Source organism: Chlorocebus sabaeus, chromosome 14, assembly GCF_047675955.1.
Source record: "Chlorocebus sabaeus isolate Y175 chromosome 14, mChlSab1.0.hap1, whole genome shotgun sequence".
NCBI classification, from domain to species: domain Eukaryota; kingdom Metazoa; phylum Chordata; class Mammalia; order Primates; family Cercopithecidae; genus Chlorocebus; species Chlorocebus sabaeus.
Window position 1 is genome coordinate 49,375,319 of NC_132917.1, and position 144,179 is coordinate 49,519,497.

Sequence of the window (144,179 nt, forward strand, 5' to 3'; positions counted from 1 at the left end):
TTCTGAGATCATAACTTCATAATACCCTAAAATGAAGAAGTTATTTTTTTTCTGGGCATCACTAGGATGGTGCAAGTAAATGATGTATAGCATACAGCTTATTCATTATAATTTTTTTTTATGTTGGGGCACAATGAAGGCACAACTTTCATGTGATTTCAGCTTATAGGAAGAGAGAGATTTCCCCAGGGTTTTAGTTCACCTTTGGTTAGAATTGGTGATCAGTAAGCCTTATTTCCATAATGTTTTGAAACCTTGCTGTATTAAGCTATATTCAGGATAAACACTGATAAATCAGTGTGGCACATACTTAAGATTTCAAGTTTTAAAAATCCATCCAAGATAACTTAACAGGATAAAAAACATTGTTCCTGATATTGCAGAAGTTACCATGGTATATTTCAAATCACAATTCTGAAACTGAATCAGCATATGTGATTATACTACTAATTGAGTCTATAGCAAATATGGAAACAGGTGCATACATAAAAATCTACTTTGATAATTGAAATCCACTTTGAATAAACAACAAACAATATATCTTAAGTTGTCATTACTGTGGTATTCAAATGAAAAGAGATTCATGAATGATTATGCAAATTTTCAAGGAACTTATTCAAAATGCAGTTTAAAAGCAGCGTGCAAAACATGAAAAGACGTCTATTCCTTGTTTTCTTCGGGTGATTAAGCTACTTGTATTTCATAAATCTAATATTTAAGGAGGATGAAGCTGGTAATTTAGTTGTCATGGCACAGATATAACTATGGGAAATTCCTATGTTTTTAGTCAATTAGCGTTGGCCAGGAAGTTTGAAAATACATGATTCATTGGGAAAAAGACAAAAACAATGAATCTTCAAACCATGAGACAGTATATAAATTAAAGAAATAAAGACACATGTTCATTCATTCATTATTAATTAATTCAATAGATTCTTATCAAGCACTTTCTGTTTGCTGTGCAAGATAAACAAGTGGTCATGGCCTCTGCCCTCATAGCACTTTTTAGCGAGAGGTGCAGAGATTGTAAGACTAATAGCCCAATTCGTTATTTAAGTAAAATTATGATAAATGCTCCTAGACATCAGAGTGGACTATGAGTGTCTTAGGAGGGCTCAAATTAGTGGGAGGCAAAAAAAGAGGGGGCATGGCAGGCACATCAAAGATAGATTCATTAGTGAAGCAATATTTGGGCTGGGATCTGAACAAACAAGGTCAACTGATTAGGTGAAAGAGGAAGACAGTCAGATTCTTTTCTGATGTGAAGTCCAATGCCAAACAGAACTGTCATGGACATAACATGGAATGGAATCTCAATGGTAACAATAACCTCTAACATTTGTATAGTATTATTTATGCGCCAGTCACCATGCTAAAAGCTACACATATATTTATTCACTTATTTATTTCTTATACCAACACTCTGAAGTAGGATTCATTATTATCACCCTTTAAGGATGACAGAACAGAGGTGAAATAACTCCAGGATCATGCTGCTGGTCTGTGGTAGAACCAGTTTGAGCCCAGGCCATCTGCTTTCAGACACTACACTCTTGATCACTACCCATCCAGTCAAGGCACTCAACTGTAATTGTCCAACCTTAATGTGAGTTCTAAACTGTGATTTTTTAAATAGCATGGTAAGGTGTTTGTTATAGGGTTGAGTGTAATAATGGTAGAGAGATGTTTGAGAAAAATGCTGTATTTGGAAGAAGTATCACACGGTAGTTAAGTCTACTCTGAAACAAAACAGCCAGAATTTGACTCTCTGCTCCACCATTCCTTATTCTCTATTGTGAAGTTGGGCAAATTTCTTCAGTTTTCCAAGTATTGATAGCTATAAAATTGGGATAATAATGATGTTTTTATCACAGGATTGATGAAGGGTTTACATGAGATAATAAATGTTCAACATATCCACGGCATAGAGTATTTGCTCAATATATGTCAGCTATTAACATTAGCAGATAAAAAGATTGAAAATGAATGTCAAAGAGGACTTTGAATGCCTTTCATAGGAGTGTAAACGTTATTCCATAAGCAACAGGAAACCACTGAAGTTTTCTGAAACAGAACAACTTAAGCATACAGGATAAATTATCAGTGATAATCTACAGTTTAAGGGTTCCCAAACAGATTATTTAATTCAACATTCACCAGTCTCAGTGGCTGGGGGTGGTAGTGATATTCTGATTACCATTCTGCAGATAAATAAACCAAACTTTGTTTAATTGTCTTGATCAAGAGCTCATGGGCCTTAGAGGCATAATTGTGATTTAGATTCAGGATTTCTAGTCAAAGAACAGTATAATTTTCACTGTAAAACAGCTGGCAGATAATTTTAAAACACATGGTGAAGAGGCTACATGGCAAAAGTAGGAGCAAAGCTGTTTTGGTTTTTCTAAATTTGAAGTAAATTTATTTTTTAAGTTTTTAAATGACAATGGGAGAAATATAGGTATCAAGTGAAGGTTTGGGAAGCTGGAAGATTTGGTGTTGCCCCCACCTCTACCATTCTTTAGCTTTGTGAGAAGTCACAGACAAGTCATTTAACCCTTATGTTTCCTTGTTCGAGAAAAGAAAAGTATCTGATTCTTGGGAGTACCCAAGGAATCATATAGCTCCCATGCCACCCGTCACCCTCCGAAAAAGCCACAACAAAACAGAAAATTCAAAATGCAAACACATGCAAGATCTTGTGGTTTTAAAAACACGAACTTCCATTTCCAACCTTGATTTTTAAAACCTATAGTAAAAATAAAGTTAGGGCCACTGGAATTGAGAATCTATCAAATATTTTTGTTTGTTTGTTTATTAGAATAGAGTCAAATATATAGAAAACTGGGAAGATTTTTAATGCCATTAACACACATTAACCCATTAATAGTAGCAATGTCATGTTGTTTTCCATTTATTGACACTTTCACTGGAAATATTTTGGGCGCCCTTTTTCCTTCAGTTTGAACTGTGAACATGCAGACCTGTCTTGGCTTGTTATAGATATCATACCTACTGAATGATATTTTTCCAAGTCTAGAACTCTATCCAGAATTAATGCATTTTTTTTTTTTCAGTTGTAGGGCTTTGCTTTCTGTGCTCCACCATGATTCCAGACATACAGCTTTCTCACTTAGAGGAACAAGAGCGAAATCCTAAGGCTTTTATATTCTTCTCACCTTCTTTTATTGTTCTTAAGCCTTCTTGAGGTAGCTTGGGTTGGGATGGAACTGTCTACTCATTCCTTTCTTTTTCTATAATCATCCTCAACTGAATTTATATCCGATAATGTCTGGTGGGAAATTTTGAGATTTCTAAAACTTTTCTCAGATACAATGCCATACATACTAGAAATTTCTATAGGATGATTTATTTTGGGGGAGTTTGATAACCAACAACATATTGTAAGTCTTTATAAAATTACCGCTTGGAAAAAGATGAAACTTCTACCTGTAGAATTTATGTAAAACTTGGAGCATAAGAGCTTATTTAACCGCTTGAAAAAAAACTTGTATTAAGAATTTATTTTTCTCCATCTCCTTTGCCTAAATTAGATAATCTGCTATCTTTTTCCTGAAAGTCATAAGAAACTAATATGAAGAATCTTTATGTGAAAAGAGAATACACAAAGAATGATGAGATAACAGACATAAATATGTTAGAGCTTGGTTTTGTTGGAATGTTAGAGACAGCACAGTGTTTTATCTACTTGTGAGACAACTTGGCTCACATGATAATAAAATCTATATTACAGAAAAGAAGTCAGCATATGAAGGAATTTTATTAGTCTGTAAATGTAGTTTTGATTTATAATAAATTAATGTGCTTTGTCATACTAGCCACAAAGATGCTTAGAAACTAAGATAACTAGAATCAGAATAACCATCTGAAACCACATCATCCAACATTCTTATTTCATACAGGAGAATTCTGGGGTTCAGGATACAGGTGAAATGGTTAACCAAGGTCATCATGTTTCTACTTAGAGGCTCCAACTAGGGCCCTGACATACTGATTCTAGTGCATGTCTCCTGTATTAAATATTTTCTTTTTTTTTTCTTTTTTTTTTCAGTGTACTCCATGTTTTGTTCACCTCAAAAGAGAAAGACCTTCCCTGGATTGAGTTTTCACTCATAGGTGAGAACAAGCAAGATTCTAGCCTAGTTTCCAACCTGAGTCAGTTTGAAGCAAAGTACTGGATAATAATATATGCCAACAAATAAAAGAAAACTAATAAGAAAGGGATGTTTTGTGGGCCAAAGAGATGACTTTCACACAAGTAGAAGTAGAACCAGTATAGAATGCACTGTAAGATGGAGAAGCAAATGAATTATACATAAAGATACTTCAAATTGATTAAGGCAGCAAGAGACTAGCCAAGGAAATTCACAGGCAACCTTATTAAAACATTTCTCCATTCTTCCTCACAAAAATCTTCCAAATCCTTGACCTGGAAGGCAAAGGCATCCAGGTAAATAGTCAGCTCATACACCATTGCACACTGTGAAAGAGCAACGCCTTTGCTTTCCAAAATCCACCAAAATTTTAAAAAGTGTAAGCCAGGTAAGTATGCTAAATATGGTTGATGTGACATTATCGTGCAACAAAGGCAAAGACAGATGATAAAAGGAAGGCTAGATTACAGTTTGAAAATCTACATAATGAATGCTTCTTCCTAGTCCGCTGTCCAAGCAAAAGCGAGAGAAAGCAGTACCATCCTGAGGAAGGCTTCCCAGCAGAATGAAAGAGGGAAATATGCTAGGCGTAACCGTTAAGTTTTATCTTAGGGGCTGAAGGGCACTAGGCATTCATTGTGAGTAAAGAGTGGCATGCTATTTTAGAAGCTGCTTTCAGGAGACAATACATCTGGGAAATGGAGGGCTGCCTTCACAAGTAAAAAAGTAAAATAAAATTGAATGGGTTATGTTGATGTGGAAAACCTTGAAATCAACTCCAAAAGTGACCTAAAATACTTGTCCTCACCACTTGTATTTTCTTTCAATATAGACAGTCCCTTTCTCTTCACTACACAAATTATAATTATACTACCAGGCTTATGAAGCAGTGTGATGTGATCAAAAGTCACTCGACTGCCTTCCTGTCCTCCTGCAAATATACTCACTGAAGTGAAATTTCTCACTGAAAAGTTTTTCATCACCCTTGTCCTACAGTCATGTGTGACCTCTGAAGCCTCCTGTCTTGTGTTTCTATCATCACCAGTCAAGTTGCTCCATAGCAATGGGGAGAAAGAAAACAGGTGAAAAGTAAGGGCCACCTGTGATGACAGATGAGCAAGGAAATCACCAAGGCAACTGAAGGAAGGCACATTTGGAAGTCCTAAAAGAAGCCAAAAATGAAAGGGCTTTACTTTTCCCCAAGGAAGTGCACAGACAGTTTCTCTCTACCACCAAATGTTCAGTGGATTTTTCAGTGTTTGGGAAATGATAGTAACTCCACTCTGAAAAACCACCATCCTGATCATTGGTGTCTCCATGAGCAACCATGATAGGAGGAGCTGCATAAATGAGATCACTCACATAGCTAGAGGGAGGTGAGCGTTATACGACTGAGAGCTATATATTAGCAGGTGTGGTGAAAGACTAAAGACTCTTCCATAAAGAAAAGACGGCAATGCTCTAGGGACTATTTAGCACACTCCATGGCCAAAGGTGGGAGGCTAAAATTATTTAGGTTAGGCTATCCATTCTACGAAAATTTATGCAAAAGTGTGGCTCTAAACTTAGGAAATGGCTTTGCACCACTGGTTATCAGACATACCAATGACTGGTTTATTTGGTCAGAAAGGTCCAAATATGGAGGGGAAGATAAACATTGATAGCCCTCTCTATTTCTAAGCTACTCAGCACATGTACATCTTATAAACTGATCTTATAATCATTCATTACTAATAATGAACTAAGCCTTTTTCACAAAAGAAAATGAATCTGTCACTTCCTTTAGCCAAACATATCAAATACTCGGAATGATTTCGACAGATTCTGTAGATTTATTTATTTAGGTGGAAGCACCAGTAGAATACTGGGCAGCTAACCACAGGATTCATATAGATGTAGGCAAGTGTAGCAAATTTGCAAGTAAAACTTTCAGTGTTTTGTTTATGGATGATCAAGTATCTCTTGGGGGAAAGGAAATCTGGATGACAGTTTGGCTCAATATCAGTGGGCCAGATTAAACTGACAGGCAGACTACAGAGTTGTCGTTCTCTGGGGCTTGGGTTTAGAGAGAGTAGGCTACAACAAAAATAGTGAGCAGAAACCAAAGAAAACCAGTTCTCTATGAACACTTTGGAATAAGTGTTAGGGCTTTGGAGGGAAGGGTTGGTGAATTACAGTCATTTTTCTCCAGAATTCACAACTAATCAAAAGACAGACACAAGAAGTAGGCAGTGATTTAACAAAAATACCTATATTATGAACTGTTAAAAGATAAACACAGGCACATTAAAATTTTAAAAAATTGGAGGAGACAGCAGTTTACAGCTCCAGACCACAAGCAGTTTCTGGGCTCTAACAAAGGGATGTGGGGGCGAGGGTGTTAGGGAAAGGATTTTACAAGGTGAACACAGGTGCAGGACAAAGAACATTTTTGCCGTAGCCTTATTTGGACCATTCCAGTGGAAACTCTTCAGTGAGAAATTAGTTGATGTTTTTCGATTGGTTAAGCTCAAGTTTTGTTTTACCATTTACACTGGTTGGGTTTTAGTTTGCTTATATAAGAACACTGGGCACTAGAGCACCTTTAGCCTAGTGGCTTCCCAATTACATGTTTTTATTGTTGTTGTTGCTATTGTTAACAGAACCAAACCTAGTTTGAAAACCTAGAGTGAAAGACAAAGTGTCTAGCTACACCCAAAAGGATTTTACTAATGCTTTATTCATGAATTAGGCAGACTTACCAAACCAACTCCTGGCTCTGCTGGACAGCTGCGTGATGCTTTCTGCATTTCAGAGAGCAGACTAGAGATAATTCATCAGGGACTGAGCCACACAATCCCAGTGACCACTGCCAAACTTACTCATCAGATATGTGCTTTATGTCTCTTCTCCAAGGAAGAGGAAATGTGGAGGAGATACTGGGAGTATGGTTGGGTGTGCTATTTTTCTTCCCAAGGAAACATGATGAATGGGGAATACATAGTTTTCTCAACAATACAGAGAATATGAGGAGTCAGCAGATGAGGGGCTAGAAATAAAAAGGGACAATGGAGATAGTGCTCTTAACGGACTTAGTCATTCCCATATATGGTATAAATAACTGAGGGTATAGACCTCAGACAATAGTAGTGGGGTTTTTTTCATCCCCATTTATGGCATGGAAGATAATGTGTTCGCCCAAGGCCCACAATATGCTGGAGTGCATGCGTCATGTTAATAAAATGTAAAGTTGCATTTCAAGTAGTTTAAGTCTTGTATGTAGATAATTACATACAATTAGAGTATCAATTATCCTTAAGGTCTCCCCATTTCAACCATTTGCAATCAATGAGTAGTATTTGATTGAACAAACATTTCTTTTTAAAGACTCATTACATTTCAGGCACTGTTTTGACAAAAGACACAGACAAATTAGATACACTCCCTGCCTTAAAAAGTTCCTATCAAATAAAATTTATAGATATGTAGTTAAATAGTTGCAATAAAACAAAAGTGCATTGACAGAGGCCATGGAAAAGCAGCAAATAAAGAAAGGTGTTCAGATCTGCTTGGACTTCAGCAAAAGCTGAAAGTATCCTTCAACAGGCTCCTGAAAAATAAATGAGATGTCTTCCATTGGAACTGAAGTGAGTAAAGGCATTCCAGGTAGCAGTGGCAGCAATTCTGATAATAGTAGCATTCTCTGAGAAATTATAGATAATGCAATTACTAAAAGTAGAATTAACCTGGAGGATTGACAAGAGGTAAAGGTCATGATGTAGGTTGAGGCAAGCTCTTAAAATATAATGTGTACCATGTTTGTGTTATTATTACCACAATTGTATTTGGTTTGTTTTTGCTCTCTTCTTTAGCAAAAGACACTGGCATCTCTTGCTAAAAAATAGATGGGGACTATATATCACCTTAGAACCACTGCAGTTTGTTGCACTTAGAAGGGTACATGAATGGCGAGAAGTCCCAATCTTTCTGGGAGGAACAGGAGGTTCCATTCTGAGAGAAGTTTAATACTGAGCTTGGTAGTTCTACTTATTTGAGGTAGTAGACATTGGTCTCAGTCCTACCAGCCTTTGTGGGGCTGATTTGCACGGCAGGAGGTAATTACATGACAAATAAACAGATTTGTAGATCTATAGTACTTTCTGACCTGACGGCCTATAACTGACCTTGTTGTTGGCAAGTAACTGCTGCCCCAATTACTGTTACAAAGGAGCTTGGCTTCAGCACTGATGATAGCTGCAGAAGAGAAATAACTTTCTCCGATAGTGAATGTTGGACCAAAACTTGAAGGTTAGTTTTATCCCTTTGAGAAGTCCCTCATTTTCATATAGTGCAAATCTTCTGAAGAAAAAAACTCATCTTTCTCTTTGTTCTGCCACAAAGACTCACCATTCCTGAACCACATAGATGCAGCACCACTTATCCACAATAACTGATTATCTCTGTCACCTCCTCCCCATGAGACCAAGGAAGTGAAAAGAATTTTAAATCAAAGGACTTTAGTTAGCTTGGCTGGAGCCCATCCACTAAGCAAATCATTGGGGAGTGGGCATCCTTCTCTTTAACATTTGTCACTATAGATAATGACACTGCCTTAGTACAAGTGACTGCTATGGAAAATGAGATTCAGTCATTTTCTTTACTTGGGATTCAAATTATTAAGTTAGTTTGCACAGAGCCTCTAGCATTTATTCACCACACTCAGTGTAATGAGATTGGACTGATCCAGTGGGGCTTTTCTTTATGACTCAACATGATTACCAGTACTAAAGAACCCCCGGGAACATACAAGGAAGGAAAGAAAGATCCTTGGAAGAAGGAAAACTGGACTTTTGAGTATCCTGCTTTACTTGTATAAGAACCACTCAAGGGTTTTGCACTTTTAGAACTGACTGGGACAGTTTTTGGGCTCCTAAAATCTGCAGAGTGTGACTCTGGTTTAATGAAGCTGCTAGAGATTTCTCCAATAACCAAGAAGGTGACACTCCATGGTTAGAATCAAGGGAGATAAACATGATCAAATGTGCTTTGTAGCAGTCCCGCCTGGCAATGGTGTAGTGAATGATTAGCAAGGAAGCTATTGCAAATATTCAGGTCCAGATTGAGCAAAGCAGTAGTGATGGGGAGAAGGAACTATATCAATACTTCCTCACTGAGTATATCCACATACCATTAATGTATATTTTATTTTAGGGCATTATTTGTTGGGAAATATTTATTTCAATCCAAGTATGACAGGTCGGCTCAGGGCTCAATGGATCATTTATTTGAAAGAAATGAATCAGGCCATGTCCCACTTTTAATGACTTGGTTTGGAGCCATATTCTCTGGGGAATGTCAGTTTCCATCTTCCCCCTGACTTTATTCCTGTGTGAAGAGTCTGGATTTTCATCTTAAAAGAAATATCAGGTGCTGGTTCTGTATAGAGTAAGTTGCTGCCAAGATGAAAAAGCTGCCTAGAAGCAATAATTGAAGGGTCAGACAAAAATAACTGTCCAAATGGTGTTCTTATAAAATGTTCCAGAGTAACTTGTAGTTAGAAAAAGTTAGAGTTGAAGGCAGGAAAAAAAGGCATAATCTTGAATTCTGTCTATTGATCACATGCAGAAGAGCTGGTTGTATATATTTTCCTAATACTTTGGTAGACAATACAATTTATGGCAAAATATTTTTCTGATCCAAAAGATAAACTTGTAAGAGAAAGAGTTATAGCCATGTATTTAAAAGGATAATGCTTTGTTTTAAAAATGAAGTACTTTGCATCATGCATTGGAATGAAAATAGAATGAACAAATGACTAAGGAGTTATAGTTTGAAGTTATTCAGCACACACATGATAGTTACTTTCATTGTTTCTGAAATTACGTTATATATTTTAGGAAGGTGCACATTATAACCTTCTGTTGTCATAGATATAAAACGACAAAGACAATAACAAAACACACACAAAAATAAACCCAACCAAAACTATAAAACGTGTCACTTTCTCGAAGGGAAGAATAAAAGCCCACCAACTTCACGAAAATAAATAAAGGTTTTGTGTAGATTAATATCTACATATTAATGGCTCACATTTCCTCAGAAAAAAACTCTAACTAGAAATATTCTGTAGATGAAGGATGGGAAGAGATAACCATATGAAATTCAACTTAGTTCTCTAGTACATGCTATAAAACCTGCATTTTCGCCACCACAACCTAGTGAATCAAGGTATTGAGGATTCAAGCATTTTTTTTTTTTCCCCCAGCTGTGGATGGGCCAAGTGCTCCAATCCAGCTGTCTTTTTATATTAGAGAAAAGGCTGAAATTGTTGTGACTCATGTAATATCCCATTTGTTCTGCTACTCTCACTAAATTTCCTGAATTTTGTCTGGTATCTCTCTCCCACTAAGAGGATGAACCTGTGCTGCAATTTCTCTGTTTAGACTGGGGTATAATTCCTTTTCTCAGGAAGGGAAAGTATAGAAACATTCAGTTTTACACGGAAGTCTGACACTGGAAGCCTACCTTTTTATTAGAGAAATACAATGCAGATAATCATGAATTTTGCAAAACTTAGTTCCTCTTTTTTTAAAAAAAAATATATTTATCAGCAGTTTATTTTCACTGCTTACTGAACCACATGGTTGCAAGAGAATTTGCTCAAGAATGGCTAACCATTTGGCAACAAATTCCAATGGCATGTTCCTTTTGAGGGCAGGAATTCCTTCTGAATGGTGAATTTATCTTCTCTTTAATGTTTTGTGCAGTTCCCTATCTCCTCACCTAGTGGAGGAAAGGCAGTGAGAGAAGTGGAGGAGGAGAGAAAAATGAAAATCATCTCACATAAAATTATGGAAAATTATTTTGAAAAGTATTTAAAAACTAATAAATATATTTGTCCTATGAACCCCAGGACTGTGCTAGTGGGGCTGCTAAGAGATTAAAAAGAAATTTAAAAAGATATCTTTCCCTGCTCTGTTTGGAGAAGCAAATTTAATTTAAAATTAGAGAGCAGCGTATAATAGTGGTAAAAGAGAAAGATAATTCTCAAAACTTTCAACTTTACCCTCTTTTCTCCTTCATCTTGGTATTTATAATTTATTCCTTCATAAGATGCCAATAACTATATCAATTTACAATCAGAAGAAGACTAAGCAAAAAGGGAAATGGAATCTAAAAACAAAGTAGTATATAATGGAATATAAAGGCCAGCTAGTTTAAGTCTTAGGCAAAGACTAGAACACCTATAAATCGATTTCTCTCTCTATCTCTTCCTCTCTCTCTCCCTTTGTTTATTTAGGAACTTTATTTAATTTATGGAATTTATTTTATTTTATTTAGGAAATTCCTGACCATCCCACACATTCCAGGTTTCCATATCAGTGTCAGTGATGCTCAGAAGTGAATGACCCTCTCTTGCTCCATCTCAATTCTAAGAGAGAGAATTAGACTGTCTCAGCTTGGGTAATCAGGTATGGTCAGGGGATGGGATCACAGTTTAAATTTAATCATGGTTGGTGGAGAATCAAACTATGGCTCATAGTTCAGTTACTGGAGAAAAGCAGATGACTCTTGAATTGTACAGATACCCCAAAGAGTGTTCACTATGCCAACTTGAATAACGTACTAGAAGTACAATTTTTAAAATGCCATAGTTTATCAAAAGCTATATGTATTTCTTATTTCTTTCTGACATTTATGAATAAGGAATAAGAAAGTAGGATGTCACCCTGCAATGGAACAGATACACTGATTTATTTTCTGTCAGTTAGTGTGTATGTGTGTTTAAGACCAAATTATTTCCTGACTTTCTTCAACAATAGAAAATAGAAAGGCAGTCAGCACCAAAGTCAGCTTCTTGCCCTTGACTCTACCACTCTGTCTACAAAATTCTTTTACCATATGCTCATTGCAATGTTCAGGCAGATCTATATTATGCAGGAACCATATGTTGATTTTGCAATAGCATATTTTCTATCTTTCGAAATTGAGCCCACCATATTGTGGACACAGGCAGTGGGAACCTCAATATCCCTCATTTGAATGTCAAGATGGCATTAAACATGTGTGCAAATGGTGCAGCTAGATATATGATTGCTTGACTTGAGTAAATGAATGTAGATGACTGACAGATAATTCTACCTTGTTGAGAATCCTATGAAGACACTTTAGAAACCAACCCAAGGCAAAAGTCTTGCTCTGTTTTGGGAACTTCAACTGTCTTTTGATCTCTGCTTAAAGGCTCTTGCTTTTTTCCTATGGTTTCCAACTGAAAGATGTTTTGGAATTGACTTTCAAAATGACAGTTGGAAGAAAAGTAAAGGACAGCTTACAAATTAAATTTGAAAAATTAAAGCTGTCATATTGAAATTATGATGGATTTTCCTCCAAAACTTTTTACAGAGATGAAGCTTTATTTTGAAAAGTTGATAATTGTTATCCTTATGTTCATGTGTCTACATATATGTTCTATGTATTCTCATACTTTTAACTTTTAGTGGAAGTTTCTTTTTAAAGGAATAAATTATTCTGTTTTGGTTGGGTGCCTAAAATGAGATCACTCTTCTCTACCCTAAAGGGTGTATCTCATAAACTAGTGGGAAACATTGAACATTGTATATTTTTGAAGCAAAAGAAGGTAATTCACAGAGATTTTTTTAAAAGGTCTTTTTTAAGGTTTTTAGAGAACTTGTTAAAAAACACCCACAACCATATTTCAAGTCACATTTCTTCTCCTGTCTCTTCTCTCCACAAAATGCTCAGACTGCCAATTTAAAGGAAAAACATAGTCAAGCCAGATAAAAAGCATTCAGATGAAGAGACGGTTAATCGTGGATGGTGGGGTGGTGGGGGATGGTGACCAAAGCAATCTGTTGGTTTCTTCAGAATGACTACATTTAGCCATTTCTTCCCCTGACCCGTGAGACACACAGTCTGGAATTCACTAGTCCTAGGCCCCAGGGTATAACAGTGTTGATCCACAGTGGTGAATCTGCCTCACTGTCAACCTTCTTTTGGTCTCAGTCTTGGGAGAGGAGCTTGGGAAGGAGGAGTTGGAAACTCATAGATAAGAGAATAAGTAGAGAAATGAGTAAGAATGTGAGCAACTGGAATCCATGGTTTAACAATTTTAAGCAGTAAGCAAGAGCTTCTGTCTCTTAATCTAACCCAAATAAAACTATGAAGAGAGGCAATGTTTTAAAATGTGATCGCTAAAGGCACTTTTCAGCTTCATTTTTAGCTCATGGCATGACAGCCCACTGAGTTGTCATGACAAACAAAAATTAGAATAAAATATAAATTCGAACTTGTATAAATGGTACATTTTAATTCTTCCTTGCTCCTTTATGATAGCAAAAACTAAGCTTTCATTCTGAGGTTTGACCATCTCCTACTCAGGCTTTGACCTTGGTTCCACTCATAATTATTACAGCATACAAACAGCCAGTTTTCTTATCTGTATAATGGTAATACTAATAGTACCTACTTCATAAGTACTATTGTAGAGATTGAATAAAACAATGGATATATAATACTTAGTAGAAGGCCTGGCTACTAGTAAGAGGTAAAAAAGTATTAATTATCTCACACTTATAATTTTTGTTAGAAATTATATACTTACATATATAATATAAACTTATAAATATAATTATAATCTGTTATGAGTCAGAAGAATTGGGTTCTAGTACCAGCTTTGCCACTAAGAAGCTGCAAGTACTTCCATTAATCACTTAACACTTCTGGCCCTCATGTGATAAAATGAAAGGTTTGGGTAAGATAATTGATAAGGCAACCTCTGGTACTAACATTCTGTGTTTTATTTCTCTATTGCAAATGTTTTCTACAATGAGAATGGCTGAGCTAGGGATCCCCCTCCACAACATAGTTCTCTTTTTAGAAATACGCAGATAAGAAGTAAGATTTTCTTCCAAGAATCAGTTTGATGGTCAGCACCAAGTGTCACTTTCTTAGAAATTTCTGAGTCCATGCCCAGTAAAAAAAAAAAAAAAAAAAAAAAAATGCATTTCCTTACAATTGAATATTTTTAGAAAAAAAAAGCCAGTACAGTAACAGTACTGGATGAGCAGTGGGGTCTGATGGAGTATGAATCATATCCCAAGAATTATGGAGCAGCACAACAGTGGCTGAGGGAGAGAATGCACTGCGTAGCAGCAGATCTGGGTGGAAAGCCAGCAGTAAAACTTCTTCTGCAATCTCTAGGCACCAAATCTGATTTCATATGTGGTTCTGGCAGCAGAGGTTCCAGGGTCCCAAAAGGATATTGATAAAAGACAGTGACTGGGAATGGGTTGGAGGAAAGTGTTGGCTGAAAACCAGAGTCAGTGGCTTTCATTCATAGAGTTTGTCCATAAGAAGCTAAAAATCAAGTGTGAGTGTGTTTCAGGATAGGGGTAACCAAGAGCAAATCCAGTCCTGGAAACTGGGGTAACATTGGGATGCAGGAGAGAAAAATTACAGGGACAAATTTCTGGACTCCATTGTTCACCATCATGGCAACTGAATATTGAAAAAGATAAAACAATCTGGAGCTACCCTTTATTTCAAGGGACCACTCTAATATAATAACTGATAAGGTAACCTCTGGGTCTCATATTCTTCTGTGTTTCCCTTCTCCATTGCAAATGTTTTATATGATGAGAATGGCTGAGCTAGAGATCCCATCTCCAAAATGCACAGATGAGAAGTAAGCGCTCCTTCTAGGAATCAGTTTGATGGTCAGCACTGAGTTCAGTATGAGTACTGAGGGAGAAATCTACATACCAGATAGTTGTTTTGAGCCACTTAAAGATGAGGTTTTGGTAAAACAGATGGGCAAGAGGATAATATGCAATCTTACTCTGAGTTGGTCAAGGAAAGACACTATAAAACATCAAAAACATTGAAGCATATTTGACCCGAATTACAATCCTATCCTTTTTGCTGTGATGACAGTAGAAAGTAAACTGGGTAACCACTGTAACAGGTTCTTTATATTCTGAGTCAAAGTAGCACTAGAAGTAAATGTCATGGCGGCCCTCTCCCCACTGCTTGTATGCAGAGATCTTAGCAGGATGTTTGGTGTCTAGGTTAAAAGTAGATAAATTCTGGGGAAGGTTAAAACCCTAGTGTGATTGATGACCATGAGAGAAAAAGCAAAGCAGAGTTTGCGTCAGCTTCAAAAAGAAATGTGGAAGAATGAAGGAGAAAAACAAAAGGCAAAGTAAACAATTCAGAACTATGTAAATTCCTCCATTTCCAAAATAAACTTTTCACTATATCAATATATGACAAACCCCAAAGAGAAACCTGCCCCTTAATAGACCCAGCCTCTTACATGGAGCCCATAGTCCTCCTGTTGAGGGGACTGGAATGTGAGAGGAACAGCTTCACCAACTGGAGAGAAAACGAGGGCTATTTGCACATATCAATAAACATAGTTATTCACCTATAAATATTAATAGGCACTCCATGAACACTTGACATTTGAAAACAAATAAAAAGGACCCAACAACACAAGCAGGATAAAGGACCAAGATTGACAAGTGAAACAACTAATTATAAGGGTAAAAATTTTAATTAATGTTAGAGAAAATAATGTCATAAAAATTCTACTTAATCCACAGATAAATTCTAAGCAAATTGCACCCAAATAAACAAGAACAGGATACTATCTTCTATAGTATTGTAAAGATTGTCAGATAACCAAAAAAGTTATTTTTAAAAATTAAGTTTTAGTTTTTAATGGGTACATAGGAGGTGTATGAATTAATGGGGTACATGAAACATTTTGATACAGGCATATAATGTATAATAATCACATCAGGATAAATGGGGTATCTCTAATCTCAAGCATTTATCATTGCTTTGTATTATAAACATTCCATTAATGCTCTTTTAGTTATTTTTAAAGGTACAATAAATTAGTGTTGACTGTAGTCACACTGTTATGCCAGCAAATATTACCTCTTATTCTAAGTATATTTTTATACCCATTAACCATCCCTGCTTCCTCCCACCCCCACACTCCTCAGCCTCTGGTAACCATCATTCTACCCTCTATCCCTATGAACTCAGTTGTTTTAATTTATAGATCCCAAAAATGAGTGAGAAGATGTGATGTTTGTCTTTCTGAGCCTGGCTTATTTCACTTAACATAATGACCTCCAGTTTCATCCATGTTGTTGCAAACACAATCTTATTGCTTTTTATGGCTGAATAGTATTCTATTGTGTATATATACCACATTTCTTTATCCATTCATTTACTGAAAGTCACTTAAGTTGCTTGCAAATCTTGCCTGTTGTGAATAGTGCTTCAAGGAACATAGGAGTGAGGACATCTCTACAATATACTGATTTCTTTTCTTTGGGGTATATACCAAGCAGCGGGATTGCTGGATCATATGGTAGTTCTATTTTTAGTTTTTTGAGGACCTCTATATTGTTCTCCATAGTGGTTGTACTAATTTACATTCCCAGCGACAGTGTACGAGGGTTCCCTTCTCTCCATATCCTCTCCAATATTCATTACTGTCTGTCTTTTGGACAAAAGTAATTTTAACTGGGGTGAGATGATATATCATTGTAGTTTTTGATTTACATTTCTCTGATGAGCAATGATGTTAAGCACCTTTTCTTTTGAAAGATGTCTATTCAGATTTTTTTGCCCATTTTCAATTGGATTATTAGACTTTTTCCTATAGATTTGTTTGAACTCCTTGTATGTCCTGGTTGTTAATCCCTTGTCAGATGGATAGTTTGAAAATATTTTTCCCATTGTGTGGGCTGTCTCTTCACTTTATTGACTGTTTACTTTGCTGTGTAGACATTTTTTAATTTGATATGATGTCATTTGCTCATTTTTGCTTTGGTTGCCTGTGCTTTTGGGGTATTACTCAAGAAATTTTTGCCCAGACCACTGTCCTGGAGAGCTTCCCCAGTGTTTTGTTATAGTAGTTTCATAGTTTGAGGTCTTAGATTTAAGTCTTTAATCCATTTTGATTTGATTTTTGTATGTAGCAAGAGATACAGTGTAGTTTCATTCTTTTGCATATGGAGGTCCAGTTTTCCCCAAGAAACAGTTCTAAACAATGAAAACAGTTTGAAGAAATGACAAAATACATGCTTTAGTAATCGTGGTTTCTAAAAATCTCAGGGTAAAGGCCAAAAACTTTTATTTTCTGGAAAAATAATAAAAGGTATGGCAAATCATTTTTGAAAAAAACAGTGTCTATTTAGTATAAGGTCCAGGAAGGGAAAGCTGTGGAAATGGATGGGAAGAAACTATCAAATAAATAATAGATGAAAAATTTCCGAGCTAAGAAAAGGACCATAAAATATTCAGATTAAGATAATCTGCTGAGTGCTGAACAAAATAAAATAACAATAGTTAATGTTATTGCATTCTTTATATGTGTTGTAGTGATCTTTATAACAATTGCACAACATATTGAATTATATAATCTGTACTCAACCCTGAGAGCTAAACATTCTCAGTATTTTATGATCAAATAAAGCAAAGAGAGGTTTGCTTTGTAACTCACACAAGGTCCCACAATTAGTAAGTGGCACACAGCATTAGAAAAAAGAATGTAGCATGAAAAACCACCCTTTTAGTCATAAACAGACTAAAAATATAGTCACAAATTAACTGGAGAGATAAAATACCCAAGTTTAGATAGATCATTGTGAGTGTCAAGGATAAAGAAATGGCACTTATTGGTTTGCAATGAGCATATAGTTGCCTATGAAAGGCTAAAATCTGAGTTACTATATTAGTTTTCTTACCTACATACTTGATGTTGATAAGAAATTTTGAGTAAAAATAATATTTATCCCAGAAATTACCATATGGTCAACCAAACCTCAATAAATTTGAACAAGAGGATATTTTCAAACCTGTAAAGTTTTAAAAAGTTTATTCCCTATATACTCCTTTCTTAAAAACAACAAAAACGAACCTTAAGAAACTACTATAGCAAAATGAAAAATGCATCCAAGAACAACATGGGATGTAATAAATAGCAGAAATGGTCTTGGATCTCAATAACCCCCCAGGATTATAGTTGTTCAGTAAAACCAGAAAGCATTGGTTTAAATTAGAATGAGGAGTATCTTCAAGAATGAAATGAATTCTACTTACTGGAAAGGAAGAAAGACTTACTGTCTCTTCTAACAAAAATGAGAAAAAACGACAGTAAAAAAAAATGTAAACAGTGGCAGTGTGGTGAAATCATGGTCTTTGCATAAAGCAAACCAAAATGTTCAACTATTTTGAGCAATATTTTGGGAGCACTAAGATAATCCATTTGCTTTTGATGCTTGGAACATTCTTCAAGTGGTGCAAATTTCTAACATGAGATTACATTTCTTTTCCTACAGATCCAATCATACTACTTGGTTTCACAATTAATGATCTTTACACAATCATATTATACATCCTAGTAAATATGATTCAGTGTTTAGAATAAAACTAAAAATACAGAGAAGACTTTGATGTATTTACAGGGGAGAATATAAATGTTACAGAACTTGGCAGTATAAAATAATGACGCAGCTAACACTGTGAGGAGGTAAGGAGGGGAAGGTATAGAGGTGTGGGTGTGTGATTTTTCTCACCTTACAATGTGGAAATTCAACTGATACAAAGTCAGGATAGTGGGTTCATAAATAGAGGGTTAAGAATAATATTAAATGTTAAAGTATAAACATGAAAAAAATTAAGGTAAGTTGGGGAAAGAAGAAAAGGGTGAAGGGAGAGGGTGGTAGGATAAGTATACACAATTTATCACATTTTATAGATAAGAACTCATAGTATGTAGAGGTTAAAAATCAAGAAGCACTAATAACAGCAGAATTAAAAGTGATTAAGAGTCAAGAAAGAGGGAGGAATTGGGGGTCAAGAAAAGGATAATTTGACTTATTTGATCCTCTTCTATGAATATAGCTGTGCTATATTTTTCTATGAATGCAGATATTATATTTTTGACTATCTTAACAGGCATATTAGCACAGGGTGCAAGAGTTAATAATTTTATGAAGGTCAGCTTGATTATATCACTCATTCTTCTTGGCATACAGATATTGTCCAATACTGCTTTTATTTGATATTCAACTCTTGAGAATTACTATCGTCTTTGGGTTTCACATATTTTCAATGATGATTTTATTTAATACTCATGCAGTGGGTAAAATTAATACCAGTTAATTTTACTGGGAGAAGATTTTAAATTTAAAAAAGGAACATAATCTGGATTTTTGTGTGAGTCCATAAGCTTTGCCATCAATACCAGACTGCTCCCTCAACCATTTCCACTGATTCCCTTTCAGTCAGGATTGCATTTGCTCTACTGCCTTTTAGATAACCCTAGAAAATTGAAGAGATTCTAACTTATCCCAGTCATGACCATTACTAAGGGTTTTGTCAGTCTACACAGAACTTAGTCATGTGCCACAGATAACTTTAAAAAACCCAATCTATGCAAAGAATTTGTTGTTCATATGTATTCTTTCTATTTTGTTTCTGAAATATTTCAATGTCTAAGACCAACTATTGGCATTAGGTCTATATCACTAAACAAAAATATTAAATATTGTACTTGAAAAAAACTTTGTAAGATTGTTAATTTGTAGTAGTCTTAGAAACAATATGAAACAAATGCTACCCTATATGCATTAGTAATTATGGATGAATGTTTGCTAATTAGAGGATTATTCATATTTTTTTTAAAAGGAAGTGGCTCAGTAGTCATCCTGAATACTTTATTTTCCATCCATGTTTACACCATGATGTTATGCTATTAACTGCTCTACCAAACATAAAAAATTAGGTGGCCATGGGTTGTAGTTCTTTATTTGTCAATAAAATGAATTATTTTTCAGATATGATTGCTATAATGCTTACTTGTGAACTCTGTCTATACTAAGTAAAACAGAAGAATCATGTTTTCAATGATGACTGTAGAGTGATACGGAGTAAAACATCTCAGTACAGGAGTAAAAGACACAGAATCCAGAGTTGAAAGCTGGCACATGGACAATGCTATTCACTGCCAGTCTTACCAAAAACATTCCATAGGTTCTGGTTCTGTAGTTTACTGACAAAAATGACTATTTCATTCACTTAGAGTGAGGCTCCAGAGCCACTGAAAAAGTATATGCAAGTTTTGCTAGGGTGTGGCCAAGACACAACCAGAGAATCCACTTTAAAGAATTTTCAACAGATTTCATCTCTCTGTGGAAATTTTCTGCCAAAAACACTGGGAAGTTATGGCCCTTATCCAGAGATTGTAAAGCATTAAAACAAATATTCTAGGGTCCAACTTCTACATCATTTGCATCCCACCAAGTCACCTCTAATGTCATACCCTTCATCTGATGTTCCTGACACATGAATTACTTATTCTGACAAATTTCTCACCTTCTTTTTCTTCTCTAACAAATGGGATAAATAGAAAAATAAAAGAAGCAGAGAAGAGAACATAGAGAAAATCAGCCTAACAGTTGTTTGTGGCAGTTCAGCACAGAGCAAAGCCAGTATTTTCAATGTCACAGAAATATATATATATATATTAAAAATATTACGGGTTGGGTGCAGTGGCTCACACCTGTAATCCCAGAACTTTGGGAGACTGAGGCAGGCAGATCACCTGAGGTCAGGAGTTTGAGACCAGGCTGGCCAATGTGCTGAGACCCCATCTCCACTGAAAATATAAAAATTAGCATAGCGCGGTGACAGGCACCTGTAGTCCCAATTACTCGGGAGGCTGAGGCAGGAGAATCTTTCGAACCCACAAGGTGAAGGTTGCAGTGAGCTGAGATCATGTCACTGCCCTCCAGCCTGGGCAACAGAGTGAGACCCTGTCTCTCTCTCTCTCTCTCTCTCTCTCTCTCTCTCTCTCTCTCTTTCTATATATATATATATATAACCAGCAGCAATGGAGTTTAGATATATAGTAAAAAGATGCCTTGGGTTCTAGATACGGGGAATTCTTACAGCCCCACAGTCAATGGGAAGAAAAAGGATATTATGTAGAAATGGGCACTGGAAGGAAGATAATTTTAATTTTCAGATAATTCAATGCATTTAGCTTTCAATACACTAATATAATAAATTAAAATTATTCGGGTCAATAGAGGAGGTGAAAATAATATTATTAGAGCATTAGAGCTTGATTCCTTTGAATATATTGAATGTAACGATGAGTGCCATGATGAATCCTGTATTTGTTTATCTTTAGTTAAGTGAAAGTCTGTTTAAATGCTTTTATCCTTAATGTATGAGCAGATGTCATTTTATTTCCAATAAATGGTTGGTGGTCTACAGGAAACATCTGGAAATCTCTACAAATTCTCTCCTCCTACTCCACAATTTTAAAATAGCAGCCTCTTATTGTGTAGCCTCTGGATTTAGAACATAAATACAAATGCTCCTGGGAAGTTTGGAACATACAGTTGTGAATATGACTGTTGGCTAACGAAGCCCCATCATGGAACAGATTGATCTGGCAACTGTAGGGAAGAGTGTCCACTCCGTGTGTGAAGTTAAGTACAGAAAGAAAAGGAAACTCATCATCTGCAAGGGGAGGGGACAGGCCTCAGTGGGCACTAGGAATAAAAGATCAGAGAAATTAGGGAGAGAGGAATTGAAATGCCAAGCAGGTAAACAGATGTCTGACAAATTCCTGTGCATTTCATATTTGGTAAGCATGCTAAATGAACTTTAGTAAGCATACTAAATAAATGGAAAACACAAATTCGGGAGCACTGATTCTGATTTCATGCAGTGTAAGTCTATGTCTCAAAAAGTGCCTCATTTATTTAAACAATGGCATACCAGTTTCTGAGCTGTCCTTTGTTGATATGTCCTATTTTTTCAGAAGATTAAAATTACAATATTAATTTATTATTTATGTTCTCAGTCTCCTGACCTATTGACAAACCCTTCACTTTGTTTCTACTGTCAACTGTGATTGTAGTGCCAAGCCTCAAATAAAAGCTATCTGTCATAGCACAGAGTGGACCCCAATCAATGCCAATAAATGTTAAAAGGCAGCTGCTATGGTACAAGATTATTAATTTTTAAACAGAAAAATAATACAGTATAAAACTGCAGCCCCTAGGGCTACAGTTAACAGTATTCACATTATGGTGCTTTGTTTAAGAAGCAATCATTACATCCCTTAAACATGAGTTTGTTTTCATTAGAAATAAACACTACTAACTTTATTTTCCATCAATCAACAAATATTTATACTGAATACCAGCTCTGTGCAAGACAAAGAACTGGTCATAGTGTAGGTTCTAGGAAGTACAGCAAAGAACATAGTCTTTGTGTAAAGAGAAAACCTGGGAATAAAAAAGTTAACTCTGTAAAAGAAATTATGCTAATACTAAGTGACATATAGACTCTACAATATCTACAATAGAGAAACACTGATAATGGCCTACAGTGGTCTGGGAAGAATTCAGCTGACTCACAATCTGAAGTTGGTCTTGGAGGATGGTCAGATTTGGATCAATGAAGGTGTTGAGAGGTGGCATCAGAAGCAAAGGTGGTAGCATAAACAAAAACCTATAGGCAGGGATATATCAGGAATGAGCATCAGACAGTGATGGAGACAATCTGATTGGAGTGGAAAGTTCATTAATATGAGAAAATCATTATTATGAGAAAATCATTAATATGAGATAACCTGATAAATATAATTTTAGAAGGGATGGTGGAAAATAACATCTCCAATTTTGGACTATCTAGCAGGGTATTTTGTCTAGATTTGTGTTCAGTCATATGAGACATCATGGTCATGAGTATTCCAACCTCTGTGTTTCATCTGGCTTTTACCATCTGTCTATCCTTTTTAGTGAGATGGTATAACAGCCACCCTTACTATACAATATAAAAAAAAAGTCAATAAATTAGTAGTTCTATATAAACTATCAACCATATGGTCCAAGTACCTTGGTTTAGGGAATATGTATTTGGTTAAGTGTTTAAGAATGACATCTGGACAAAGTATGAAACACTCACAGCAGAAGGGCAGGGGATACTGGCCATGGCCATGAAACAGGAAAGGTTCCCTCGCCCCTTGCAGAGTGTGTGACAGGAGGAGTGCCCCACTTCTTCAGTGCCCCACTGCTCAAACCTCTATGGAAACATTCAGCCAGGCAGGTTGTGGGGCTCTGACCCCACCGCAGTGTCAAGGGGTGAATGTTTACAGCTCATGAGGCCCCCGTGGGAGTGTGTTATAGGGTGTCTTTTAGTTTCACCCTTTTAGTTTTGCTGTCTATAGGTGGCTTGTGTTAACCAGCCCAATTAGACTCTCTACCTTGTCGCAAGGACAGAGGGCTTTCTGTATCCCTGGTTCTTGCCTTGGCGCATGTACTAGAAGAATCAGATCAAATGTGGGCTTGGAGAATGACAGCAAGATTTTATTGAGTGGAAATAGCTCTCAGCAGATGCAGGAGCCAGAAGGGAGATGTTTTCGCCCTGGAGTTGGGCCAGTTGGTGGCCCAGGCTCTCTCCCAACTGACCCAGCCAAACTTCATGTCATTCTGCCAGTGGTGGCCTGCTGGCTGTGCTGGTGCCTGTTGGTGCATCCCTCTCAACGTCTAACCACCCGTGTGTTCCTCTGCTGATGTGCCCCTCTCGATGTCTAGCTGCTTCTTTATCTCTGCCTTCCTAGGGTCTCAGGTTTTTGTAGGCACAGGATGAGGACATGACAGGCGAGGGTGGTCTTGGGAAATGCAACATTTGGGCAGGAAATGACTGTTCTCACTTAGGTCCGTGGTGGCGGAGTCCTAGCCAGGGACCATATCCTCCTCTATCCAGCACTTCCCTTCTCCCTCTTCTGTATCATTTAAAGAGAACACACTTCCCTTCCCAACACTTCCGTATCAGTGAGAGCTGAGTGCAACTGTTGAAAGCATCTAAATAATGAATATAATCGTAGCCCACTAACAATTTACTTCTTTTAACTTTTACGTCTGTGATTGTTCTGAAGTTCAGGCTGTTATGCATGGTACACAAAGAGTCCAGACTACTTTGCTTCTGCAAAATCCAGAGAATATTCAGAATTTAATCTAAAGTATCTTCTCTATTTTAATTATAGTACAGTCTTAACTCAATATCCACAATCTTCAGATAACTAGACTTTTTCTTACTATACTTTTGAAAAAAGGCAAGCCATATTAAAATAAGCATATGCAATTTGTTGAATTGTAACAATTGATATATCTTGGGCTCAGCATATTACACACCTCATTCTCTTGTACCTGCCTTATCTAGAGTACTGATAATTGAAACTGATGTTCAGAATGATCACTCCAAGAACCTTTATTGTTATTTTTTTGTATCAAAGAACTATTCAGTCCTCATATTTATCATGCAATGACTGGAGATTCGGAGACTTGGAATCGTTCTCAACAATATATGATTTTCTTGGATAGTTCACCTTTGAAGATTTTACCACTTTTTCCTGTGGGAATGATTTCTTTAGCTACTTTCTAGATCTGGCTTTGATTCTGAACCCCAATTCCACATTTACACCTGCCTGCTGCTCTTTCTATACTTCCCTTTGAACCAAGAGAATGAATAAGAATTTATCTGCTCTCACAGGATTCATATGTTGGGTGAGAAACATTATATATGTAAACAAATAGGCATGAAAGAGACTGAATGTTTATGTTCACACAAAATGTATATGTTGAAATCTTAACCTCCAAGGTGATGGCATTAGGTGGGGCCTCTGGGAGATGATTTGGTCATAGGGGTGGAGATCTCAGAATGGAATTTGTACCCTTGTAAAAGAGACCCCAGAGAGATCCTACCTCCCTCCTGCTATGTGAGGACACAGCAAGAAGTCAGCAGTCTACAACCCAGAAAAGGCCCTCACTAAAACTCAACTGTACTGGCACCCTGATCTTGGACTTCCCAGTTTCCAGAACTGTGAAAAATAAATTTCAGTTGCTTATAAGCCACACAGTCTGTGGTATTTTGTTACAGCAGCCCAAATGAACTAACACGAGGCATATGTCATATTATCATATGGCAATGAATGTTTTGGGTGGTGCTAATTTTGACAGGGTTGTTAGAGAAGGTCTCTTAGATAGAGTGTCAAAATATGAATATAATGAGGGAGCAAGGCAAAGGAATATTAGTCAAAATGTTTTTCAATCCAAGGAAACTGTATGTCATGAAACCCCGAAATGAGATCTGCTTTGTGAGTTTGACTAACAACAAAGAGGCCAGTGGGAAATAAAAGTAGTATTTGGTCACTACTGTCTCTGCTAAATATGACGGAAGCTGGGTTTGGGCCTTTCTTCTTCCTTCTCAAGGTTGCTACCCTAATTAAGTTCTCAGAACTTCATCTTTGCACCATCACAGGAACTTTGTTTTGTTTTGTTTTGTGTTTTTGGCACGTTTCCTAGTGTTCCAGCTCAGTTGCTTCCAAACCATCTATTAAACACTGTTACATCAACCTTTCAAAGTATTGTTTTCCTTAAACTGTTCCGTTCCCACATTTCTATGCATCCTAATGCTAACTCCTAACACATGCTTCATGAAGATTTTTCATTAACCCAGCCCATGGTGAGAGATCTCTTTTCTGAATTTTTGCAGAAATACTGGTTTCCACCCCACACACTTCAATACAATGAACAATTTTCATATGCATCCATTTTCTCCTCTCACATTGTGACTTCCTTGATGCAGCAATACATATGTTTTTACTTTACTCATTTAGAAAAAGAAAAGCAGATTCAGATTATTATTTAGGGTACTCAGCATATTAGTAGTTACTCTAAGATTACCATAATATATAGAAGACTTACCTGTTTATCCTTAATTAAATAAATACACGATTCATCACAACTACCTATCTTCTCAGTAGTCCATTCTTTTCTCTGAAAATCTCATATTGGTAGGAATTGAATAATGTTAAATACCTTTGAAAAAAGAGCTTTTGAAATGTCATATTTTATATACATATATATTATAACTAAAGATGTTATAATATAGTTATAGCCTTAAACAACACAGAGATTAAGGGAATAATCCCCCCCCACACACACACATGCACAGTTGAAAATCCATACATAAATTTTGACTTCTCAAAAACGTAACTACTGTAATGGTTAATATTGTCAACTTGATTGTATTGAAGGATGCAAAGTATCGTTCCTGGGTGTGTCTGTGAGGGTGTTGCCAAAGGAGATTAACATTTGGGCCAGTGGACTGGGAAAGGCAGACCTACCCTTAATCTGGGTGGGCACAATCTAATCAGCTGCCACCATGACCAGAATAAAAGCAGGAAGCAGAACGTGGCAAGACTAGACTTGTTTAGTCTTCTGGCCTCCATCTTCCTCTCACACTGTATGCTTCCTGCCCTCAAACATCAGACTCCAAGTTCTTCAGCTTTGGGACTCGGACTGGCTTCCTTGCTTCTCAGCTTGCAGACGGCCTATTGTGGGACCTCACCTTGTGATTGTGTGAGTCTATACTCCTTAATAAACTCCCCTTTATGTATACATCTATCCTATTACTGTGGTCCCTGTAGAGAACTCTAATATAACTACTGTTGAACAGAGAAGCCTTACCAGTAACATAGTCAATTAACACATATCTTGTATGCTATGTATTGTATACTGTTTTCTTACAATAAAGTAAGCTAAAGAAAAGAAAACGTGAAGGAAAGCATAATGAACAGAAAATACATTCACTATTCATTAATTGGAAGTGGGTCATCCTAAGGGTCTTCATTATTATTTTCACATTTAGTAGGCTGAGGAGAAGAGAAGGGTTTGATTTTACTGTCTCAGGGATGGCAGAAGTGGAAGAAAATCTGCATCTAAATGGATCCTCGAAGTTCAAATCTTTGTTCAAGGGTCAACTGTGTGTGTGTCTGTGTGTGTACACTGCACACATTTATTTTTAATTTATTTTTAATCATATATAACAATTATGATTAAAACACCTTTATATAAACTAGATATTCATTTTAATACTTTCCCACATAACATCCAACATTTATTAAGCACACTCACATACTTTATCATATGTGGGTCTCAAAACACACTCACATACTTTATCATATGTGGGTCTCAAAGCACCCTATGAACTACTAGGCAGGGTGTTGTTTTGTAATCATGGGATAAATTAAATGCCTTGCTAGAGATCATGCATCTAGTAGGTGACAGGACATATAATTTTTAAACCATTGCTTTTTCACTATAAACCAGAAATAATCTATGTTTCTTCTGAGTATGCCATCATTGTGCCTTTCTCATTGATACAGAAAGAGGGACAAATGGAGAGAGGAAAAAAGGGAAAGGACAGAGGGAAAACAAGAGAAGTAGAGGGAGATAGAGAGTTAAATTTTTTAGCAGGTTTCTTTTAGATATTTTCAAACAGTGTTCTGTAGTAGACCAGATGTGCACTAAAATTGAACTGAGTACAGAAAGCTCAGTTGCTGGCACATATAGGCCCTTAATAAATGTTTGTTGATGAATGAAAGTGTTGCCATATTTTTCTAATTTGAGTGTTTTTTTTAAGACACTCTATCTCTCTTTTTAATGACTGAGATTTCACTCATCTTTTCTCACATTTGGTGGACTAAAAATAACCAGGCATAAGTTTTATTTTTTTAAGACCCTCATATCCACTGAGGTTTTATGAGGGAACTCAGAAAATATGCTTTCGGTTACTGCCTGACTGCATCATGTCAAGCATTGTGGTTACATTCTAGAAATTAGCAATGTCAATACGGAATTATCCATGTTCTCCTTGGCAGCAAGATTCGGCCATTGTCAAATTAAAATAGCTAAGCATGATGGATGATAATAAAGGAGAGACTTGGGGGAAGCTGTTTATGAGTTGTTCTCAGAACTGCCTAAAGTAAAGAGAAAAGAATACTTTCACATTGTCATAGACTATACACCAAATGCACAATCACAAATATTTGATAATCTCATGAAGATTTCTAAACACTTTAAGAACTTCCATCCTTGGAGATGCAGCACCCTGTTATATCACTGGGGAAGCTTTCCAGTGAAATCATTTACTATAGATTGCTGGTAAATAAGTTGAGATCCAAGACTGGTGTTTATTTGTTTTCTCCTTTGACCAACATATGTAACTTTATTATTAGGATCCAACATATATGTTGATATAGCACTGATTTTTTTATAGCTAGCTGGGAAATGGATTATAAAGGATATCTTATCTGCTCTTTACCTACATCAGCTTTGTGCAATATGATCAGTCCTGCATAGCCATCTCCAGTATTTCATGAGGTGTCTTATATTTTCACTCTGTAGCACAAAAATAGGTAATTAAGTTTTTTTACTTTCTGTGTATGTCTAAAAATTCTAAAAATAATGACTTTCAGGTTATGTAACACTGGAATCTAATAATCTCTTGTAAAATGTCTGATATTGTACCTCACCCTCCGCCAATTTGACAAGTCATTAAAGTCCTGAAAATATCACTTATATTGATCATTATGTTCCCTTTGGAGAATGTGTGCTATTAGTACATCCTCCATCAAAATAGAAGTACTTGAAATTATAAGCTTATATGTTGGTCAATAATTTGGGATAGATTCACATTTCTATCACAATATGAGAATTATCAAAGTCACAAAAGTTCATCTGAGCTCTTAATGAATATGTGATCATCTTTCTATTTACCTATCTCTCATCCATCTGTCTATTGTCTCTCTGTTTTTTTCCGTAGCTGAAACAAAGCTGGATTTCTGCTGTTCAGAAATTTTTGGAGACAGATCATATGTTATTAAAGACCTTTCCTCAGTCTTCTCTAGCTGTCATAGCAAAATACCACTGTCTGGGTGGCTTAAACAACAGAAATTTATTTTCTCACAATCCCAGAGGCTGGAAGTCTGAGAGCAGAATGCCAGCATGGTTGGATTTGGGTGAGAAATCTCTTTTGGTTTACAGATGAGCACCTTCCTGTGTGTCCTCGCATCAGGGAGAGAGAAAGAAAGAGAATGAGAGCAAACTCTCTGTTATCTCTTATTATAAGGACCCATCAGGTCGGTCATATATGGACCCTACCTTCTAGCCTCAATTAACTTCAGTTGCTGACTTATGGGCCTTATCTCTGAATATAGTTACTTTAAGGATTAGGGTTTCCACACATGATTTGAGAGTACACATTTCAGTCCATAACCATCTTGTAATGGTTTGACACTTTAAAGGGTTAGCTTTCAAGTATGAGAAAAACATATACACAAATAACATTCTGAAGAAAATTAAGTTTTCTTCTCACAGCAGAGATGTAGCATAAATCTACTGGTCAGCGGATAGCTCACCTTTATATTTATGACAATCACATTTCTGTTTATTATGTCATCTAAAATATGATTATTTTGTATACAATTGAGCAATTGGTCTATTAGTAACTTTTCTTTAAAATATCATTTGCAGATTACTACATGCAGAAAATTGAAACTGAACCCCTTCCTTACACCATATTCAAAAATCAACTCAAGATGGATTAAAGACTTAAATGTAAATTCCCAAACTATAAAAGCCCTGGAAGACAACCCAGGCAATACCATTCTGGACGTAGGAAGAGGCACAGATTTCACAACAAAAACTGGATCTACTAGTTGATTTGCCATGAGATCCTGGGCTCATCACTTAACTTCTCTAATCCTCAACATTTTCATACATATAATGGTGGGTTAAGAAAAATAATAGAACTTCTAGGTGGATTAGTTTTCTAAAAATGTGTTTACTAGGAGAACTAGGTTCAGGAAGCTTCTGGGTAGCTGAATATGTGGAGATTCCTGTAGAGTGGCAGGCCGAGGATATGGAGCTGTGCACGCCTTCCCCCATACCTTGCTCTATGTGTCTCTTCATCTGTATCCTTTGTAATACCCTTTATAATAAACCAGTAAATGTAAAAAGAAAAAAAAAGTGTGTTTTAGCTGGGCACAGTGACTCACATTTGTAATCCCAGCACCACTTTGGGAGACTGAGGCAGAAGGATAACTTGAGCTTAGGAATTCTAGATCATCCTGGGCAACATGGTAAAACCTTGGCTCTACACAAAATACAAAAATTAGCTGGGTGTGGTGGTGCACATCTGTCAGCTCAGCTACTTGGGACACTAAGGTGGGAGGATCTCTCGAGTCTTGGAGGTCAAGGCTGCAGTGAGCCACAATCATGCCACTGCACTTCAGCCTGGGTTACAGAGCAAGACTCTGTCTCCAAAAACAACAACAACAAACCCAAATAAGTGTGTTCAAAGTACCTAATATCATGCTCCTCCTCCCTGTTCCTATAACACTGAATGGCATATAATACTAAGCTATGGTATAGTTAAGAGCTTTTAGATCATCAGTAGTACTTACATGTACAAGCTGAGACCACCTGAACCTGAGTTTGTGGCTATAAAAATAGGTATAGTTGTCCAAGAGATATGGACCCCCTTTACATTCTGCCAAATACAGCTGTTCTGGCCTGGATCGAAGCAGCTCACTATCAGCTTCATCCTCTTCCAAACTAGTTACCATGTCTAAACATGAGCTTCTGTTGCTCTAGGTAACTAGTCTTACAGGAGGAAGAAGAGCAAGATCAACAGGGTGAAGCAAAGTCAGAAAGATTCTTAACCTTAAATATTCTCAATCTAGTCTAGAATGTGACGATTAGATATAATCTAAATAAACACTTGCAGCACTGATAAAACACATTAATAGGTGAGGTCCTTAGAAGCTTTACCCATGGCAATGCATAGTCCAGGAGACATGTGTGGTGTTGTAATTGTTTCAGGACGAATGAAACCCTCCCAACATCATACATTGTCTAATCCTTCAAGATTTGGGAAGAGAAGGAAAACTTTATTTTGCATTGTGGAGAGAGAAGGATGCAGTTGAGTATTTAAAAATACACATTTTATATCTTCGTTGAGCATCTGCTATATAATAAACACTGTGCTGGGCACTAGAAAAAGTGCTGAACAAAATAGGCATTGTCTTCAGCCCTCATACAACTCACAGTCTAAAGGGATGACATACTTGTAAGTTTTTCCTGATGCTAATACAAAGTACATTTGACTATTAAAATGTTTCCTGTTGTTTCTCCAGATGTCAGTCTCATGTCTTCTCACATCCTTCCATATGGCTCTAAGCCTAGATCACTTCAAATTCATTATCCTCTTCTCACAGTAACTCTTTTTGGGGTTGGGAGAGCATTCCAAAATCTTTTTTTTTTTTTTTTTTTTTTTTTTTTTTTTCCATTTGGGCTTCAAACCCAGGTGAATCACCACATTCTCTAATAGTAAAATTCCTGAAAGCATTGTTTCCAAAAACTATACTTTGGCCAACTTGAAACTTTCTTCTGAGAAAACCATCACTCAGTAGGCATTTTAGAAGAGTTTCTGTTTCAGTCATAGTGAGACAACAGTTAAGGTCCCTATTTATGCACTTTTCCCCAACTCAATGACATACTGTCATTTCAGGGATTCTTAAGTTAAATTTAGTGTCAGAATCCAGTCACGGTAACAAATTGATGAATTTAAACAAACTGCCTTGATGGAAGAGAGACTATACAATGTGTTATCATTCCTTACCCCGTGCCTCAATACTCTGATCTTCAACAGCAGCTTCTCTTAGCACTATCTGGCCAGAGATTTCTACTTATTTTACACAATTTATTTGACTCAAACCTCAAGAACATAATTTCCTGTAATCCTAGCACTTTGGGAGGCCGAGACGGGCGGATCACGAGGTCAGGAGATCGAGACCATCCTGGCTAACACGGTGAAACCCCGTCTCTACTAAAAAAATACAAAAAAATTAGCCGAGCGAGGTGGCGGGCGCTTGTAGTCCCAGCTACTCGGGAGGCTGAGGCAGGAGAATGGTGAGAACCCGGGAGGCGGAGCTTGCAGTGAGCTGTGATCTGGCCACTGCACCCCAGCCTGGACGACAGAGCAAGACTCCGTCTCAAAAAAAAAAAAAAAAAAAAAAAAAAAAAAGGAACATAATTTCCTCCTCCTGACAGCCTATGGCCTTTGAAGGGCATTTCACTTATGGAAAGAAATTAGCCTGAGAGGCTGGCCAAGTTAAATGAGGTCTATCACAGGTAAAATTTACAGAGTAAGAATGGGTAAATAATAATGAATTCATTAAACAATAGCAAATATTATTGAGCCTTTACTGTGTGCTTTACGTGCATAATGACAACACTATGAAGCAGCTACAAGTATTACATCTACAAAAGAGGCATAGAGATATTAAGAAACTTACACACAATTACACAGCTAAGAAGTAGCCAAGTGAATTTGAGTTCAGGCAGAGTAGCTCCAGAAGCCCTGCCCTAAACCACTATACTACAGAAAAATGTTTTACCATAAGACTCAGAAATAAGACTAGCTCATTCAATATTAGTAAGTTTTTTAATTATCATTATACTTTAAGCTCTAGGGTACATGTACTCAATATGCAGGTTTGTTACATAGGTATACATGTGCCATATTGATTTGCTGCACCCATCAACTCACCATTTACATTAGGTATTTATTCTAATGTTATCCCTCCCCCAGTCCCCCCACCCCACAATAGGCCCCAGTGTGTGACGCTCCCCTCCCTGTGTCCATGCGTTCTCATTGTCTGACTCCCATCTATGAGTGAGAACATGCAGTGTTTGGTTTTCTGTCCTTATGATAGTTTGCTGAGAATGATGGTTTCCAGCTTCATCCATGTCCCTGCAAAGGACATGAATTCATCCTTTCTTCTGGCTGTATAGTATTCCATGGTGTATATGTGCCACATTTTCTTAATCCAGTCTATCATTGATGAACATTTGAGTTGGTTCCAAGTCTTTGCTATTGGTAATAGTGCCGCAGTAAACATACGTGTGCATGTGTCTTTATAGTAGAATGATTTATAATCCTTTTTGTATATACCCAGTAATGGGATTGCTGGGTCAAATGGTATTTCCAGTTCCAGATCCTTGAGGAATCACCACACTGTCTTCAACAACGATTGAACTAGTTTACACTTCCACCAACAGTGTAAAAGCATTCCTATTTCTCCACATCCTGTCCAGCATCTGTTGTTTTTTGACTTTTTAATGACCATCACTCTAACTGGCATGAGATGGCATCCCATTGTGGTTTTGATTTGCATTTCTCTGATGACCAGTATGATAAGCACTTTTTCATATGTCTGTTGGCTGCATAAATGTCATCTTTTGAGAGGTGGATGCATGTTCATATCCTTTGCCCATTTTTTGGTGGAGATGTTTTTTCCTTCTAAATTTAAGTTCTTTGTAGATTCTGGTATTAGCCCTTTGTCAGATGGGTAGATTGCAAAAATTTTCTCCCATTCTGTAGGTTGCCTGTTCACTCTGATGATAGTTTCTTTTGCTGTGCAGAAGCTCTTTAGTTTAATTAGATCCCATTTGTCTATTTTGGCTTTTGTTGCCATTGCTTTTGGTGTTTTAGTCATGAAGTCCTTGCCCACGCCTATGTCCTGAATGGTATTGCCTAGGTTTTCTTCTAGGGTTTTTATGGTGTTAGGTATTAAATTTAAGTCTTTAATCCACCTTGAGTTAATTTTAGTATACAGTGTAAGGAAGGGATCCAGTTTCAACTTTCTACATATGGCTAGCCAGTTTGCCAGCACCATTTATTAAATAGGGAATCCTTTCCCCATTGCTCATTTTTGTCAGGTTTGTCAAAGATCAGATGGTTGTAGATATGTGGTGTTATTTCTGAGGTCTCTGTTCTATTCCATGGGTCTATATATCTGTTTTAGCACCAGTACCATGCTGTTTTGGTTTCTGTAGTCTGGTAGTATAGTTTGAAGTCAGGTAGTGTGATGTCTCCAGCTTTGTTCTTTTTGCTTAGGATTATCTTGAATACTAGTTTGTTTTAAATTTTTGTTATCCTTGGTTACTTGCAAGAGAGATCAGCTTTTAGTAATATATTTCAGCTTTTGAAGTTTATATTGTGTACCCTCAGTTAACTACTTTTCACATACACATATTTAATAACATATGAAAAACATAGTTGATAAAAAATTTGAATGCAAAATAACAATCCTACTAAGAATGGACAAACTACTTGAACACATTACCAAAGAGGATACATAGGTGGCTAACAAACACACACACAAAAATTATAAACATCATACAACATTAGAGAAGTGCACATTAAACTCACAGTGGGATGGGATATGCCACACACCTATTGAAAGTTTAAAATTAAATAGACTCATCATACCAAAGGCCAGTGAACAAAAGGAATAACTAAAAGCCTTGTAAATACTGTTTTTATGTAAAATAGTACAACTACTTTGGAAAATAGCTTGGCAATTTCTTAAAAAGTTAAGTGTACACTCACCAACTAAAATAGCCATTCCACTCCTAGGTATTTATCCAAGAGAAAATAAGCATATGTTCCTAAAAAGATTTGTAAGCAAACGATCATATCTGAATTATTCGTAATAGCCAATACCTGGAAACAACTGCAATATCCAACAATGTCTGAATGGCTACATAAACTGTGGTATATCTATACAATGAAATACTACTGACTGATAAAAAGGCATGAACTATTGACGCATGGAATAATATGAATGAATCTCTCAAAACAGTTATACTGAGTGAAAGAAGTCAGACACAAAAAATTACTTAGTTTATTATTCCAATTATGTAGAACTCCAGAAAATGTAAATAAATCTCTAGTAACAGAAAACAAAGCAATCATTGACTGGGAGAACAGTAACAGGAAGGGATAGGATGGAGAAATTACAAAGAAGAAACCAATCTACTCAGTGTCTTTTAGTTACGGTTTTTCAAAACTTATCAAATTGTACATTCTAGTATAAGCAGTTTATAGTATGTTAAGTATACCACAATAAAGCTCAGTTTAAAACTTTTTTTAAAGTTTTTAAAAATGACAATAGCACCCTTATTGAAAAACACAGAACATTTTCCAAAATTTTCACTGATGTTGGTTTGTGGCATTAACATTTCTGGGGAAACTTTAATGTATGTTATTGTGAGACTAATAAGTACCCCAAATATTTTAGTCCTGATGTGTAATTCTAGAAATGCTGGTAGGTCAGGGGAAATGTCTTTGCTTTCAGGGAAGCCTCCCTTTTCCCTTCAAATCTACCTGGTGGTTTGGCTGCTCTTTCCTGACACAAATTTGAATAGTCCTGACTGCATGTGTGGAAGGTGATACCTGATGATCTTCCTGACAAGTTGTGTCATGCATGGAGCCACCTGATCAAACTATTCCCCAGAAGATGTACATCTGGATCATTTCAGGACACTTGCTTGAATTTGTCAATCATTCCAGAATGCCAGAGAAATCTGTTTTTCTAGGATATAGGAAAGAGACTTCTATTTATGTCTGTAAGATCTCTTGTTTGGTTCACCTTAAGGTTGAAACCCTGCCTGCAGGTGCACATTTCAATTTTCTGTAGTACCTATGATTAACTTTTAAGAGTTGTTTGGTTTTGTTACTGACAAGGAAACAAAAACCAAACCAAAGAAATAGAACATGTTGAACACTTGATGGGTGTTCAGTTAACAAATTATTTCTAACAGGATATTTAAGACTCGGTAAATACAGTTATTATTTATAAATGTCAGCACATTTAGATTTTCAACTACATGGCATTTCAATATTTGTCCAGCAGATATACACATACATATATATATTTCTATATATATAGAGAGAGAATCTAAGCTTTCACAACCATTTTCTCCACATTACAGTACTATAAAGTGAAGATAACTATAAAATGAAAAATTCTATGATGAATTTCATACATTCTTGAATGTATATTAGAGCTTTATAATATTCCATGGTAAAAAAATATTTGGAAAATAAAACCAAGCAAGTTATGAGCATATTTTATAGGTATGTTAGTATTGAAGTATATTATTTCAACCTTACCTTTGAAAAGTACTTGAATCCCTCAAAAATACAGATAATTTTTAAGGCAGTTTTATTATACATTTCTTATGGTATAATACATTTACTTTGAGATGGTATTATAAACACACACACATATATATTTATTTATACATGTACACACACAGTTCAGTTAATAATCATTAAATATGGTCTGCTTATATTTTTCATCATGCTTCAAACTTGTTATAATTCAGAATTCCCACTTATATAAGTATTTCAGTAATAAAATTGATTTTTATTTTTTACTTTTCATAAGTATGATTTAATTTTACACTGTATTATATTTCACATCATGGATTCAGCCCTAGGCAGAATTTAATTGATGCCTATAATAAACTCAGTTTTTTATGAGCTAACAAATCCTAATCCTCAAGACAAAAGTATAACCAGGACCAACATTCTTGAGACATCTAACTTTTTTTTCTGCTAAAAATAATTATCTTTATTTGATCTATAGCCATATTTGTACCTATATTTATTTATATATACACTCACACACACATTCAAATCCACTTACATAAGCATAAACACATTCAAAAGCAGAAGGACAAAAGTTATGGTATTTATTTCTAAACAGAGAAAGAGTCCAATATAATTATATTATTTAATCAAGAAGTTTTTTTAAAAATTTCTGATTTATTTTTTGGGAAAGAATATAATTATTTATTTCTCTTTGTGGATTTAGATGCTATAGGAAATTGTATAAAGTACTGCTCTTGGTAAAATATTGGTTAGTATTCAAAATATTGATAGGGTTTAAAAAACTCTATTTGAGATAACTTACATATTAGATATTTCATGTGCACAACAGCTATTGCCCTTAATAAACTGATTTTTATGAGCTACAAATTATTAAATAATACTTTGGGATTCTTCCTGTGTTTTATCTTTTGGCAAATGATAATTTATTCCTATAGCCCACTGTTCAGTTTTCAACATAGCATAAAAGGGAGTCAAATGCAACCAAAAACATTTTGATAAAACTTCATTTTATATAGAAAAAAATAGATGAGTGTATGTTTAGAAGTAGGTTGATTTCAAGTCAATATCAAATTTCCAGGAATATACCTATTTAAATTATATATAGGCAGTTTTATTTTGTTGGGAATAAATTAGGTGGAACAACCCAGCATGAAGACAGGGATAAATGTTCTCTGAAGATACTATGAGCACCTTTCCAGAATTCTTTCTATAACACAGCCTGATTATCAAACGGGAACTTCAAGTTGACTTAAGAGCTATGGGTACACAAAGGCATACAGAGTGGTATAAGGAACATTGAAGACTCAGAGGGGGAAGAATAGAGGGGAGTGAAGGAAAAATAATATACATACTAACTACAAGGTACAGTACTCAGGTGATATATGCACTAAAATCTGACTTCACCACTATGCAATTCATCCTTATAGCCAAAAACCACTCATATCCCCAAAACTAATGAAGTAAAATATGTATGTGTGTGTATCTATGTGTATAATTTTTAAAAGCTACCTTTACATATTTAAATATTTCTGATATTTTCATTATAAATAAGTAATAAATGGCAATTTCTCTCTACATTTCAGAACTCTGAAACCTAGTGATAGTTACAAAGATTCTTACCACAGTTGATATTGAAAACTCTTTTCAGTCTTACTTATTGATATGGTTTGGCTCTGTGTCTGCCCCCAAATATCATCTTGAGTTGTGACCCTTAGTGTTGGAGAAGGGTCCCAGTAGGAGGTGACTGGATTATGGGGGTGTGTTTTTTATATGCTGGTCTTGTGATAATGAGTGAGTTCTCATGCGATATGATGGTTTAAAAAGCATGTGGCACTTCCGCCTCTTTCTCTCCTGCTCCTCAATGGGAAGATGTACCGTGCTTCCTTTTCACCTTCTACCAACATTGTAAGTTTCCTGAGGCTTTCTAGTCATGCATCCAGTTAAGCCAGCAGAACTGTGAGTCAATTAAACCTCTTTTCTTCATAAATTACCCAGTCTCAGGTAGTTCTTTATAGCAGAGTGAAAATAGACTAATATGAAAAATTGGTACTAGAGGAGTGGGGCACTGCTATAAAGATATCTGAAAATGTGGAAGTGACTTTGGAACGAGGTAATGGCCAGAGCTTGGAACAGTTTGGGAGGCTCAGAAGAAGACAGGAAGAGGTGGAAAAGTTAGGAAATTCCTAGAGACTTCTTGAATGGTTTTGACCAAATTACTGATAATGATATAAACAATGAATCCAGGCTGAGGTGATCTCAGATAGAGATGAGGAATTTATTGGGAACTGGAGTAAATGTCACTCTTGCTACGCTTTAGTAAAGAGACTGGAAGCATTTTTCCCCTACCCTAGAGATCTGTGGAACTCTGAACTTGAGAGAGATGATTTAGGGCATCTGACAGAAGAAATTTCTAAGGAGCAAAGCATTCAAGATGTATCCTGGCTGTCTCTAAAAGTGTATGCACATATGTGTGAACAAAAAGATTGTCTGAAACTGGAACTTACATTTAAAAGGGAATCAGAGTATAAAAGTTTGGAAAATTTGCAGCCTGGTAATGTGGCAGAAAAGGAAAATCCATTCTGGGGGGAGAAATTTAAGCCTGCTGCAGAAATATGCATAAAAGGAGCTGAATATTAATAGCTAAGACAATGGGGAAAATGTCTCCAGGGCATTTCATAGACCTTTAAAGCAGCCCCTCCTATCACAGGCTTAGAGGCCTAGATGGAAAAATGATTTCACCGGCTAGGCCCAGTGCCCTACTGCTCTGTGCAGCCTTGGGACTTTGTGTTCAGCATTCCAGCTACTCCAACTCCGGCTGAGGCTAAAAGGGGGCAAAGTACACATTGGGCCATGGATTCAGAGGGTGCAAGCCCCAAGCCTTGGCAGCTTGCATCTGGCGTTGGGCCTACTGGTGATCAGAAGGCAAGAGTTGAGGTTTGGGAAACTCTGCCTAAATTTCAGAGGATGCATGGAAATAGCTAGATGTCCAGGCAGAAGTCTGCTCCAGGAACAGAGTCCTCATGGAGAATCTCTACTAGAGCAGCACAGAGGGGAACTGTGTGTTTGGAGTCCCCACACAGAGTCCCCACTGGGGCACTGCCTAGTGGAGCTGTAAGAAGAGGGGCACTGTCCTCCAGATTCCAGAATGGTAGATCCACCGACAGCTTGCTCCACGCACCTGAAAAGGTCACAGGCACTCAACACCAGCCTGTGAAAGTAGCTAACGGGGCTTTACCCAGCAGAGACACAGGGACCCAAGGCCTTGGGAGCCCACCCTTTGCATCAGCATGCCCTGTATATGAGAGATGGAGTCAAAGTAGATTATTTTGGAACTCTAAGATTTAAGGACAGCCCTACAGGGTTTCAGACTTGCATGGGGCCTGTAGCCCCTTTATTTAGGCCACTTTCTCCCATTTGGAATGGGAGCATTTACACAATGACTGTACATCTATTGTATCTTGGAAGTAACTAAGTTTTTTTGATTTTACAGGCTCATAGGGAGAAGGGGCTTGCCTTGTCTCAGATGAGTCTTTGGACTTAGACTTTTGGGTTAAAGCTGGAATGAGTTAAGACTTCCGGGGACTATTGGGAAGGCATGATTGTGTTTTGAAATGTGAGAAGGACATGAGATTTGGGAGGGGCCAGAGGCAGACTGATATCATTTGGCTCTGTGTCCCCATCCAATTCTCATCTCGAGTTGTGATCCTTAGTGTTGGAGGAGAGACCTGTTGGGGGTTTCTGGACCATGGGGTAGATTTCCCCTATGTTCACCTCATGATAGTGAGTAAGTTCTCATGAGATCTGGTGGTTAAAAAAAAACATGTGGCACTTCCCCCCTTGCTACCTCTCTCTCTCCTGCTCCACCATAAGAAGATGTGACTTGCTTCCCCTTTGCCTTCTGCCATGATTGTAAGTTTCCTGAGGCCTCCCAGTCATGCTTCTGGTTAAGCCTGCAGAACTGTGAGTCAATTAAATATCTTTTCTTCATAAATTATCTGGTCTCCGGTAGTTTTTTATAGTGTGTGAAAACAAACTAATACACCTCTCTATGGACTCACCTACCTTATATTTAAGAACAAAATATCTAATAGTAGAAGAACTTATGTCATATCACAATGCAGTAGTAATCCATGGTCATAAAAATGATACACTAGGCTAGGTGTGGTGGCTCATACCTGTATTGCCAACATTTTGGGAGCCTGAGGCGGGTGGATCGCCTGAGGTCGGAGTTCGAGACCAACCTGGCCAACATAGTGAAACCCCATCTATACTAAAAATACAAAAAAATAGCTGGCTGTGGCGGCATGCACCTGTATTCCCTGCTACTCAGAGACTGAGGCAGGAGATTCGCTTGAACCCGGTAGGCAGAGGTTGCAATGAACCAAGATCACACCACTGCACTCCAGCCTGGACGACAGAGCAAGAATCCATTTCAGAAAAAAAAGAAAAAAGATACAGTAATCTTTCACTACTGATTATTATTTCACATTAATCTCATATGATCCAATAAGGACAGTTTATAAACTGGCAAAAAAATTACGATAAAGCAAATTTTGGCAAAGAAAAATGAACCCAAGAATTGGAATGGGTTAACAGTCATAGGGTTTTTCTTTATGTTGATAAAAGTATTTTGGAATTGGAGAGTCATTTTACAACCTTGTGAATATACTAAAAGCTACTGATGTGTACACCTTAAAATGGTGACATTTGTTGTTTGTGAAATATATCTAAGTTTTTAAAAGATGAAACTACTTTGAAAAACAAAAGTCTTATGAATATGATACTTTAAGGATGAACTTAGTTTTTAATCTAATATTACTGCCATGTTGTTTTAAATATATTTGTTTCAAGAGTGTTCATGATAGTTCACTTGAGAATTTTTATAGCAATTCATTTAAAATCTTTGTTAAATAATACCAACATCTCAATTATCTCATCTTTGGTATCTGTTGATTGTCTTTTCTGATGCAAGTTGATTGTCTCATATTTCTTTATATGCTGGAATATTTTGAATATTGTATCAATAGACTGAGTCTTGTCTAAATCCTACAGAAAAAATTCGTATTTAGTTTTAGCTTTCTATGGCCATCAGTCCCAATATGAGCTTAATTTTTCATGCATTTACACTGTTATTCAGATCTGTCCCATGTGGATACTACTTAGTAGTAAGTCTGGGACCCATCTTCTAATTTATAAACATTTTTTATGCTAAATAGGATAAGATTCGTATATGTGCAGTTTGGGGGTGAGCCCAAAGGTTTATAAACAACTTTATGGTGTCACTTTCCCTCTTGCTCTCCATGGCAGCCCCAGTAATTTTTCTCCTGCTTCTTTTTGATTGTCCAGCTAGAAACCACCTATTTTCACAATTGTACCATGACTGGGGCTAATTAGTTGGAGGATCAAAAGTGAGAAAGAAAGGCAACTGAGTTTGGATACATTATACTGATGCAACAGATCCACTACATGGAGATGAATGTTTTCTACATTCAGAGTTTTGGCTCCAACAGGCCTCCACTGCTGACTGATATCAATGTCACTGATCTCTTCACCATGGGATTTCCTGGGACTGAAGCATGAGAAACCATAGAAAAAGAAGAGAAGGAAAGTCAAAGGATTTACCCTCATTCTTTCTGAGTTTTAGAGATTTCCTTCATGCTCATACATGCAATACTCTCTCTCTCTCTCTCTCTCTCTCTCTCTCTCTCTCTCTCTCTCTCGCTCTGCTTGCACTTCCAGGTTTCAGGCTTTGTTGAATTTTAGGCTGGGAGAGATCTGTAGGCAAAAAAGGATAAACTCACCACTAGTTCAATGATGCTCCAAATTCTGGTGTTTTTCTCTGATCCACTTGTTGTTATTTGTTTGTGAAGTTCTCAAATAGCTAGGCCATGAATTCTTTCCTGGTTTTACAGTTGAATTCAGTGGAAGTGAAAAGGGGCTTGTGCTAACTCCATCTTAGCTGGAATGGGAACTCTGTAAGGCATACAATATGCAAGTATTATTTAAACAATACATAATGCATGCAATTTATAAGTAGTATTTAGAAAGAGTTATCTTGCCTCAAATTCTTAAAATATTTTAAGACATTGTAAAAACCATGAAAATAATTGATGATCATCAGTTTACGGTTTCCAAGTTTTGCTTGATCAAACTTCTTTATCAAATTATAGAAAATCAGAAAACATTTTAAATAATAAAAACACTATAAACAATATTAATTGATGTTTTGACCTATGACCTAAGCTTGGCGAAATGGTCTAAATGTGTCCCCTCAGAAAACATATGTTAAAAACTTAATCACCAATGAAACAGTGTAGGGAGGTGAGGTCTAATGGGAAACATTTCGGTTATGAGAGCTCCACCTTCATGAATAGAAAAATGCTGATAATAAAAGAGCTTCAGCCTGAAAGTTTGATCTCTTGCTATTTCTCACTTTCTCCTGGCCCTTCTACCCTGGGATGTTGCAGCAAGAAAGGTTTCACCAAATATCAACTTCTTGATCTTGGACTTCCCAGCTTCCAGAACCATGAGCCAATAAATTTCTGTTTGTTATAATTTACTCAGTCTGGAGTATTCTGTTATAGCAGCACAAAACAGACTAAAATACTTGAAAATGTAGAAAAATACAGAAATCTAAAATAGGATATATGCCCTCAAAAAACTTTTTAAACTTCTCAGGAAAACTAAATATAAACTAGTAAAAATTTATGTTACAGCAAAAGAGTAAAATAATAATTTAGGATAACAATTGGAAGAAAAGAGGAAGGCAACGCATGTCAAAATTGACAAGAAACTCTCAAAGTCACAAAGAAAGATACAATATACTCTTGTGGGGAGAGATCTTAGCTGGGTCTAGAAGAACAGCCAGAATGTATATTGGTAGTACAGAAGATAGGAAATAATTCTAGGTGGATAGTGCTGCATGAACAAAGTATGACAAGAGAAAATATAAAAATAGATAAGCCAATTTGTCTGGAGATAATGGCTTATGAAAAAAGTAGGTAACTATGGTGAAAAAAAAATCAACTATGAATGTACAGCTCAAAAGTATAATTTTGAGTCTACACTTTTTTTTCTTGGGCATATTTGTATCTAAATGCTATGTAATGGGCTTAATAAATTTAAACAATGTATTTTCAATTGCTTGGTACTAAATGTTTTTTGTTTTTGGTGGGGCAAGGCCCATTGCTCAGAGCGCTCACATGGACAAGGGGTAATGAATAGCAAGTTTAGCACAGGGATAATGTACAATATCATCTTTCTGATTCTGGTGACAGAGTTCAGAGAACAGGAAGTCAATTTAGCAGCTTCAGCACAGCCCTGCCAACAATAAGCCTCATGCAGTAGGACAGATCCCACATCAAAGCAGGCTAATTCTAGGGTCTGAAAAAGAAATCTCAAGCAATCACCTGATAAGAAAGCTGCTCTGACAAACTGATCAAATAAATTATGCCCTTTGATGTATCATGCGAGCTACACTCAGAAGCAGGGACATTTTAGTTATGAAGGAACAGAGTTTGTTGCTAAAGATTGTTTAGGTTCTCAGAGAGATAGCTTGGGTCCTATAGCACCCAAGAACTGTGGTCTCTAGATTGTATGCTACACCATGTTGTTGCAGATATGTTTATTTTGGAGAGGCATGTTGCTCTTAGGTTTCCCACTATCATGTTCTTATTCTTCAATCCTAATGCTGACATTAACCCAGTTTGGTTGATCAGTTTCTCCTCTCCTCTATCCCCACTTCTTTCTTTCTCTCTTACTTTTCCAATAACCTATACTCTCTGTAATACCTTCTTACAGAAATACTGCACAGTCTTATAATGATGCATTCTCTGACCCATTGGAATGTAAGACCATAAAGGCATGGGACACACCTTATCCATCTCTGTATCACCAGTGTACACAACTGTTTGATGGTCTACTTTAACAATTTTGACTATAAATGAAATAAATCAATTCTTACTACACAAAGCAAACTATGTGCCTTGTTCCGTGATGATAATCTAAGAGAAGAATAAACAGAATGAAAAAAATTAAGTGATTGAAATTTTAAACAACGACTAAAAAACACATTGTGATAAATAACAAAAGCAAAATCCCTAAACATTCATTGTAGGTGACCATTCTTTTTGCAAAACCAACAGCCAGATATATTGTTTGCATGCTGAATCCCTTCATATTGATTATGTGACAAAAAAATAGCAAATTCAGACCCATCCAAATTAACTAACCACTACTTGGGATGATCATTACAGTGCATTTTATGAAGCTATGTCAGTTTGTGATACTAAATTCCAAGGCAAATGCTATAGAGCTTTGAACAATACCTTACTGTGTCTGACAACTTTTCAACTTGTGCTTTTAATTTTAGAACAACCATATTTAGAATGTTGATTTGAAAACTTGGCTTTTCTCTGTCCCCATGATTACAGCCTGCAAAATTATCACAGTCCTTCTTCAGCTTGTTCCTGTGCTCACTGTGCACCTTCATTCAGGTATCAATTGATTTCCAATGAGCTATTAGTTCCATGTGGCTCTGAAGACAATTAGAATCAACACTGTTTAAACTAAAAGGCAGTAATCACTATTCATATAGATATATGTATGTTTAATTCCTTACTGGCCACCCACTTTCAAATCTTAGCATGATAGCAACATTTCTCATACACTTTTGTCTCCAACATCTTCATAGCAACTAGCTTTCTAATTTCTTGACTTTTTTTTTGTACTTCTACTTCCCAGTGGGAAATCCAATCTGGTGATATAGTCAGTGACAAAAAAAAAGTGCTAATTAGCAGATGAATGCAATTAGTATTTACCTCAAATGTTTTCAGGTAACTTTTCTTTCTGATATACATACTTACAGTATATGTCAGCATTTTTTATTTTACACAATATATACTCAATGAAAACATTAAAACACTGAAGAAAAAGACTACAAACCTAAGCAATTTCATGTTAGTATTTAAAAGGATGGGAAATTCTAGCCTTTTCTCCAGCACAGAAGGTGCATATCTGACCTCTCTGTTCAGCCAGTGATGGCCTTATCTCAGTCCCCAGAGGAAGTAAAACCTCTTCTCTTCCATGGAGCCATCTCTGTGCCCTTTTGCTTTGTCACCATACTCATGCTGAAGTCCAAATTATTTTCACCAGACTTTGACAAGTGTTCACCAATTTTTCTTGACTTTATTGCATTGTTGTCTGTTACATAATTCTTGTTTTTCACATACTGTATACTTAGCCTTCTCCAACTAGACTGGAAACAACTTGAAGAGAAAGACTGTCATTTATTTTCTGCATTTATCACTGTACCAAAAAATACTGCCTTATATTTCATAGGCCCTCAATAAACACTTGCTGACTTAGGATCTAAGTATCTCAAGCACCTAACAGTGATAGAGAAATGGATTGATGGATGGAGACATGGAATGATTGATGAATGGATGGAGGAGTCATACACATCAGAGAAAAAGGAACCTAATAATAATGGTCTGATTCAGGCACTTCATTTTTCAGATGAGAAAACTGGGACCCAAAAAGAAGAAATGACCTCCATTAAGGGCAACACTACTTAGCATTGCAATTTTTATTTTGTATTTGCTGAGTCATCTCGATGTAGTGATTCTCAAATCATGTTCTCTACCCCTTCAACTAATTTTTCACCTCCTCTGTCTCTGTGTACTTCATTGGGATTATTGCGAGTCTCCGCATACAGCAAGTGCTCAATATTTATAAGAATTGTGGTGGAAATATTAGTTTTTAATCTCTCCCACATATCACACATTTGCTGGGGGAAAACAGATAATTGCCCTTTCTTTGAGTTCTGTACTTCTTCCTGCTTCTCACATGATTATGCTGAGAATTGATAATGAGAGTGACTCCATCATTCTGGGCTTGTGCGTCTGGTCAGGTCTATCAGACCTGCTTTTCCAAAGACTTTTTCAAAACAAAACTGAGAGGAGAGGTTATTTACCTGAGGGCAGAGTTGGGAAGATGTGAGCCCAGGAAGAACAGGCAGCCTGGGTTGTAGCTTGGGGAAGAAAGTTAAATGTTGAGAATAAAATGTCTATTTAGAGAGAAGCAAAACAAGGACCAGAGAAGTGACAAAATATTTAGAGAATGCCAAGCAGTCTGCCATAGTTCTACAGACCATCTTTTTTAATCCCCACAATAAATTGTATAAGGAAGGCTGCTTTATGGGCTAGCCTATATGGTACCTATGTGATTGTTAGAAAGGTTTGTTTGTTTGTTTGTTTTTTCCTCCAGGCAGAGAAAGTCTTCGTGCCTGGATGCATGTCTTGGTGAATATAAGGCAGGTTGGATTTCAGCCCACAATAATCCCTCAGCAGGTACTTTGTGCAGTACACAGCCTGCACAAGGGTATAGTGGCTATAAATGAAGTCAGGTGTATGATTTCCATTTTATGGATGAGAGAATTGAGGTTCTTCTATGTTAGGTAGCGCTTCTTAAAAAATGCAGAGAGTTTTAAAGAAATGGTTGTTCCCATAGTTGGTAAGTAACAGAGCTATACACTTACCTGAACCAAAGGTTTGTGTACTTCTCATCTTATCTCAGTGTTTGCTTATCTGTGCTTATTATTGTGCTTGCTCTCTTTCTCCCTTCTCTCTCGCTCTCTCTCCCTTTGCAGGTGTATGTATACATCTACTCTCACCTCTATTCTCATTCCTCCAATGGTCCATGGTAGAGGCACAGTCAGAAAAGGCCCCAGTCTCTCTATTTGCATAGTGCTTCTCAATCCAATGGAAAATGCCAGCAGGTGTTTTGAAATATGCAGGTACATATCAATAAAAATACGTTTCTAACTAGCATAAATTGATGTTGCTTCTTCTATCCTTAATCTTTTCACAATTTCCATTTGTAAACAGGGTAGAGAGAGAGCCAGGAAAGATAGAATGCACATGCACACACACATGAACAAACATAAGTCCCTTCCAAAATTATGAGAAAGCATACCAGCAGAGCAAAGAGCTTCAAGTATCAGTTTGCAGAGTTGGAGATTTTCAGTTCTGCCAAATGAGTCTGAATTCAAAGGCAACATAAGGAGCTAAATCTGTTGGGTGAGTTACACATTACCTGGATAAATTAGATGTGCTTGGGGGAAGTATTCATTCTTTCAAGTTGGTAGGACAAATTTCATACACTGGGACAATTACTTACCAAATGCTATAGGCCTAAAAGAGATAACACAGTTTCTAAAGCAGCTGCATCTAATCGACAGTATAGCTTGCAAAAAATCATTGATCAAGAGCCTTTTGGTACACCATTACGGCTATACTCACATTGTGAAAAGAGAATGGAATGAGACCAGATTCTATCCTCCAGCAGTTTGTAATCAAAGCATAAAGCAGTGCCTACTTTTCGGAAGCACTGGAGCACTAGGCACATTTTCAGGAAATAATTATGCCCAGTGATAAAATGTAGATACACAGTTACCAAACTGAGAAAGGACATGGACACTTGACTTCAGAAATAAGAAAACAGCTTGAACTTTTAAACTGGTGGAATAAAGGCAGAGCAGGGAAATTTGATATATATGTGCAAGATGTTGTCCACAGACCAGCGCAGGACTGAGTTTACAGGAAAGATGTCTTAAGAACATTGATGTCAGGAACAGCTACCAGGCTGGTAGCTCTAACTGAACAAAGACCTGACCTCAAGGAATTTTCATTCCCTGGGGAAGTCAGACATATACATAATTAACTGCATTGTGTAATTGAAATGTGTTGTATCACTACTTCTCAAAATTTAATGCACATGAAAATGTTGGGAATTTTTTTAAGGTAGATTCTGATCCAGTAGGTCATGGATGGTTACAAGAGCCTGCATGTCTAATTATTCCAGCTGATGTTGACACTGCTGGTCTGTGGATCAGGTGACAATACAGGAAATCGTAGACATAGGAAAGTACTATGAGAATGTACAGTAAGAAATGTTCGTGGAAGATAATTCTCAGAATATAAGAACCCTGAGCTAAACTCTGGAAAATGTGAACCAAGAAGATTTGGGTTTTGCTCAACAAACTGGTGAGCAAAAACTAGATATGCATTGAGGCACACCAAATACTTGTTATTAGAAGCTTTCATATTATTTTGATCACAAGTATAAACAATACAACAGCAGCCACAATGAAGAAGGAAAAGCCATGGGTATATGTCTTTCAGAATACTAAATTGTAAAACGTTTGTAATTTTACAATCTTGGAAATGTAAACTCCAATTTGTGTTTCAAAATAAGAGTTATTGTAATGTGAACTCCGAATTTTCATGTTTGTCCCTTCTCTGAGTGGGTAAGCCAAGGGGATTGTGTTTTCATTCTGCTTGTATTTTGCTTGCCTGTTAGGAGAAGGAAATTAAGGCCAAAGACTTTGTTTCCATTGACTCAAGCACCAAATGACCTGTTTCAAGATGAGAGTAAACAGTGGTCATGTAGACAGCCTTTAACGATGCAGCAGGTGTTGACACCTGTAGCTAACTTAATCCCAGCCAAGATAATTGCCTCTCTCTCAAGGCAGCTGGCTCAAATCAGCCATTGTTGCCCCATTACTGAAACTATTTGGAGATGTTATGTCATGGCTTTCCCTCAGGTAATGCAGCAAGAGAGAGGAGATTTGGCTGCCAGGAGGCCACTTCGGTCAACAGTGCATGTGGTTTAAGTCACACCCCTAGTATCTTGGCAGCCAAGCCTGGAACACAGCACCTGGACAGCAGGGTCTTGAGCCAGATAACATCAGCCAGCAAAGGGCACCACCTGCCAATGGCTACATCCAGAAGTGGCTAGGGGAGAAGTGCTGTGTGGGAAGGAGAGCTAATAAGACATTATCAGATTGGAAGTCATTAGCATCATTAGGATTCTCTACTAAATTTAGATATAATCAGTTTGACCCTGCAACTGATTAAATAATTATTTTTTTGGGTTTAAGGTGTGTATGCATGTGCGTGCATGCACATGGGTGAGTGAGTGGTCATGATACAAGAGTGAAAATTTCTCCTCTACCCTAACAAACACACACACAGTTTTTTCAGGTTGTAAGCACTACAAACAGGTTCTCATTACACTGGAGATTAGCAGATGCTTATTACCATTTATCAAATTAGGCATGAGAAGTGCAAACTGCTAGGACATTAGCTCTTCCTAATCACTCTGCCCTCACACTTCAGAAACACTGCCCTGACTCCCATACTGCAGCAAAAGATTCTATTTCAGTCTCTACTCCAAGTCCAAACAAAAACCTTTACATATAAAACCTGTGTTTGTAAGAGAATATTAAGCCAGCTTTTAAATGAGAAAACAATGGAGTAATAGGCAATCATAAGCTTTGAATGTTGAAATGAACTGCTGGAGGTCAAATAGTTCTGCTAGCCTTCAGGAAAGAGAGTATCTAAATAATTCTGTAAGATGTTAAAAATTGGTACTCATTCCAATTTTTAACATCTTCAGGGGAAGAAACTCTGCCTTTTCACTTGGTTATCTTATTCTAATGTATTTTTTAATGTCAATTTTTCATTTATTTAGTCTATTTCAACCATTTGTAATAAAACAGATACTCGCTGTGTCCAGATTTGTATATTTAATTTAGGACTCCCAAAATTGGGGATTACAACAATCAAAAATGTGTCATATATTGAAATTTATTAAATGTATTATTTTCTCTGTATTACATACAATTTTATTAACTGAAAATGTAGTTACAGATAGTTCATATACGAATAGCGAAAGCTTCCCATATCCTTTCCTGAGCATTTTCTCAGTTTGTTCTATCAAAGCATTCATCAAAAAAATTTCAAAACATCATTAAAATCCCTCTTTACCACAATAGCCCTTCCAGGGATTTTTTTTTAACCTGCTTTTTTTATCTCCTTAATGGTCATGAAACAAAGCGTACATTTGGAAATGGCCTGGGTAGATCGAGAAAGTGGGAAAAGGGAATTTGCTGTGCTTTTTGACAACTCTATCTGTTAGATATAGGTGGGCTAAAATTTTTCCCTTTCAAGCAAGATATGCACTGTATAATATCTCTGTAAAATGCAAGATCTTTTAAAATAACAAGCTATGAATAAGAAATTGGGGCAGTGCTGCAGCTCTGAGCTTTATCATGAAGTTTTAAGAATATGCAGGAAGCCTAATTTGGTCAGTTATTTTCCCCAAAGACACAAAAATAGCAAAACAGCAGACATGACAAAATAACCTATGTTATATGCTGTCAGAACCATATGATAAGACATTATTATCATCAACAAAAACCCCAGACTATTCCCCAGCTGTAGTCTAAGGATGAATGTTTCTAAAATATATACCATGGGCCTCCAGAGTTGGAAAAGTCTTGGAGATGCTTCTAATTTGCCTGTGGAATATTGTTCCTTAATCTGTCTCCACACAGATTGGGACACACCTAGTGATGGTTGCTCATCAAATATCTGACTAGGTAGCTAAGATACCATAGATACAAATGAATACTAAAGATCATTTAGATCAACCTTTGATTTTACAACTGGGGAATTAAGCTGCAGAGATATTTAGGAACATGCTCAGGGACATATCTTAAATTCAAGCTTTTAAAATCTCAGATCAAGACTGAATCCAAGTGTATCAAGAAAGAATATATATTATTAAATTAAAATTTTATTTCCAGAAGACACAAATAAGGCAGAAGAGAAAGGAAAAGATCTAATAGCAAGTTAACTTTAATATTTTTATGGGATTTTTTTGTTTGTTTTTTTTGTTGTGTTTTGTTTGTTTGTTTGTTTTTGAGATGGGATCTCACTCTGTAGCCCAGGCTGGAGGGCAGTTGCACGATCTGGGCTCACTGCAGCCTCTGCCTCCTGGGTTCAAATGATTCTCCTTCCTCAGCCTCCAGAATAACTGGGACTACAAGCCATCCCACCACGCCCAGCTAACTTTTTATATTTTTAGTACAGAAAGTGTTTCACAGTGTTAGCAAGGATAGTCTCTATCTCCTGACCACGTGATCCACTCACCTCGGCCTCCCAAAGTGCTGGGATTACAGCCGTGAGCCACCATACCTGACCAACTTTAATGTTTAAATATTAAGGAACATGTATAATACAAGTAAAAAATTGACTATGAAATCACGACATTGGGCTTGAGCCTTAGCTCTGCCATGACATAAGCAAATTCACTGGGTAAGTCCTTTTTCTCATCCTGAAAATTGCAAAGTGAGAGTGAACTGTTTGGAGTTCCAGTTTTACATAATAAATAATTTTACATAATAAATAAAGTAATTCTTGAGCTTCATTTCTTGTACTTGCTTTCACTGTGTTCACCTGTAATAAAGCATAATTCTCTTCCAGATTCTTTAGTCATTCCTTTTTCTCTTCTTGGTCTCTTAAATATTGAGCTTTCCCTAAAGTCAGCCATTGGACTTTTATTTTCTTATGTTTCTATTTAAACTGTATCAACAACTCTTCTTGCTGTAATCATAATCCATACACATGTGATTTCCTAATTCCTTACTGATTAATAAGATTTTTGTCAAGTCTGCCTTGAAAACGCTCAAGAATATTCTTTTCTATTCTCATATTTATGCAGTCTTACTCCCAAAGTTTCAACATCCCTTAAAGATTTCAAAGTTTTCCCTGATAATCTGTCTTCAGTCTGTCTTCCAATCCATCCTCTTTATGTCTATCAAAGTCTTATTTTAAAATATAATGATCATTTCTCATTTTACATTCCTCAATTTCAAACTCAAATTTATCTCTCTATTGAAATTCCATTAACAAGAACATGCCTAATACTTTTTCTAGCTTAATTTTCTACATTTTTCTCCATATCTTGTGTCCACACCAACTTCTCCAAGGGATCTGCTCTTAAACATACTAGCCATTTTTCTGATCATGACTGATAACAAAATTAAACTAAATGAATCTTCGAAAGCTGTGAATTCCAACAGGGCATGAGTTCTATCTCAGTCATTTTTATACATGTTCAGAGCCTAGCACAGCATCTGGCACACAACAGGAACTCAGTAAATGTCTGTTGAATGAATTCAGTGTTATTGCATGAATAGCAATTAAACTGCTATTAATTGGTGAGGCAAGATACAAAGATCATGGGACAATATTATGCAGAAGATTTTTAAGGGTTGAGCACTAAGAAGTAAAATGAAAATTCCCTTTTTAAATGTTTGATTTTGTTCTGATGCAAGCTTTGGTATCACATAGAAATAGAACTATAAATATAAATCTCTGATTCACCTATCTATGTACTCTTCTGTCCTAAAATAAGACAGAAAAAATTTATAAGTCCTACAGGAAGACATTGATTCAGCTCTGCTGAATTCTTAGTGTTGGACCAGCATATATAGCTCTGTGTATTAGCTCTCCTAAATTATAAATCCTCTCTGGGCTCTTGATTATTCAGATATCAAGGGATCCATCTACTACTTCTGCATCATAACATGTTAATCCAAAATCACTTTAAAATTTCTTGTATTTATTTTGCTTGTGTTACACTTTTAAGGTGTTTTAAACATTTTAAATCTGTAGACAGCTACATATTTTCATACAATTTTCTCTGACTTCAAGGACATTTATGTTTCTTAGGTTGTTATCTAACATCCCCAGTTAGCCCCTTACACAAGTCAGTGGACATGTGGGCTGTATATTTGAGGTAGTAAATCTTAGGCCATCTGGTTTGGATACTCAGGATATCTTAGTAGTGAGCTATACTTGCAAAATATTTTTTTCAAAATGAGAGCTACTAAGGCTATAACTAGCTATGTATATCTTACAAATTTGATGCTTTTTCCCAAGCTTTTGTTGTATGTTTCAGGGCAATTATCTAACAATTAAAGGTTTCAATCGGGGAATTTTTTCATTTATGTTTTTATTCTCTCATTGTTTCATAAACATATGCATTATTTACCCAACTAGACTGCAATATTTGATCTTCTGATTTTCTCAGGATTTCCTTTTGACACAGAAGTATCTATTCTGGGAAATGGCTCCATAGATAAATTCATTACTGATTAACCATGGATGAGTTGACCATTAATTGAGTATTAAGCTATATAAGATTTCTAAGTTTTCACAATTCCCTGGCATTTTGTCTCCCTTGCTATAAAATTTCTGAAGGAAGGGACCATATTTCATTCATTTTACAAATAACGCATGAATGTCTCCTATGTGCTAGCTACTATGCTAAGATTTAAAAATGGGACATTTGACAAAACAATGGCATCTTCACTTACTTTTTTATTCTGTTTATAGCTTTGAAAACTATAATTACAATTGACACGAGGCTTTTCAATAAGGATAACAAAGGTCCATCTGTTACTTTTCTTTACAGGGAGGTTAACACTTCTTTCTTCTCTCTCTTCCTCTTCTTTTCCACAGCTCTTCTGTCTTACTGACTTCTAGGCACAAACATTCAGAGACAGAAAACGTGTAAACCAGTAAAAAGGCAATTACCAAATGTTTAATAAGCAACTGTTGTATGTGGTTCATTCATTTACTACTCAAATGCTTATTGAGCACATACACCAGTACAGGCAATATCCCATAACTAGGTTGAAGGCAAACAAACATAAAGTGAAGAAGTCCTGTCCTCAAAACATTTTAAGCTTTGTTTGAGTCTATTTTTTCAGTCTACCAACTGGAGACCAATAGCCTGAATGGTGTCTAATTACTACCACACCCAAGTCCTCCAAGGAGAATTGGATGTATTCTTAGGCCTGTCCAGTGGGTCAGTTTTAATAACCTCCAATTTAAAGAGAAGGAAAAGACATGCAAAAGAGTAAAATCTTCTCATCTGTACTCTGGCCTTTGGGCTGAAATGTCAAGGAATTGTTAATGCTGCCTCATTTAATGATTAGAAACCTAATTACCTGGAATGGAGGGCTGCATTAGGAAAGTCTGGGAGCAGAAAGAACCTTTCCTATCATAAAGTGCCACTACCCCCTCTTCCTGGGGATCATCGATGCTGATTTTTTGTCATGTGAGGGTCAAACATGTTGAGATGACGGAGCATGTTCCATTTAGGATATTCGTCATCAGTGCATTGGGCTTGATCCTGCTTTAGTTCTGTTGATATTCTTCATGCTCTGAGAAAAAGGAAGTTTTGGGGTTTAATAACAATTGTGAAAGCTCAGTAAAATGAAAATCTGTTTCCAGGTCCCTCAGTTTCCCTAGAGCAAGACAATATTGCTTTTTGCTGATTATATAACACTGTTTTCTTTGTGCCATCCTCCTGGTGAAGAAATGACAATGACTTGCCACCATTGAGCACATCACATTCAAATTCACGCACTTCATATTTGTGGTCTTTGCACAACCTGGACCCACTCTGCCAATCCTAATTATCTTTTGTCACACACCCTCTGGAAATACCATCATTTTTCTTTTCAAGAGACTTGTGGCAAAAATTTGTCTCTGTGTTCCTTACTCTTGTAACTGAATATAGTTTGAATTCCTATGACAGTCTACGTATGCTTCACAAATTTGAATGCCAAATTATTTATCATCTCCTATCCTTTCCTCATTGCTCTGTGTGTGAAGAAGGCTTCAGGTCTAGAATGAGATCAAATGTAAAATGCCATAACACTCAGTACTAGAACAAGCTGCACTGTATTTTGCCTATGTGGTCTAGTCATGTTACTTTCTAATTTTAAACCTCAGATTCTCATCAGCAAAATTAAGAGATATCCCTTCTAGGGCAATGAATGTACATGTACAACTTTCTGACTGAATCATGGACCACTGAAGATTCAGGGCAAGTTTCACTTTGCTTTATATTTTTCAAAGCAAACAATACGGGTTTAATAAATAACTATTGGCCGGGCGTGGTAGCTCATGCCTGTATACCAGCTCTTTGGGAGGCCGAGGTGGGCAGATCACGAGGTCAGGAGTTCAAGACCAGCCTGGCCAACATAGTGAAACCCATCTCTACCAAAAATATAAAAATTAGCCGGGCATGGTGGCGGGCACCTGTAGTCCCAGCTCCTTGGAAGACTGAGGCAGGAGAATCACTTGAACCTGGGAGGCAGAGGTTGCAGTGAGCCAAGATCGCACCACTACACTTCAGCCTGGGTGACACAGACAGACCCTGTCTCAAAAAATAATAATAAATAAAATTATCAACTTGCCTAAACATTTATATAAATATTTACAATGGAACTGTATACATTTTGGTGTGTCCATCATCTCCTTGGAGAATTAACCCAGAAAAATTTTTTCAGTCCATGTTACTTGGATAGGGTTGACCCTCCCCTGTTCCCTGTATATGCACATGATCCACACTGATTGGTTCAAGGGTATGTTTTTCTCTCTCCCTCTCACTCTCTTCTGTCTCTTTCTCTGAAATTATGAGTTACAAGAACCTAGTAAAGTTAGAGCTGGCAGAAGCCACTATTAAAAATGTGTAGAGAAAACCTGCTAAGTGAATGATGAGTTGGACTTTTTTCTTAACTTGTACTTAAATGATCCAATCAATATCATATTGTTATAATTTGAACCGATTATCCAACCTTGATGTATTTATACAAAGGAAATCAAGAGAAAAAAATGTAAACACAAAGGGATATTCATTACAGCAGGGTGTGGGGATGGGGCTAAATTTCCAATATAAGAGGACTGAATATTAAATTACTGTGTATGAAATATTATATTGACATAATATTGAATGAATAAGTATATGTTATGAGTAAGGAGATTGTAGGTTGTCTTGTATTATTTCCATTTCTATTATGATGATTTCTATGGGAAAAGAGGGTTATAAAAGAAAACCTAAGGAAAGATTATTCTGTGAGTAAAACACATTCTTGATTCTTGCATGGACACTTCTGGGGTATCCCCAGGCAAGGGAAAGGGAGGACAAGGTGTGTTGTGGGAAGTCAGGGACCCTGAATGGAGGGACTGGCTGGAGCCGCAGCAGAGGAACATAAATTGTGAAGATTTCATTTTAATATGGACATTTATCAGTTCCCAAATAATACTTTTATAATTTTTTATGCCTGTCTTTAATCTCTTAATCCTGTTATCTTCATAAACTGAGGATGTATGTCACCTCAGGACCACTGTGATAATTGTGTTAACTGTACACATTGATTGTAAAACATGTGTGTTTGAACAATATGAAATCAGTGCACCCTGAAAAAGAACAGAATAACAGTGACTTTTATGGAACAAGGGAAGACAACTATAAGGTCTGACTGCCTGAAGGGTTGGGTAAAAAAAGCCACATTTTCCTTCTTGCAGAGAGCCTATAAATGGGCATGCAAGTAAGAAAGATATTGGTAAATTCTTTTCCTAGCAAGGAATATTAATATTAATACCCTGGGAAAGGAATGCGCTCCTGGGGGGGAGGTCTATAAATGGCCGCTCTGGGAATGTCTGTCTTGTGCAGTTGAGATAAGGACTGAGATAAGCCCTGGTCTCCTGCAGAACCCTCATGCTTACTAGAGTTGGGAAAACTTCGCCCTGGTAAACTTGTGGTCAGACCGGTTCTCTGCTCTCAAACCCTGTTTTCTGTTAAGATGTTTATCAAGACAATATGTGCACCACTGAACATAGACCCTTATCAGTGGTTCTACTTTTGCCCTTTGCCCTGTGATCTTTGTTGGACCCTTATCAGTGGTTCTGCTTTTGCCCTTTGTCCTGTTCCCTCAGAAGCATGTGATCTTTGCTAGACCCTTATTAGTGGTTCTGCTTTTTGCTCTTTGAAGCATGTGATCTTTGTACCTACTCTCTGTTCTCACACACCCTTGCCTATTGAAACCCTTAATAAAAACTTCCTGGTCTGAGGCTCAGGTGGGCATCACGGTCCTACCGATATGTGATGTCACCCCCGGTGGCCCAGCTGCAAAATTCCTCTCTTTGTACTCTTTCTCTTTATTTCTCAGCCAGCCAACACTTGTGGAAAATAGAAAGAACTTATGCTGAAATATTGGGGGCAGGTTACCCCAATATCAGTGCAATGGCTCTGGCTCATGTTATTCTTTTGAGTTCCCACAATATTCCATGGAGGTAGCTGTTATTATTATCTTATATATGAGGAAACCCAGGCTCAGAGAAGAAACTAGCTTAAAGGCACTCATGAGTTTAGACACAAATATCTCTGATAGATTGTATGTCTCTATTTAAACAAGTCTTTGAACTCAAAACCAGACTGAGGACATATCAGAATTGCAGATCATATAAAGGTTGATAAACTAAGATTTAAAGTAGTGTGCAATCGGCCGGGTGTGGTGGCTCATGCCTGGCCAACGTGGTGAAACCTCGTATCTACTAAAAGCACAAAAATTAGCTGGGCTTGGTGGTGGGCATCTATAACCCCAGCTACTTGGGAGGCTGAGGCAGGAAAATTGCTTGAACCCAAAAGGTGGAGGTTGCCGTGAGCCGAGATTGTGCCACTGCACTCCAGCCTGGGTGACAGAATGAGACTTTATCTCAAACAAATTAAAATCAAATTAAATTAAAAATAAAACAAAATAAGTGAGCAAGAGGCAGAGGCCAGAGTGGGCACAGCACCTACACCATTAATTCTTTTAGAATTCATCTAGGTGCATAGCATAAATTTAAAACATTAAAACACTATGTAAAAACAGCACAGTTCCTTGAGCAGTATTTTGTTAGACGCACCATTTCTTCTTTAATACTTGAGATTTTGACTACCATAACTGATAGCAAACACTGAATTGTGTTGTCTTAATTTATGAAACTGGAATCATCCATGTATTTGAATGTTGATGAATGGTGATAAGTGATTGGATTTAAAGTGAGCAGATAAAAGTAATCAGCATTACAATTTCATGTAAGGATGGTCTTTTTATCCTTAAATATGTGGAAGTAAATGACAGTAATGGGATCTCTTTATCATCAATTTGTCTAGGTGTGGTCCTCTATCAACTTCAGATCAAAGAAAGACAAAAGTTAAATCTTCATGGAAGGATGCTCTGTAGAATGTTTTACTAGCTCCAACGAATGGCAACTGTTGCCATACAAGAGCTACGGATCATCTGTTTATGAATTTGATTTGGCGGGGGAGGGCTAGGGTAAGTGTGTGTGAGACAGGGACTGGAGGTAGTAACCAGACAACTATTTATATTCCCATAATTATTACCTAGATTTCCTTGTGCCCAAAGACTAACTCTAGAAACACTGATAGTGGCAACCTTCTTAAGTCAGTCTCTGCTGAGAACTCTAGTGAGTTCCAGATCCTCTTGCAATATTAGAGATTCCGGGGAAAAATGTTGGGCACTAAACTGTAATGTCCTCATACGTTTTTTTTTAATCAATGGGTATTTGCAAAGAGGGAGCAATAATTGGAATTTAGAGCATATTTTGTGATTTCTCATTAGGAGTAAGGGCAGAGTTTAACAGTTTTTATTTTCATTCCTATAATCAACCTCAAAGATTCTGCCCCATTACTTTAAACTTTTCATATTAGCATGTCTTATACTTTAAAATAGTCTGGGAGTAAAATGACAAATAGGACAAAATTAACCTTTTTTTCATGTCCTTTTCTCTTTTTGGCAAGATTCCATCTCTAGCACCCTGTAGTATACACCTCTACTCAACCCCCATTATCCAGTATACTCTGTGCAGCATAGACAGGCTTCTGCTGCTAAGAAGCTACATACATGTATCTAATTATACTTTTGTATCCTTTCTTTTCTTAAGATAGTTCATCTAAACATAGTTTTCACCTGGGATTATTGTAAAGATTAAAGTATATAATATATAAATTATTTTGAATATTAAAGTACTATATGAGAGCAATTTTTACTGTAGTACTCCACAGATTCAGGGCTCTCACCTCAATGAATTTCCATTAATGTCCCTTTAGAACCTACTAGATAACCGGCAACGAAAGGAAGAATTAATAGGCAATGCAAACACAGTCAAGTTGTATAGAGAAGTCCATCTAGCTGAAGACTGGGAGCTAATCATCGGATTTAGCAAAATAAAGGTTGTTGGTGACCTTGAGAAAGCAGTTTTGGAAAGCTAGTAAGAGTGAAAGGTTAATTAAAGTTTTGTTTTTGTTTTTGTTTTTAAGAATGGGAATAAGAGAAATCAGATGCAATAAGTATAACAACTCTTTTTTTTTTATTTTTTTTTAATTTTTTTATTTTTTTTTATTATTATTATTAAACTTCAAGTTGTAGGGTAGATGTGCACAACGTGCAGGTTTGCTACATATGTATACTTGTGCCATGTTGGTGTGCTGCACCCATCAACTCGTCATTTACATCAGGTATAACTCCCAATGCAATCCCTCCCCCCTCCCCCCTCCCCATGATAGGCCCCGGTGTGTGATGTTCCCCTTCCCGAGTCCAAGTGATCTCATTGTTCAGTTCCCACCTACGAGTGAGAACATGCGGTGTTTGGTTTTCTGTTCTTGTGATAGTTTGCTAAGAAGGATGGTTTCCAGCTGCATCCATGTCCCTACAAAGGACACAAACTCATCCTTTTTTATGGCTGCATAGTATTCCATGGTGTATATGTGCCACATTTTCTTAATCCAATCTGTCACTGATGGACATTTGGGTTGATTCCAAGTCTTTGCTATTGTGAAAAGTGCTGCAATAAACATACGTGTGCATGTGTCCTTATAGCAGCATAATTTATAATCCTTTGGGTATATACCCAGTAATGGGATGGCTGGGTCATATGGTACATCTAGTTCTAGATCCTTGAGGAATCGCCATACCGTTTTCCATAATGGTTGAACTAGTTTACAATCCCACCAACAGTGTAAAAGTGTTCCTATTTCTCCACATCCTCTCCAGCACCTGTTGTTTCCTGACTTTTTAATGATCGCCATTCTAACTGGTGTGAGATGGTATCTCATTGTGGTTTTGATTTGCATTTCTCTGATGGCCAGTGATGATGAGCATTTTTTCATGTGTCTGTTGGCTGTATGATCAAGTGGGCTTCATCCCTGGGATGCAAGGCTGGTTCAACATTCGCAAATCAATAAACATAATCCAGCATATAAACAGAACCAAAGACAAGAACCACATCATTATCTCAATAGATGCAGAAAAGGCTTTTGACAAAATTCAACAGCCCTTCATGCTAAAAACGCTCAATAAATTCGGTATTGATGGAACGTACCTCAAAATCATAAGAGCTATTTATGACAAACCCACAGCCAATATCATACTGAATGGGCAAAAACTGGAAAAATTCCCTTTGAAAACTGGCACAAGACAGGGATGCCCTCTCTCACCATTCCTATTCAACATAGTGTTGGAAGTTCTGGCTAGGGCAATCAGGCAAGAGAAAGAAATCAAGGGGATTCAGTTAGGAAAAGAAGAAGTCAAATTGTCCCTGTTTGCAGACGACATGATTGTATATTTAGAAAACCCCATTGTCTCAGCCCAAAATCTCCTTAAGCTGATCAGCAACTTCAGCAAAGTCTCAGGATACAAAATTAATGTGCAAAAATCACAAGCATTCTTATACACCAGTAACAGACAAACAGAGAGCCAAATCATGAATGAACTTCCACTCACAATTGCTTCAAAGAGAATAAAATACCTAGGAATCCAACTTACAAGGGATATAAAGGACCTCTTCAAGGAGAACTACAAACCGCTGCTCAGTGAAATAAAAGAGGACACAAACAAATGGAAGAACATACCATGCTCATGGATAGGAAGAATCAATATCGTGAAAATGGCCATACTGCCCAAGGTTATTTATAGATTCAATGCCATCCCCATCAAGCTACCAATGAGCTTCTTCACAGAATTGGAAAAAACTGCTTTAAAGTTCATATGGAACCAAAAAAGAGCCCGCATCTCCAAGACAATCCTAAGTCAAAAGAACAAAGCTGGAGGCATCACGCTACCTGACTTCAAACTATACTACAAGGCTACAGTAACCAAAACAGCATGGTACTGGTACCAAAACAGAGATATAGACCAATGGAACAGAACAGAGTCCTCAGAAATAATACCACACATCTACAGCCATCTGATCTTTGACAAACCTGAGAGAAACAAGAAATGGGGAAAGGATTCCCTATTTAATAAATGGTGCTGGGAAAACTGGCTAGCCATAAGTAGAAAGCTGAAACTGGATCCTTTCCTTACTCCTTATACGAAAATTAATTCAAGATGGATTAGAGACTTAAATGTTAGACCTAATACCATAAAAATCCTAGAGGAAAACCTAGGTAGTACCATTCAGGACATAGGCATGGGCAAAGACTTCATGTCTAAAACACCAAAAGCAACGGCAGCAAAAGCCAATATTGACAAATGGGATCTCATCAAACTAAAGAGCTTCTGCACAGCAAAAGAAACTACCATCAGAGTGAGCAGGCAACCTACAGAATGGGAGAAAATTTTTGCAATCTACTCATCTGACAAAGGGCTAATATCCAGAACCTACAAAGAACTCAAACAAATTTACAAGAAAAAAACAAACAACCCCATCCAAAAGTGGGCAAAGGATATGAACAGACATTTCTCAAAAGAAGACATTCATACAGTATAACAACTCTTTTGAGGAGTTTTGCTACATAGCAAATGAGTTGGTAGAGGCTGAAGAGCAGGTTTGTTTGTAGGCTGATAAAGAGGATTCAGTAGAGAGAGAAAAAAATGACAAAAGAGGAGAAACATTGCTGGAGAGGGTTGCTGCAGAGCCTTTACATTGGCAAAATCAGACAAGATGGGGCAAAGGAGGGGTTGGTGTTAGATGGCAGCACAAACATGTCTTCCATCAGAATAGGAGGCAGAACTGATGCTAGTAGCTATTGAGTGTGATGGTGGGGGCTTGTCAAACTTTCCTTCTAATTGACATTATTTTCTGGTGAAGTTGGAAGAATGGCATAAAAATGACAGTGAATTGGAGTTAAAATGAGACAGGAAGGAGAATGGAATATTCATTTGGTTCTGTGGAAGAGGAAATGGACTAGAACATAAAAGTATGACTTCTGGGCAACATCAAGGGCCCAGTCAAGAATACGGGTTCTTAAAGAGATAGGCTATAGGCACAAAGTACAAGATGATATGGATTTCTCTGGAGTTAAGGTTTTTACTAAATACAAAACCCAAGAAGAGACAATGGAGTGTTAATGTTAGGGAGTGGTAATAATGGTTGATTGTGGAATGTAAAGGGAGATGAGGACCTGAAAAGGCTTGGAAGTCAGTGAAAAGAATGTGGGATCAATGTATAATCAATGCCAGGTTCAAGCACTATCGGCGTCAAAAAGCACAAAGGGAGAACTGCAAATAAAAGCAATAGTGGTCAAATGTAGAGTGACTAAAATTGAGATTACTGAAAAATTGTATTTAATGACGATGTATAGGTATAAGGTATGATAGTCTTTCTTCAGACACCTGCATGGCTTGCTTCCTCACTTCCTTTAGGGTTTTGCTCCTCATACCACTTCTCTGGGAGACCTCTCCTCATTAACCTATTTACAATTTTGACTTCTTTTTACCCTCACTGGCACTTGATATCACTATTTCCTGTTTTATATTCTCTCAATGAATTTTTTTACTGTCTCACATTCTGTATATATTGATGTATTGTTTATTGTTTGTCTTCCACTACTGAAATTAAAAATCAAGAAGAACCAGGATTTGGATCTGTTTTGATACCCACAGCTTCTCTAGAGACTAGAGCGTTGCCTGGCACGTAGTAGACTAGGCACTCAATATATTTTTGTTGAATGGCTTGTATAAAACAATTGTCCATTTGACTATGACAATTCCAAAGAACTAATAACTTCTCGTAAGTTTATAGCTTCTTCTGCATAGCTGACTTTTCTGAATAGCTGAGGATAAATTAGTAAAGTTCCTATTTAATTATTTTTGAATAGAAATACAAATAAGGGGAAAATATGGAGATGTCTTTCACCTTAAGTTGAGTTAAATGGGACACTAACCATTTATCAACTATTTTAGGTCATTATTATAAAACAAACTATTAGACTTTCCTGAAATATGTATGAATTTTGGTCCCTTGCAAAGAAGTGTGCACTACAAAACTTTCAGTTGCACCTATTCCTTTTGTCTCCTCTTTTCTGTCAGGTAATCAACTATTATGTCGTACTGTAATGTGTGCACATTCCTAAAACAGATCATTCTACCACCAACATCTATTCTTACCCCAAAATGTGCTGTTTTCATACATTTTGAACCAATTTTACAGGATTTATGTAAAAGAAGAGAACATAAACATTAAGTGAGGGCACTAGGGCTACAGGTTTCTGTTATCTTTATTCCCTACTTCTAGATTCCTTAACTTTGTGCTAGAGAGGGGAGATTGATAGATGTTGAATTATGAAGATGTGGAAAGTTACTGTAATTTAGGTCATGTGGTATTTTTATTCCTCAAATTTCTCTTTTCTCATGTAAATGGCTGCCTTCCCCATCTATTCATATAGCCAACCCTATGCTGAGAGAGCTAAACACATAATGGCATCATGAAAATGTGCAAGAAGAAAGATACCAACTAAGGTCCTCTGGAAAAACCCTATCCTTAAAATGTGCTCATCTACTAAATTTTCAAATACTCTTAGGACAAAATTCCATTTGAAGGCATGGCCTTGCTAAAGTAACAAATGACAAAGCATTTTAAAAAGAAGAAAAAGCAGTGCATTTCAGTAGTTTTAAAGATAATGCAAAGGTCTATGATAAATCTTGAATAATTCACCTGACCTAGATTTAAATAGCACAAATAATTCATGCAGAAATAAACATTTAGTTAACAAATGTTCCTATAGCTTCAAGTATTACATTTAGAGTTTATGTTGTTTTTGGAACCTCAGTTCTACTCCGTAATTTTGGGGGAAAAAATAGCCAACTAAGAGTGAGAAAAGCAGAGTTCTTTTACTGATTTCTGACATAAATTATCAAGTCATATCCCTGACTATTGTGCTTTGTGGGCCTCAGTTTCTTCACCTGTAAAACAATCCCCAAAGTCTCTAATAGTCTGAATTCTACAAAACATTGCTGTTGGATTAAAGAACTGAGGAGGAATTCTGCTTCCACCAGTAGAGGGTAGTGTTACCTAGACAAGATCTCAACATGAGTCCAGGACAGATGGAGCAAAGAAAGCCGAATTTAGAATGGAGAATTGGTAGCTACCTACTTCTCCCAGTCTTGAGTCACCAGACCACAAATGCTTCTCCACAAAATAGCAATCTTAGGCAAGTGTAGAAATGCACTCCTCCTCAATAATTTGCCACTATTCCCAAAATGGTCACATTACTCATTTCTATTGGAATATGAACAGAAATTTAAACTCCTGCAATCTGTGTTGTTTTCTGAAATTTAAAGTTTGTTCTATGAATACATTCATTTATATAAAATACAGCAGCTTGTCTATACATATTTGAACATTTCAAAATTACAGTTGAAAGTAGCAGATTTTTCCTCCTGCAAAAATATTTAAGAAGTATTTATAAAATTTGATTATGTTTAATATCATGCTGAGAAAAACTTAATTGTACTTTTTAATTTACATGTAACCAGGCATTGGCTTGTAATAGGTAATTTTGAATGTCTAAGTATATAATGTATAGTCACAATAATGGATGAAAATATCTCAATCAGCCTGGAAAGTTTACAGAATGGCTCTCATTAAGGTGATTCCTATATGGGTTACAAAAGTTATCTAAGAAATGGATTTCCAGCCAGGTACAGTGGCTCACACCTATAATCCCAGCGCTTTGGGAAGTCAAGGTGGGCAGATCATGAGGTCAGGAGTTCAAGACCAGCCTGGTCAACACAGAGAAACCCCGTCTCTACTAAAAATACAAAAATCAGTAGGGCATGGTAGCATGCGCCTGTTGTCCCAGCTACTCAGGAGGCTGAGGGAGGAGAATCGCCTGAACCCAGGAGGCAGAGGTTGTGGTGAGCTGAGATCACGCCACTGCACTCCAGCATGGGCAACTGAATAAGACTCCACCTCCAAAAAAAATTAAAAATTAAAAATTAAAAAAAGAAAAGAATTGGATTCCCAAATAGCAAGCTCTGTCTGGTAGGATAAGACTGATGCATGTGAAATAATAGTAGAATTAGGTAGTTTAAGATGCTGTCTGTTCAATACTAAGTAAGTAGGAGACAAGAAAGTATTCATCAAAAAACTGACAAAATAGATGAAGACAGGATGAGATACAGTTAATGGAGAATCCTTCAAAGAGAGTGTACCATTTAACAACTACAAATGAAAACTTAGACAACACATGTAAAAATACATTAAAAGGGCCAAGGTACTATGCCCACTGAAGTATTATTATTGTTATTATTATTATTCTTACAGCCTTGAGGTTCATGGTCACCATGAGGCTCTGTCTTTGGTGACCCTTGGAAGGCACTTTGGTAGAATCTTTCCATTTCTGCTTTGTCTTTGACTTTTATCAATGATAGAAGTCCTACTTAGTGTTTTTTTCTGTTAATATAAATGTGGAAGCCTACAAGTTAACACAGAATATGTAATTTCAGAAATATTAATACAGAAATGATGTCATTCCACCTGGATCCAGGAAAGCACCTTGCACTGTACTAGTCCCAGCCTAGACAGCAGCAATCTGTCTTTCCATGCAATACACCTCTGATGCTATTTCTGGTTGTAAGACTGCTCCCTTTTAGGTGGAGTTAAAATGTTCTCAGATTAGAAGAAACCCTGGCTGTTTGAGAGAAAATAAAATCATGCTTCTTCCCACCCCCCATCCCTTCTCTTTTGCCTGTGGTAACTATAAATGCAATAAAATGTGAAAGTGGGAAAGAATTGCTATGGCAACATAGTGTGCTCTAATAATGAAAATGGCATCTAATGAGCAGAAGCAGCTAGAACTTTAAGGGAAAGAGAAAGGAAGTGCACCTTGAAGAAGCAGGAAGAACAAATGTAAAAAGTTTAAAGTTTTCCTTTCTCCAGCCTACGTATATTGGCCCCTTTAGAAAAGTTAGATTTGTATCTTAACTTCCTCTAAGGAATATTCTAACAAGACAAGGTGTTAAAATTTATTGGGTGAAACGGGAGGTTGGGGATGGGGACAGTGGTAGGAATTACCCAGTAATTCCTAAAAGTGGAAGGAGAGATCACTTTCTTTGATCTAGAAATATGGGACAGTGTACAGTCACTTAGGGGATCCACAGAGATATGTGTGTCTACACTCTGGTTTGAGGCTCAGCTTCCCAGCTTCCTGATTTCTTTGACAACATAATTCTCTTCTCCACAAGAATTATTTACCAAAGCAGCTTCCAAGTTGTAGAGGGGCCAGGAAACAATGCATACTCATCATGACCAGAATGAGCATGCAAGCTGAGATCCTTAAGGAAAACAGGAGGGGCTGGTGAGAACCATACATTGCCTTGAAGTAAATTGAATCTATTCCACCTGTTTGTTCAAAGAAATGTCTAATTGGGGTATCATTCAGAACTGGCTAGGTTATCCTGCAAAATAAGCCAACTGCAACATTTTCGTGGTTTAAGCAAAAAAAAGTTGATTTCTCATTCACACTGTCAATCACACATAGGTAGAATGCTCAGCTTCGTATCATCCTCATTATAGGAGTTAGGCTGAATTTTACCAGTATTGGGTCATGGTGAAGAATATCTGAGGGTCTTGTGGGAGTAATTATTAATAAACGCTCTTGTCTGAAAGTGAGAAATGTCACCATTGTCAATTCTACCTATAACACATTGGCCAGAATGACCCTGTCCAATTTCAAGAAAAAGATGATGAGTAATAGTCATCTCATGTGTTCAGAAAAAGAAGAAAAAGAGACAAACATGATAAATCTACTATGAGGGTACCCAGAACTTTTATGTAATAATGTATGTATAACAAAGCTGTTACTTAAGATTCACATTTATGTTCTCTGGCAAAGTGGTAGGCCACTGCATTATATGCAAAGCCATTTTATTCCATCCAATAAGGCGTGTGGATAGAGACAGAAGAGAGGCTCGAGTATCCTAGATAGCACTGGTGAAGAAGCAGTGTGGTCATTTGAACTAACTTTCAAAACAGGGATTGCAGACTCCACCTACTGGTAAGAGTTCAGTAGCAAATTGTTCCAGGGGTGTAGGTTGAGGCCTTGTCATCCATCAAAAGTTGGGAAGATGGATATAAGGATCAGGTTTCTCAGAATCTGAAAGCTGCCAGAACCTCCTGACAACTGTTTGTACATATTTCCTCATTCACATCTTTGTTAAAGGTGTTCCTCAACTTAAAACCAAAAAATGAACTAAAACCTGTTTTCCTACTTTCCCCTTACTTTAATTCTTCACGCTCAGTTCAGGCCCCATTGCTACTCATTCCATTCTTTGAACTACGATTGCTCTCATAATCAGAATGCATTTCTTTAAAAAAAAAAAAAAAAGTGAGTGAGAACATGCGGTGTTTGGTTTTCTGTTCTTGTGATAGTTTGCTAAGAATGATGGTTTCCAGCTGCATCCATGTCCCTACAAAGGAACAAACTCATCCTTTTTTATGGCTGCATAGTATTCCATGATGTATATGTGCCACATTTGCTTAATCCAGTCTGTCACTGATGGACATTTGGGTTGATTCCAAGTCTTTGCTATTGTGAATAGTGCCGCAATAAACATACGTGTGCATGTGTCTTTAACTGAACAATGAGATCACCTGGACTCGGGAAGGGGGACATCACACACCGGGGCCTATCATGGGGTGGGGGGAGGGGGGAGGGATTGCACTGGGAGTTATACCTGATGTAAATGACGAGTTGATGGGTGCTGACGAGTTGATGGGTGCAGCACAGCAACGTGGAACAAGTATACATATGTAACAAACCTGCACGTTATGCACATGTACCTTAGAACTTAAAGTATAATAATAATAATAATAAATAAATAAAAATAAAATAAAAAAAGTGGTTCTTTACAATTCTACAGATTCCATTTTTTCTGCCCTCTCAATGTAAGCCCCGTGACAATAGTAACCACGCCTTTTCTCTTTTACAGTCTCTCCTAGCCCTTAGCACAGGGTTGTTAACAAAGATTACAGACAATACATATTTATTGATACACCTGTAACTGGAAAAGGAAGAATAATTTTTATTGAGAATCATCTGAACTAATGCAAATATACTTTGGGTAACTATGTTGTCACTAAAGCTTTATTTTAAGACAGCTTTCTGATCTTGAGTCTATTGATGCTTCAATCCTTTCAAGCCCCTTCCAGTGAGGTGGGAAAGGTAGTAAGAGAAAAAGAGTAGTTAGTGATGAGAACAATATGGTCTAGGGAAGTAAGAATTGAATTGGAAACCTGGAGCTTGGATTCTATTCTTGGCTCTGCTACTCACAAGCTATATAAAGATGGGCCTACACATCTTCATCTATGAAAAGGGGATGCTTGCAATTGTCTTGGCTACTTTATAGAATGTTGTGAGAATTGAATAAAATCATTTAAGAGAAATCCGAAACTTTAAAAATACTTTACAAATGTAATTCTAAAGTGGGTTCACTAAGAAGGATCTAACTTGTATCTAATGTCTTTTGTGCTATGGGAGGAATTTCAGCAAGGGTAGGAGGTATGTCATAAATCTCTGATAACACATGTTCTGAACTCTTTGAAAGCATTGTATCTAATCAGCACAAAGTCCTGTTGCTAATTGCAGGGGGTTTCTCCCTGGGCATTCAGTTCAGTTTGCAAAGTGTTATATTTATAACTTTCTGAAGCCTCAGTCCCTCTCAGAATCCCAGGAAATAAGAGTGTGATCTGATTGTGACTGAAGATTACAGGTTGATATTTTCAGGCTGGTGGTGATTTCTAACAAAAGCAAAACAGCAGGTATCACTGAGAGAAGGGCACTAAAGCTTTCCACAGCTCTAATAGGGCCTGCCTCCCCTCCTTCCTTCCCATTCTCCCTACCTCCCATTGGAAGAGAAAAAGATCATGACTGCAGTCAGAATAAGCCTGCTTACCTACCAAAGTGGGCACAGACGTGGGTGGAAAGACAGGCTTATAGGGGCTTTAACAGTAGTGAAAGAATTACCAGAGGCAGGAGAAATTCAGATTTTGAAGCATGTGGATGAGAAATAGTGATACTACTTCATGAATTGCAGGGACTCTGTACTGGAGAATCTGAATATGAGAGCTCAGCAGCCCACACTACAAGGAGTTATTAATGGTGAGGAACATGGCAGACATAACACAGATGTGCAGGCAGGGGACCTGGGTTTGAGTTTCAGTGCCAAGTTATTACTGTCCTTAGCTTCTCTGAGCATTAGTTTTCTCACCTAAAAATAGCAAAATAGGAGCAATAACAACAGCTACTTCAAATCTCTGGTGCAATAAATGAGAATATTTATGGAAGGGTCTTTCCTTTAATAAGTGTAACTGGTACATAGTTTATAATTATGAAAAGATATTATATCAATATTCTGCAGTGATCAAGGCAATGAGGATTATGAATGCTTGTGATATAGATGTAGAGAAACAGACCTGGGAGTAGAAGAACTTACATCTAGCATCGTGGACATAACACAGCCTGAGAGCTTGACAATGGGGAAAGCAGATTTAGAGTCCTGTGATTTTTTTTATGGAAATTCTGAGATTATAGTTGTGAGGATATGCAGCATATGAGAAGTGTGGTCTTGCAAAGATGTTAACATCCTAATGCCCAGAACCTGTGAATATATTACTTTACATGGCAAAGGGGAAGTAAGGTTACAGATGGAGTTAAGGTTGATCACCAGCTAACGTTAAAATAGGAAGATTATCTTTCCTAGATTATCACATGGGCCCAATGTTTTCACAGGCATGTTTGAAAGTACAAAAGAGGCCGGGCGAGGTTGCCTCACACCTGTAATCCCAGCAGTTTGAGAGGTCTAGGCGGGCAGATCACCTGAAGTCAGGAGTTTGAGACCAGCCTGGCCAACGTGGTGAAACCTTGTCTCTACTAAAAATACAAAAATTAGCCAGGTTTGGTGGCGCACACCTGTAATTCCAGCTACTCAGGAGGCTCAGACAAGAGAATCACTTGAACCTGGGAGGCAGAGGTTGCAGCGAGCAGAGATCGCACCATTGCACTCCAGCCTAGCTTACAAGAGTGAAACTCTGTCTCATAAAGAAAATAAATAAAAGTGCAAGAGAGAGTCAGAGAAAGAAATGAAATGACAGAAGCAGAGTCAGAGTGATACAGTATGAAAAAATCAATCAGATATTGCTGGATTTGAAGATGCAGAAGAAGGATCGTGAGCCAAGGGATGAAGGCAGACCCAGGGAGCTGGAAAGGGTGAGGATGTGGATTTTCAAATTTTCTCCCAGTGTCTCTAGACTAGAAGGAACGCAGCTCAGTCTACATCTTGATTTTAGTTCAGTGAGACCCCATGTTGGACCTCTAATCTACAGAACTATACAACAATAAATTTGTTTTAAACCATTAAGTGTGTGGTAATTATACATCAGCAACAGAAAACTCTTGCCATATTCAAAGTAAGATATTAAATGCTAAGTAAGGTCTAAGTGTTTAAGAGGTTTGCACATCAGAAGTGTGAGTGGGTAAGCGAAACAAAGACTGTAGTGAAAATTAGTACACAAAATTTTTTCAGAATATTTGCTCCACAACTTAATGAAATTAGAGACAACCTCCTAAATTCAACCTCTTCACTTCACTGAGGACATTCAACGAATAATAAAGCCCACAGATTCAATCGTCTTTTTGTGAAATAAAGTATGTGACTTATACAACATATAGAGGAGTTGTTGTTGTCAGAGTGGGTAGAGGTTTGTTTTGGGCAAAGGGACAGAGTTGTCTTTTTTTCTTTTTTAAAAATCAACCATGAACTACCTCAGCTCATTTTCTCATCCTACAGTCTAGTGAGTATATTTAATTCAGTCTGGGCTTGAGGAAAAGATCATGGGTAAGGTAAATCTCTTAAACAGCTGTTTTATAAAGGAAGTTTTGTATTTTCATGGTGTAGTTACCAATATTCTTTTCAAATGAGATTTTTGAAAATGATTTTTCTGCAAACTTGGAACGAAAGTACCTGGACCAGACTTTGAATGCAGAAGGCAAGTTTCACCTTAGGTGTTAAGCATTTGAATCAGGACCTGCATGTAGAGTAGCTGTGTAATATCAAATGCTTTTGGAGAACTCTCTTGAATATTCGCATTTGCAGACCAGTTCTGCAAAAGGGGTATTCTTCACTCATTTTATCACAACTTTTCCTGAAGAAAATGCCGCTGTTTTATAGGAGCAGAACTTAAAGGAAAAAACCTTGTGTATCCATTACATTGTCATTGATCCTCATAAGCCTCCAGATGTTTATCTGTGTGGTCTGTCAAGACGGGAAGACATGGGTAAAAATAAAATTGACAATAAATAATGTACCCACATTTAAATATTTTTCTTTCTATTTCTGAAATTATTGCTAAGATCTAATATTAATGGAGAAACATTACCAAGACACACGAGGAGCATGTGTGCGCATATGTAGGTAGTGGGTATGTTTGTAGGGTCAGTGGTGTGACACCTGTAAGAGATAAGAGCATTCTGTCCACAAATTCTAATTGAACACAGAATGACTTCATAAATCTCTCCCAAATGCAACTCAGCTATTAAACACAAAGTAAAAACAGGAGCATCACTCTTGCTCACACCAGCTATATGCCTAATTCAGAGCTTTGCTGTCTTTCAGGTTCCCAATGGACACCATTCATTTCAAATTACGTAGCTTCAGTACACTAGATACTCAGTTTGCCTGTCTCCACATAACACTGCCCAGATTTTTTAGATTTACTGGATTTCCCACAGCTACATGAAAATAACTGTTTCATCACATAATGATTGAGCTTTTAGTGTTTACCTAGTCAGGGACTATTTCTCTAATAAGCTATGCCTGTAGTAATTTCTGAAGCAAGAATACTAAGAATATTTGTTATTGAATGGAGCCCTTACCAGTCATTAGTGGCTGTTAAGCCACAATTAGATCCATTTTCTACATGATATAAAATTAGTTAGGCATAACTGATGCATAGGGAAAGCTGTGTACAATCTCTTGCTTTTTGTAATTCAAAATGAAAGGTGATGCTGTGTATGCAGGTTAACTTTGATTTTGCCCTGTTTCTCTCTCTCTCTCTGTCTCTCTCTCTCTATACACACACACACACACACACACATACACACACACACATATGTATATATAGTATGTGTGTGTATATATATACACACACACTTGAATTAAGTGTTGCAGTTTATAAATTATTTCAGGTTTAATTCATAGTCACTCCATTTGCACACTCAAATTTATCATTCCCTAGCTGATAATTGTGTGTGTGTGTGTGTGTGTGTGCTGTGTGTGTGATGTAAAAATGAAGGCTAAAAATTGAAATGGTTTGTATAAAGGTAATATCCATTTATCAAATGCTTGATATTTTATAAATCTCAGGCAGGTTGCACATTTTTACTCACTCTTCAGTTGAAATCTAGAAATTATTTGGCTGGTACGTATGCTAGCTTTTACTAAATGTTAAGTTATAAAGATGCAAGAGGTATCTGTGAACAGCTTAATACACTCCATTTCTGCTTCTGCCAAGAAAAAAAGTGGAAGATTTTGTGCTGTTGAGAAAGGAAGAGTAGAAGTGTTCAAATAACATTTTTCTACTATTTATTTCTATATAAAATGTTCAGGCTCTGAAAACTCGTCTACAAATTACTTGTGGGACGTTCATAGGATAACTACACATCTGGATCAGCTCACATTAGTTCTAGTTTAAGCCAGTGCCCTCTGTGAATAGGAATACCATTCCACTTTCAGAAGTGTCATGGTTTGAATGATAAATTACATTAACCGTCTAGATGTTAAAGAAATTGTTTAGATATTCAGTAAAATTGTTGTCTTAATTACTATGTAACTCAATTAGCAAGTTTTCCTAAGCATCTACTGAAGGCACATACAAAATGTTACAGGAATATGCAACATGATTCCATCCCATGAGAAGTTTGTAACGTTTGTGTTTTTAATCCAATATAATAAATTGGACAGTATTCTGGTAAAGAAAGAAAAACACTAATGTTTCCAGCAAATTATAACAGTCATATGACACAAATTTATATCTTTATGACCTTAAATAATTTATCTGACCTTGCTAAGCCTATTTCTGTGTCCATAAAATGAAGACAAATGTAGGATTCTTTTTTTTTTTTTTTTTTTTTTTTTTTTTTTTTTTTTTTTTTTGAGACGGAGTCTCGCTCTGTCACCCTGGCTGGAGTGCAGTGGCCGGATCTCAGCTCACTGCAAGCTCCGCCTCCCGGGTTCTCGCCATTCTCCTGCCTCAGCCTCCCGAGTAGCTGGGACTACAGGCACCCGCCACCTCGCCCGGCTAGTTTTTTGTATTTTTTAGTAGAGACAGGGTTTCACCGTGTTCGCCAGGATGGTCTCGATCTCCTGACCTCGTGATCCACCCGTCTCGGCCTCCCAAAGTGCTGGGATTACAGGCTTGAGCCACCGCGCCCGGCCTCAAATGTAGGATTCTTAACAGAACTGTGGTGAAGATTCAATGAAATAAAGTCTGTAAGTGCTTAGCAGAATACTCATCCTATGGTCAAGCTCAGAAGATATTGGCCAAAAAAGCACAGACCAATGAATAGATGGATGGATGAATTAACAATTAACATATACCACAAAATTAATATTTTTGTTGAAACGCGAGAGAGGAAATGTGGTGAAGATTCAATGAAATAAAGTCTGTAAGTGCTTAGCAGAATACTCATCCTATGGTCAAGCTCAGAAGATATTGGCCAAAAAAGCACAGACCAATGAATAGATGGATGGATGAATTAACAATTAACATATACCACAAAATTAATATTTTTGTTGAAACGCAAGAGAGGAAAGGGCAAGCGATTTTTAATGCATCTCTCCCATTCTCTCCCTTTCTATGCAATTTGGGGCAAGTTATTTCATCTCTTTGTGCCTCAGTCTCCTCAGCTCTACAATGGCAAAAATAATAGTGCAATTGCTGTGAGGATTCAGCACATGTAAAACACTGGTCTGTAGTGATTGCTCATGAAACTTCAGTTATTGCTATTTCATTTAGCGGTTATTATTACACGAAAAATATACTAATTAGAGGAGATGTGGATCGTACTCTACTGAAAAAAAAATTGGGGAATCACATTAAATGTCTCCATTATTAAAGATTTTTAAAAGGAATGGGTTGCAAATAGGTTATATCTAGAACCCCTCTGAGACTCAGTACTGTCCTCTTTCTTTCGGTGAGCATGATTACTCACCCACATGATTATTTGCTGCAGCTAAAACAACAAAAGTGAACAAACAACAAAACCTAGATGATGTGGTTAAGACAGATTCAGCTCCCGAACTCCCGGAAGCTTAAGAGTTTCCTTCAAGGCCAAATCTGAATGCTTATAATTCAGAGTGTTGATTAAAAAAATTCATAAAAATATTTGTGTAAGCAGTGCTTCAGTAACTGAGTGTTCTTTATCACAAGCAGCCGTTCTTCCTAACCTGCCTTAAAAGGAAAATTGTTGCTATTATTGTAATTCAAAAGACGAGATGGAGGGAGGTGAACTGCCTGGACTAAGGTCATGTATTAAGTCAACAGCAGAGAGAGACCCAGAATATAAAGTAAAAGTAAACAATTATTTTCTCCCAGCAATAGTGGTACTTCAATTCTAAGACTATTACCTTTCATTGCCTTGACTTTACATTTTAGCAGATTCTACTGCTTTTGAAAGCAGCAAGCTTTATACAATTCCACCTACTTGAATGAATGAGTTTTTAAAAATCACAAATTTCCAAATGCTGGTGGTTACACTTCAACTCTCAGTGCATTTATTAAAGAAACATTCTCTCAATCTAGTCAGTCTACTATGTTCTAAAATAATAAATGGAGAGTTGAATCTGGGTCCTATACACATTAGCGGACCAGCTAGCCTTGCTCAACTGGGGGCTTTTGACACTGAAATCCACGTTTTTCAAATAGCCAGGGGGTATGTAGGACAAGCTTCTAGTTCTTGTCACGTGTCCCTGTTATTTGGGAAAGCATTTTGTTCAACTGATTCATTAATTCATTATTTTTCATGAATATTAAAAGTGGCAGTAGATCATGGAGTTGTAGCCAGATATCTCAAATCAATGTGGAAACTGACAAATATCAAATGAAGCAAACATTCCCAACAATTAACTTCCAGCTATCCTATAAGAGAGTCAAAGCTAAAGAGCAGAGACCATGCCTAGAAGAGATTTGTAAGATTTCTTTAGCTTGACTTTATGGGTTTTTGTTCTGTTTCATTTTGCCTCCTAGCTAGTTTATCACAGTAATTAACATGGAAATGTGGGATACCTCTTATATTAACTGAAAGCAACATCATGGGGTCAAAAGCTGGGGTGCCACTTCCTTTCCACAATCTTCAGGGAAGAGTGATTTAAAGGGCAGTGATGCAAAGCAGGCTGAGCCCCCAGAGTCTTTTAAAACTGTATGTGAAGATTCACCTTGAGTTTGATGTGTGACCTTGGAGGTATGAACAGACAACTTACATGTGGAACTCTTATATTGAAGAAAAACAGCCTTGGCTGTCCAGGAGATGATAAAGGACACTCAAGAGCCTTGCTCAGTACCATCGTGGCCCCACTGCCTATGGAATATAGTCCTAGTCTACCTCTTCAAACATATTGCCTTTCATACCCACTATGTTTTATGTAACCTAAATTATTTGCAGTTCCATGTACAAACCCAAGGCATTGTTGCCACAGGGATATCACTTAAATACTTCCTTACATTCAAACTCATTGCACCTTCATCTCCACGTGTTCCTTATCTCAGTAAATTGAAAATCCATTCACTGACACCACTAATTGTTCAAACTAAAAATTTATAATCATCCATGAACGTTTTTTCCCACCTACCCATCAGATCCATCAATAAATCCAGATTTCAACCACTTCTGACCCCTTCTCCTACTTCAAAGCAGGTGCAAACTATGTCCTTTCTTGCCTAGATTATTGCAGTAAACTTCTAATCAGCCTTATTTTTCCTTTTCACTGGAAAGCAGTGATTCTGCTAACATATAAACCATTTAAAAATATGCCATTCCTCTGCTCAAAATTTTCTTTACTTCTCATATCAGTCAGACTAAGGCCAGTGTCCCAACAGTGACCTGTAAGACCCTGTATGATCCAGGTTTGTCTTATCTCTTTAGCCTCATCTCCTATTTCTCTTCTTGCTTATTCTACTCCAGTCAGAATAGCCTTTTTGACTTTTCTTTTACAAACCAATGACACTCCCTCCTTAGATTCTTAATACTTCCTGGGCAGACAATTTTCTTCTCTTAGTTATGCAAATGGCTTTTCTCTTTACCCTCTTCAGGTATCTGCTTAAATGTCATATTCTCTGTGACAGCTATCTTTGATAGTATCTGCCATCTAGCATATTGTATATTTTATTTATATTCTTTCTGTCTCCTTTCATTAGAAGGGAAGTTCATTTCCATAGAGAGGTTTATTTAGTTTATTTTTGTGTCCTCCAACACCTAGAAGAGAGCCAGGCATATAGTAGATTCTCATTACACATCTCACGAATGAATGAATATATGAATTAAAGTCACCTCTTTACATCGCTAAAAAAACTTCATGAGCATCTCAAAAAATAATTGATTCTTTCTTCCTTGAGGGGCCATAGTTCCTGGAAGGTCTAGAAACACCCAATTCCCAAGTTCCAGATAGCAAGAATTATAAAATCTTTTCAAAGATATGTCACTATTACTATTAGGTTCTGGTTACAATTCTACAAACTCCCTGTGGGCATAGTTAATCTGAAGTGCCTTTGAAAAAAAAAAAAAAAAAAACACCAATTACCTCTTGGTTTCTACTCTCCCCAGCACCATGACATCCCCCCATGATTAATTCTCACTTCATTTTCTATACCATCAGCTTCAGAGCCAGCACTGTCTTCAAACAAATTACTAAAGGCAACATGATAACCTGGCAGAATTGTCTTCACTTCAGTTGTCTTTCTCCCTTTGAAGTTAAATCCCCTCTGCTCTTATCAGATTATTTTAGCAGATTGTATGTGATGTTTTATTGGTTTTGTTGTTCTATTTCAGTATGAACATTTTGGCTTATTCTAATGAGAAGTGATATAAATTTGCTAATGACATGAATAATTATAAGTCTAAATATTAGCTGGGTATGTGACTGCTGGTAGAATGCCTCAGTGAAAAACAAACCCCATGGAAGCCAACAAAGAGACAAAATGACAACTATAATCAAAGTCTTTCTTCCCGTCTGGCAACTTATATGCAGTTAGCACCTAAAGCTGAGTACATGAGCAAATGGTAAGGAGGTGGAGGATATAAACTAAGTTTTCAGTTTATAAAGTTGGTAGATTACAGATAAATGGTGGATGTGGGCTGTGTTGGGCTCTAAATTGCTGATTGAGATGAATGGCTCAATTAAATTTTAATTGTCTAATATGTATTATGGTCTTAATTGTTACAAGGCACTGGGGTAGGAATTTCCAAGAAAACATGAATAATATTGAGTAAGCATCATTTCTATTTCAAAGAGCTTTTAACTTAATAGAGAAGAATATAAATGACTACATTACAAAGACATAGTTGCAGATTGGCAAAAAGATGTAGGCACAAATTGCAATGAAGTTCAATTGATGAAGAAGTTATAATTAATTCACTTGTGTTTGCTGAGGAAGCTGGGGAAGAGGACAGGAAATGAATGTGGACGTATGTAAATGCTGAAAAAAGTCTTCCCCTATGCAGAGAGAATCTAGGATGAGTTCTGAAATATAAGATTTTAATAGTCAGAGATGTTCAGGAAGAGCATGCCAGGAGAGCGTGGCAAGAAGTGAATGTGAAGTTGGAAAAATTCAGAATACAGTAAAGTAATCGACTGGGGTGAAGCACAGGGAAGTGACAGTAAGAAGGACCAAAAGACAGGTAGAGTTAGTATTTCAGACAACCCTTAAATATCAGGCTATAACTTTGTACTTAACTTATTGGAAATGAGGACCTCAGAAGACTTTGGAGCATGAGTAGGGACATGATAAAAGTTCCTAAAATGGTAAGATTCTTTTAGAATTATCAGAAGAATTATGAAAGTGCTGCTTTCGTTCTTCCTTCTTTAGTCTCTCTCCATCTCTCTTGGCCATTGGGTTCCAGAGTCTCTTTGGAAATAATCAAACCCTTTGTAAGTAATGTAGACGTCAAAGTTAAGAGTTTGATCAACGTAAGTCCTAAAACTGAGTAAATCCTCACAGTAATTGTACTATTATTTTTCCCATTATAGAGCTGAGGAAACTGAGACACAAAGAGATTTGAAGCATCCTACCCAAAGTCACATAACTAGTAAAGGGCAGAGAGAAGGGGAAGGGGTGAGGGAGAAAGGAGAACCAAACATGCATTGTTGAATTGTTATAGAAGTATACCAGTAGACATTTGCTTAATGTATTATGGCCTTGGGTAAATTAATTTAAAGCACTAGAATTTTAATGAGATTAATGAGTTGAATTAATAGTTAGAATTTTTAAATGTATTACTGACTATTTTGGTAGTTTTACTTAAATATTTCTCAATTGCCTTGTTATATTGAATGAACAGTTCTAGTCAAAGAAGGTTACACAGGAATATTTCATGTATTCTGTGCGTACAAGGCTGTGGTTCTCACTGAAGAACAAATGGAGATATCTGAAGCATGAACAAAGAGAAAAGGGCTTCTTACTTTGAACTGTAGACATATACTTTTCTGTAATAACCAATGAACAGGAAATAGATTTGGTTTTGGAAAGTATGTATGAAAATAATTCTGCAAACTTTTTTAAAGGAAACATTCTCATTAATGCAGCTAAGGTGTTCTTGTTTGCTCCATTTAACACCTATTCAGCTTTATTCTCAGGGTGTGTGAAGAAGTCAGTTATAAAAAATGCCGTAAGTGCACTGATTTAGGGAAAAGCTAGCACAATATCATTCCCTTTGCTCCATCAACTCACTTACCTGCAAAAAGATAACTGCAGCTACAAAGGTGTTTAAAAAATCTTAAACTGGTCATGATCCAGAGAGATGCAATAATCCCCCTTTCTCCCCTTCAGCCTTCAAAACTGAGAAGTTGTGATTGCTCTAATATATGGTCCTGCCTAGCTACTTAGCCTAAGAATAAATGTCTCTTTATCCATCCTTTGGCTGCTCTCCTCTACTTGGGGTAAGTACTGGGGACAAGAGCTATGTTGGGGACATAAACTGTGGTCCTCGATTAGGGCTAGATGATCATAAGGATAAATTCATTATGATTTGTTTACATTTATTCATATGGGTACATTTCATTTCAGTGTAATTATGGTATAAAGTCCTCACAAGCAAAGACCTGAAGAGGGTGTGTGTGTGAGTGTGCGTGTGTGTGTGTGTGTTGTTGTCAAACATTTTTCTTGATAAAAAATTAGTGAAACCTGCACAGAAAAATCCTTTGGATTCAAAAGTCAGGAGAGATTTCTTTCTGAGTGACTCGAAATCATTAGAAATCTCTAATGTTTTAGCTGCCAGATATATTGCGTATGCTTTTCTCAACCAAAGTACACATTATAATTGTATTTATTCATTTTCCATGAACCTGAAGCTTCATTAGAAGTTTGTATTTGGTCAAGAATTTTTAAAATGTAAATTCTACTTTATTCAACAATCCTTTCTCTAGAAATATAATTTAAGTAGCTATACTATCTTTGGCTCAGGCTTCTAGATAAACTATCTTAGGTCAGGCTTCAGAAGCAGCCTCTGAAACAAGAATTTATGTGTAAGTGACTTCTTAAAGAAAATGCCCCAGGAGAAACCAGAAATATAATCGAAGAAGTAGAACAGAGAGGAGAAAGAGTTCAAGTAGGAGTGCAAAATCAGGCAATGATCCACCATGATGGTAGTGGCCTGATGACACAGGTGCACTCTGCGGTATAAATTATGTCTGAAACTTTGTCCTGATCTGTGGCAAAGGAGCTGGGTTTTAACATCCTGTGCCTGCATCAGTCAGTTGTTCACTAAGGGTGCTCCATGTATGCAAAGCTACTTGTTCTATGTACGCAAAGCAGCCTCTGTGGCCCCAAGGCAGAAATCAGAAAAGTCACAGCGCAAGTAGTGAAAGCAAAAGCACAATGGAGATGAAAAGGGGCATGCAGAACCTGCCGAAGGGATGCAAGGTTGATCTGAGCAGAGTACTGAGAGTGTCCTCTACATACACCAAGGCAGTAATTAGAGGTAGACATATTTATGTCTGAGTTTACTACCATTACTTGAGAATCCAGAAGAGGGATGATTTGCTTTATTCACAGAGTGAAATACTAAACAGATATTGAAAAGTTTTCATTAATTTATTCAACAAGCATTCTTTTGAGGTTGATATATTCCAACTGCCATGAATACATCACACAATACAGAAAAGAGAGTCTGCCCACAAAAGGCTAACACTCTACAGGGGAAATAGACAACAAACAATAAGCAAAGGAGATGGAGAATGTAGAAGAAAATGGATTATACAAAACAAAACAGAACCAGGCATGGTTAGGCAGGAGTTCCAAGGGTAAAAAGTGTACGTGAAGCAGGAAAGAGATATTTTAAATTGAAAAGGTAATTGAAAAGGCTCAACTGAGCAACGATTTGAAGGAGATGAATGAGTAAAGACTGACACATGCATATCTGGTGAACTGTTTTTCTAGTCAAGGGAGACAGTACAAAGGATATATGTAGAGGAAACATACCTGCTGTGTTTGAAGAATAGCAAGAAGTTTGGTGAGCCTGGATTAGGCTGGATAAGACATAGAAATAACGTAAGTGACAAGGTCAGAGAATCAACAGAGTGCCAGATCATCTAGAGCTGAGTAGGTCATGGTAAGAACTTTGGTTGAGGAAGATGAAAAAGAATTAGATCATTTGAGCACAAGTCTGACATGATCTGACTTACATTTTTAAAGGAATCACTCTGGCTATGTATTAAGAATAGGTGGGAGCAAGGAGATTGGTTGGAAACTATTAAAACTATTCAGGCCCATAGTAACAGTGAATTAAACAAAACAGTATCCCTGGAGATAGGTGAGAAGTACTGGATTGTGTTATAGATGTAGACCATGGAATTTCCTGGCATATTGGATAAAAGGTATGAGGGGAACAAGAGAAGTGTCAAGGAGGATTCACATTTTCTGCCTGAGAAACTGAAAGGTGAGAGCAGCAATTAATATTACTTCAGTTCCCACTTGAAGAAACATTGACCTTCCCATATTCATTGATCACATGACACAGGATTTCCTCTGAGGAGATATCGAGGTTTGCTGAAATTGTTGAGGGACAAATAACTCATGAAACAATCTTAAGCACCTAACTGAAGGCATCTATGAACAGGCTGGTACCACTCACTTATTGTCTGCTCTTTGGCTTAGCCCTTTATTCCTTCTGTTTAGAGATTACTTGAGAATTCAAAGAAGGATGAATTCCTTTATTCACAGAGTGGAATACTATACAGATACTTAAAAAGCATTTTCTTTAAGAAGTCACTTACATATAAATTCTTTTTCCAGAGGCTGCTTCTGAAGCCTGACCTAAGATAGTCTATCTAAAAGCCTGAGCCAAGACTTGCCATAGACTGAAAGGACTGCGCCCTTCACCTCATCTTTGAATTTTAATCACATTAGTTTTATTACTTCTGTTAACTTCCATTCATGGGAAATGGACTTGTATGTTTTCCATCATTTTAAGACCAAGTAAGAGAAACAGTGTCTGTATATACATGGTGATAGAATGTGTAAAAGCCTGACTAGGATCCACTCTTTTCCTAATGTTTCTATCTTAATGTTCAATAGCAAGGTCCTCTGTGAACACAACTACCCTAACTCGCATCTGGGTTGATTCTTGTTTTCCATCTTCCTTCCTATGGGTATCACTGTCTTGAGTTTTCATGAAACTAGATTTTCAGGCAACAAATAACTCCATCTAGAAAAGGTAATTAAAACAGATGTCCTTAAAATGAATTCCTAAATCTGATTAAATTTAGCCCAATTCAAGGTAATAAAATTGATAATTAGTCTACCTTTACATTCATGACCACTAGTTTCAAATTAGCCCCCAAGTCTACCCAAAAGTACTCCTCTTCAAAATCATTATTTTGCATTTCTTCATCTCTCCTCAAATGCCCAATACCTCCTTAGCTTGCTTCTTGAATCACTGGAAGAAAAATAAAAGCAATCAAATGATTGTCAAATCTCTCAAATTACTTGGATCTACAACCTTTCTCTCTCACTTACCTCCAATTACAACAGTTCTCTTGTCCTTCTTTAAAGGGCAACTCCTTTACTTTTGTCCTGGATTCCAACCCTATCTGTCTTTATAAGAACTATTTTATTCAGTTATCACCTCCAATTTGTTGCATTATTAATTTATTTCTCTTTAATGGTTCACGCCCTCCAGTATACAAAAATGCTCCCATAACTTTCTAATGAAGAGAAAAATTCCTTAACTTTTCTTTCTCTCATTCTATATCCCATGTCCCAGCTCTTCTTCACAACAAAATCTATTATTTTACTTTTATTTTAGGTTCAGTGTTACACGTACAAGTTTGTTATATAGATAAGTTGTGTATCACAGAGGTTTGGAATACAGATTATTTCATCACCAGGTAGTAAGCATAATCACCCATAAGTAGTTTTTCGATCCTCACCCTACTCCAACCCTCCACCTTCAAGTAGACCTTGGTTTCTATCATTCCCTTGTGTTCCTGTGTACTCAATGTTTAGCTTCCACTTACAAGTAAGAACATGCATTATTTGCTTTACTTTTTCTGCATTAGTTCACTTAGGATAATGGGAACTAGCTGTATCCATGTTGCTGTATAGGACATGATCTCATTCTTTTTATGGCTGTGTAATATTCCATGGTGCATATGTGGCACATTTTCTTTATTTAGTCTACCGTTGATGGGTATGTAGATTAATTTCATGTGTTTTCTATTGTGAATCATGCTGCAATTAACATACACATGCATGTGCCTTTATAGTAAAATGATTTATATTCTTTTGCGTATATACCCAATAATGGGATTGCTGGGTTCCATGATAATTCTGTTTTAAATTCTTTGACAAATCAAACTGCTTTCCACAATGGCTGAACTAATTTATTCACTAATAAATTAGAGAACTAATTCTAATAAATTAGATAACTAATTTCCACCTGCAGTGTATAAACCTTCCCTTTTCTCCACAGCCTCACCAGCATCTGTTATTCTTTGACTTTTTAATAACAGTCATTCTGACTGGTGGGAGAGGGTATCTCATTATAATTTTGATTTGCATTTCTAATGACTAGTGATGTTTAGAATTTTTTCATAAGCTTGTTGGCTATACGTATGTCTTCTTTTGAAAAGTGTCTGTTCATATCTTTTGCCCACTTTCTAATGGGGTTGTTTTTTGCTTGTAAATTTATTTAAGCTCCTTATAGATTCTGGATATTAGTCCTTTGTCAGATGGATGATTTGCAACAATTTTCTCCCATTCTGTAGGCTGTCCATTTACTCTCTTGATGGTTTCTTTTGCTGTGCAGAAGCCCTTTATTTTCTCACACCATATTCAAAAATCAACTCAAGATGGATTAAATACTAAAATGTAAAACCTAAAACTATAAAAATCCTGGAAGAAAGCCTAAAAGATTGGTGAAGAGGTTTTTGCACTAGATGTTTCTACTCCCTCACATCCCTTTCTCTTATTAATCCATCCAGTAGGGTTTATAAGCCAACCATTTCAATGATGCTGCATTTACCATGGCCCATAGCAATCCACATCCTTTCACATCTATGTCCTTATTCAATCTTTCAGCACCATTCAAAGAAAGTATAAAACTCTTCTTTCTTGAAACATTTGAGACATTTTCTTATCTTCCAAAACCACACAGTTTTCCTCCTTACAACAGTGTCTTATGTAGTTTCTCCTCCAGAGATCAATTTCAAATATTAGAATAACCCAGGGCATGGTGTCAGTTCCATTCTCTTCCCTTAGTCATATTGCTCTTCTGTGGTTAGGTCTTGTGAGGCATTTTTAAGGACAAACATAGAAATAAAAAGAATATGAGCAATATTTTTTCATGTAGGTCTTATCTAGATCTAATTATTTCACTCATAACATTTCATAACATAGATTTCCTCACATAGCATTTCATTCTTTATTCTAGGATACTTGTGCAGCATGAAATATACATGATTGCACAGTGTAATTATAAAATAAAAGGTTTTGAAAAACTTAGTTCTATATACAGATACTAAGAACATTACATAAGAGCAGAAGCAGACGAGATTTTTTATTTTTAAAAGGACAAATTCTTACCTTTTGAGACTCATAGGAGAGTGGATTTATCCATAATGGATGATGACTAAACATCCTAACATAGTAAAGATATATTAGCGTCATTTGATGAACAAGGGAAAATATTGAACTTGAAAAATAGACAAAATACTGTCAAAAATAGGCATTCTATGTATTCTTCCTCTCTTCTGATTTCAAGCAAGATAACGACAGATCCTTAAATTATTTATTCATTGAGGGCTAGGTTCCCTTTTTCTTCTGTATTTAGCTCTGTTCTGCTGTTAGAAAAGAGAAAGTGTGTGTGTGTGTGTGTGTGTGTGTGTGTGTTGTATATGTGTGAAAGAGAGGGAGAGAATTTGATTTGGCATTATTGCCAATCAGTTAAACAACACGGACATTCATTATTGAAGCTGAATCAGAAGCATTCTCTCTTGCTTTTCTTTTTTAAAATCCCTGATGCCTCTTAGTTCTTCCTGTGCCTAATCCTCTTGCCTTCCTTTGTCAGTTTTACAAAACTTATTTATTCACAGCAGGAAGAAGAGTTGACCCTTCTCTCAATTCTCCCAATTCCTACTTAAGCCAAGCCAATGCAAGAACCACATGGATGAGCTGGCAAGTGTGGAAGGAATGACACAAGCCTACCAAATGAAGCAGGCAGTGATGATTTTGGAGATCACAGAACTGTTCCCATGAAGCAAGGATCAGATAAACTCTACTGATTCCCTGGATGGTATCTTTCTCAAAATGATGAGAGTACTTTATCTTGGGGTACCTCAGGCAGCACAACTGCTCTCATTCTTTCTAGGCTTTCTAAAACTTTTGCAGCTATAAACACTTATATTCAAACATTCCCATTTTCCATTCAATCCTGCTAATAAAACACATCTTTACTGGTTTGGTTTAGTGGTTCCTATTTTTTCTTTCTCTCATTAGAATGAAAGACTTTTAGAGATATTTTGGATATTTCAGGGGTCTGGCTTTGGGAAGCATCTTCTTTATAGTGTCTTGGGTTGATTGGAAGCTGCATATTAAGCTTATTTGTGACCTCAAAAAGAAAAAGAAAAATAAGTCTCAGGATTGCCTTAAAATATCCATTTAGAACAATAGTCCTGGCAGTTGTGGCTCTACACCTGTTCAGGAAGTGCTGAAAACTAGAGAGATCGTCCCACACTTGAAACCGCCTTTGCAAAATTATAACTGAGGAAGTTATGACAGTGAAAGAAATCTGATCTAACCGACTCTATCTTGCTTCTAATCCTTAAGCTGTCCTTGTTCATTCCTGGGCATGGGCTGAACTAACTTTGGGAAGGAATGCAGTTCATTTCTTAACTCTAAAACAAAATTGATAATAGCCCTTTCCTGAAAAGATCCCCTTCTTGTCTGGGGCCCAGTTTGCCTTTCTAGGACTAACAAATTAGCTACCAAATTAGAAACTACAATTTCGGGGTCATGCAGCCTCTGGATCCAAGGGTCTGGACCTCCGCAAATTGTTCTTGGGGATAACATCACTACTGTAAAACCTAATATTAGTGCTTGAGACATTTTGCAAACCCTGCAGCTGACACTAGTAATCTGGCTCAACTAATTCTGCCATCCTACCCAGGAAACATATGACAGCAAGAAAACCTCATTTCAACCCCCTATGATTCCATCTCCAACCTGACCAATCAGTACTCCGCACTTCCTACACCCCTACATGCCATCTTTAAAAACTCTGATTCCAGAATGCTTGGGGAACTGATTTGAGTAACAATAAAACTCCAGTCTCCCTCTCAGCTGGCTCTTCATGAACTACTCTTTTGCCATTGCAATTCTCGTCTTGTTAAATTGGCTTTCTCTAGGCAGCAGGCAAGGTGAACCCATTGAACAATTACACACTTAGCTGCCCACAGGAGCAATGAGTGGACCAGAGGAGTAAGGGCATATGCATATATGCTATGAGTGCTGATGACAAGGGCCTGGTGGAGGGCACAGGCCTAGCTCCAGGGGAGAGCAGCTACTCAGTATCAGTCAATTGTCATCAATTAGAAATGCAGGCCCAGGTTGTCTTCCGCTCACATTTTTTAAAAGAAAAAGAAATACAAAATTTTTGATCAAAACTCCTGATAAAAAAGAATTAGCTTACATTCAATTCACTATAAGCCAGTTGAGAAGTGAGATCTTAGTTTTTCTTACTAACACCATGAATACTTTCTCAATAATTGAGCAAAAATAGTCTAGTTAGAAGTCTAACATACGTAAGTCCAATACACAGGGAATAGAAGAACTATGACATAGAGCTATATGAATTATCTAACAAGTATTTTAAGAAAAAATGGAGCCCATTTCTTGCCTGGGAATGTTTATTAGAGGAGACAAGACATAAACTCCCTAGATTGAGAGGAAAAAAAAAAAAGTCAGCTCTGTGCCTCCTTGTCCAAACTCTCTAGGAGCAAGAGCTGGGGCACTTTTTTTTTTTTTTTTTTTTTTTTTTTTTTTGGCAAATAGGTTTTTCAGGACATATGGTCTCCGTTGCAACTGCTTCAGTCTGTCACTGTAGCATAAAATCAGCAATGAATAATATGTAAATGAATATGCATGGCTGTGTCTCAATAAAATGTCTATTTACGAAAACAGGCCTTGCCCACTTTCGGCTCACAGGCTGTAATTCGCTGATCCCCTACTCTAAAGGAGGACAGCAGTGCCTCAGTTGGAATCTCAGCTAAGCAGTTTTCAAAAGGGGGTTTTGTTTTGTGTGTTTGAGCTGCGTAAAGTGAAGGGTGAACACAAATTACAGCCACAGACAGTTCAGGTGAAAACCTGGAGATGTCAAGTCTGACTTTGGGTGTAAAAATTAGATATATCACAGAGGAAAAGAGCAAAAATATTAGCAACTAAACAATATGGGAAAGAAGTAACTAATGAGAAATCGAGCAATGGATGAGGCAGGAAGAAGCACCTACACTCATTTTGAATAATAACAGGGATGAAATGTGGTCTTCTTAACAGGTCCAAAGAAGCAGACACTGTCTTTATTCCCTACTATGAATATTATTACGTTACAACAAGAAATAGTTTCCATTTTTCCTCCATCAGAAACAGCTGGCAAAGAAAGGATGCTAGACGGAGTGGCAAGCCTGCAGAGATAGACAAAATGAAATAGACAAAAAATTTACAAGCTTTCAACTTTTTGTCTGCATTAGTCCCACTTAGAGATGTCTGTAATGCAACTCATCATCATATAACATCTAGCTAGAAGTTCTAATCCGGCTTGCTAGGCTATACATGGTTGATTCCAACTCTAAGTTTATATAGCAGTTCTCTTTGCTAAAAACACCTCTTCTCAGATGGGGCAAGATGGCTGTACTTTCATGTGTCATGTTGTGTGCTCAATTGATCTGATGGACCAACCAGCTAAAGGAGAATTGATTTCATTGCTCGTTTTATATCACTAGCCTTTTGGAGAAGATTTTCATATTACTTCACCCAAGACACTTCCAGGCATTTAAGCAAAATGCTTTTAGCTAAATGCGAATGATATAGAAAATGGCTTTTTTCATGAAATACTCAAAGGACTGTACCTTCTAGTTTCAAGGAGCATTTATTTCCATTTTACTTCTATATCTTCAGTAGATAGTCTACTTTAAATTTGACACTTGATTCACAGCACTGAACATGGGCTTCAGTGGGTGAAATAAATTAAAATTTTAAGCCCAGGTAAGAGCTCTTGGGAGAAAAATTGAAGGTCAGATAAGGTTGGGTAGCCTGGACCCCAAAATGAATGATAAAGAAGGGCACTTAAAAATGAACTCTGACACATGACCACTTGGTATTGCTTGAACAAAGCAGTTGAAGCGGGCATGTGTGATATTTGTTAAAGGAGCAAGTACATATATTGCTGTTGTCATTTAGTGACTAGATGGTGTGGCCCAGGTGAGTTATAATTGAATATGTATTTTTAAATTACACTAATGGACTTTTACTTGTTAGTTAACACGTCTGCACAAACGCTGTTTATCAGCCATTGCCTTTCTTGGAGATCATCTATTTCCATTTAAATCCTTTATAAAAGGCATTCTCTACTCTGATCCCAGTTTAATGGGGGAAAAGATGATAAGAAGACTAACTTGAAATAGAAATGTAACTTAATATTTCAAAGCCCTCAGGTCTCTGATTAGACCATTACTCTCTGCACATAATCTCTTACTAAACTAAATTGATTCTTTTTCAATGTAAAAATAGTACAAAGCCTTTGAATTTTGAACTAGGGAAGTTCTGTGAGCTCTCTGAATTGCAAGCCAGAAAATAACAAATCTTATTTAATTAATAAAAGAATGAGATAGGGATGAAAAACATGATGTTAAGACACAGTAAGAATTGATTGGAGCTGCGTTTTTAGCTGTAAATTTGGTGAGAAGACTTTGCTTGTGAGACAGGCAACATTAATTACTCTGTTACCATAGCAGATTCTGTATTAAAAAAAAAAATTAAACTGCAAAGAAGCAGGGAAGCATCTGTGGGTGCATTCCTTTGCACCAATAAAATAATTTTATTGAACTCTCTTCATGTGCCTACTTAGAATTTAAATTCAGGAGATCTTATAGGCCTGTATTCATTAAATATTATGCACCATTTTATATGGCAACGCTCATAAAAGGGGAATATGGAACACAATTAAAAGAAATAAATTCAGCATGGCTTTGGTACTCTATAAAATATCCTTGTCACTGTGTATCTTTAACTGACTCCTCATAACCAGGAACAACCAATATTCAGTGATTGGAGAATTTAAATGCTGTTTGGTTTTAAAGTCAAAATTCACTATATTTCAAAACCACACTGACAGCCTAGTTTCTATTCAATCACATGATCAAATTGATAAGATATGCATTTTATAGGTTTTTGTCTTTTTTGGTCCTAGTCATGTTGGAAAACTAATACTGGTTACTGAGTCTCAATTTTATTCCTATCATGTTAGTATCCTTGTCCTAATGACATTTCCATGATCCTATGTCCTCCTCAACTGAAGCCAAGTTTTTTCCTGTTCCACCTGTCTATTCACCTACGTCTGAACCACAGTCCCTTTATCAGGCCATCTGCAGTCAGGTACCTTTATCACAAACTGCCTGTTACCAACTTTTCTAGATTCTGTGTTTGATCTGGTCTTTATGTTCTCACCAGATCCCTTACTTCTCCTCTTGATGCCCAATTTAAAAAACATTTTGGACACTGTCAAATGTTGACAAAATATAACTTGATCTATTTTCAGCTACCACAGAATTTTTAAATGACATTCTTTCTCAATGTGCATATAAACGTACTATACCAATTCCTTCCTTACATACTTGATCATTCCTTCTTCACTGCCATTGCTGCCTCTTGTTCCTTCTTTCACAGAACAAATATAAATTGTCCTCAAGATTGTCTCTTCAATCCTCTTCTATTTTTATTTTTTTCTTCTATATACTTCCCCTTAGACACCTCGGCTACTCCTATGGTTACAGCTATCATCACTAGCAACTGACACCCACGTCAACATCCATTTACCATCATTTTCCTAGGCACCCAGACTCAACATTTAGCATCATTTTACATTTGCCAACTACTTCAAATTATCAGTAAGACCCATTTATTTTCTCTCACATTGTTTATTTACTCCTTTAGTGAAGACTCTAATGTAGGTTTTTATTGACTCATAACTATATATTCACCTTAAACTGTTATTTTCTCACCTCTAGTCTTCTTATATACCACCACAGAGTAAATCTTGCTAAAATTATCTGACTAAAGCTTTAATAGCTGCCCATTAATTTGTTACAGTATTTACCAAAAAACGGGACACGTAACACTGGTTACAATGGGAAAATGTAATCGGTTTTAGTAGTTGTGTATCTCTAACAATGTTCATAAGAAGTTTATCACCTTAAACAACTATTTTATGGCTAATATTGCTCAAGATGACTACAACTTTTTTTTGTTAACAAGCCAATTTAAAAAAAGACTAAGTGCAATACAGTAGAAAAGCATGGCCAAAAAATTGAGGTAATACTGACCCACTGAATAAAACCCGCCTGACTCAGTCTCCTCTGCTATTTTCCCTTTTCAATCTTGTTTCCCACGATTTGATCACAGACATGTTCTCTTCTCAATAATCAATTTAGTGTTCTTTGAACATGGCATGTGCCCTTTCATCATGCCAGTGAGGTTGCCACAGTGCAGGAGGACAGTAACCATAAGAAGTTCAAGGATAAATGTCCTCAGAAACAGGAGCCAAACTAAAAGATAAAAGGGATGGAATAGGGTATCAAACAGGTGAGGCCAGCCAATAACACACACATGAATCAGTGAGCAAGGTTGTAAGCAAGAAGTTTCTAAATTGAATTATAGAGTGTGGTACCAGTTATAGTGAACACTCAAAATAATTATTTGACATGAACATCTATTAATGCTTGGAATTCAGCAAAATTGAGGCCTAGCTTTTTCAAGACTCCAAATTCCCTTAGATTTTTCTATATCTGTGACTTGGCCCTGTTATTTTCTCAGCCTGTAGTTCCCCATCACTTAATATTTAACTTCTAAATGCTACCAGGCTTTGATACCCAGCTCAACTTCTACTTTTTCTAGGGGATCTTGTTTGATAATCCAAACTACAGTTAATATTGCCCTTATTTGAAATGTTATAGCATTTATTATGATTTCTAATCCTATGTCCTACTCATATCAACATGTTCTTCTTTATATCAAAGTGATTTGCATATATACTTTTTTATCTCTGTTTCTTTAAAAGCCCTCTACAAAGATTAACAGTTGACTTGTATAAATAAATTCAGTAGTACCTCACTCATATTTTTTTAAATGGCAAATTCTTGAAATATAGGCTTATTTTTGTTCTAGATCTGTAAGAAAATAGTTTTGCTTATGCAGTGCTTCATATTTGTTCAATTTGTTTAATATTTAAACAGAAGCCAACAATATGCCCTGCAATGTTTTGGAGGTTAGTGATGATGGTAAATGACAAAAATAACTGATTTTGGGGGCAGATGCTTGTGTCAGTGCTATTCAGTGACTCCTACTTACAGGAAAGAGGGAGCAATGATAGACGGTTGCCTTTCTTCTACAAAGAAAGGCATCTCTCCATATGGATGGATGCATAGATGGATGGATGGATGGATGGATGGATGGATGGATAGGTGATTTTTGAGACCATTGTTGTGTACCGAAGGAAATTTACCATGTAGCTGTTTCAAACCAAGTAGTTTAATAAAGTATTCTTTTGTAAAACATAACATCTATGTTACTTTGTATCTCTAGAGCCACAGGAGATAGGAAGGTAGAATTATATATCTATATATATTTTTAAAAGGAATGTGGGTACATAAAAAGAGTTTAGGAAGAACATACCTGCATTAATATGATGTTTCATCATCGTATCATGAATGACTTTGATCCAGGTATCTACTATTCTTCCTGCAGAAATCTAAGAAGACTCTGAGTTTTAATATGTTAGCCTTCCATTTGACCTGTCTGTCATGAGTCATCACTCTAATCCAGATTAGACTCAAAAGGAAAAATATAATTTTTCAAGTTTCCCTCAAGAATTCTCTTTCAATAAAGAGTATGAAGATTCCCTTTGAAATAAAACTGCTTTTACATGTGTCAACACTGGCGATGCATGGGATCATTTCCAAAAATAAAATCTAATAAAGTTGCTGCTGCTATGCCTACTTCACAGGAAATTTCTCAGGCTTCAATATTGACCCAATCTTTGGTTCAATCTATCAATAAAAAATAAACATCTGTTAATCTTTCTACTATAGCTAACTAATTATTCTAGGTATGATGAGAAAATTTAAAGTATAAAGATATATTTCTTTCCTATCCTCAATGAATAACTTTACAAAGTAATAGTAGAAATAAGATAAAAAATACAAAAGTGAAATTAAAACAAAATTACATTTAAAATTTTAGCAAAATATAACATCTAAATACATGATAAAATGGGAAACGAATAATATAGACAATAAGTATCATGTGTCAGACATTCAGAATAAAAACATCAATGTGACTTGCATATAAAAGCCAATTTTATATATCCTCTTAATAAATAATTGATTGTTATCCACTTGTAAAATATAGGTTAATAACTTCATTTTTTATTTTAGACTTAGGAGGTACATGTGTAGGTTTGATTCATAAGCACATTGCATAACGGTGGCATTTGGGTTCCTAGTGAACCCATAACTCAAATACAAATGTAGGACCCAGTAGGTAGTTTTTCAACACTTCCCTCCACCCTCCATCCCCCTTTTGCAGTACCCAGTGTCTATCATTTTCATCTTTATATCCATGTGTACTCATTGTTTAGCTCGCACTTAAAAGCAAGAATATTCAGCATTTGATTTTCTGTTTCTGTGTTACTTCACTTAGGATTATGGCTTCCAGCTGCATCCATGTTGTGCAAAGGACATGATTTCATTTTTTATGGCCGTGTAGTATTCCACGGTGAACATACACCACATTTTCTTTATCCAATCCACTGTTGATGAACATCTCCACACTGTTTTCTGTAGGAATTGAACAAATTTACATTCCCACCAATAGAGAAGAAGCATTTCCTTTTCTCTGCATCCTTGCCAACATCTGTTACTTTTTGACTTTTTAATCATAGCCATTCTGACTGGCGTGAGATGGTATCTCAAGTGATTTTAATTTGCATTTCTCCGGTGATTAGTGATGTTGAGCTTTTTTTCTTATGTTTATTGACTGCACGTATCTCTTCTTTTGACAAGTGTCTGTTCATGTCTTTTCCACACTATTTAAAGGGGTTACTTGTTTTTGGCTTATTAACTTTCTTAAAGATTCTGGATACTATACCTTTGTTGGATGCACAGTTTGTGAATATTTTCTCCCCTCTATAGATTGCCTCTGTACTCTGTTGATTATTTTTCTTGCTGTGCAGAATCTCTTTAGTTTAATTTGTTCCCACTTAACCACTTTTGTTTTTGTTGCAATTGCTTTTAAGGACTTAACCATACATTTTTTCCTAAGGCCAATGCCCAGAATAGCACTTCTTAGGTTTTCTTCTAGGATTCTTACAGCTTGAGGTCTTACATGTAAATCTTTAATTCATCTTGAGTTAATTTTTATATGTGGTGAAAGGTAGGGATCTAGTTTTATTCCTCTGCATTTGGCTAGCCAGCTATCCGAGCACCATTTATTGAATATGGAGTCCTTTCCCCATTGCTTATTTTTGTTGGCTTTATCAGCAATCAGATGGCTGTAGGTATGTGGCCTCTCACTTTTCTATTCTGTTCTATTGGGTATGTGCCTGTTTTTATTCTATTACCATGCTTTTTTTGTTATTGTAGCTTTATACTATACTTTGAAATTGGGTAATGTGATGCCTCTAGCTTTATTCTTTTTGCTAGGATTACTTTGGTTATTTTGACTCATTTTTCATTCCATATGAATTTGGGATAGTTTTTTTATAATTCTGTGAAAATTGATATTGGCAATTTGACAGGAATAGCACTGAATCTGTAGGTTGCTTTGGACAGTAGTGACATTTTAATGATATTGTTTCTTCTAGTTCATGAGCATGGAAAGTTTTTCCACTTTTTTGTTGCATTTATGAGTTCTTTCAGCAGTGTTTTATAGGTCTGCTTGTAGCAATCTTTCACCTTCTTGGTTAAATGTATTCCTAGGTATTATATTATTTTTTGTGGCTATTATAAATGGAATTGTATTCTTGATTTGACTCTCAGCGTGACTGTGATTGGCATATAGAAATTCCATTGATTTTTGTACATTGATTTTGTATCCTGAAACTTTACTGAAGTTATTTATCAGTTTTAGGAGCCTGTTGGAGAGTCTTTAGGGTTTTTTAGATATAGAATCATATCATAACAAAGACAGATAATTTAACTTAGGATGCCTTTTATTTCTTTCTCTTGCCTGGTTGTTCTGGCTAGGACTTCCAGAACTCTGTTCAGTAGGAGTGGTGAGAATGGGCTCCTTAAATTGTTCCTAGTCACAAGGGAAAATGCTTGCAGCTGTTTTCTGTACGGTATGATGTTGGCTGTGGATTTGCTATAGATGGCTCTTAATATATTGAGGAATAGTCTCTTGATGCCTACTTTTTTGAGTGGTTTTATCATAAAGGGATAATGGATTTTATCGAAAGCTTTTTCTGTGTCTATTTATTTTTCTCTGCTTACAGAGTAAAATGCAAATTCCTTAGTTTGGAAATCTAATTAGATTCTACTTTTCTAAATTTACTTCTCATTATACTGCTGTCTACTCTTTATATATGTCCCATGTTTTCCCAGTCTTTGTTTATGCTGTTCCCTCTGTCTGAAAATCTTCCCTACTCTTTACTTTCACATCATCATTTCAGAACTTCCAAATCTTTATCTTATTATTAAAGTTTGTTTTAAATACTTTTCTTATAAATCCTTGATTGATCCAATGCAGCTTAAGGTGCCCCCTTTCTTCTGAAATCAGGCCCTATACTCTGAACAAGATATGTTTCTAAGGAGAAGCAACAATTCTAGGGAGCCAAAGAAGACAGAGGCTGTTTTCCTTCATGTGAGAATCTGTAACAGAGTTCTGAGAAATATAGGCATTGCACTATGCAGACAGTATGGTGCCATTTTGTGTGTCTTAAGCATTTCCTCTGTGAGGTTTATGTAACATAACATAATATCATTTTTATCCTTCATTTCTGTAATACCATTCTTATAGTTGCCTTATGAAACTTTAGCAATTTCAACCTTCCAAGTTGATAGCCTATGGAAATGTGTAAATACTATCCTCTTTTTACAAGTTATATTCAAAGAATGGGCATAAAATATTTGAATATTTTAAACTATAATAATGTGAACATACATGATGCATACATGTTTTTAAGCTTCAAACACCATTATGATAAATAACATAAATCACTCTACATTCACAACATATTCAAATAAATCATGATTATCTAAAGTAATTAAGGAAAGGACAATTGTAATTACATCTTTTGAATGAAATGGATTGGTAGGTGATCCATCATTTTCTAAAATTTGGAGTTAGGGATCTTAAAAATCAAGGGCTTAATTTTTCTGATTGTTGCAAAGAAGTGCTAGGTATACCCAACCCCAAAATCCAGAACTATCTCTGACAAAACATCAAAAAAAAAATCTTAATCAGAAATTGTCAAATTTTTAGTTCTGCTTAGAACTTAAAGCACACAGAATTTTCCTCTAACATAAAGATATTTTTAAAAATTGGTTTTCTTGGCTGGGCACGGTGGCTTAACGCCTGTAATCCCAGCACTTTGGGAGGCCGAGGCGGGCAGATCACGAGGTCAGGAGATTAAGACCATCCTGGCTAACATGGTGAAACACCGTCTCTCCCCGGGGAGGCTGAGGCAGGAGAATGGCGTGAACCCGGCAGGCGGAGCTTGCAGTGAGCCGCGATCGCGCCAATGCACTCGCCTGGGCGACAGAGTGAGACTCCGTCTCAACAAACAAAAAAAAAAAAAAAAAAAAAAAAAAAAATTGTTTTCTTGATTTTCTATTTGGGCAGTTTTTTTGATGTTGAAATTCGGAACATTGTAGCAATTTTTTCATAGTAACTTCGTTTATTTTCGTGTAGTTATCCATGCTCTGGCCCACCTATAATTCCCCTCCCCTGATTTCTGTCTGTTGCAGTCATAGTCATTCTTTACAATCCACATAGCTAAGATAGTGTTGCCCAACTCTATGAGACGTATTACTGCATAGAGTACAGTCACAATTAATTTAGTCCTTGAATTTCCTGTTACTAGCGGTGCTACTTTGGACAAACCGCTTAATTTTAGTTTATTTCTAAAATGAGGAATAATGCAAGTTGTGAGGGATAAAATAATGCTAAGAACTTATTGGAAGGCTGGGTATATAGGTATGAGTCGAGCAAAAATTAGTCTTTCTTCCCATTTTGGCAGCCAAAGAGAATGCTTAGCCACCCTTGTATCCTCCGTTCTTCATACCTTCCAAGACTCTCCTATGAAGGACTATTCTTGGGGTTTTGCAATGGAGAGTCAGGTACCAAGGAGGAGCAAAAGAGGACTATGGGAATTACACTGGTACAAGGGCTGGAAGAATTGGGGCAGGCTTGAGAACTTAGGTATAGAAGCAGTTACTTTGTGTAAGGTCATTGAATAGAAGGGAACACAGAGAGAGTTTAAGAAATTTGATTGTGGAGTAAGTGTTCTCTTCAAAATGTTTGAAAAACATAAGAGACTAATTATTGCAAAATTACTTTTGATATAGAAGCCCACTTAAAAGAGCTCCCAATGGCCAAAGCTGTAACAATTTGAATAAGAAAATAGTGATAATACTAGATTATAACCCACGGAATAAAATAAATATTCATGAGCCCATTGTGTAATAAATACGTAATTGAATAAATAAATAAATGGTGGATCTTGCCTCTAGCAATTATTGCTGTCTTACAGAAGAATCTTAATTAATAAATGCAGAAGAAATAAGGAAAACATATGAATGTTAAAATTAGTGGGCAAAAGTTTGAAAATAAATAGAATATTTGCAGATAGTTACTAAATTAAAAAGAAAAAAATGGTAAGTTTACTGCTGAAAACCCCAGAAGCAAGAGATCTATCTTAAGCAAGAGATCATTATTATCACCAGTAGTAACAAAATGACATCATGTACCTCTTAATATAATGCACTAAGAAGAGTATATTACTTAAGTGGTATTCTTGGTACAAATGGCAAATCTTCAATCTAATAGCAGAAAACTCCATGTGATGGGCATTCTACAAAATAATTGTCTAATATTCTCCAAAAGTGTCAAGGTAATGAAAAGCAAGGAAAGACTATGCAAATATTACAGTTTGAAAGAGACTAATAAGACATCATAATGAAATGCTCTTTGCCATCTTAGATTGGTTCCTGAAACAGAAAAAAGATGTTAGTGGAAAAACTGATGAAAACCAAATAATGAAGTCTGAGGTTTAGTTAATAGCATTGTGCCAATATTGACTTAATTTTGATAATTGCACTATGCTATGTAACAACATTAGAGGAAGCTGCGTGAAGGATATATAGAAACTGTATTATTTTTGCACCTGTTCTGTAAGTCAAAAATTATTTCAAGCTAAAAACATTTAACAACAATTTTGGCTGAATCAGCTACATGTTTGGTTTACAACACTGTTCCAGGATGAAATATTTTGGTGCCATTAATTGCCCTCTTTACTTCTCAGAGGCACAAGCATATTTACCATTAAGCAAACAACGCTTAAACTTTAGGTCAGTCCCCTAATTTGCCTGGGGCTCTCTCAAGACCCTATATTTAATGTTGAATTTACAATTTTGTATTATTGTCTTAACAAAAAAGACCTCTTCTCATATTGTATACACTTCAAATCTCACTAGAGATCTGTCTTTGCCAGTTAGCAAAGGAAATTCTAAGATTGGTTCCAGAATGGTAGGGAGGGAAGGAAGCTTAAACCTTGGCTAAAATAACCAACCTAGATGTAGGACCAAGTACCATGGAATGGCCAACTACCTAATTTACAAGGTTTAAATAAGCATGGCAAACTGTACTTAATCAGACCAGAGGTCATATTCAAGAGATCCCATCACACAGGGGAAAAAAATTATTAGCTACATGGTATTAAAAGTGAGACAGGTTGCAATATTTGTTTGGATATTTTTCTACTATTTAGAAGCAGCAGCCCTGTCAAAATGAGGAAAATGAGGGATAGAGAAGGAGTTGACAACAGTTGGGTGAGATTCCAATTAGGGGTCAACTGTAGAGCTCTAGATCTAATGAAGATAAGAAGTCCTAAGTGGTGAAGAGAAGCATATCCCAGTGAAAGAAATAGGAAAGCTGTGTTTTGGTGAGTGAGTTTTCCACATCCTTTCAAGTAGTGAGAATGGGATTAGAATAATGGAGCAAATTTCAGACTATTCTCTGGAAATGCAGCTTCTAGTATTCTTTATGTCCTGACAAGTACAGGAGTGGGAATAATGAAACTGTGTCTTCAGGTAAACGTAACATAATTAAGAAAGCCTAAACTCTAAATAAGTAGGATACTTTTTCCCAGAGTAAAGGCTCAATAATTTTGGTTTGATTATTATCAAAACATTCACTTACTCTTTCTTGCTAACTCAAGAGTATTTTTATGTATAATAATAAAAGTGATTGTAAGAGTAATAATACAAACACATGTACCATTTATGGAGATGTGCTATAAGCTAGACACTCTTTAGGGGCTTGTTAATCTTATTTACTTAAAATGACGTTGTTTTTTTCTTTCCAAGACTTGATAACATTTGGAGATCTAGAAGTAGGAAGGAGAGCAGAGAAGTTTGTGAAGAAATCGGAAGAGATAAAAAAAAAAAAAAAAACAATTTTGAGAGTCCAAGGAGAAACAGTAAAGCCAAAACTTGGAGAAAAGGAGACGTAATTTACAGCATATTATTAACTTGTGGTTACTTTGCTGTATATTTTGTGATGTATTTTATCACTCTGGATAGAATATAAACTTCTTAAGGACAAGACTAAAACCCAAACACTTAAACAGGCATCAAACTATTTTCAAACTATGTAACCCCAAAATATTGCTGGTTGACATTTAAACCTGCCAACTGTTGACTCTGAGGTTGAAGAATCTGAGATGAAATACTGAAATTGATTAAAGAGGCCAAATTCCACATTTTAAACTCTACTTATTCTTAATAGTTATTTTTTGCATATCAAATATGTGTGCCAGAAAATTGAGTTCCTCTGATTTCCCTAATTTAAAATAAAAGATTAGAATAATAAAAATTATCTTGGGTGGTTTTAGACAAATGTGTGGCTAGAATCAATCAGCATATGAAGAATTCACTTTTTTTCCCCTCTATCCTTCCTTCAGACTGAGATATTTGCATATCAGATTTTAGTTCAAAGAAACTTTTTCCATAGTCAAGTTATAGATTCTGACAGGAATCAGTTACCACAGAACTGATAGATACTTATCTCTACCACTGCTAGTGGGTACCATTGAAAATGCCAAATCAGTTAAAATGGCAACAACAAAACAATTGTACTACATACAATCTCTTTACCAAGCTTCAGCAGAAGTAAAATGTGTAGGGCTGTTTTCCTTACTAAGCAGAGCCCATAATTAAGGAAGCTCACAGATAGGTGTAGGGAGATACAACATTCTATATGCTCACCACTGAAGCAAGATCTGCCTGAGGTTCCACTGAATAATTCAGTGTTTGGAACTCCTGGGTGGTGAATATCTTCCAATAGAAACACTCAGCAGAAAGAACTGGGAACTCACATGCTGTAGATTTTCTTTAACGGTTTAGCCAAGTATCACACACAGCAGACATAATGGTGTTTAAACAGTCTGCCCAGCCTACTGGGTCTTTGCCTTTAAGTAGCAAATACTCTCTTAGTCTTGTTACTTTTTCCTCTCCATATAAGAATATTTAAGGACACAAATCAAGTACCCTTTTCTGCTACTTGTCCCCATGCAGGTTTAAAATAGCACCAATACATAATGCTAAAATTTTACAATTGACCATTTGAAACATAATTGTTCTATGCATTGATGTAAAGATAAATAAAATGATTTTGCAATGCAATGTGATATTATTTACTGTAACTTGATTTAACATAATACACTGGTTAAATTTGTTGCAACCAAGTGGAATTACCTCATATAATACTATATCAAGTTTGGTTAATAATCCGCTTACCATAAAGAAAACCGATTCTGTGAAATTGTACAACAAAAAATCTGCACAATCTCTTAGATATGTACAGAAATCAATGAGATTTGGGAAATAAACAAAGAAAAATAATATATTTCTCATTTTTTGTAGTTAAATACTTCAAACAATTAAAATCATTACAGTACTTGTTTTCTTTGAAAAAAAGGTTTTTTAAAAAATTTAAATTTTTTGTATAGGCAGGGTCTCATTATATTGCCCATGCTGGTTTTGAACTTCTAGCCTCAAGAAATTCTCCTGCCTCAGCCTCCCAAAGTGCTAAGATTACAGACATGAGCCACCACCCTCATATTAAAAAGATTTTTTTTTTTTTTTTTTTGAGACGAAGTTTCACACTTTTGCCCAGGCTGGAGTACAATGGCACAATCTCAGCTAACTGCAACCTCCCCCTCCCACATTCAATCGATTCTCCTGCCTCAGCCTCCTGAGTAGCTGGGATTACAGGCGCCTGCCACCATGCCTGGCTAATTTTTTGTATTTTTTGGTAGAGACAGGTTTTCACTATGTTGGCCAGGCTGGTCTCGAACTCCTGACCTCATGATCCACCCGCCCTGGCCTCCCAAAGTGCTAGGATTACAGGTGTGAGTAACCGCGCCTGGCCTAAAAAGTTTTTAACTTGGATAGCTAACACTACATTGACAAAACCTCTTCAGTTATAAGCATCCTACCTGATTATCATTTGAATATTCAACAAATTCTTCTAAAGTGGTTGCGACATCCTTTCATATTCAACAGCATAGTACCATGCTGGCAGTAGAGATAAAAGAATCAGCTAATCTGGATTAGCCCAGTTGTATTTCTGATCTGAGTACTGCACTTTACGATAAAATAATATTTACTGTAATTTTTAACAGTACAGAATCAGTCTTAAGGAAAGGCAGGGTGATTACCTTTATTGTTAGGAATGCTTTGCTGACTAAAAATATCAATCTCTCTCCTCTCATAGTTTTTGCAAGCCTGTGCTGTTATATTTTTGTAACCAGGTAAATAGTAGAGATAACAGTTCTCCTGTATCCAAATGAAAGTATTAGTATTTACAGTAGAGAATTTCAATGGAGAAGCCAACTGAAATCCTTTCTTGTTCAAGACAGGGTATACATAATACGTATAAACATTAATAGGGATTTGTTTGCTATATGTGCGTCTAAGTGTGGGGAATAAGAGAAGAAGCACGCTGACATTCGGTGCTAAAGAAATATTGCTTGATTGATATGGTACCCTATAGGTGTCTCATTATGTTGTAGATGACTTATGCTTTAAGCAGGAATTTCAACTTGTTTATTTGTACTGGGCAGATTGAAATATCTTTACCACTTTAGGTGAGACTCAAGTCACTGCCACACGTGAGCAGTCTGAGAGAAATAGACTAACAAATCGTACATCATTATAGAGAAATGAAGAGTATAGACTTTAGAGACAGGAAAACACAATGCCAACAATCTGGGTTTGATTCGTGGCTCTGTTTCAGCCTAGCTGTTTGTCCTCAAGTAAGCCATTCAACTTCTCAGAAGCTCATTTTCCCCTTCTGTAAACGGGAATAGCAGGTTATCTTGGAGAAGCTTCCTGAGGATGAAATGAGACAAGGTTTTGAAAGTACCTGAGCATATATTAGGAATTCAGAAAGCTATATTCACAGACATGATTAAGTATCTTCAATCATATAGGTTTTGTTTACCCTCTTTCATACTACACATAGCTATTTCATTTTTCTCCCTTTAACTTGATTTTACTTCATAAATCTCTCCTCCACCACCCCAACAGATGTGCTGTTTAATCAAACTAAACCTGTCTAATTCCACCTTGTGTTATAAATCATACCTAACCTGTCTAAAACCCTTTAACACATAATGGTTTCCCATAAGCTTTTCAAATGAGTAAATCCAAGACACTAATTGAAAACGAACTCGTACAGCAGAGTAGATCTCTGCTGCTTCACAGAGGGGAGGTTGCAGGTCTCCTTGAAGTGCAAGCTCTTCATTTACAATGAGTTAAAAAAAAAAAAAAAAAAAAAAAAACTACTAAGAATAGAGTGGAAGTGGGCAGAGCCATGTTTCTAAAAACGTGGGCTATAGAGAATGCACTACTGTCTTGGTGCAAAGTTCAGATGCCAGCAAAATGAGCCAGGTCGTTGTATTAATTAGGACTGCTCCTGCATGAACTAATATATCATGAAAATTAGCAAGGATTGCAAGAGAGCTCATCTTCTCTTCTACACATTCTCAGGGCAAAAGTTCCTTCTAAATAATGGCAAGGTAGCCACACAAACTGACATAGAAGAGGTTCTCTTTGTTGGGATAAATTGGCTTATATCCTCCTTCCCTTTCCTGCAATCTAAAGGAGTATTATGAAATAAGTGGATAACAACAATAATGACTTGTTTAATGAAGAGCTCATAATAGTGAGAAACGACATTACATATTCTTTAGTCAGGCAACCTGGCATGTGTTGGCATATGCATGCAGCCAAAAAGACAACAGAATGAAAAATAATATAATTTTTTTAACATTATCTAAGTCACTAGAACCATTTGTTACAAAACCTAAAGAATACATTGCTTGTTTTCAAAAGGGAAAAGTAAGGCAATAATTCCAATGAAAGAAAATGCACTGGATTGTTTTTCTTTAAGGCTATTCAAGGAAATTCCCCCTTATTCTTAATGCTACCTATAGATGTAAGTACTAAACATACCATCTTAAATGTTGATAGAGAATTACAAGTAATGTGACTTTAAACTCTAATGAGATTTTAAAATAAAATCATCACACCCTTTTTGCTCTTTTTGGCCTGGGTACAAGCCTTTTCAGTAAATTAACTAATTTTGGCAATTTTCTAATCACATTATATCTTTGTCAGGAGAATGATTTATCAGAATTACAATGCCTAAGGCTGTATATCTTGTTAATATTGTCATCCAGACCAAGACAATATCATTATTTGACTCTTTCAATATATGATATTTTCATTAACAGCAGGATATTCATTCCTTCCCCTCTACTCAGCAGGGCTATAAATAGAGAGGCCATCCAACGAAATCACACAATATTGAAAAGGTCGAAGAAGTACAGTATATTACTATAATTTACAGAATACTGTTCTTGACGTATTATAATTATTGACAGTTTATGTGCAAAGAAAATAATGAAAACATAAAGCAGCATGGAATGGTCACGTTATTATTGCTGTGATTATAGAGTTAGTACTTAATGAAGCTTTCCTTTACACTTAAAAAACAAACATACAGGAAGGTCTATTTATAGAGTCAGTAATAAAATTAAAGCGGTACTTCCTTCTATTAGATTGATACAGAATTTGAAAATGAAGAAAAGGAAAGGAAAATATGAAGAAAAGAAGCACACTAGTTAAGAGAAAGGCATAGTTTATTTTCCTAGTCCCGGAAAAAACTAAAACTTACAATCTATTTAGCAGGGCCGGAAGAGACCATCTCTAAGAGCACCTGCTTCCGATTAGACATAGATGGTTTAATTTTACATGGTCATATCTATGATTTGGGGTAAGCAAATAAATGAGATTGACAATGTAGATACAAGTCTAATGCAAGGTTTTTGGTCTTAGTAATTCTTGCTTATGCTGTCAGATTACTCGTACTGCTGGGTAAAGGTTAAGCCAAAAAGACAGCGGCTCGTCCGCATTTAAGCAAATGATATTTGCGGGAAGTGCCTGTACAACTTCATAAAAGAGATGTTAAAATCCAAATCTTATTGTTTGGGGGGAAAAAGAGCTTAGATTAAGGACAGCCATATTTAAAACCTTTCAAGGCCCCTTTTTTTCCCCCAGAATATTTATCTGAATATTAGAAATTCTACTGTATCTATTCAAGATATTTCTTGCCAGATACTGTCTAATGTGCTCTAGATAAAAGAATGCACAATCCCCAAATTTATCATTTGTCTTCCTTTTTTTTTTCTCTCCTTTTATAGCATTCAAACACCTCCAACTGCCATTCATGCCCCTTTTTGATTGTACTCTTGCCAGTCTCTCCTGCCCTGTCTCCTATCAGGCCCTACCTCAGGGTCACAACAGCAGCATCAATCAGTTCACAATGCCGTGAAACTATTTTTATGGGGATGGTGTAGAAAATCTTCACAAGAAGTCTGATCTTCCCAGCTCCTGCCACAATACCATTTTTTATTCTTATGAAGAGAATGTAAACATTAAATTATGGTCCTTCTTCCAATTAACATAACTGGGCCTTCCTTATTTAACACAGGAAAAGGTACAAAAATTATTTTTTAAAATTACTACATTTGTCTTGAGGTAGAAAAATAACCCTTGTAAATCCTCTCCTTAAATCGGCTGTCGTGTGCTGATCTCTTCAATATATTTACCTAATTAAAAAGGAGACAGTAAAAGAAAGAAAAAAAATTAAAGGTGAAAGAAAGGGAAATAAATGGAGAAAGATGGAAGGAGGAGAAAGTAAATATCTCAGATGGACTAATCTAACAGGGGTTTTCTGTGGGATTAAGTCATTGGCTTGATTCTGATTCATTATGACTATGTAAACAGTGCCATTTAACCACTTTAATCAGAGGCCAGCGGATTCCTTCCATTTTCTGAACTAGAGAACCATCACCGGGAATTTTCCTAGAAAAATGGTCTGTTATTTTATACCAAAAAACAAAAAAAAATCTGTTTTCTGCTACCAAATATGAGTGAAGAATACCAGTTTTGCTAATTATGACTGTGTGGAAAGTCAAAATGACCTACCTTCTAGGCAGAGCACATAAAGCAAACTAGGAATATCTCAATATTATTTTTGTTTTGTACTTTCCATGTCATTATGATGAAAAGATCAAAACATGGCAACAGTATGAGAGGGGATGCAGTCAACGTTAGTCAGATACCCAGACGATCCCATCCTAAACGTCATCCCTAGTCTTCTCACATCTTATGTATACTTTCTTTCATTTTCTAGATATATACCTGGAATTACATAACCATTTGGTTATTACCCAAAATAATTTTGTATGATGGAAGAGAGCTTGTTTAGACATCTATTAGAGACGTGATATCATACATTCTTCTAATATTACTAAGTCTTTAAAGATAAATTTTAAAAATAGCAATGAAGGAAATAGCAGTATCTTCATTACTCAGTTATTAATAAGGATGAACCACTTTTCCAAAATTGCCTGTCTTCCTCTTCCTCTAATAGAATGTAAGTATCTATACCATATCGGTAACTTCTGATCCCTGGTGCTTTAATCAGTGTCTTTCACATGACAGGTACTTAAATAATATTTGTTAAGTAAAGGAATGAATATTACAACTAGTTGTAATATTTCTGCCTCCATGCTACTGCAATATTATTTCCTTGCTCTGGAAAGCCTTTCCGTTTCCTTCATTCATAGCTGGGATTCTAATTTGTCAATCAAAATTCAACTCAGAAGATACTCCTTCTATGACCCAATCCACTGTTCATTATCTTCTTCTCTATGCCTCCTTTGTGCATACATATGATGTATAATGGTGCTTACAAAGTTGAATTCTACTGTGTGTTTTCTTGTTTTTAAAACTTAAAATTAAAACCCTTAAGCTAACCCTCTCAGTCATTATATTTTTGTCCAGGATAACTATTCCTCTCAGGTGGCCTAAAACAACATCTATGTATGCCTATTGTCCCCACTGAATTATTTATAACACCCTGTGACAGTTAATGCTGAGTGTCAACTTGATTGGATTGAAGGATACAAAGTATTTATCCTGGGCGTGTCTGTGAGGGCGTTGCCAAAGGACATTAACATTTGAGTCTGTGGGCTGGGAAAGGCAGACCCACCCTTAATTTGGGTGAGCACAATCTATTTAGCTGCCAGTGCAGTTAGAATTAAGCAGGCAGAAAAATGTGAAGAGACTGGTCTCACTTCCCAGCCTACATCTTCCTTCCCTGCTGGGTGCTTCTTGCCCTCAAATGTGGAACTCCAAGTTCTTCAGTTATGGAACTCAGACTGGTTCTTCTTCCTTCTCAACCTGCAGACAACCTATTGTGGTACCTTGTGATCATATGAGTAAATACTTATTAAACTCCCCTTTAACCATATATCTATTCGATTCATTCTGTCTCTCTAGAGAACTCTAATACACACCTCTTTTCATTCCAAAACATTCCCTGTTGGGAGGATTAATTATATCATCCCTAAACTCTTGTAGCTACTACCAATTGATGAAATGCTAAGCAGTCCTACAAAAACCCTCCCATCCTGTTTGATCACAACTTGATTTTTCTGATCTCCATCTCATCTCCCTGGTCTCATAGGGTCTCAACTCAACCCTGGTTCTTGTCTTCCTGGGCATTGGAGCATATAGTTCTTGTAGTTTCTGGCTTATCTCACCCATCTTTCATGATGGGAATTCCTTGCTTTAATCTGGATTCTACAGAGCTTTTCCCTGTTCTGGCTCCTTGGCAGAGTTTAGGTAGCTGGGCTAATCTTGACCTCATTTTGGAGAGGGTAGGAGGGCCCAGATAATGCATCCTTATCTCTTACCAGATATTGCATTGTTATTTCTTTCTCTCCAAAATACTAGGTGTATTTCCTAGCACACAGTAGATATCCTAAACATCTATTGGATCAAATCTAGTACCTCAGACTGTGATCTTATTTGGAGATAAGATCTTTACAGGGGTAATCAAGTTAAAATGAGGTCATTAGGGTGGACCCTAATTAAACACAACTAATATTCTTATTTTTTTGTTTTGTTTTTATTATACTTTAAGTTCTAGGGTACATGTGCACAACAGGCAGATTTGTTACATATGTATACATGTGCCATGTTGGTGTGCTGCACCCATTAACTCATCATTTACATTAGGTATATCTCCTAATGCTATCCCTCTCCCCTCTCCCCACCCCATGACAGGCCCTGATGTGTGATGTTCTCCATCCTGTGTCCAAGTATTCTCACTGTTCAGTTCCCACCTGTGAGTGAGAACATGTGGTGTTTGGTTTTATGTCCTTGCGATAGTTTGCTCAGAATGATGGTTTCCAGCTTCATCCATGACATGAACTCATCCTTTTTTACAGCTGCATAGTATCCCATGGTGTATATGTGCCACATTTTCTTAATCCAGTCTATCACTGGTGGACATTTCAGTTGGTTCCAAGTCTTTGTTACTGAAACACAACTAATATTCTTACAAAAAGGGAATTTGGACACAGATACACATAGAGAGAAGAGCGATCTATTAGTGAAGGAGAAAGGCCTGAAACAGATTCTTCCTTCACAGTTTGCAGAAAGATCCAACCCTGCCAGCGCTGTGAATTTAGACTTGTAGACTCCAAAAGTGTGAAACAATAAATTTGTTGTTTGAGCAACCCTTTCTGTGGTCCTTTGTTAAGGCAGCCCTAGCAGATTAATGTGAACTCCAGTGTATTTTCTCACGTATAAAATGGAGATAGTAATACGACCTTAGAGTTTGTGTGAGGATTAAAAGAGATATTATATGTAAAATGCTGAGCAATATCCAGCATACTCAATAAATGTTAGCTGTTATTGTTATTATCTGAAGTTTCCTTGACTAGGCACTGCAATTCTTGCTAATTTGTTCTGACGAGTTATTTATTAACCTTTTACCTAAGGTTTAAAAAAATCTATTGTCCTGATTATTATTCTATTTCCCCTTTTATGCTTAAACATATTTTAGTCATATATTTAAACTTCTAAGCTTTATTTTCTTTAGCTAAATTCCATAGCCCTATTTACATGTGGAACACACTCCAGGAGACTTGAGGTAATAGACATGTTTAATAATTCAAGTACCTCAGTTACTAAATGACATGCTCTTAACTGCTGTATACCACAGTTATGCAAAATCTCTCAAAATGTGTGCCTTTGAAGAGTGGACCCCTTTCACTTCCCAAAATAATTTTTTTTAATGCAGAAGAGCTGGCTCAGATATACATTACAGATGTGATAGTAAGAATTCCTCTACTATGACTAAGCGTTTATGATAATAGAAGATAATTACCATGAATGTTAAAGCAGTAAAGAAACCAGTAATACATTTCTTCAGGTATTAATAAGGTTGACCCTCTTTGCTAAAATTGAAATGCAGAAGTGTATTTTAGAATACAAAATAATGTGAATGTTTTAGAGAGAATGGTATCACATTTTGGAAATTTAAAATACAGAAGAAAAAAAAAATATTCCTAGCATCAAAATTGTACTTTTTGAAACGGATCAGCAGGGTGGCATTAAGTACCTCTACAGGATATTACAGTGATCTAAAACATTCAAGTGGCAGTTTATTTGTATACAAGGAATTTCTTTAAAGTGGCAATAATTTTTGGAAGTTTTGCTTTTAATTAATATATCCTATTCACATGATAGTGATCACAGACTTGCTTTTACCAGGACAAGTTGTACCAAGAGTTGTGGCCATCGGACTTTAGAGAGTGCTTTAGACATGAGAGGTAGTGATGTGTTGGAGACTTCACTTCCAATCAAGAGCATGGGTTACTTCCACTGTCACTTGTTTCAGGAAAGTAGCATAAGCACTTTGTGTATCAATTTCCCTGTTTGATTCAACAGAGAATAATATGTGTCCTGTTTACATCAAGATTGTTATAAGTAATAAATGAGGCAATGTATGTAAAATCCATGGGCTATTTCACTTTGATTGGTAAACATAGTTTATCATGGCACAATCTAGCTCTCATCTGCATATACTCCATGCCAACTCAATTTCTCAGACTGTTGTTATAAAAAAGGAAATGAAGAAAAGTTTTTAAAATTATTATACGAAGCTATAATCAGAAAATATTATTTTATGAAGACTCACTGGCAGTAGTTGGGGATAGTTTAATGGAGGGACTGTTTGCTTTCTTGGATGAACCGTTTTGTCACTACCGGAGCCATGACGTGTGTTGAGCAGTTGACTCATGTGATGTTTTATGATGAAACAGCAAATTAGTATTTGTATTGGTCTCTACCGATAAAACATATTATAATCCCATTAATGGGATTATTCCCACTGATGGATTTATGTTCTAAACATTATGAATTTCTCTTCTGTGTCTGGACACTAGTGATTTGGAACACATAACAATATTATGAGTGCAAGAGTCTACGCTTGCTCTGAAGATGACTGGGAGAGAGGGACAGAAAAAAAATCCTCTTAATTTGTATAGTGGATTGGAAATGAAACTTGACCTCTATTATGTTTCACTTTCTTCATTTGTTAAAAAGGGGTAGCAGTTTTTGGTTCTCTCACTGGTGTGGCACACAAATTAACTTGATAATGATCATAAAATGCTGTGACAATTCAAAGGCCTCTCTATACATTTCTCATGAATACAACTCTGGAGCAAAAAATAGGGATAGTCAGTCCATTTTAAAGATCATCAACCCTAGAGTCCATTTACAGTCCACGTTAAAGTCTCCCATAAGCGTAGTGGGAAACAGCTTAACTACTTTTAAGAAGTTCTTGAGTCTCTGCCAGGCTTTGGTATCAGGATGATGTTGGCCTCATAAAATGAGTTAGGGAGGATTCCCTCTTTTTCTACTGATTGGAATAGTTTCAGAAGGAATGGTACCAGCTCCTCCTTGTACTTCTGGTAGAATTCAGCTGTGAATCCATCTGGTCCTGGACTTTTTTTGGTGGGTAGGCTATTAATTATTGCCTCAATTTCAGATATTGTCTGCTATTGGTCTATTCAGGGATTCAACTTCTTCCTGATTTAGTCTTGGAAGAGGGTAAGTGTCCAGGAAATTATTCATTTCTTCTAGATTTTCTAGTTTATTTGCGTAGAGGTGTTTATAGTATTCTCTGATGGTAGTTTGTATTTCTGTGGGGTTGGTGGTGATATCCCCTTTATCATTTTTTATTGCGTCTATTTGATTCTTCTCTCTTTTCTTCTTTATTAGTCTTGCTAGCGGTCTGTCAATTTTGTTGATCTTTTCAAAAAACCAACTCCTGGATTCATTGATTTTTTGGAGGGTTTTTTGTGTCTCTATCTCCTTCAGTTCTGCTCTGATCTTAGTTATTTCTTGCCTTCTGCTAGCTTTCAAATGTGTTTGCTCTTGCTTCTCCAGTTCTTTTAATTGTGATGTTAGGGTGTCAATTTTTAGATCTTTCCTGCTTTCTCTTGTGGGCATTTAGTGCTATAAATTTCCCTCTACACACCGCTTTAAATGTGTCCCAGAGATTCTGCTATGTTGTATCTTTGTTCTCATTGGTTTCAAAGAACATCTTTATTTCTGCCTTCATTTCGTTATGTACCCAGTAGTCATTCAGGAGCAGGTTGTTCAGTTTCCATGTAGTTGAGCGGTTTTGATTGAGTTTCTTAGTCCTGAGTTCTAGTTTGATTGCACTGTGGTCTGAGAGACAGTTTGTTATAATTTCTGTTCTTGTACATTTGCTGAGGAGTGCTTTACTTCCAATTATGTGGTCAATTTTGGAATAAGTGTGATGTGGTGCTGAGAAGAATGTATATTCTGTTGATTTGGGGTGGAGAGTTCTATAGATGTCTATTAGGTCTGCTTGCTGCAGAGATGAGTTCAATTCGTGGATATAATTTTAGACCAATATCCCTGATGAACATTGATGCAAAAATCCTCAATAAAATACTGGCAAACCAGATTCAGCAGCACATCAAAAATCTTATCCACCATGATCAAGTGGGCTTCATCCCTGGGATGCAAGGCTGGTTCAACATTCGCAAATCAATAAACATAATCCAGCATATAAACAGAACCAAAGACAAGAACCACATCATTATCTCAATAGATGCAGAAAAGGCTTTTGACAAAATTCAACAGCCCTTCATGCTAAAAACGCTCAATAAATTTGGTATTGATGGAACGTACCTCAAAATAATAAGAGCTATTTATGACAAACCCACAGCCAATATCATACTGAATGGGCAAAAACTGGAAAAATTCCCTTTGAAAACTGGCACAAGACAGGGATGCCCTCTCTCACCACTCCTATTCAACATAGTGTTGGAAGTTCTGGCTAGGGCAATCAGGCAAGAGAAAGAAATCAAGGGTATTCAGTTAGGAAAAGAAGAAGTCAAATTGTCCCTGTTTGCAGATGACATGATTGTATATTTAGAAAACCCCATTGTCTCAGCCCAAAATCTCCTTAAGCTGATCAGCAACTTCAGCAAAGTCTCAGGATACAAAATTAATGTGCAAAAATCACAAGCATTCTTATACACCAGTAACAGACAAACAGAGAGCCAAATCATGAATGAACTTCCATTCACAATTGCTTCAAAGAGAATAAAATACCTAGGAATCCAACTTACAAGGGATATAAAGGACCTCTTCAAGGAGAACTACAAACCGCTGCTCAGTGAAATAAAAGAGGACACAAACAAATGGACGAACATACCATGCTCATGGATAGGAAGAATCAATATCGTGAAAATGGCCATACTGCCCAAGGTTATTTATAGATTCAATGCCATCCCCATCAAGCTACCAATGAGTTTCTTCACAGAATTGGAAAAAACTGCTTTAAAGTTCATATGGAACCAAAAAAGAGCCCGCATCTCCAAGACAATCCTAAGTCAAAAGAACAAAGCTGGAGGCATCCCGCTACCTGACTTCAAACTATACTACAAGGCTACAGTAACCAAAACAGCATGGTACTGGTACCAAAACAGAGATATAGACCAATGGAACAGAACAGAGTCCTCAGAAATAATACCACACATCTACAGCCATCTGATCTTTGACAAACCTGAGAGAAACAAGAAATGGGGAAAGGATTCCCTATTTAATAAATGGTGCTGGGAAAATTGGCTAGCCATAAGTAGAAAGCTGAAACTGGATCCTTTCCTTACTCCTTATACGAAAATTAATTCAAGATGGATTAGAGACTTAAATGTTAGACCTAATACCATAAAAACCCTAGAAGAAAACCTAGGTAGTACCATTCAGGACATAGGCATGGGCAAAGACTTCATGTCTAAAACACCAAAAGCAACGGCAGCAAAAGCCAAAATTGACAAACGGGATCTCATTAAACTAAAGAGCTTCTGCACAGCAAAAGAAACTACCATCAGAGTGAACAGGCAACCTACAGAATGGGAGAAAATTTTTGCAATCTACTCATCTGACAAAGGGCTAATATCCAGAACCTACAAAGAACTCCAACAAATTTGCAAGAAAAAAACAAACAACCCCATCAAAAAGTGGGCAAAGGATATGAACAGACATTTCTCAAAAGAAGACATTCATACAGCCAACAGACACATGAAAAAATGCTCATCATCACTGGCCATCAGAGAAATGCAAATCAAAACCACAATGAGATACCATCTCACACCAGTTAGAATGGCGATCATTCAAAAGTCAGGAAACAACAGGTGCTGGAGAGGATGTGGAGAAATAGGAACACTTTTACACTGCTGGTGGGATTGTAAACTAGTTCAACCATTATGGAAAACAGTATGGCGATTCCTCAAGGATCTAGAACTAGATGTACCATATGACCCAGCCATCCCATTACTGGGTATATACCCAAAGGATTATCAATCATGCTGCTATAAAGACACATGCACACGTATGTTTATTGCGGCACTGTTCACAATAGCAAAGACTTGGAATCAACCCAAATGTCCATCAGTAACAGACTGGATTAAGAAAATGTGGCACATATACACCATGGAATACTATGCAGCCATAAAAAAGGATGAGTTCGTGTCCTTTGTAGGGACATGGATGCAGCTGGAAACCATCATTCTTAGCAAACTATCACAAGAACAGAAAACCAAACACCCCATGTTCTCACTCATAGGTGGGAACTGAACAATGATATCACTTGGACTCGGGAAGGGGTACATCACACACCGGGGCCTATCATGGGGAGGGGGTGGGGGGAGGGATTGCATTGGGAGTTATACCTGATATAAATGACGAGTTGATGGGTGCTGACGAGTTGATGGGTGCAGCACACCAACATGGCACAGGTATACATATGTAACAAACCTGCACATTATGCACATGTACCCTAGAACTTAAAGTATAATAATAATAATAATAATAATAATAATAATAATAATAAAACAACTAAAACTAAAAAAAAAAATAAGAAAGAAGTTCTTGAAATCATTTTGTGAATGTGTATACTAAAACTTTTTTTATGGACTTTCAGAAACTGATAATTTTTTTCTAACAAAATTAATATCCAGTCATTTGTGTAACAGCAAAGGAGATAAACTCCACTTTAATATAAATGTGGGGTACAAGCCCCCAACTCACCAATTAAGCATGAGGACCAAAGTACCATTCAAGGAATAACAAGGTTATGTATTTAATTAATCTCTAGGCAAGATAAAATCTCATATCATCATTATTTTTATTATCACATCAATTATAAAGTTATTTGTCAAAATCTCCATAAAAAGGTCACCAGTGAAATGTGTTGATTATTTAAAGCTGACCTCTATAAATTTGCTGAATAAGAGAGAACACAATCCTCCCAGGGTCTGAGTGTGGTCTCCAAAAGGAGAGATATCAAGGATACTTATCAGCTTAAAAGACCTGGGGTTAGTGAAAGCTGATTTTAGGTCAGAATTAGAAAGCATAGTAGTGGATACAGATCGCTCAAGATTTATAAACTCGATGAGTTTCTGAAACAGTTATAATCTTCTCTCTGAAATACGTAAACTGTGAAACATGAAATACTGACATGGAGAGTTAGTATTGCTCCGGTCTTTTCCTATAATGTGATGGCTCTGTGAAGCTGGTGTTAAAGTAACTGGAGTTTAGACACTTTTGCTGCATATTATGTTTGCTATAGTTTATCTTTTTGCAAGTTGTAGTTGATTGTATTTCTCAGTCCCAGTCCTACCCTACTTCTGGTTATACTTCAGTCTAAGTTGAAGAACAGACAATCATTATTTTAAAGGAACAAGATCAATCAAGATCTTCACTGAAACTTGATGTTTCATGATTGTGTGTCAAGTATTTCAAGATACTTGTATTGATTTGTGTAAGTGCTAGACCTTTTTTGTTATTACTATTAGATGATCATATTTTTTAAATACTCAGTTTGATAGTAATCACAGAGCAGCATTTATGATTCTGGCTATCAACCACTTGGTGACTAAAACACAGATGAATGTTAAAATCTTTCTTGAATAACCAGTGGCTTATTTAGTGCCACTTTCAAGATCTATTGTAAGGCAGGTCTGGTGGTAATCAACACCCTCAGAATTTGCTTATCTAAAAAGAATCTTATTTCTCCTTGGCATAGGAAGCTTAGTTTGGCTGGATATGAAATTACTGGTTGAAGATTTTTTTAAGAATGTTGAATATAGGCCCTCAATCTCTTCTGGCTTGTAGGGTTTCAGCTGAGAAGTCTGCTGTTATTCTGATGGGGTTCCCTTTGTAGGTGACCTGTCCTTTCTCTCTTGCTGCCGTTAAGTCTTTCTTTCATTTCAACTTTGGAAAATGTGATGATTATGTGTCTTGGAGATAATCTTGTGTTGACTCTTGCAGAGGTTCTCTTTATTTCCTGAATTTGACTGCTGGCCTCTCTAGTGAGGTTGGGGTTGTTTTCACGGATTGTATCCTGAAATACATTTTCCAAGTTGTTTGCTTTCTTCTCATCCCTTTCAGGGATGCCATAGATTTGGTCTCTTTACATAATTCCATATTTCTCAGAAGTTTTGTTCATCATTTTTTTTTCCCCCTTTTTTCTGACTCTCTTATTTCAGAGAGCCAGTCTTCAAGTTTGGAGATGCTTTCCTCAGCTTGGTCTGTTCTGCTGTTAATACCTGTGATTGCATTGTGAAATTCTTATAGTGTGTTTTTCAGCTTTATCAGGTCAGTTAGGCTCTTTTTTATACTGGTTATTTTGACTGTCAGCTCTTTTATTATTTTACTGTGATTATTAGTTTCCTTGGATTGGGTTTTGACATCTCCTGAATCTCAATGATCTTTGCTTCTGTTCATATTCTGAATTATATTTTTTTCATGTCAGCCAACTCGGCCTAGTTAAGAACCCTTGTTGGAGAAGTAGTGTAGTCGTTTGTAGAACTGAAGACAATCTGGTCATTTGAGTTTCTGGAGTTCTTGAATTGGTTCTTTCTCATCTCTGTGTCAGCACTCCTTTAACTGTGGTGTAGATTAAGTACAGTGAGTGAGTTCTGTGTGTTTTCACAGGGTTGAGGCTTTGTGCAGGGTAATTTTTGAAGCAGACTTCTTGTCTTTGGTTTCAAAGGGGGTCATGCTAGTGAGATAAGTTTTGTGTTGAAGCTTTGGAGTGTGATCCAGTAGGTGGTAGTTAGACATATTGGTCAGCTGGTAGACTCTTTCTCAGTTGAGTGGCTCCCCTACATTGCTTCACAGTTGCAGCCGTGTTCCCTCTCAACGCTCTGATAGTGTAGGCTCCTCTCCCACTTGAGTGTGGACTATACATCACAGTTTGGCTGGGCCAGGAGTGATCTCAGGGTTTATGTTTCCTCCGCAACTTGGAGAGAGCAGAGGAAGGGACCTTAGCAGTGGTTGTGGCCAAGGGTCTTTTACTTGTCTACTGGGGGACCCATTCCAGAGAGATGCAGATCAGCAATGGCTCAGTGCCATCAGTCTGAGATGGGAGATTGGTGCTGTGGGCCCAAGCCAGAGATTCCCTACCTGGTGATGAGCAGTGGGTGGGACCCATGGGAGGCAGACTGGCCTCCTCTGCTTGGGTCAACTGCAGCTCACTGAAGGTGTGGATAGGACACTTAGGGTCTTTGCTCCTTCATTAGTCCAAGTGTAGCGGGGTTAGTACCACTGCAGAAGCAGTGGCAGAGCGGCTTTTCGTTGCCCCTGGGGGGTCCACCTCCGAGAAAAGTGGAGCTGTTGTTACTGAGAGAGTTTAGCCAGTGAGGTGAGGCATCTGTACTGCTGGAATGAACTTGGGGCTTGTTGGGGACAAGGGGGATGAGGACTCACAGGGAGGAAAGACTAGTCTCCTCTCCATATGGTGACTGTGGCATACTATAGGCTCAGGTGTAGCCCTCAGGCTCTTTGTTTCTTTCCCCATAACAAGGGTAGCAGTAATAGAACCCTGCTGTGGCAGGGGCAGAGGTGCTGTTGGATACCTCTGGGATTCTCTCCCCAGGGAAACTGTGGGGCACTACCACTGAGTATGTTTAGCCATGGGGTGGGGGTAACTGTTCTGTGGTCACAAGCCAAGGGCCCTACCTGGTGAATAGTGGGAGGCAGGGGTTCCCAGGGAAGAGAGGCTGGACTCCTCTCTGTATAATGTCTGCAGTGTGCCAGCGGTGCCAGCATAGTGACTAGGGTTTTTGTTTCTTCCCCAGCCCAAGGGCTATTTGGGTGATACCCTACCACTGCAGTGGTAGAGGAGTTATGAGTTTACTCTGGGATATCCTCCTTGGAGAAATGCTAGGTGGTCTCTGATTCAGGTGATCAGGCAGAGGCAGAGTAGTTGTGCTGGTGTCCCAAGTCGGGTGGCCCTACCCAGTCAGAAGTGAAGACTGGGACTTGCATAGAGAGAAGTCCAGTCACTTTTCCATGAAGTGAGTGCTCTGTGCGGGATCTCTGCACCAGCCTGTAGTCCCTGTAGACTCTCTGGAGTCTGAAGACAGCAATGGCAAGGGTGATGAGACAGCAAACACGGAAATATGCCCACTGAGAGCTCTGTGCCAGAAAGTTGAAGAGCTGCTACTGGCTAAATAGCCCTAGTGGAGGGTGGCTGGAGACTCAGGCTGGAAGAACCCACCCAGTGAGGAGATATGGGATCAAAGACCCACAAAACGAACAGTCTGGCCACTTTTCTGTAGTGTTGCTGCAGTATGTTGGGAGTCAGCTCCAGTCTCTAGTCACCTAAGATTTTCCAGCATCTGAAGGTATCAATAGTGAAGGCTGTGAAATAGCAAAGATGGAGGCCCGCCCCTCCCTATGAGAGCTCCATCCTAGGGAGGTATAAAATTGATGCTGGCCCTAACACACAGGCAGGAAGTGGCTGGAGACCCTGGTCAGGAGATCCCACCCAATAAGGAGGAATGGGATCAGGGACCTGCGTAAAAAACCAGTCTGGCCACATTTCTGTAGGGCAGCTGTGCTGTGCTATGCTGGGGTCTGGTGCATCCCCTGGTCACCTCAGACTCTCTAAAGCCTGAAGGCAACAACACCGAAACATGTTTGCTGTTAAACAGCAAAGACAATGGCCTTGCCCTTCCTCTGGGAGCTCTATCTCAGGGAGGTTTGAAACTGCTGCTGGCTGGAAGACACCGGGAGGGGTGGCTGGAGACCCTGGTTGGGGAGGCCTTGCCCATTGAGGAGGAATGGGATCAGGGACCTGCTTTAAAAAAGCACATCGGGGCCTATTGTGGGGAGCAGGGAGGGGGGAAGGATAGCATTAGGAGATATACCTAATGTAAATGATGAGTTAATGGGTGCAGCACACCAACATGGCACATGTATATATATGTAACAAGCCTACACGTTGCGCACATGTACCCTAGAACTTCAAGTACAATAAAAAAGGAAGGAAGGAAGGAAGGAAGGAAGGAAGGAAGGAAGGAAGGAAGGAAGGAAGGAAGGAAGGAGAGAGAGAGACAGAGAGAGAGAGAGAGAGAGACAGAGAGAAAGAAAGAAAGAAAGAAAGAAAGAAAGAAAGAAAGAAAGAAAGAAAGAAAGAAAGAAAGAAAGAAAGAAAGAAAGAAAGAAAGAAAGCAAGCAAGCAAGCGAGCAGTCTGGCCTCTTTTTATTAGCTTAACACAGCAGTTGTGCTGTGTTGGGGTCCACTCCAGTCACTAGTCACTTCAGACTCTCCAAAGCCTGAAGGCAATAGTGACTAAGGCTGTAAAAAGCAAATATGACGGCCCACCCCTCCCTCTGGGAACTCCGTTCCAGGGAGGTTTGAAACTGCTGCTGGCCAGAAAACACCAGCAGGTGTGGTTGTAGACCTTGGTCATGAGAATTTGCCCAGTGAAATGAGATCTGGGATGCATGTGAAAAGGCAGTCTGGTAACTTCTTCATAGAGCTCTTGCACTGTGCTGGGGGACCACTCAGTCCCTAGTTGCCACCCATTCCCTAGAGCCCAAAGGCAACAATGGCTAAAATTGTGAAAGAGCAAAGATGACAGTCCATTCCTCTCCCTGGAAGCTCCACCCATCCCTCTCCCTGGAAGCTCCATCCATCCCTCTCCCTGGGAGCTCCATCCCAGGGAGGTTCGGAACCACTGCCAGCTGGAAAACACCAGTGAGGGTAGCTTGAGACCCTGGTTGGGAAGTCCTACCCAGTAAGGAAAAGTATGGTCAGGGACCCACATAAAAAATCTGTCTGGCCACTTTCCTATAGGGCATCTGCAATGAAAGCAACAAAGGCTAAGGCTGCCAAACAGCAAAGATGGCGGCCTACTCCTCCCTCTGGGAACTCCAAATCAGGGAAGTGCAATGCTGCTACTGCTGACTGGCTGGAGCTCCAAGTCAGTAGGTCTTATCCCCTGAGGTGCTATGGAATCAGGGCCCTCAGACCATTGCTGCTCAGTCCCTTGGATTCAGCTCCCTTCCTATGGCTATGTATGGGGGGCTAACCTCCTACTGTGCCAGAGTTGTAGCCACTTTTGCTGGGAAGCCTGGGTAGCTAAAGCTCCTGGGGCTCCACGTGTGCCTGAGCATTTGCTCTACCAAGACTCTGCATAGCTCTGTGTGTCAGCCTGAAAGCCTTGTGAAGTGAGTTCATGAGGGGCTCTCCTGACCTGAGAATTGCAGATATCCTTGGAAGAAGTGTGGATCCTTGAGGTCTCTCATTCACTCACTACTTCTCTGCACAGTGGAGTCTCCCCTGGCTCCATGTTACTTTCAGGTCAAGAATCTGCAAAGCTCTGTGTGTCCACCTGAAGGCCCTTGTGAAGTGGGCTCATGAGGGGCTCTTCTGACCTGAGAGTTGCAGATATCCATGCAGGAAGCCTGAGTCCTTCTTTGTAGAGCTGTTGCACTGTGCTGGGTGTCCCTCATTCACTTACCACTTCCCTGGACTGCAGAGTCTTCCTTGGCTCCACGTTGCTTTCAGGTCAAGACTCTGCATAGCTCTGTGTGTCAGCCTGAAGGCCCTTGTGAAGTGGGTTCATGAGGGGCTCTCCTGACCTGAGAGTTGCAGATATCCATGGAAGAAGCCTGGGTCCTTGGGGTCCCTCATTCACTCACCATTTCCCTGGAGAGCGGAGTCTCCACTGGCTCCATGTTGCTTTCAGATGGGCAATCGTCTTGCCTTGCTTTTCTCCATTCTCTGTGGGTCAAATTGTTTTCTTGATGAATCGCAATGCATATACCTGGATGTTTCAGTTGAAAGTGCTGTGTTTACTCACCCATTCTATTTCTCTCCATGAGAGTTGTGCACACTAGCTGCTTCTAGTTGGCCATCTTGGACAGCTCCATCCCTCCATTAACTCTTAAAGCTCCAAAATAATCTCCTTTGACTCCATGTCTCATATCCAGGTCACACTCATACAAGGGGTGGGCTCCCTAGGTCTTGGACATCTCCACCCCTGTGGCCTTGCAGGATTAAGCCCCTGAGGCTTCTCTCATGGGCTGTTGAGTGCCTGTGGCTTTTCCAACGCAGGGTGCAAGGTGCCAGTGGATCCACCAGTCTCTTGTCTAGAGGAGGTAGCCCCCTTCTCTCAGCTCCATTAGGCAGTGACCCAGTGGCAACTCTGTAAGGCCTTTTCTTCATTGTCTTGAATATTAGCATGGGGGGCACCCTTTTAGTTAGGCAGCTGTCTCTAGCAAGTGGTTGATTCACAACCTGCTTGAATTCCTACCCTGAAAAAGCTTTTTCTTTCTCTGCCACATGGCCAGTCTGCAAAGTTTCCCAACTTTAATGCTCTCCTTCCATTTTAATTATAAGTTCCCACTTTTAGTCATTTTTTTTACTCCTTCATCTAGGCATAGGCTGTTAGAAGGAGCCAGGCCACATCTTGAACACTTTGATGCTTAGAAATTTCTTCTACCAGATACCCTAAATTATTACTCTTTTGTTCAAACTTCTACAGTTTGAACAAACCTGGGCACAAACAGAAGGCAACCAAGCTGTTTGCTAAAGTATAACACACATGATCTTTGCTCCAGTTCCCAGTAAGTTCCTCATTTCCATCTGAGACCTCAGCACCCTGGAGTTGATTGTCCATAATGCTATCAGCATTTTGGTCACAACCATTTAACCAGTCTCTAAGAAGTTCCAAGTGTTCCCTTGACTTTCTGTTTTCTTCTGAGCCATCTAAAGTCTTCCAACCTCTGTGTGTTGCCCAGTTCCAAAGCTGCTTTCACATTTTTAGGTGTATTTATAGCAATGCACCACCCTTGGTACCAATTTTCTGCATTAGGCTGTTCTTGCATTGCTATAAAGAAATACCTGAGAATGGGTAATTCATAAAGAAAAGAGGTTTAATTGGTTCATAGTTCTTCAGGCTGTATAGGCAGTGGATGGCACAGGCATCCACTCAGCTTCCAGGGAGGCCCCAGGGAGCTTTTACTTATAGCAGAAGGCAAAGCAGGAGCATGCACTTTACATGGTGAAAGACAGCGTGAGAGAGAGAGAGAGAGTAGAGGGGGTGTTACATGCTTTTAAATGACCAGATCTCATATTAACTGAGAGCTAGAGCCCACTTACCACCAAGGGGATGGCCCAAGCCATTTATGAGGAATCCACCCCAGTGATCCAAACATCTCCAACAAGGCCCCACCTCCAACACTGGGGATTACGATTCAATGTAAGATTTGGGTGGGGACAAATATCCAAACTGTATCAACATCTCTTCATCTGTCTGTTCATCTGTATTCTTTGTAATATCCTTTGATAAATAGGTAAACATAAGTGTTTTCCTGAGTTCTATGAACGGTCCTCACAACTTAATCAAACCCAAAAATGAGATAGTTGTAACCCTTGCTTGTAACCCATCGGTCAGATGCGTAAGTTACAATCTACTACTTTTGACCAACATCTGAAATGGCAGCAGTTCTGCTCGACTGAGCCCTCAACCTGTGGGATCTGATACTATCTCCATGTAGACAGCATTGAAATTAGATTGAATTATAGGATATCTAGTTAGTATCCTGAAGGATTCCTTGGAATGTGGGGGAAAACCCCACATATCTGATCACAGAAGTGTTTTATGTTGAGTGAGAGTATAATAGGGAAAAATAGTTTCTATTCTCTTATACAAAAACAAATAAAATACACACGAATAAACTGAATCTACATCAATAAAATTTGATAAGGAGAGACCTTTGCAGTTTGATCAATAGCTTTCATCTATGAATTCTTCCATTTAATGCTCTATTTTTTTAGATTGCAATTTTTTCTCCATGGTTGGGGCTTTTCAGTTCCCATTATATCTCTGTGAAGATTTTTAGTCCTGTTTGTCCATGAGAAGTTAATAACCACCTTTATTGAATAAACAGACTTGCATCTAGTGTTTAAAAAGGGACCACTGTGCAGAGTCTGACAACAGTACCCTAACTTCAATGAGGCAGATACTAATTATATTTAGTTTCAGAATGTTGTAATATTTTTTCTTGTGACTAAAACTTGGGTATGTCAAATAATGATAAGGTAGGATTTTTAAAAACTTTTATCATGAATTTTTATTATAGCAATATTTAAAATGCATTTTTTAGACTTTAGGATTGCCTAAACAAAACTATTCATATAACAGTTTTGTTGGTAACATACTAGGTTGGAAGAGGAAAAAGGAAAGAGAATTTTCCATATTGAACAGTTAAGAATAGATATCTGCATAAAAATTGTTACCCAGTACTTTTATGAGGGCTGTGCCCTCGTAAATGGATTAATGACATTATAAAAAATGTTTGCAACTCTACTAACTAATGAGACATAGGCCAAAAGATTGTTTCTTAGGAGAGAAAGAAAATAAGCAGATTAGGTTAAGTCTATTATTTTAAAAATTGCAACAACAACAAAAAATCTCCAGGAGGGGAAGAGCAAATAGACCAAGTCAAGTCAGAAGTTTGCAATATCAGAGGAGAGAAAAACAAACCTACTCAATGGAGAGGACAAATACTGGTAGGGCTCTCCTTCATTCTTCTGCCATGTAAGGACACAACGTTTGTTCCCACTTGCCTTCTGCCATCCACTATATGAGGATGCCATAAGAAGGCTGACACCAGATGCCAGAGTTTTATCTTGGACTTCCTATCCCCTAGAGCTGTGAGAAAATAAATTTCTGGGTTTTTTTTGTTTTTGTTTTTGTTTAATTACCCAATCTCAGGTATGCTATTACAGCAGCACAAAACAGCCTAAGACACCTAGGATACATTTGCTATGCAAAATGATCTTTTTTTATCTATGTGATTTCACATTTCCTCACAGATGTTACATGAGTCTGTCTATACTACTGGGCATAAACATCTGTAACTTGCTGTATTACTTTCAACTGCATAAATGGTGCTCAGAGACATTTACACATCATGGCCAATCTGGCTTCAAGATGATGTATATATTTTGAAAGTGAGACATTGGTTATGTTTATGACTCCAGCAAAAAAAAAATACTATATTACCATTTAAAAATAGCACTGCCTTTGTAAGTCTACAATGTTATTAAAATATCTCCTATTACCATCTTCCTACAGGGCAAAAATAAATAGGCAAGGAAAATATGTTCTCCTAGGAATTCTCTTTTCTCATTTCCATGGAAAATTCACACTATTCATATAAAATGTAATTGTTTTCCATTCGGGCTGGAGTGTGTCTTACCCCGATTCAATGACATCCATTTAGTTGACTTCATGCTTAACTACATATCCTAGGGGTATGGTAATTTGCACACCCTCTGCCTTTACAGGATGCTGCATGCCAAACTGTGCTTGTTGACAGGAAATGATACAATGATGTGCTGCTCCCCAATTCTAGGCTCATAGTCTGGGCCTGGACCATTGTGCATATTTGTTTATTGACTGAGGAAGGGCACTCTAGAGGCTATAAGAATAGACAATGTGATCATCATGCAGAAAATAGAGAGTCTGTTTTAGAGGGCAAGATTGTGTTCCTACACCCTGGCAACTCCTTACTACCCATTCCCAAGTGTCTGATACATTGATCTACATATAATAGTTACTTACAACATGATACAATGGCTTTAAAGAAAAACAAAATTCCAATTCATATTTTGAAAATGAAATACTGCACTGAATCCATTTTCTCCCTCCTTTTATCTTTAACTGATTTACTATTTGTCCCATACATGCCTGAAATTCTTTGTTCTTTTATATATGTATTTAGATTTTATTCTAAATAGTAATGTCTTTAACTTACATAATTTTTAGTGTCCTATTTAGTATTTTGTTTGATTCTGACAACCACCCTATCTCCCCTATAATGTGAATATTTTACAACTAAAGTCTTCATCTTATTTATCTTTGGAACAACAGTGCCTAAGAGACTACTTGATATTTTAGGTTGTCATTCTAACTGCTGAATGAAAACTATGAGTAAAATAGTAAATGGGTAAAACAATTTCATTGGAACATCAGGAAGCATGTCATCACTGCAGGTTTGCTTTTGAATTCAACTCTACTAACTAATGAGAAGTAGGCCAAAGGATTGTTTCTTACGAGAGAAAGAAAATAAGCGGATTAGGTTAAGTCTATTATTTTAAAAATTGCAACAACAACAAAAAATCTCAAGGAGGGGAAGGGCAAATAGACCAAGTAAAGTCAGAAGGTTGGAATATCAGAGCAGAGAAAAACAAACCCGCCCAATGGAGAGGAAAAATATTGGTAGGGCTTGAAGCATTTTGCTCTCAAGAGATTACAGTTAAGACAATGAAGAGGAATTATAGTCACCAGAAGAGATGAGTCACCAAAAGGAGAAGAAGAAAATAATACTTTTTGTTTGTTTGCTATTCCCATTATTTGGAAACAAACTATCACCAACTTAGGTTCTGCAGGTGAGAATTCTAGGTACTCTATAGCTAGGTTCTCTGTGCAGAATTTTACAAGGTTTAAATGAGAGTGTGAGCTAGACTGACTTCTCATCTGGAGTTCAGGGTCCTTTTCCTAGCTCCTTGGTTGTTGGCAGAATTCAGTTCCTTGGGTTTGTAGGACTGGGGTCCAGTGTTATTGCTGACCCTCAGTGGAGGGGTCACTCATCTCTTTGAAGCTGCCTGGAGTTTGCTACCATATGGCCTTTCCCACAACATAGCATGTTGTGTCTCCAAGGCCAGCAGGAGATCATCTGCTGTTGCTTCTTGTTTCTCTATTTTTAAAATTTTTTAATTTTTTTTTTTTTTTTAATTTTTGAGACAAAGTTTCACTGGAGTGCAGTGTTGGCGAGATCATAGATCATTGCAGGCTGGGACTTCTGGCCTCAGGTAATCCTCCCGCCTGGCCTTCCAAGGTGCTGGGATTAAAAGTGTGAACCACCACACCTGGCCACTTGTTCTTTTAAGGGCTTGTCTGTTTGGATCAGGTACACCTAGCCAATCTCCCTTTTGATTAGACTATATCTAACAAAATCCCTTTTGCCATTACTTAGCCACATCACTAAATGATATTCCATACAGTCACAAGTTTACTGAATTCAAGGGGAGAAGATTCTACAGGGTGTGTACAACAGGGGAAGGAATCTTGGGAGCCATGCTAGTACTCTGCCTAGGGGAGAGAGTGAATAGTTAATACCCAAGAAGGGGAGAAAACAAAAGTTACAGAAAAAAAATTAAGTGGGAAATGTTTAAAAGACTTCCTAATATTTGAATGATAGCTGTTGGTGATTCCCAAGGATTCAATAAGAGAAACGTCAGACTTGGGGTTGGGGAGAGGTGAACAGAAGCAGCTTCAGAGAAGAAGACAGCAGAGAAGGAAACTTAATAATTTTCCAAAGGATGATGGTGACTTGTCAAGAGACGTATTAAAGGCTTTAAAATGGACCAGGCATGGTGACTCATGCCTGTAATCCCAGCCCTTTGGGAGGCCAAGACAGGTGGATCACAAGGTCAGGAGTTTGAGACCAGACTGGCCAACATAGTAAAACTCCATCTCTACTAACATACAAAAAAAAAAAAAAAGAAAAATTAACCAGACACAGTGGCGTGCACCTATAGTCCCAGCTATTGCACAGGCTGAGACAAGATAAATGGTTGAACCCATGAGACGGAGGTTGCAGTGAGCCAAAATTATACCACTGCACTCCAGCCTGTGCCACAGAGTGAGACTCCATCTCAAAAAATAAATAAATAAAATAAAGATTTCCCAATATTTGAATGATAGCTGTTGTTGATTCCCAAAGATTCAATAAGAGAAATGTCAGACTTGGGGTTGCAGAGAGGTGAACAGAAGCAGCCTCATAGAGGAAGACAGCAGAGAAAGAAACTTAATAATTTTCCAAAGGATGATGGTGACTTGTCGAGAGACATATTAAAGAAGTCATAGACTGTTTACCTAGTGATCACATTGGGAAAACTATCATTATAAAATTACTGGGGATAACTCTGAAAGACATGTTGGCAGTAATTCGAACTCTGAAGATTAAATAGAAGTTTTAGAAGTGGGATAATAGAGGATGTTTTGAAAGAAATATAGTTCATAAAAATATTCACCAAATTGCCGGTTTGATTATACAGAATTATAGTGATAAAAATTACATAAATGCTATTCAGAAATGCAATGACTGCCAGAAAAGACAAAAATGAATGACTAAAAAGGCACTAGCAATGTCATAATTTTCAGCTACGTAAAAACGAGGTGAAAATAAAAACTATAAGTAAAAGCACTAAGAAAAAGTTTGAAGTGTCATATAACGCGAGGTGTTAATTCTTGATATTGATGGGTGCATTCCACTGGCTGTGTCTGAGACATCTGCGGGGACCCTTTTCCCTAATTAGAGAGGCTTAAGCTGATACATAGCACTGCCAAGGGTAAACAACAGGGTATTTTTAATGCGAATGCTTTAAATATGGAGAGGAGAAACAAAATGCACAGGTGCAGAAACAATATTTTAAGCCAATTACATGACATCAAAGGGCATATTTAGTCCAATAGCTTAGTCATAGCTGTAAAGACTAAAAGAAAAAAACAGAAAAGAACACATATGTGGAATAAAAAAAGGAAAGTCCACATTTTTTTTTTCCCAGAGGACACAGTTTGACTTGAGAGGTGGCTCCCCATGTCACTGAAAACAGAGCCAGTGGAGTTCAAGTTGATGCAGAGAATAGTAACAGTGGGGCTCAGGCCAAGGAAAAAGCTAAAAAATTCCAGAGATACATGCATTATCAGATTGTCATACACTTAATTCTCAGGTAGAGATCTTAAACTAGGAGACTAACATGAAGGAAAGTAGAAAACATTCAGAAGCTTGGGAAATGGTGACTCAGAAAGGAGAGGAGAGAGAGGCATTGAAAACATAAGGTCTAAATGAATGCCATGGAGCAATATGCATTAAAACAAAGTAAGTAAGTGTTGTAAATGACCAGAGGACAGAATAGAAGCAATTAACAGAAATAATGAAAAGGGCTATAGAGTAGAAAAGAAGAGAAATAAAAATATTATTTCTCAGAAAGGTAGCATTCTGGCCAAGGACAGTTTCTTACCGAAGTTGCATTTTGCCCCCTGCTGTCTTGCCAGCCTCCACTTTTACCTCTTGAGCTGCTGCTGAAGCCAGTGTCCTCTTGTCCTTAGCTCTCAAACCTCTTCTCCAAATCTGCCTTTCTTGGGAAATACTAAAAATACATTTGAAGGACTCTATTTTTTCAGAATTATTTTTAAGTTGGTTATTTTTTGTTGCTGGAGACGAACGTGGTGAACTATTTCATGTAGTGATGCTGTCTGATAAAACTTAATGAGATTTCCCCTCAGGAAATTGTACATTGTGTTACAAGGGAGGGAATTCCTAAGGGTGGCATTTTCAGGCAACAACAAATAGCAAATGGCTGATTTGGGAGCATGGGCCTTTCCATTTCTATTAAAATTAAGCTACATATATAACTGCCTAGTCATCCTGCAAAAACAACTATTTTTTGAAGGTTTGTGAGAAAAAGTCTGTATATCACTTTTTCGGATCATGTACATTATCAGCTGTGATCATAGAACAAAGCCAAGGCTAAACAGATGTTGCTAATAGTTTTATTTCCATCCTAATTTTGGGTGCACACTTACACAAATATTTATCAAAGGATCTGCTATGAATTTAATAGTATTCTCGATGTTAGAGACAAAATAGCATTGAGTCCTGTTTCCTGCTGCCATGGAGCTCACAACTCAGCAATCTAGCAAGAAAGACAGTTCTGTATACAACTACCACATTTTAAAATACAACTTTTATTTACATTCTTATCACCTCTAAAATCAAGATGCTCCATAAAATCGATCATAGTTCAATGTGAAGCATTTTTCCTTCAGAGTGGTATACAAAGTAATGGGGCATGTTACAATCAATGACATCTTACATTTGAGAAATGTAATAATTACAAAGAAATTAATGCTACATGAGTCTTACCAAAGAGTGAAGGAGAAAATGGGAGAAAATAATGTCAATCTTCATAGTGGAGTTGCTTTCCGGGAAGTAATGATGAAGACTTAAGAGGATTTCACCAAGTAGGAGGGAGGAGGGACACAAAGGCCTTCTGGTCATAGGGAAAAACAAGAACATACTGCATTTCAATCTTAATACATCGAGCAATTCAGGGTGCTAGTGTATAGAAGACCTTGGGAAAGTGGTATAAGATGAAACTGGAAAGTTAAGTTGCAATCAAATAGTAAAAATCTTTAAATGACTTTTACTGAATGTTTATAAGCATGAGTATGATATCATTTATTCGATTTCTTTAGGCTTGTTATGCCTTCTTCATGTCTCAATGATAGTAAGCTTGTATTAATTTTCATGACTGCCTGGCAGTTTTAACTAACTTAAAGGAGGCTTGTAGAAACATTAGCAGTACTCAAGGTTAAGTTGTTTTGTAAGACAGGTATTGATTTGATTCTTAGCTGAGTGACTTCTTACTCTCAAATAACAGATAAATATACAAAGATGGAGAAGAACAGTGATTTTTTAAAAAAGTGATTCAATTGAAATAGAGTTTAAAAGCCTGCTTTTCCTTCCCATTTGTGAATTATCCATCCACTATCTGATTTTGCTAGTATGGGATTGAATCTTTCTTTGGAGACTTAAGTATGTATGTCCCTCTCCCCCTTTTCCATCTCTAGGAGAAGATGAAAATTATTGCTAATATTAATATTTCTTCAGGACAGGAACATGTTTGATAATGGTTAGTTTATTATGTTAGTTTTTCCCTTTGTTTTCATTAATTCAGAAATCATTGAACCCTAAATTAATAATCCATGACTGATTTGGCTCTTAAAGTCACTTTTCTGGCTCCACTAGCCAGATTATTTCTTTATCCAAGAACTATGAGAAGTGCTTGGTTTGTGTTAGGTTGGCATGTTCTAGAGAGCTGGCTGTCAGTACAGTGTAGTGAGTCTGAACGCAATGTTCAGATTCAAGCCTGGGCTGCAGAGCAGGGACATACTGTTGACTGTGGATAGGTGAGGGCAGCCACTTGGCAGCCACTGGACAGAAAGAGGCTAGCAGTGTGCAAGAGCTCTGAGGCACATTAACATATATTCATTCCATACCCCATCTGTTCTCCCACCAGTTTCATCAAAGCATGCAGGCTGGTTATTAGGCTATTACCTCTCCTCTCCAAATACACACTTTTTTTTTGAGACAGGGTCTTACTCTGTCACCCAGGCTGGAGTGCAGCGGCATGATCATAGCTCACTGTAGCCTCAAACTCCTGGGATCAAGCAATCCTCCTGGCTCAACCTCCTCAGTAGCTGAGACTTCAGATATGTACCATCATGCCCACCTAATTTTTTAATGTTTTGTAGAGATGGGGGTCTCGCTCACTATATTGCCTAGGCTGCTCTCAAACTCCTGGGCTCAAGTGATCCTTTCATCTCAGCTTTCCAAAGTGCTAGGATTACGGGTGTGAGCCACCACTCTTGGCCCAAGCCCACATTTCTAAACCCAGTTCCTGATGCTGGCCTGGGACTTTGCAAACACATTTGTGTTTTTCCATCTGGCTTCCTGTTAGGCATTCAACAGGGGGTGACGGAGTGAGCCTGCAAGACTGGAGGAATGAGAAAGACAGTCTTTCCTGCCTTCATCCTCCCTGATTGCTGTTCTAGTTGCTGTCATGCCAGCAGTACTTCTTTATCCCAGCAGCAACAGTTCTTCCCATAGATGCAAGGGAATGCCAAGAGGTCTGGGCCACAGTCTCAGGCATCCCTTCTCTAAATTCCTAGGTTTTATATTACTCTGAGCTTGTTCCTCTATTCTCTAGTGGTAGTAGCAATTTTCTGATAACTTGGGGGATTTTTTGTTTGCTTTATTTTGTTTTTCCCCATTGGTTACCTGCTTAATAATTTTATGCCAAGTTAATTCTTTTTTATATTAAATTTTTCATATTAGATTTTCTCTATTTAAATCACTGGTGTGTTTTCTATCCCCTGACTAGACTGGCTGATATGATCTATATCTAGTACCTATATCTCAGTTTGCAAGCTTATTTGTTTTACATCGAGGTTAGGACATTGGTATCTATAAGAAACGTGATTAAGTACGTTAGAGACACTATTTCACGTATGTCCCCTTCACATTACTTGTGAGGAGTTCAAGGACAGCAATAAATGTAAGCATTGACCCTGGTCTTTTCTTTTTGGGCAATTTCTCACTTATTCTGGTTTCCTTCTGCCAAAGAGAATGCCTTCTTTGGCATTCTTACATTGCCTGTATTAATTTCTGAGGTTTTCCTATGGTAGAGCTTATAATAAGACTGCATTAATGTCCTAATATCTAAAATACCTGCAAGATTTATTGTATTTCAACTTTAGCTCATTAAATTGGATATACTTTTCAACAGTTCATAGATGACATAAAATGTTAAATATCAAAATTATAGCTAAATTTAAAAACATTAACAAATAACATTAGGCATAACAAGTATATAGTTCAACAAAAATATTACATGTCAAGAATAGGCTTTCTAAAATCATAAGAATGAGATTGCAATGTGTTCAAAATTTCTTCATGAATTTGAGTGTTATTATTGCTGCAATTTGTATTAAGGGTCTGTTATGTTCTAGGTGTTATCCCAAATTCTGGAATTTTTTTAAATGAATAAGATATTTGCCAAGTGGGTGAGTGAAATAGGCAAAAAGTAATTAATTATCTTAGATGTGACAAGTAAGGTCAGAAAAGAAGGTGATCATCCTTTTCAGCATGTGAGGAGGGACACAGGAAGGGTTCAGAGGAGATAAACTAAAGTCGGTCATACAGAGTCCACAGGAAGGGACAAGGAATGGGCTTTTGAGAAGAGAAAACAATGTGTGCCAAGAAGGAAGTGTGGAAAATGTGAGAAATCTGGGAGAGCTGCATATTATTAGAGTGGGATCTGTAAGAGTTGAAGGTGCCTAGTAGTGGTATTAGAGTTAAGGATAGAGAAGAAAACCTAACAAGATCCTAGAAAGCTTCATGTCATCTTGCTCAGTATTAAACATAATAGCCAAAACTGCAACTACTTTTGCACCAAGCCAATAATTTATTCATTACATATGGACCCATTGAAGAATTTTAGGAGTTTGCCCTGAAGAGGCATCCTAATTAGTTTTATCTTGGATAGGTGCCCCATTATAGTTTGAAGGATGTCTTGAGGTGAGAGACTCTAGAGATAATAAAATTAATTAGGATGCTGTCTCAATAAGCCTTTGGAAAATCAACAGTAATCCCACTAATACCATACAATTTCCTCCTTCTCCTCATCTATATTTTAAACATATTTTGTTTTAAATCAGAGAGATGGAGAGTTTGGGATTGTCACATGCAGGGGCTGTGATTTATGTATCTTTGCATGCCCACTGCCTAATATGATGCTTGCCACAAAGTAGGTCATCAATAAATGTTGATTAATAATGAGTGATGGCACCTGAATTAAGGTAGAATTAGAGAAAGTCAAGAGATACTAGTGGATTAGGGAGCTATTTAACAATTACCAGAACAACCACTTGGTTATGGATATGGGGAAAAGGAGATTAAAATAACAGTAGAGTTTCTGAGTAGACTGAGCAATTGGATAAATGGTGATGTCACACTGAGATTAAAAAGAACAGGAAAAGCAGGGGATTGGTGAGGTTTGCAAATGCATATTCTCTCCTTAAATATTCAAGCCTTGTTTTGCCCCATTAGCCATGCATATAAGCCTTAGTCCTATACAACAAGGAGGAACTTACCCTAAAAATTAAACAATGGGCCAGGTGTGGTGGCTCACACCTGTAATCCCAGCACTTCGGGAGGCCAAGGTGGGTGGATCACCTGAGGTCAGGACTTCGAGACCAGCCTGACCAACAAGGTGAAACCCCATCTCTACCAAAAATACCAAAATTAACCGGGGGTAGTGGCAGATGCCTGTAGTCCCAGCTACTCGGTAAGCTGAGACAGGAGAATTGCTTGCACCCAGGGAGGTGGAGGTTGCAGTGAGCCGAGATACTGCCACTGCACTCCAGCCTGGGCACAGAGTGAGACTCCATCTCAAATAAATAAATAAATAAATAAATAAACAAACAAACAAACAATAAAACTAAAACCAAGGTCCGTTCTTGCTTCACCTAAGACACAAGTAAAGACAATGAGACATTTCCTGAGGTTTTTACCTAAGCTATAACTTTGTTTCATAAAACGTTAGTGCCACAATGTTTATTTATCAAACTGTCACTGAATTTTTGATAAAATAGTACTTTGACATGTTATTTATCTTCTTTATCTTCTCTTTCATTACTTGGGATAAAGATATCTCTGCTAAAATCTCAACCAACTCTGGGGCTTTATCAAAATTTCCCTTCTCAATTTCCTTATAAACATATTTGTTGCCATTTATTATTTTAAAGACTTCAGAGCCATTTTTAACTGGCTTTTCCTCTCTCAGCTGTGGAGTGTTTTCTGCATCCTGAGATTTTACTGCTGCTATGAGAGAAGAAGTATCAATTATTTTAAAACAAAGAGTGAAAAGCAGAATAACCTTCAACAGATATCTAAGATTTAGAGATAACACAAATTTGGAATTGAGATATTTAGTTTATAAAAATAAAACCCTTTACTATTTGCTAACACAGAAGCACAGTTAAAATAACTCTTTCTGACTCACTGAGAATTACGAAAGTAAAATTTACAAAAATAATACATATCTATTAAACAAACTCAGAAGTAGTTAATTCAAGCCTATTAGAGTAGAATGATAGTTATCAGAGGCTGTGAAGAGTGAGAGGGGGATGAAAAGAGGTTGATGGGTACAAATACACAGTTAGGAATAAGAAATAAGTTCCAATCTTCAATAGCACAGTAAGATGACTACAGTTAACAACCATATACTGCATATTTCAAAATAGCTAGAAGAGAGGATTTGAAATGTTCTCTACACAAAGAAATGATAAATGTTCGAGGTGACAGTTGTCTTAAATACCCTGATCTGATCATTGCACATTGTATGCATGTATCAAAATATCACATGTGCCTCATAAATATGTATAGATAATATGTATTGACTAAAATAAGAAAAAAGAAAAACAAACAAAAAACTCTATTAGAGGAGAAATGCCTAACATGTAAACCGAAGGAAACAGATTGTATAGCTTCCCATGCCTCTTCTAGTTATAACAAATTCTGAGTTTTGTGTTTAATAATTTCAGCACTGTCAGTCACTGGCTCAAACTGCATCTGCAAAACAGCAGAAACTAACTCCTAAGTATGGCAGTTTCTGCCATCATAAACATAATAGCATTTTCTCTGGGTAATGTGTATGACAGACAAACTCACAAACATTCCCTTTTACCCCAAACATAATTCTCTACTTAATTGTGGAGGTTCCTTTCCTCCAACTGACCACCAGATCTGAGATATTAATTTCCCTAAATGTTATTTCTCAGTGTTAATTTTCTCTGACCTTGTACTGATTTTTCCAACTGCCTCTCATTGCTTCATTCCAAAGACGCACTTTTTTATGTATCTTCTCTGACTGCCTTCAGCCTCAGCGAAGACTCACTGTTATAAAATGGCCCATTTTCAAACAACAAATTTATTCAAAAGTCATTCTAACTCATAATGGCATTTATTTGAAACCTTATAAATAGTTTGTAAATATACATAAAAATAGTTACACCATGTAAGTAAAAATTCCTTACCCTATGGTATTATGTACTTCGCACAGTGACCTCTGCTCCACTTTATATTTCCCACACAACTAAGAATAGGAGGGGAGAAAACTATGCCAAAAAAGTTGACTCAGGAAACAATTCCAAAGTCTCATGCACTTAAAAACACCTGTAGATATGAAGGAATTGAGGAAAATCTGAATGAAAATGATGTAGAATCAAAACATACATGATACAAGACTTGCCCTGAACCATGCCACTAGTCACACCTTTAGAGCTGGCTAGAGATGCTGCTTAGTTGAGCCTGGTGCTTTAGATGGCCTGCATATTATAAACGCATATTCAAAAAAATTCATTAAAGACACATGGGGACACCTGCCATTGGAATCTGGTGCTCAAGGCTAACAGAGCCCAACATATAATCCCATATATTAATCCTTATAACTAACACTAATCAGGGTGAAAAAAGGCAGGTTCACCCAAATGTCATGAAGGTTTATGGGTTATGCTGCTGCCTACAGTACAGCCTAAAAGTGCTTAGTTTAACAACAACAAAAATTAAATTAATCAACTTCGCAAATGCATCCTCTTAAATGGCACAAAGGGAACAGATTCTTGCTTAACAAAGCGTTATTTCCCAGCAGTGCCAAGTATCCATTTCCTTGCTCCTTTTCAAGGCATTCCAATTGGTGGTTCTGAATACTCATGCATTAGAGTGTTATTTCTAAAAGTTACAATGGAGGCTGAGAATGATTTGTCCATATTAAATAAATCACACTACTCAAATTTGTATATACGTGGGTTAGCAAAATACAAGCATAAGCCGAACACTACTTTTTTCCATTATCAATTAATTGGACATTGAACCCTAGAATTACAAATCTGGTTGTTTGTATCTTAAAAGTTAATAAGGTTAGGTATAGAGCAAAGGGAACCTTATTCATTTTTTATGGGAATGTAAATTAGCAGGACCATTGTGAAAAGCAGTATAGAGTTTTCCTTAACAATTAAAAATAGAACTACCATATGATCTGGCAATGCTACTTTTGTGTATTTATCCAAAAGATGTAATATCAGTATGTCAAAAAGATAACCTGCATTCCCATGTTCATTGCAGCACTATTCACAATAACCAAGATACAGAATCAACCTGAGTGCCCATCAAGGGATGAATGAATAAAGAAAATGTGGCATTTATACACAAATGAGTACTATTCAGCCTTTAAAAAGAAAGAAATCCTGTCATTTGTGATGACATGAATAAACCTGGGTGAATTTATGTTAAGTGAAATAAGCCAGGCATAGAAAGACAAATAATAGGTAATTTTTAGATATGAAACTAACTCATAGAAGCTGAAAGAAGAAGGGTAGTTGTTGGGCGCTGGGGGTCAGTGGGAATGGAAAGATGGGGGTAAAAACCACAGTTTCAATTAGACAGAATGAATAAGTTCTGGAGATCTATTGTACAGCGTGGTGACAGTAGTTGGTAATGTATACTTGCAAATTGCTAAGAAACTAGATCTTCAATAATCTTACCACACACACAAAAGTATGTGAGATATGGATATGTTAATTAATTTAATAATTTCACAATTTATATACATTGAAATATCATGTTGTACCCCATAAAAGTAACTTCAGGTTCAATTACTACTTCAAAAAATTAAATAAAAATCCCATCCTCATCAACATGTGATTAAAAATCTTTAATTAATCATAATTTTTATAATGCATTTTGAATTCAATAGAAAATGTTGAATATGATAGAAAAAAATTTAAAGCACATACAAAAATTTTAAAATTTTCCATCTTTTACTTTACATTATTGCTGAAAACATTTAAACTTTGTACACTGATCACAGGTCAGTATTTATTTATTTATTTATTTAGAGACAGAGTCTCACTCTGTCGCCCAGGCTGGAGTGCAGTGGCACGATCTCAGCCCACTACAACCTCTGCCTGCCAGGTTCAAGCGATTCTCCTGGCTCAGCCTCCTGAGCAGCTGGAACTACAGGCGCCCGCCACCACGCCCGGCTAATTTTTTGTATTTTAAGTAGAGACAGGGTTTCACTGTGTTAGCCAGTATGGTCTCGATCTCCTGACCTCATGATTCGCCCTCCTTGGCCTCCCAACGTGCTGGGATTACAGGCGTGAGTCACCATGCCCGGCCTCACGTGTCAGTTTTTATCTTTTATATCATTGTCTTGCTAGAATAAAAATTATGTGAAAATCTTGATTATTCCAACAAAATGAGTCATTTTGCTAAAAGGCAGAAAAGTAAATGTAATAAAGATGTACTAATTTTTTATGTGTATTTTAAATTTTTACCCCTCCAAGTATTTCCACTCAAAAACAAAACATACTGACAAGTCCAATAAAAATTAAGTTCAGCCACTTTTATTATTTTAGTAGTTTAATGCCCAATTTCAGGCATTACAATAAGTATAACTTTACCATTTTAAATAATATTGTCATTATTGGAACTACAAAACACTGCTGAAAGAAATCACAGGCAATACAAATAAACAGAATAACATTCCATGCTCATGGATTGGAAGAATCAATATTGTTAAAAACGCCATATTGCCTGATATGGTTTGGCTTTGTCTCCCCACACAAATCTCATCTGGAATTGTAATTCCCATGTGTTGAGGGAGGGTTCTAGTAGGAATTGATTGGATCATGTGGATGGTTTCCCCCAAGCTGTTCTCATGATAGTGAGTGAGTTCTCATGAGATCTGATGGTTTTGTAAGGGGCTCTTCTCCCTTTGTTCTCTCTCTCCCCTGCTGCCTTGTGAAGAAGGTGTGTGCTTCCCCTTCAGACATAACTGTAAGTTTCCCAAGGCCTCCCCAGCCATGAGGAACTGTGAGTCAATTAAAGCTCTTTCATTCATAAATTACTCAGTCTTAGGTATGCTTTATAGCAGAGTGAAAATGTACTAATACACTGTGCAAAACAATTTATAGATGAAATGCTTTTTCTATCAAATTGCCAAGGTAATTTTTCACAGAATGAAAAAAAAACTATCCTATAATTCATATGGAACCAATAAAGGACCTGCAAAGCCAAAGCAATCCTCATCAAAAAGAAGAAAGCTGGAAGCATCTCATTACTCACCTTCAAACTGTACTACAAGGCTACAGTAACCAAAAGAGCATGGTACTAGCACATGGACTAGTACATAGACACATAGACCAATGCTTCAGAATAAAGACTCTTGGAATAAAGCTGCATGCCTACAACCAACTGATATTCAACAAGGGTGACAAAAATAAAACAATGGGGAGAGGATACCCTATTCAATAAGTGGTGCTGGGATAACTGGCTAACCATATGCAGAAGAATGAAAATGGACAGCTACCTCTCACCAAACACAAAAATTAACTCAAGATGGATTAAATACTTAACTGTAAGATATCCAATTGTAAAAATCCTAGAAGATGACCTAGGAAATACCTTTCTGGACACTGGCCTAGGCAAAGAAGTTATGAGCAAGTCCTTAAAAACAAACGAAACAAAAACAAAAATTGACAATTGGGACCTCATTAAACTAAAGAGCTGCTGTACAGCCAAAGAAACTGTTAATAGAGTAAGCAGACAACCAACAGAATGGGAGAAAACATTCACAAACTATGCATCTGGCAAAGGACTAATATCTAGAATCTAGAAGGAACTCGAATAAATCAACAAGAAAAAAAAAAACCTCATTAAAAAGTGGGCAAAGGACACGAATAGACACTTAGCAAAAGAAGACATACACACGGCCAAGAAACAGGAATAAAAATTGTCAGCATCACTAATCATTAGAGAAATCAAAGTCACAATATGATACCATCTCACACCAGTCAAAATGGCTATTAAAAAGTCAAAAAATAACATGTTGGTGAGGTTGTCGAGAAAAGGGAATGCTTATACACTGTTGGTGGGAATGTGAATTGGTTCAGCCCCTGTGGAAAGCACTTTGGAGAATTCTCAAAGAACTAAAAGTTGAATTACCATTCAACCCAGCAATCCCATTACTAGGTGTATATCCAAAGGAAAATAAATCATTCTCCCAAAAAGACACCCGAACTTGTATATTTACCATAGCACTGTTAACAATAGCAAAGACAAGGAATCAACTCAGGTGCCAATCAGCAGTGGACTGGATAAAGAACAGTATGGTACATATGTTATACCATGGAATAGTATGCAGCCATAAAAACAAAACAAAATCATGTCCTTTACAGCAGCACAGCAGTGGTCAGCAACCTTTTTGGCACCAGGGACTGGTTTCAATTTCCTGGAAGATACTTTTTCCAAGGATGAGGTGGGATGGGGGATGGTTGTGGGATGAAACAGTTCCACCTCAGCTCATCAGACATTAGAACCTCTTAAGGAGCATGCAATCTAGATCCCTTGCATGCACAGTTTACAATGCAGTTTGCATTCCTATGAGAATCTAATGCCACTACTGATCTGACAGTAGGTGGAGCTCAGGCAGTAATGCTCACTTACCTGCTCCTGATCTCCTGCTGTGCACCCATTTCCTAACAGGCTACAGACCAGTACCAGTCCACTGTCAGAGGAGTTGGGGAAGGAGAGGGAGAGAGGACGAAGGAGTATAATCATCCGGAACAAAATAAAATAATATCTTCACGTTTTGGGATATAACATGTTCTTGCTTCTGCAGGGTACAAAACAAGACTTCCCAGGACCCTCAGTGACTTTGAGTCCATGTTCAGAAATAGAACATTAATTTACCAGCAACTTAAATGCTTTGCCTTCATTTCCATCTGCATGTTATAGATTTAATTTTTTAATACAACACAGAATAAAAGGTGCAACTTCTGAAGCAAATTGAGATGCTGCAGTCCAAAGTAAAATGTAACTTTTGCATCGACCAATCTGAAACTGTCCTTTAGCACATTAGAAATAACATACTTTCAATTTTATATTTACTTATACATCAGGCATTTGTAGAATTACTATGAGAAATTATGCCTTCCATCTTCCTCACTTCTGCTGTCAAATTCATACGAACTCATTTCCTTAGGTCATCAAAGAGTGAATGTAAATAAACTGAGGGAGCAGCCAAGACCTACATCTCAGCCTTAAATACACAAACAGTCCCAGCTTTCTACCTCCTATGATTAGCAGTGGTTTAAGAAAGAATCTCTTTAAAAACTCTGTCCCTTCTTACTGAGACTGTAAATTCTTTGCACATTGAACAAAATCAAGCCACAAATGCAAATATACTAAGATAATCCTGTAAAGCACTTGCTTAAAAATAATCGTGGTCTCTTGTTTGCTGCAAGGCAGGATTTCAACTCTTTGGAGTATCTATCTAGGCTCTTACATTTCTGTTCTAAAACCGCCTTCCCAGCCTCTGCTCCAGCCACTTCACCCACAAATTCTAACTCTCTGTTATGTGCCTGGTCATCATTATCCCAAAATAAAACTTCACCATTCCATACCTTTGGCTATGTTTTGTTATCCCCAAAGACCATCCCCAGTGTAACACATAGAGAAAAATACTTGAAGCTTCAAATCTCACTTGTCTGCCTCTTTGTTTTCCTCTTTGTTTTCCTGTAGCTCTACCCGACTTTTCAGTCTACCAATTCTTTCTTCATCTGCAATTCGTTAGCACTTTATACAATTCTTTCTTGCAGCATTTATGTTGAATTTTAACTGTTTATGGATCTCCCTTCTTTGCTAGGATATGAGTTCCTGAGGGATGGAGAAGGACACTGCTTTTTTCATTTTTATGTGCCCAGCAACCAGTAGAGCACCTGACACATGTAGACCCAATAAATGTTTGTGAAATTGAATTGACTCTTCCAGGGAGCATATTGGCTTAAAATCACACCAAGGTAGACATTGCTAATATAGGTCTTTCCTAAGGACAAAATGTTTATTTCTTTCTTTCTATTTTTAGGTGAGAGTGTAGAGAATGCTTGAGGGCACTAAAGGTGAGAACAATATACAAGAAATTTTATGACATTTTCTCTCAATAGATATTTCTAGTTTTAGAGCCTGATTATACAGTGCAAAGAAAAAAAAAATCTTTTTTATTTAATGTTGATGTAGCCACTTGGCCAGCAGAGGGAGAAAATACAATACAAAATACATGCAGTGATATTTAGCTCTCTCCATTATAAATGATGTGATATTTTATGTTTTCTTTTCCTTTACTTTCAGGTCAGAATGTGTATTAAATTATCCAATAATATGTAGTTATCTAAATCATCTCTACCATCTTCCCCTAAATGTTAAAGTCTGCCTTTATTTTTCTTTAGGTTGAAAGAATTCAGCAGTGTATTTCACTTGAGAGCCAGTAAGCTCTCATCTAAAATTAATAGAAAATTATGCCTTTCAGAGAGAGCTGCAATTTCCAGATGCTCATTTCGTCTCTCATTGCACACTAATGAAATGAACTGGAATATTTAGGTGCTAGATATCCTGTAGCATGAGTCTGAGGGCAGTTAGCCAAAATCTGATGGTGTAAGATAGAACTGCTTTTCCCCTATAGTACAAAGAGACTTGCTTGTAAGATTGGAGGGGTTGGGTGTATGGGTAAGGTGTGGTTGTCTATGTTGTGTTATGTAATGCACTGTGTATGTGTATATATACACACACACATATATATACACACACATATATATATACACACACATATATACAAAGACACACACACATATGCTTTTCCATCCCACTAAATTTATGCCACATTTGCCCAATGAAAGCATAATGTAGAAAATGCTAATTCACAGGTAAAATGAGGATATTTACTCACATCAAAACCTGATCCTTTTCTGTACAATATAATTCAAAGCTCTCATTCGTGCATGTCAAATAAAATTAGATTTTTTTAAAACAATAGGATATATAAAGTTTTCACATTTATTGCAAAACATCTACTCTTTAGGTAACTTGCGATGAAAATAAACAAATCTGAGAGACTACTAGCAGCAGTTACAAATAGCTTGTGCTAAGTGTACTGTGCCAACCTCCCAGTCTTAAACCACACCCATCCCTTCACTCCATTAGCTCACCATCTCTTATTTCAGTCTTACAATCTTATAATCCATATTCCATGCTATATCCAGAGTTTTTAAAAATTATTTTTTACTTTTAAATCATTGTAAATTCCATTCAATTATAAAAAACAATACAAAGAGTTTTGATGTGCCCTTTACACAGTTTCTCCCCCATGGTAACATCTTGCAAAACTGTAGTGTAATATCACCAGCAGGATACTGACATTTATACAGTCAAGACAGAAAACATTCCCATCATCACAAGCCTCCTTCATTTTACCCATTATAGTTACACTAACTTCCCTTTCGCATCCCACATCCCTGATCTGGTCTCGATATTTATAATTTTGTCATTTTAAGAATATTATATAAGTTGAATCATATACAATGTAATCTTTTGCGATTGCTATTTTTTTTCCTCACTCCGGCATAATCTTCTGGAGATTCATCTAGGTTGTTGGGTGGATCAATAGTATCTTCCTCTCTTTGCCAAATAGTATCCAATGATATGAATGTACCACAGTTTAACCATTCGCTCATTGAAGGAAATCTGGGTTGTTTTCAGCAATTGGCTATAGTCAAGTTGCCATAAAAATTATGTACAGGTTTTTGTGTGAACCCAAGTTTTTATTTCCATAGAACAAATATCCAGGGGTGCAATTACTGTGCCATATGGTAGGTTCTTGTTTAGTTTTAAAGAATACGCCACGCTTTTCCAGAATAGCTGTATATTTTACACCCCTACCAGTACTGTATAAGTGATCCAGTTTCTCTGAATCCTCACAGCCATTTGCTGATGTCATTATTTATTTTAGCTATATATACACTTATATACTGCTATCCCATTGTGGTTTACATTTCTATTTCCCTAAAGGCTAGTAATATTGAACATCTATTCATGTGCTTATTTGCTATATGAATATCATTTTTGGTGAAATGCCTCTTCATGTGTTTGCCCATTTTTTATTTGATTGTTCTTTTACTATTGAATTTTAAGAGTTTATGAAAAACAAAGAGTTTATGATACACTCTAGATACTAGTTCTTTGTTGCATATGAGGTTTGCAGGTACTTTCACCACTTCATAGCCTATCTTTTCATTATTTTTGACAAGATCTTTAAATAAATTTTATAACTCTTGATGATATCTAGCTTACTGATTTTGCCTTTTATGGAATATGTTTATGGTGTGAACTCTTAAGAACGTTTTGCCTTTCCCTAGATTCCAACGATTTTTCTACTATGTATTTTTCCTAATAATTTTCTATTTTAATGTTTTACATTTAAATCCATGATCTATTTTGAGTTAACTTTTGAATAAGGTTTGAGAATTAGTTTGAGGTTCTTTTTTTTTTTTCTGGATTTTTTTCTGGATATTCTCTTGTTTTAATCTATGTGTTTAGCCTTTAGCCAGTATCACAGAGTCTTGACTGCCATAGATATAGTAACAGTGTCTAGCATATTACCATAACCTGTAGCTATATAAATTTGGCATTTTCTGAAAAATGACAGGCATTGAGAGGATGATATGGAGTGAACTGAAGGAAAAAGTTTGGGTCTATGAAAGTATAAGATGCTAAACAACATGACTTGTAGAAACTGAGACTGAGATTGAAGGCTCTAAGTGATAAGTCTAGATTTAAGTGTCTACAAAATGTATGACTCAGGGAAGCAGACTTTGGGAGCCAACCACCAAGACAGAAAGCATATTAGGCATTCCAGCAGAGAGATTCTGTTGGAAAAGTGTGTAAGGCGACATTCACTCAGATTTCAATTCATCTGACTTAAATTTATCTTCTATAACAGGTGTAAGGAAGGGGTCCAGTTTCAATTTTCTGCATATGACTAGGTAATATTCCCAGCACCATTTATGGAATAGAAGATCCTTTCCCCTTTGCTTATTTTTGTGAGGTTTGTCAAAGATCAGTCGGTTGTAGATGTGTGGTGTTATTTCTGAGTTATCTGTTCTTCTCCATTGGTCTATATGTCTGTTTTGGTACCAGTACCATGTTGTTTTGGTTACTACAGACTTGTCGTATAGCTTGAATTCAGGTAGCATGATGCCTCTAGCTTTGTTCTTTTTGCTGAGGATTATCTTGGCTAAATTATATTTATGAAATATAAATTTCATAAATTCCATATGAAATTTAAAACAGTTCTTTCTAATTTTGTGAAGAATGATAGACTACATTTCAAGAACCAATTGGTTTGAAATTCATGAAGGTTCTTGTTAGCCCTAATATTCTTGAACTCTATTCCTGGACTTTTGGACTAGAAGAAAAAAAATCTTCATCTAGCTGTGTGGTGTTTTGTGATAGGCCAATGTGGTTTAAACTTCAGAATGAAATAATCTTAACATGAAGCTAATATTTAGCAAGAAAGTACCCTTTCTTCCATCACTCTACTTGACTACATATTTCCCACTCAATGCTTCATACATCTGTGAATCCTTAGAACACCAGGGTGAACTGACATGAGGTCTAGCACACAACTTTGAAAAGTTTGCTAATATAAAATGTTTTTTAGCCACATCTGTCCATGGCACTAATCAACAAGTTTTGAGAGACCTATTATAGATTCAATATTTCAGTGCCCTACAAGTATTGCTCTCACTTCTGCTAAAGCCAAGTAGATTTTTAATAAATGACTAGAAAACATTTTGGAAAGATGATAATAATGTAACAGAAGTACATCAAATGTTGCTACTCAAACCCCTCGGAAAGAAGAAAAAGACACTAGAATTTTACTCCATATAGGTCAGAGTCTTCAAAGAAATGTCCTTAAAAACTCTGCATTGTCCATCTTTTTGCTTCCAGTGACATTAATGCTTTTTATAACTTGCTATTTCATTCCAGCTTATATTTGAAGTGGCACTAGAATCAGCATAAAGAGATAACAGAGGTGAAAAGGTATTACATCTCTTTCCTTCCCTTTTGTATAATACGGAGCTCCTCTGTAGCCCTTTCTCTAATCTACGAAAAATATAGGTCCTAGACATTTCAAAGGTTAGAAATGTAATGGATGAGAGATAAATATATTCTGTAGCTTCTATGACTAGATATTACCCTGTGGGTGATCTCACAAGTCTATGGGTTGATGACAAGTGCTTAGAAGTGTCAAATCAAGTCTGCCTAGAATTTTTGTTCACACCTTTTATTGAAGAGAAGGTTAACTTCCAGACACTCTTGGATAGACATCTTTCCCACCACTACCACCATGTCTGAATAATCTAAGTAACACCTGAGAAATAGCAAAACTATTCAAAGGGAGAGAGGTCAGGGTTATGTAGAGAAAGTATACCTCAAACCAGACTGTTAGTACCTAAGGTATTTAAATCTCCTGGTAGATATGACAGTGTGCAATGTGAAATTTCTATTGTCAGAACTTTTATTCATGTGTCTCTTCTCAAAATACACCTAAGTCCATCATCTCATTTTATTCTTACAATTTTTAAAGTCCCCATGTTTAGGTAAGACTGAATCATGAAAAAAGTATCTGTTGAGAAGTTAAAATACTGTAGGAAACAGTGAACCTAAAGCCTACAGTTGGTATTCAGATTTGCTTACACGTGGCCCTGGTGGCTCAGAAATACTGTCTTACTATAATCTGTATTATTAACATAGCACAGAAGCAAAATATTTAAAACCATAATAAAATATCTTGATTATGGGGCAGATAAATGTAACTTGAGAGATCACAAGGCACCATTGCATTTCTAGCATTCCTTGGAGCAATTGGTTCACTGGGCACTCTCCCTTGTGCCAAAAGGGACCCAAGCAGAATGACTCCAATGTCTGGATATGTTTGGAATTGCTTTCTTGAGGCAGTCTACCTGGGGTTTTTGTCCTGGCTGTTGGGTGAGTTCCTTAATGCCTCTCTACCTTGCAGCTGCTAGGGCTGGAAGGCTCAAAATACCTTC